General features: G+C 31.7%; 5 protein-coding genes and 1 long non-coding RNA gene across 15 annotated transcripts; 1 reads left to right on the forward strand and 5 right to left on the reverse strand.

Moving 5' to 3' along the window:
* Positions 1-4,612: 4,612 nt before the first annotated feature.
* Positions 4,613-14,270, reverse strand: LOC143232025 (lysophosphatidylserine lipase ABHD12-like). 6 transcript variants are annotated; one of them, XM_076467012.1, is made up of 4 exons: positions 14,055-14,270; positions 12,903-12,961; positions 11,537-11,705; positions 4,613-9,781 (listed from the first exon to the last, which is right to left on the reverse strand). In XM_076467012.1, the coding sequence occupies exon 4, from the start codon at positions 9,760-9,762 to the stop codon at positions 8,653-8,655; it is 1,110 nt and encodes a 369-aa protein (XP_076323127.1). In that variant the 5' UTR covers positions 9,763-9,781; positions 11,537-11,705; positions 12,903-12,961; positions 14,055-14,270; the 3' UTR covers positions 4,613-8,652. The 6 variants fall into 6 exon arrangements, with proteins under 6 accessions (XP_076323127.1, XP_076323128.1, XP_076323130.1 ...); XM_076467013.1 differs by lacking the exon at positions 12,903-12,961; XM_076467015.1 differs by lacking the exon at positions 11,537-11,705.
* A 10,969-nt stretch (positions 14,271-25,239) lies between these two features.
* On the reverse strand, positions 25,240-77,749 carry STUB1 (STIP1 homology and U-box containing protein 1). Of its 5 annotated transcripts, none has more exons than XM_076467022.1 (8): positions 77,535-77,749; positions 76,886-77,006; positions 72,134-72,332; positions 52,957-53,122; positions 48,516-48,585; positions 31,056-31,112; positions 30,402-30,518; positions 25,240-29,250 (listed from the first exon to the last, which is right to left on the reverse strand). In XM_076467022.1, the coding sequence occupies exons 2-8, from the start codon at positions 76,985-76,987 to the stop codon at positions 29,125-29,127; spliced, it is 837 nt and encodes a 278-aa protein (XP_076323137.1). In that variant the 5' UTR covers positions 76,988-77,006; positions 77,535-77,749; the 3' UTR covers positions 25,240-29,124. The 5 variants fall into 5 exon arrangements, with proteins under 5 accessions (XP_076323137.1, XP_076323135.1, XP_076323134.1 ...); XM_076467020.1 differs by having other exon boundaries at positions 76,886-77,015; positions 77,479-77,749; XM_076467019.1 differs by having other exon boundaries at positions 76,886-77,015; positions 77,475-77,749.
* Positions 77,750-86,777: 9,028 nt separating this feature from the next.
* On the reverse strand, positions 86,778-116,984 carry LOC143232027 (transmembrane protein 130-like). Its single transcript, XM_076467023.1, has 6 exons — positions 116,606-116,984; positions 108,874-109,173; positions 97,761-98,108; positions 96,342-96,426; positions 92,542-92,744; positions 86,778-92,165 (listed from the first exon to the last, which is right to left on the reverse strand). The coding sequence occupies exons 1-6, from the start codon at positions 116,784-116,786 to the stop codon at positions 91,822-91,824; spliced, it is 1,461 nt and encodes a 486-aa protein (XP_076323138.1). The 5' UTR covers positions 116,787-116,984; the 3' UTR covers positions 86,778-91,821.
* On the forward strand, positions 105,616-110,011 carry LOC143232028 (uncharacterized). The gene is made up of 3 exons (XR_013017338.1): positions 105,616-106,031; positions 108,485-108,516; positions 109,625-110,011. It is a non-coding gene; the product is annotated as an uncharacterized LOC143232028 (long non-coding RNA).
* Positions 116,985-129,499: 12,515 nt separating the features above from the next.
* Positions 129,500-135,756, reverse strand: LOC143232029 (ras GTPase-activating-like protein IQGAP2). The gene is given in 2 exon segments (XM_076467025.1): positions 129,500-132,452; positions 132,455-135,756. Coding segments are annotated over 2 exon segments (3,423 nt in total). The 5' UTR covers positions 135,494-135,756; the 3' UTR covers positions 129,500-132,068.
* On the reverse strand, positions 135,746-137,059 carry LOC143231353 (ras GTPase-activating-like protein IQGAP1). The gene has a single exon (XM_076465895.1). The coding sequence runs from the start codon at positions 137,057-137,059 to the stop codon at positions 135,746-135,748; it is 1,314 nt and encodes a 437-aa protein (XP_076322010.1).
* Between the last annotated feature and the right edge of the window lie 7,120 nt (positions 137,060-144,179).

Below are 144,179 nucleotides of genomic sequence, written 5' to 3' on the forward strand. Positions count from 1 at the left end.
GATGAAATATCTAGAACAGTACTTATATTATAGATATGAAATAGTCTGTGTAGTTGGAGAAGAAAATCGTTATTTATAGATAAATATCATGTCGTTCCATAAGTAATGTCCGAAAATTTAATACAGAAAGTACATCATCATTTGTCTTTGTAGAAGGCTTTATTGACTAAAATGTGTAATAAGGACGTGTATAAAATGTTCAGACAAATAAAACAACCTAACTCCACTTTTACACATCATTAATCAAGTAAACCCTTATGAAGGTAGATGTGTCTGAGGAGCACATTAGGCATATAATACTTTATAGGTTTTTAAAAAGGCAATAGTGCAGCAAAAACTACACTAAACATTCAAAAGTCATTGTGCGGAGTCTCTCAATGAAAGAAAACGTTGAAGGTGGTTTCAGAAATTCAGATCAGGTGAGTGCAGGTTAAGTGATGCGCTGTGTTCAGATCATCCTGTTGAGTTTAATGATGACCTGCTGTTGGCTGCACTTGATGAATATTGTGCTGTAACAGTTAAAGAACTAGTATAGAAGCTTAATTCAACAGTTCACCGTCATCTGCAACAGCTTGGAAAGGTGTCAGAACTTGGAAAATGGGTCCCCCATGATTTTACAGAAGCCAATCTTAGAGCATGAGTGTACGTTTGCACTTCTCTGCACTCTCGTGAACAGAACTCACCTTTTTGGACAGGTTAGTGACTGGAAATGAAAAATGGATATATTATAAGAATGTTACATACCACAGACAATGGCTCAGTGCAGGTGAACTGGCTAAAGCACAGTCCAGAATGGACATCCACCCTGGGAAAATTGTTATGCATTTGGTGGGACATTGTTGGTGTGATCCATTTTGAGTTGCTGCCACTCAATGTAATAATTACATCAGACTTCTAACGTCAACAGTTAGAGCACTTGAATGTTGCACTGAAAGAAAAGAGGCCTGCTTTGATTAATCGTAAAGGTATTGTGTTACACCAGGATAATGCACGGCCCCATACAGCAAGGATCACATCTGCAAAGATTGAAGAGTTAGACTTGGAAAAACTTCCATATCCTCCTTATTCTCCAGAACTTGCCCCCATTTGATTATCTTTTCTTTTTCGAAGTTTGCAGAACTATATTGATGGAAAAGAGCTTAGAACACGTGAAGATGTCAAAATTACCCTCTCTATATTTTTTCTTCAAACTCCAAGAATTTTATAGAAGTGGAATTCAGAAATTTGTGAATCGTTAGCAGGAAGTAATTAATTGTTTGTTTGTTTGTTTGTTTTGGAATTTCGCACAAAGCTACTCGAGGGCTATCTGTGCTAGCCGTCCCTAATTTAGCAGTGTAAGACTAGAGGGAAGGCAGCTAGTCATCACCACCCACCGCCAACTCTTGGGCTACTCTTTTACCAACGAATAGTGGGATTGACCGTCACATTATACACCCCCACGGCTGGGAGGGCGAGCATGTTTAGCGCGACGCGGGCGCGAACCCGCGACCCTCGGATTACGAGTCGCACGCCTCACGCGCTAGGCCATGCCGAGCCTAAAGTAATTAATAATAATGGAACGTACATTATTGATTAAATAACATTAAAAACGTTTGAAATCCTTTCTCTTTTTCTGAACCTAAAATCGGAGTTACTTAAGGGATGGCCTGATAGTTAAATGAGCCACCGTGTTTTCGTGAAGTATTTGAATCTTTTGTTTCCTATCCCACTTACTGAGTTACTTTGTACAAGAAAGATGATTTTGCGTTAACTCTAGTATCATTAGTAGTTTGGGCGTTATTAATAACATAAGTCAACAACAAATTTATAACAGCATACAAGTGTTCGTGCTCATAAAAACATTAGAGAGAGAAAAATAAAGTCATTCATTATAGTTTACTGGAATTGTTTACACAAGATACTTTAAAAGAATCCATCAACGAAAACTGAAATCTTCATTAATGTTTTCACCTATTCTCTTCATTTGTATACTGTTGAAAATTGTTGGCCTAACTTTGCAAATCGTTCAAACGAAAATAACTTACTAATGGTACCATGGCTAACATAAAATTAAATTTAGTTGTTTAATTTCACAGGTATTCGATCAAGTAACTAAATCTACGCAGTAAATAACAGCAATGGAAGTACTTTAACAAAAAGTAAATACTTCACTGGATGACCGAAATTCTACTAACTGAAAAATAAAACTTCTTAATGCTTCACTGATTCATTACCAGTTTACTGACTGCTCTACTTATGTTTATATCCGGTATCTCGCTTCTATATATTCGTAAAAATTTACTAGATTTTCTGCACGTTATTACAGCATTCTTATTATCCTAGACAAGTTTAATGCTATATAACCCTCTAAATAACAATTAATTGAAACACTGAAAATACAGCTTACAACAATATATCTTGATGTTGTAACTGAAAATCCCTCACATAGATATAAAATGATACATATTTCACATTGATCAGGTCCTACGTTTAATTTTGTTGTTTTCTCTTACGCAGTACAAGTTTTTAATTCGGTGCCATTTTTACGTATTTTTGCATTTGTTGTATAAGGTATCATCTAGAAACAATGCACATAAAGATGCTGCCTGACTGTAGGTGTATAATATTCAATTATATACTGTTGAAAGTAACTGATATTTGGTTACTGTTCCATGTTACACTACTAATCTTATCACGCACAAGCTTTTCATATATCCCACTTTTACTTTTCACCCTAATCATGTACTGTGAACTCAGATTATTAGGATAACTTTCGCGCTTGTTTGTTGTACGTTACTTAGGCCATTATGATATCCACAAGTAGCACAACTATAGTTAATAATTCTTCACAAATGCCAAGAAAGTGCTCATTTTACTACATTGCAATCCATCTTTTCAGGCAAGGCCAGCTTAAGAATTTTATTGGCCCTACGATTTAACTTATAGAGGCACCCCTCGAGACAGAACCTCTACGTCTACCAATACATTTGTAGCCATAGCCTGAGGCCCCCTAATTAGTAGGAGGCCCTGGGCTTCAGCCCGATAAGCCCATGCCTTAACCCGGAGTTGTTTTCAGGACAAAGCTACGAAGTTATAATGGAATGAGTCTAAATACTAATCACTTTAGACAATGTCACATCAGCTACTGCATCTTTTCTATTCAAGTCAGCCTGATGAGCTCCAGCATTGGGTGTGTATCCCCATCGGCACCGAATAATGCGGCTCAAATATTATTATATTCTTCTTTACTTTCACTAATAAATTCCCACAAACACTTATGCTTAAGATAACTGTAAATTTGGGTTTATTTCTAATTATTTAAAAATTACATGTACAGATTATCACAGTCTAGACTTTCCATGTAGGGATGGCCAAGGTCTTCAAATACAAAAATAATACACGCCAAAAAATCAGCGACAGTTTTACTATAAAAGATTACTGCCACTTATTTTCATTCGTTTCTCAACCCATCAAGCCCCCAAAACAAGGCAAACCAAACTACTAAATTGTTCGTCTTTCGTTTTCTTATTTCAGTCAAGATAACTCTACAACTACTTTATAACTAATGTTAATTTAAACCTAAATTCACTCTGTGTTTCTGAGCGGTACACTATGTAATCGAAGTCATCGCTTAGTAGTAATAACAAGTAGTAATTTTTTTAAAAAACAAATCATACTTCTAGTGTAAACGAGATTATAATTACCACTTGATGTTAGTTATTTTTTTACAGAAATATTGTGTTCCTATAAAACACTTAAGTACATGGTGAAACATGAATTACTAGCTGATAACAGATGAACATTAGATTACCGTAACACGTAAAATACTTCGTACTCAGTATTTTACGTGTTAAAAGTAGTCCAATTAATTTACTTCAGGGAGCCAACACCAAAACTTTTTATGAAGTGAAGGAGTAAAAAAAAATCAATACATGTAAATATTAAATTTTATTAATAAGATTAATATAATATAAATTATATAAATATTAATATAATACACTAACCTTTAGTCAGGAAGCAAAACATTTTGTAAATGTAAAATGACATGGGAACACAATGCAAACAAAAATATAGGGATGATCTGTGTATAGCTATATAATTCCTATATTCTTGCTTTAATTCCTTTGGCACTCCCATCCCTATATCATTCTACATTTACAAAAAGTTCTTATTTTTTATTGAAAATTTGTAACAGTATTTATTTTTTAAATTATTAAAAATTTGCCCCAGCACTGCATCTAGCTACACACACACACCTCATACATAGTAATACAAATGCTTATGATACTTATGATAAAAATGCAACTCAATTTTCTTATAGCATAAATTACAATTTTCGTTTATAGTCTTTAGGAAATTAAGATAAAATTCTACATTATTTAATGTTTTCCTGTCCAATATATCACTGATAATAACCAGCATCAAACATACAAGTAAATTATTTCTTTTCTATCTATAATTAAGCAGTACTAATGTTAAATACATGTACCACTGTAATCAGTCTTTTCCAACTTTTTTTTACAAAAAGTTAGTTTTATTTTCAGATAAAATTTAACCCTAAACCCTTATGTTAATTAAATTTGTTTCATCCCATTCTGTTTATTTTAAACATTTAATGATAATTGAAGAAGCATTTGTAATGAAGTAAATAAATTTATTTAAATCACCTCACAAACATACAGTTCCATTTTTTTCTTGCTACATAATTTGGTGCATAACAATTCAAGAAAAATATACAATTTGAGCTAGTTTGTAAAACTATTACTTCAGTTTTACTCTTGATGAAAAAAATGTTTTTGTAAATACGAAATATTGGTTCAATTAATTTCCAAAGAAAATCAAATGAGATAAACAAACCAAAATGTTAAACTAGAAATAGCCCAATACACTTACTTGCCTTATTTATGAATGTTATGCATGTTACATATTCATTACTTATAAAAATACTGATCACTTTATAATACAATCATAATACATTTTATTACACAAAAAATAGCTGAAATTTTGATTTGTCATAAGAAAAGAGAATGATGAATATTTAGAAAATACTGTATTGCTTAAAGGTCCAAATAGGTCTTTTATTATATTTTACAACTTTTTTTCCTGTAATAACAATAAAAACTTCCATGAACATTTTAAAACTACTATATTTTAACTCACAACATCACCATTTGGGGTACATATTTCACTTCAGGTCACTATTATGTTTGTATGTTGGGCAAGCTCAAAGCCATACAATGAGCTATCTATGTTAAAACCACCAAAAGTTTCAAAATCCAGATCTTCTTGTATTATAAGTCTTCAGATTACTGTACAAATCAAGTAAAGTAACTGCTTGTGTTAAACTTTGATTTGGTTCTATATTTATTTTTTCAATGCACAAAATACAACATCAAGCTTAAAACAACAGTTCGAAGATTAGTACAAATTTACACAGTAATTTCTCTTTAGATTAGTAAAGTTTTTAGTTAAAAAACAAAACCATTTGTATAATATAGAATATTACTTCAATAACAGTTTCCTTCACAGTAGCCAAGCTCAAGTTAAGTACAAGTAGCAAAGAATATAAAATAAGCTTCAGAAGTTAGAAGACACTGTTTGAAGCCTAAAAGTTCTTATCCTCATATCTGCATACAAGCAATAAAATGTTCATGAATATTTCCTAAACGTTATGTTCTTTTTAAATTCCAATACTTGCTACGTACGTTTATAAAACAAAATACATTTATGCACCACATCACTAAAGTAAGATATCAGTAACGATAATATGTAAGAAAAAAAAGATTACTTCATTAAAATTAGAGTAACAAGTAAAACATTCTACAATGTTGTTGTTTACAACAAAGTTCATTCCATAAAGGTTTCCTCAACAAAGTACACAAACAAGTATATATTTTCCATTCAATCCTATAACATTCCTTAAAAAAGCATTAAGTTATTAATACTTCTACATAAAAAAGTACCATAACTGAATTCATATACAATAAGTTGTGTTGTTTTTTTGAATTTAGATTAGTTAACTTCCCTCAACCAGAAATTGTATGGTTTAAAATTCCATGAATATTTATACAATTTTCTATAATATTCATTTTAACTAAGGCATTGGCTACATATTTTAAACATACATATGAAAAACACATTTTTTTCCATTCCAAATACGAGTTGTAATAACGAAGACACGACTAGAAGAAAATACAAATACATTTCATGACAAATTTTATATAACAGAACCAATTCAAAAATTTGCAATGCAAAATATAAAATATTAGAAAAAATATTAACAGTTCTTTAGGTAAATATCAGAATATACATAAAAAAATAATTAGTTTGGTCCTACAGTTCCAATTTTTAGAAAATTCTGTAACTCACAAATAACGTCATTATTCATGTATGCAAAAATTGACATTCCAGAAGACAGAGGTAAGTCTGCAACTCGAGAAGGCACAAGGAAAGGCCACATTGCTGATACTTAAAAGTTAAGCTATTTTGTGATAAAAACTTGACTATGAATGAAACATAAGAGCAGAAACTTGAAATATGAATATGAAATTGAATTGAAACTTTTATGTTTCCATACAGAAATGAGTTATTTGCATGTATTTTATTAATGTACATTAGTTTGAAATATGTACATATTTTGTTAATAATTTATGTCAGTATGAAGCATGCACATATTTTAATTGATATTGTGAATTACAGAAGCACATATGAGAATATGAATGGCATATGCACTTGTACTGAAAGTAGTAATTACCATTCCTTCTTTCTACATTTGTAGCTTTTACAGACTAAATTACTGGAAGACTTCTAAACAAATTGTCCACGTAAACTTTAAGTGATTCCACTCTAGCTCCATTTAGGATTTTTATATTCAGGAATGCTGGGCAAGTTGCAACACATGCTGCTCTAGAGATAATTAATAATAGTGTTATATTTATTATTTGTTATTCAAAAAGGGAATAACCAAAATTTTAGTCATGAACATTGTAATAACTTTTTACTCTAAACACATGTTCTATCTCTAACTATAACTTATTAATCTTAAGCAGTACACAACATTAAAAATGCCATAATTATTTCTACTATTCTTTGTCCTTATATCATTTCAACTCCTTCATGTTACTAGAGATTTTAGGTTAACACTTGCAAAAGTCAGAATATTTCAGCAATTTTTGACAAATGTTCAATGTTTTCATAGTTCTCTTTCAAAGCATGCAACCGTCTCTTTCACGTACTGACTTCTGGTAAAAGATAATGCCTTATTCCCCTTTGTTTGGAGGTGGGGAAGTTATATGAAAGATTCAATTAGAAGCAAATTCCATTCAACTGATAACAGTCTATATGGAATCCCTGTAAGCTAGAAATACTTCACTTATTAATCATGAGTTTACAAATAAAATTTGTTACTCTTTGAAGCACTATGTTTAGATCCTTACATAACTTGTTGAATAACAACTTACAGATTCCTGCTAAAAGACATAAAACAACAAGTACATTCTTCCATTTTGTACTAAAGGGATAATTCATATGTATTGAGGAACATGTAACAAAGCTCCATATTCCTTGATAATTATAATTACTTGTATACTAAGCATCCCCTCTAATGATACTTTTCACCACATAATCATTCACATTGTATTTATTAACTTATTAGTTTCATAAGGAGGTCAAACATAAGAGTATTTTTCAGCTGCATCATAAGGTTAGATGTGGAGAAAATCAAATAGCTTACAACACATGTAACTCAGTATTTTAAAGTACTAGTAATTTTTGAACTATTTGTCTATTATTAACATGATATGATACAAAGTTCTCCTCATTACAGTTAAGAACAGTTATAAGAACATCTCCAATTATTAATTAGCCATACAGAATGTAAATTTCACATACTAACAGTAGCAGCAAAAAACATGAAACTGTCAAAGAATCAAGGAGATTCTTGGTAGTGCTTAATTGAAATGACAAGATCAGACATTTCTTATTAACACTAATTTACACACAGTTTGCTGCCTTTAAATTTTTTAATAAATTTAGAAAATATCTCACAAGTACATACAAGTTCACTAATTTGACTTACTCTTCATGTTTTTCATGAATCAACCTTTCTGTCAATGTTTTAAGCATACTTGAAAATGTGGAAAAAGAAAGTATATTTAATTTTATACTTACAAAAACTAATGTTTTTTTTACCTATTCTTAACAGAAGTAAAAAATCATACCAAATTTATTTAAATGTGTATGCCAACAAAATTATTGTTCAAGTATGGTGATTCACTATATCTTGATACTTATAGCCATTTGTATTGTATAAATAATTGCATCAAGAAAATAACTTGTTTTATCATAACTACATATGTGCCATGAGCTGTTTACATATCTCCTGCTATTACATTATGCTTCTTGCAGAATCTGTGATGAAGCTCCATATTGCTTGATAACTGTATAAACAGTTATATCCTATTTTTATTGTAACTAAATTCTCAAAATCTTTAATGAAAATTTAATTTTCATATTTACTGTAAAACAGCACATCCCTTAAATAAAAAAAACCTAATTAGAATTAACCCTAATTCACACAAAGTATTGAAGTGTTTTGTTTCTAACCAATATTCTGTTTGAATTAAACAATATTGAAATTAACCAAAGAAATGTAACTTAAAAGTTTTAAATACATTAAATTAGACTTTTCTGCTCTATGATAAACTTGAAAATAACATCTGCAAGTCCTGGATCACGACATATGTATTTGTGTCCATATCCAAGTTCTGAACTATACTTAATCATTTCAATTGGACTCAGATAAGAAGGTCTTTCTTTACGAGCACGATTAAAGAGGTTCTTACCCAGAGCAAAGGGCACCACTAGATCATCTTCTGCATGTAATATCAACATAGGTGCAGTGATACGTCCCACTTTTTCTTCACTGTCAAAATTTGGATCTTCCTGTCGAACAGGTTCTACAAAGAAGCGTTCAAAGTAGGGTAAAAAGCGGTGAAGGCTTGAAATTGGATGATGATATCCAACCTTCCAAAGGGAATCGAAAGCTGATTCTAATACAATACCCATTGGATTGTCGTTCTCCAAAGATAATCTTTCTGTCAATCTGACTGTTACACCAGTTCCAAGAGAATGTCCCCAGATAAAAATTCTAGACCTATCTACTTTTTGTTTCAGCCAGTTATACATCACTTTAGCATCCTGGACAACACCTGCAATGGTTGGATCTATAAGGGTGGAGTCTCCATAACCACGATAATCAAAAACAACAACATGTGCATCAACTTTACTTTCAGACATTACTCGATATAATTCAACTCTGTGCGAGCCACCTCTAGAACCTGAGTTACCATGAAGATACAATATTACTGGCCTTTGATCATCAAACTCTTTTTCCCAATTAAAACCTTCCCTTTGACAAACATCCCATCTACTTTTAGGAAGAATGTGCCACACACCAAGATTTATACCAGGTTCTGATTCAATGTAGAAATTTCTAACACATTTCAGACCAAATTTTTCTGGTGCTGTCAGGTTCAGAAAAGGTGGCCAACTGATATAAGTGAGAAATATTACATGACCTCGTAACCAAGGTGATAAAATAAAGCACACTGGTAACACACCATATAAGATAAATCCAACAAAGCATAGGACAATAATAAATTTTTTTAGTGTCTTCTTCTTATAAGACTTTGATTGTTCATGTTCATTAAGTCTAGATTTATTAAGCTCCTCTAAGCTGTCTGTTTCCAAGTTATTCCTTTCACCAGTTCTATGACGCAACATTTTTTCTTCACTATCACAGCTTTGAAAAAAAAAAAAAAAATACTCATTCACCCACTATATTAATCATTCTTACACTTTCATACATCATTTCCTAATAATATGTCCCATTTTTAAAAAAATCTTATTAGACAAACCTTCTTTAATAAAAATTTATAGGTAGCATTTTTTTTATTAGTATTGTTTGTATAATTTAACAGTCTAATAGGTAGTTGTCTCAAACTTTGCAAAATGTTATCCTAAGTCAAAATTAACAACACACAAAAAATAATGTTAATGTATTTAATTAACTATTGTACTGAATTAAATGTATATTGATCTTATGTAACACTAACTTTTGTAACTGACACTCATGATAGAGATGTGGAATGTTGTGGGCTTAAGCACCCATGTCTCACTCTTCTAGTTTCTATTACTTTTGATTATTTTATTTTTCTGTATTTATTCATGTGAGGCTGGTGAACAGAGATAAAGATTGACAAATGGTGTACCCCCATCACAACACTGGTCCTACTTCAACAGTCACCTCCTACCCCCAGGGCACATTTTATATTCTACATTATGGCCTGCACCCTGAATATCCTCTAATTTTACAACATCTTTAATTTAATTTTTGTTTGGTCTTGTTTTTGTTCATTTTAAATGTCATTTATTACAGGTTTGGACTTGCTGTTTTTAATGCTGTCCTTCCTTTTGATTTTATTTTGCTTGACTGTTTAGGTATTCATTTTCTGTATGTATATATTCAATAAATGTGATCAGTTGCTGACTATGTTGCACTTTTCTGTCACATTGTTCAGTCTTTATGTAGTCATTGCCTTAATTAATAAACAAACTATGTCAACTATAATTTAGCCTAGTAAGCTGATTATAATATTCATATTGCTACTGTTATAAAATGTAATAGTAAATGATGTCTCCCATGTCCTGCTCTAAATATTTTTTACCAAATTACACATACAAATTCATTCCATAAAATAAATAATGTAGTTTATATATTAGCTTGTACTGGGTGCAACAGACTATTTGGGTAAAACTTCAAATCCATTACATATAAACTTGCAAAGACCAATTTTAAAACAGTTTAATGAATTCCTGAGAATTAAAGCATTTCAAAAGTCGTCATTTTTCTCCTGTCACAATAAGTTTGTTAGAAATTGTTAATGAGAAAACTTTTATATTTTAAAAATAACAAAAACATTATATCCTTATGTATTAAACCAGGAGTTTAATAAACCTACTGCTCTGAATTTAAGTAATGATTACTATACTGCTTAATTTTCTATATAGATAGCTCTTTTCATAAAAGTAAGAGAATATGGGGTGAAGGAAATATTAAAATGGGTTCAGTTTTTAGAATTTTATAGTAATTTAGATTATATTTTTAACTCTAGTATTAATGTTTGCAAATTATTTTTAAAAAGATTTATCAACTTTGTCTTTCTAAAATAAGAACATTAATTAACACAATTAACAATTTTGATTTTTGAAATGATCATGCAATACACATTCATACATTATAAAATATTAAATAGAATTTAATGATTTATCAACAGTTCAAAAAAAGAAATAAGTTAAGACTTCACATTTAGTAATTAATTTTAAACAAAGTATTCAATGATTTGTAGACTTCTAAAATTATTCATCAATCTATAAAAACTAATAGGACAGCACCTTTAAGGACCCAATAACCCTTTATTGTTCATTTCTTATGTTACAATAATAGGACCAAAACTGAACACAAAGTTTGAAATTAGACAACACTATACTTATGTACTTATGTTTGTAGTTTGATTCCAGGAACCGATGCTCTTTATATCACTTCCAAATAATTAGCCAAAAGCTTGAAAGTTTTTTTTCAAATGTCAGACCCAGATTCTTCTCACTTTGTGCAACACTAATTTATCTTACATACAAATCTTGATCTTTTCAAACTTCTATGTATCCTAGATGTGTCATACTACAATGCACAAATCAAAACTTATTTTACACAGATTAGCACACACAGTACAGCTATTAAAGCCTTTCCAATATTTTAAAGAAAATCAGCCTTAACTCATAATTTTAGCATCATCAGCAAGTTTAGAAATCCTACTACTAATGCAACAGCCCATATTTTTGCCACACACAATAAATAAGTTGATTTATCACAAAGCTATATTTTGATATCTTCTTAAGCACTGAAGGCAACTGAACTATGGATTTTAGCATATTAAGTTCCATATATTTCCCACAACTTCAGCAAGGGACAGATAATAAATGAAGTCTTAAAACAGACCTACTAATCACATTTTCCCAACCCATAAAGTCTCCAATTGCCAAAACATTGTTTTCTAACTTTGAGCTAGTTTTCAACTCCCCCCTCCTTCAATTTTATCCTCAGTTTCATAAGAATCTAAATTATTTATTACTACTGTGAAAAACTTAATTGAAATCCTTCAGAAAGTTTAGATACATACATCAACCATTAGTATGGGGTACTAACATACAGACAAGCAATATAATCTTATCCAAACTCAAACATATTTAATCAAACTCCATCCATCCATCAAGGGACTTTTCCCTTTAGTCCAAGATAATCAATACCAATAGCTTATCAACAACAGTATTCAAGCTAAATGGCTTGTAATTTCCTCAATCTAGTTAAAAATAATGACAGAATCATTCTATATAGCCCCAAACATCATTGGAATAAATTCATGATCTGTGACAGTTTCCTCTCTAATAGATTTTAGGTAATCATTTTTAAAAAAGACATGAAGAAACAATGTTTTAAAAGCTAATAATGTAATAGATTAGGTAATTAAAAAAAATAAAAGTTTAAAGAAACAGCCACTACTAAATAATGATGGTACTGAACAAAATAGCATTGCACCATTGTTCTTTTAAATTATTTGGTGAAAATAAGGCCAAAAACTATATAATAAATTAAAATTAGTTTTATTTCTTCATTGAATATACAGACTATGATTATTTGCACACAGTTGTACATTTTCACTTTCAATAGAAATTTGCTCACTAATTTTATTGTTACTAATATACAGATAAACTTTGAGTTTCATGGATAATCAACTGAGTAACTAAATATATGTAATAACTAATACTGATCCAAATACTTAGCTGATTTGTTATTAATTGCTTACTTGTATTTACAACTGATGTTCCCTTCTAAACACCAATCTTAATTTCATGCACCCTCTAGCTAAGGGATGAATTAAGAAATTGAAAATATAGCTTACAAAAGTAAACTCTGTAATAAGTGACAAAAAGCAATAGAAATAAACATATTCAGATTGTTTACACCATGCTTTATGAAATGACTAACAAAACAGCACCAGAAAAAAATGACAAACTGAGAAGCCAAATTGAATTAATTTTCAACAGCCACTAAAAATAAAGGGCATTTATAATTTCATACATTATTTAAAAAAAAGCCATTTTGTCATTCAAATATGCCACTCTAGTGTGTCATTCTGTCACCACAAGAAAAATATATTACATACATACCATTATGACTTTACAAATAAATTGCCATTAATTATTTTTAAAGCAAGAGAATAAGAATGGTTAAAATACCATTCATGTTATTAGAATATTTTTTTTTACTTTTTGGAAAGAGCAAAAATGTGTTATTACATCCAATAAAATATACACAACTTCAACCCAAAGCCAAAACTTCATGTTACTGTTACCAAATCTAATACCAGTTAATTTGTAACACTTTATTCTAAACTTAAAGATTACGTTGAGTGCGTAATACTTCTTGTTGCTTATTTCATCAATTATGCGACAAGAAACAAAAGTGAAAAACTTGTATGAAATGTCTAGGTAGGTGTATTATTCTAATAGTGATAATGATGCTGATTTCAGTTCAAGATTTAATGATCCACTACATATATACTTCACATCAATTACTATTAGTTTATAAGTGATAAAACATTTAATGAAAATAAATTATGTGGCAATTTAATTCTGATTCATGTTACAAATCAGGCATACGGGTATACATAACTAGTTATATTAATGCTTAGTCGAGCTACGCAGGAAATGACTTACGGTTAGCATTAATTTATTACAAACAGTAACACTATTTTTTACAAATTTCAAAATATTAAACGGCAATTATGTGCTTCTAAAGATAAAGCTAAAATTAAAAGATATATTTCTATTAGTATTACAATTACTATTAGACGTTTAGTATCCTGTTTATTACTATTATAATTAACTAAAATTATGTGAGGTTCAAACTAGCGATTTCTAAAGTCCGAGCAAAACATAAACAATAAAATACTTACTAAGTTAGTAGTATTACTACAGTTTTTATTTTCGCAAATAACGTAGTTTAGCTATTCGCTACTGGTGAACGACCTACACTCTTAACTTCTTTCGAAAGACAGCTATTTAGGTGAACGAACAACTCAGAAAGATCAGCTGACTTTGTTTACTCATGGGTTCAGTTCATGCACGCCTTCAGACCGCCATTAATAAAATATTTGGTGTAAATATGTATGATACAAAATGCAGAAGAAGTAACAATACAAAAAAAAAACTGATTCCTTTAATGTAAAATATATTTTCTTAAGAAGATTATTAAACAAACATTTCTTATTTTATTAAATTTAAATCAGTTTTATGGAATAGCTGTTATTTCTCTAACTCATGATGCGAAAAACAGTAATTCACGAATTTAGATAATAAATTTATAGACATTTATTTGTTAAAACCTTGAATCCAATAGTTACGTATAATAAATGTCATTTTGTACTCATTTTTAGGTGCTATAAAATTCGTGTGACGAATATGCGGAACAATTTTGTCAATTTCAGTCATTTAAAAAAAATCGTATGAATGAAAATGTTTAAAATAACTGGATATTTTTTCAGAAATATACTTTTAAATTTAACTGAACAAATTATTATCATAAATCCCTTTAGTAAACAGTTGTTTTTTGTTTTTTTCAGAAATCAACAGTGTTCTATACTTCTGTACAATAAATCGGAAACACCTCATATTTTATTTTGTGTTTCTATCGCCGTCCTTAACTTAATTATAACTAATCATCTGAGGGAAAGCAATCAGTCAATATTACTCTATCACCCATACTAAGGGATAGATTGTCGCTCTATTATTGTACTCATAGCTTAAACTTTGAGGAATATTTTCTTGTATTAGATAGGTTTGGACCAAATTCGGATGCTACAAAATTCAGAGTTATGCTATAATGTCAAACCCACACCCTTTTACTGCCATTTAGCGCAAGGGATGAATGAAACAAAATTTTTTATGTACATTTTAACAAGTGTTGCGGTAAGTGAACATAAGAAGATTTTATTTTATGCTATAGAATTTTCCTAAGCAAATATTGTTTGATTTTATTTAATTGAGGTACTCGGAAAAGAGCAAGCCTGCCTCCACCACTCAGCGTTAATCATATTCGGCTCTCAAAAAGTACAAAAATGGATTTGTATGTCTCTCTTTATCAACGAACACAAACAATTTTTTCATAAGACAATGAAGAATAAAATTTCATAAAAATCCACTCATTTTTGATTGAGTTGTAGGGCAAAAACACTCCCACATGGAAATATTTTACCTGTTTTTATACTCTATAAAATAAAGTGCAAAGTCAATATATTGCTGTGTTGAAATCAAGAAATATTGCGTAAATAGTTGTATAATTTCGAACTGTTTCAATTAACCAGTACGCTTTAACTCACACCAAACATACTCGCGCTTTCAACCATAGGGGCGTTATAAAGTAACGGTCAATCTTACTATTCGTTGGTAAAAGAGTAGCCCAAGAGTTAGCGTGGATAAGTGATGACTAGCTGCCTTCCCTCTAGTCTTACACTGCTAAATTAGGGACGGCTAGCATAGATAGCTCTCGAGTTGTTTTGCGCAAAATTCAAAACAAACTAACTAGGTTGATGTACAACGATGTAACGAGACTGGAATCAAGTTTAATATAAAATGAACACACTTTATTAAATATAAATGCATTGTATGTGTACTTGCTGTAACGTACTCAAACCGATTGCCTTTACTAGATGACAGGACTGACTATTGAAGACCATTTTCATATTGTACTAACTAAGTATGGTTCCTGACCAAACGCAATATTACTAGAAACCTTTCATTTGTCAAGTGATTTGTGGTAACCACATGACTTGTCATTCTCGTGACAACATATGAATTCGTAAATTCTAAATACCATTTTGAAAACCGTTTACGGACACTGCTTTCAACATCCTTACACATCATTGTGTATTGAGCAATATCCTCGTTAAAGGGTGGGACAGGTAATATCGATTTCCGACAACAAATAGTGAATAACTGTAACATTAAAATAAGATGGAAATGCATAATATATTGAAGCATTACATTTCCTCTTTCACCTACTTCAAGATTGTGTTAATCCTTTTAGTACCCTTGGAAACACTCGTCATACAGCTATCACAACCCTTGAACAAATAAATGCAATACCACCATAAAAAAAGTTACATTAAATACTAATAAAAATGAAATACATAATATAAGTCATGTCAAAATACCCATAAACAAAGAAAATTAAATGTATAATAAATATAATTGCAGAAAACCTTTAATTAGAAATAACATACACAATATTAAATCGATATATTTGTTGTATATATATGTATATATTGGATGATGGTTATATATTTACAATTATATAATTTACCTTTTCACGACGACAAATAGTCCGTTTAATATTTCATTCCGACTAACGTCAGAGGATTTTACTGAGATTAAGGAAAGACTCGGGCATGAAAGGGATAATTACACAAACGTTGACTGTTACTTATATCTATTATACAGGTAACAAAATGAAGTACCGTTCTTTGTCCAGGAAAACGACTTAAAAATGCCTCAGTAGATGCTATGATGAGTAACACAAAACTACTAACTTTCACACAATTTATTTGTAACGTAACATATTATTATTATATTTATCATTAACTCACCAAAAGTTCTGTGTAAATTTTAAGAACTTAAAACATAGTATGCACAGTGACTTTGTAGGAATAGGTAGCGGTAGAGATGCTTTCTGTTATTTGCTTTCGAGAACCAGCTCTTAATTTCCTTCTACAGTGTTTCACTTGATTAATTAATAAACAGTCATTAGCCGCAGGAGTATCTTATGGCTCGAAGTTGAAAGGTCACGGGAAGTAGGACGTTAATGTAATTCAAAAACAGCTTTATGGTGGCTGTTGGAAGTAAAAACTTCATCTGAGTTTATGTGTTATTGTAATAGTGGCGGCCATCTTTTTCATTGCACTCCTTTGTAGATATATAAAACGTCTGTGTACCCCCTTACACTGTATGTACCTTGTGTATAGAAAATTTAATAAAGTAGTTTTCGGTGTAAGGACTGGGCGCCATTTATGAATATAATTAACGTTAACTTATGTCAAACATAATAAATGCTAAATAACATAAATAATGGTAGGAAGAGGGGTTTGTGAGCCCCTCCCCCACTATTAACATGATTCTTCTTCTAAGTTATCCTTTTGTAAAGTTTGGTTGAGATTGGGCCAGCGACTTAGAAGAAGTTCGATAACAGATAGAGAAACAAATGTGCGCACAAATATATTGGTTAGGAAGTTTTATACTCTTCAGTATTTGTCTGAAGGAGTATACTAAAATATGATGGTGATTCTCTTAAAGGTTACAATTCAGTTTTGTCACTATCACAATGCAGCCCTGGCATTGGGATATTTTTCTCCTCTACAAAAATCACATTCTATAGATCTTCTTCGAATATTATATTACGACGCTGATTCATAATTACAATGTGGATTACAATCGTAAGCTGATTTGAAATACGTTCTAGATATGCATTCAGCAGCAACAGCCCTTCTTGTTCTCTTCTAGCAGCAATTTCTTTTGCTCTTGTTCTATTCTTTTAGCTATCCTTTTCCTATCTTGAGTTTGCCTTGCAGCAATTTTTGTTGTTGTTTTGCCGCTTTTTGCGATTTTCTAGCGTTTCCACTACGTATATCGAAACTTGGTGTTGGAAAAGAATTCCAGTTTTCATCATTATAAAAGTCTTTGGTTAACGCTAAAATACTAATTTTATAACTATTTTACAATGGAGCAACATTTTATAATTGAAAATTATGGATTTATTTGTTTTGTCAGTGAAGAAACCAGTAATGTAAGGAATTTATTCTCCATGTAGAGTATAACTACCACAGACAGACTATCATAGATAACATAGTTTTATTCAGAAAATACAGTGCATATCATTTACACATTAAAGAATTTTTCTAACGAAAAGTCATAAAAAGACACCTACAAAATACTGACTTGGAAATAAATGGGAGAAATAACAAAACATATTACAGGTTTTATTGGAATTTAAACATTCATATATAAGTACTGATCCTAATAAATAAACTAACCTGCAAGTTGTTACCCCTTATTAAATATATCTTGACCAAACTCTCAGTTCGAATGTATATGACATGTTTAAATTATTTAATCCTAATATAATTCTTTAAAACGTTTAAAGAACATGGCAAATACACTTTCACATGTTTATAAGAAGGTATCCTGTGTCTCAGATTCAAATTCTGAAAGTGTAAGCTAAACCTGCTTTTATTTCTATTTTTTCTACTCCTTAAGTTTCCGTGCAAGTGCTATTTCGTTTCACTAAATACCTTTGACAAAACCAGTATACATTAAAGAACATGTATTTAAAAAACGTTTACTTCATACCCACAGGCTGTTATAGTATTTTATGTCTTGATTGATTGACCACAAGTTTTGTTTTCCCCTAATTGTAAATATTAAACAAAGAAAGAAAAACTGAAATATTAGAAGAAACTTGAGAACGTTATGACATCTGCTACTATTATTACATTTTTTGTCCAAACAAAAAGCAAAATATTAAAATTTCTGGTTCAGAATATAGTTTTTTTTTTGCGACAGAATTAATAAATAAAACAACAGACTTATTTTTAAATATTCCTAATGTAAAACCCAGCTAACAACAAATAATGCAAACCCTTTAAGTACTAGCAGTTACTTTCACAAAGAGGAAAAAAGGATAGTGAATATTATTATTATATTGTTATAAAAAACGAAAATATTTTCAATTTTAACAGCTATTAACATGTACATTCAAAATGTTTACCAATAAATGCTAGTAACAGCAACAAAAACATTTGGTCATGGACATGCAAAGAAACATTAAAACACCACATGAAGCAAAAGAAGAAAAATCTGTATAATAAACTAACCCTTCAGCTGAAAAAAATATTCATAGGATTTGTTGTTGTTTTTTAATATATTTCATTATACAGTCACACAAGTCAGCATTCAGTTCTTTAATCAGAAACAGATCTTTTACAAACAAAAGTTAAGAAATTAGGAAATCTACTGGTTCAAAGCCTTAAATGTTTTCATACCAGTAAGCTAAATACCAATGGAAGCACATTTCTACTGAAGTTCATTTTTAAAAGTACTCCAAGAAATATACAATATACAGTTTCTTTACGTTGACTTAAGAATACAATATAGCACAGTCATAAAACTTTATATGGTAACTAGTAGATGTTTAGATGTTTTGTAACATGGAAAGTGAAATAATATATGAGGTCCAAAATGTTTTCTTTAAACATCGTTATCAGTAGAAAGCTAGATATTATACTAATCTTTATACTAACATATTTTAGCTCTGTAGTTCATATATCAAAAGGCATTATTAATAACAAAGAAATCAAAACTACTTGTTCGCTCTTTTAAACTTTAGTCTAGTTCTTAGCTTTCCATGAAGTCTAAGTCAATATAAAAAAAACTAACATTATAAATTACTGAGCTTTATTTTTGACTGATAATATAAATAAATTGGAATATATTTTAACTGGTTTATATGTGTACCTAATGTTAATGGAACTGCTTTCTAATTTAACTAGCACTAAATTTATACAAGATGAAATTTGCATTAGGTGCTTTCTGTATTTACTGTATAGTTTCAAACTCTAAGTATGATCAGGCATTTGAAATGTATGTGAAATATAAGAAAACAAAGATTAGATAGCAGTATCATGAAAAATAGCAACGAGTTACTAAATGCTAGTAACAGCAACAAAAACATTTGGTCATGGACATGCAAAGAAACATTAAAACACCACATGAAGCAAAAGAAGAAAAATCTGTATAATAAACTAACCCTTCAGCTGAAAAATATTCATAGGATTTGTTGTTGTTTTTTAATATATTTCATTATACAGTCACACAAGTCAGCATTCAGTTCTTTAATCAGAAACAGATCTTTTACAAACAAAAGTTAAGAAATTAGGAAATCTACTGGTTCAAAGCCTTAAATGTTTTCATACCAGTAAGCTAAATACCAATGGAAGCACATTTCTACTGAAGTTCATTTTTAAAAGTACTCCAAGAAATATACAATATACAGTTTCTTTACGTTGACTTAAGAATACAATATAGCACAGTCATAAAACTTTATATGGTAACTAGTAGATGTTTAGATGTTTTGTAACATGGAAAGTGAAATAATATATGAGGTCCAAAATGTTTTCTTTAAACATCGTTATCAGTAGAAAGCTAGATATTATACTAATCTTTATACTAACATATTTTAGCTCTGTAGTTCATATATCAAAAGGCATTATTAATAACAAAGAAATCAAAACTACTTGTTCGCTCTTTTAAACTTTAGTCTAGTTCTTAGCTTTCCATGAAGTCTAAGTCAATATAAAAAAAACTAACATTATAAATTACTGAGCTTTATTTTTGACTGATAATATAAATAAATTGGAATATATTTTAACTGGTTTATATGTGTACCTAATGTTAATGGAACTGCTTTCTAATTTAACTAGCACTAAATTTATACAAGATGAAATTTGCATTAGGTGCTTTCTGTATTTACTGTATAGTTTCAAACTCTAAGTATGATCAGGCATTTGAAATGTATGTGAAATATAAGAAAACAAAGATTAGATAGCAGTATCATGAAAAATAGCAACGAGTTGTTGTAATTTTCAAAAATTGGTAAAAACAACAAAAACTGTAGAGTATTTGTTAAAACACAGAAAATAACTTTGCTCATTGTGGTTTTCAAAATTAAAGGCCTACATTGTCATCAGTGCACTGAACACAGCTTTTAAGTTTCCTTGCTAAAATGTACATTGTCAAAAGCTCAAGACAGCCTTGGCATTTGCACACTGAGCCTTTGTCTTTCAGTAACAATTTCATAAATACTGCAATAATGATAATCATATTATAACAACAATTTCAAATGAGATATTAAAAATAAAAGAACACATTCAAAAATAAATTTTGTGTGTGTCTCACTTCCCCTATGTCTGCTTTTCATATTCCTTTATATTGTTGAATTACTATTTGCAGGACAAGTATGTTGGCTAAGTATATCAATTATATACTAAGCTAGCCTGTGTTGTTTAACATATTTATACCCGTCAGGGTCATCATAAAACGAGTATAAATCAACATTATCATTTCGTAATAATTTTATCATTTATCCAAAATATCTAAAACCACTGTAAGACAAGACCCTAGGTTATAAAACGATGCACAAAACACCTAAGTGAATTTTGAACACAGTTCTTATGAAACACGAGTCCCCATCCGGACTATCCACTTTAACAGAACAAAAGATGTAGGAAAAATGAGATAGTTTTCTAATAATAATCTTGATACAAAATTGTTTTAATTTATAAAAATCTAAATAATTAATAAACAAAGTTGTTCCTGTGATCAATCCTTCTATTAATAAATGGTACATTAACACACAAGGATGATATAATAACAAAACACCTTATATCTATCTTTACTACATTTTCAAAATATTCAGAAAGCACATATTAAACAAACATTTCCTCCACTAACTAATCTTTTGGGTTAAACTCAATTAATACACAGAAGTTCCAATGATGAAATTCCTTTAATTATTAATCTAACAGAGGCAAAAAACAAAACTTGTAACATCACAGTCAAAAATACAGTTCTGATGAACACTATAACAATAGTAATACAAATACCTGTACTACTTGCATATATATGTCTATTTTAAATATTTTTTCTTAACTTCAAGACAAAGCTTTTATGGTAAGCAAATAAAATGTTTTGAATTTATAAATATAGAAAAACACATTACAAATAGTTACAGCAAACTCTGAAAACATTTTACTTATACATATAAAAACTTCCGATCTTAAGGTTTAAAAATACACCTATTTTGAAAAGATCGAGTGTTTTCATATTTTAGCAGAAAATACATCAATTTCATGGTCAATTTTCCTTCTAAAAATTTATACTAACATACATAATTTTGTAAATGACATTTGCCCAAAATATCATCCTACCACTAGAACAGTTCTCAAAATCAAGCCTTATAAGACTGCCACTAAATATCAAATTACACCTTTACATAGAAACAATCCATTAACTCTGTTGTTCAAAATTTATATCTGTACAATGTTATATAAAAATACAAGCACTAAGGTGGTGAATTTCATTATAATGTACAGAAGAGTGTAAAAAAGAAAGTACTTGTCAGACACAGACAAGAATATTACTTAACAAAAAAAAAACCTTCACAAAGAGGGGAATGATATTATACATACAGAATACTAATGAATTGATACTTTAAACACAACTAACATTACTGGTGATACCTAAGGAAAGAAGTGATAAATACAGCAAGAATTTTAAAAATTGTATTCACAAGGACATTTTTTAAAAGTTCATGGCACAAACATTTCTTTGATGTACCAATCATATCTTGATGATATAAAACACAAGTTAACTAACATCCATAATATTTTCTACACCATTGAGGGAATTAATAGTTTAGAATGTTTCAGTTGACTCTGCTGATTTAAAACAATTTTCCATAAATTTCGTACTAAAACTAAATTACTAAGAAAACTAATAAATGATTTATTTTTGAACTAATTTCTGCAAGACACTTCCTGCAACATTGGCTGAAGGAAGTTATTCAAACTCCTCTATCAACAAGCTAGTTTTTATGCTTGAAACACAGTGATTTAGGAGATATTCAACATGACATTTTGTCTTACCATTTTAGTTTCTTCATTTCTTACTATAAACTTTGAGCATTTTATCACTTCAAACAATATTTCCATATGACCTCCAGATTTTAAGAAGAGCAAGTATCTTATTTATTGCAAAACATTTTAACTTAATGTTAATTAACTTATTTTCTCACTCTTATTAGCATATCATTACTTTAGCAGTTGTAGAAATTTATGCCAGATATAAAATAAAACAAAATCTTTCCCACAGTAAAGATATTTTTGGTTATTCAACCCATGGTAACTGCTTAAACTGCAAATCTTATGCAAAAGACACCACTTTAGATTTTGATATAATTTCAATTTTTCTAATCAGCTTCTGAGAAAAGTGCTTTTTTTTTAATTCCTTGTGTAAAAACAAAAATCACAAAATTCTAAACACATCAATACTCACTTAAAGTGTGCTGGTACAGAATTATTTTTTCTATATAATCTTGAAGTTACACCTAATTTGAATGTTTGAAAATTTAGTTTTTCTAAACAAAAAAACACCTTAATTTCAATGAGTTTACAACAGTCTTTTTATGCCTATTAAAAGCTCAAAATTTTACAAAATAACATCATGTAAGAAAAGATTAATTGAAGTGCAAACCTTAACATCAAGAAACTTCTCATTATTAAAGAGATACATGGGAAAAAGATGCTAAAACAAAGAACTGTATTAAAACTCCATTTTAATGGTCACACATAATATGAGTGACTTGAGAGAAAATTTGTTGCATACAGAATCAGAAAAAAAATGGAAAAGCTTTAACTAGAGGACCCAAAAAGGTATTTTATTTTAACAAGTCATAACTAATTGACTTGTTCTGAACTATATAATATACAAGAAAAGGAAACCCTGATTTTCTGAACTGTATTTTAAGTTTCTTAGTAAGTTACCCTGAATGGTTGAGTGTCTTGTTCTTTCAGGTTATGTAAAGTTGTCTTTGTCTTCCTCTGAATTAATCTTTGTTCTTTTAAATATCTCCTCACAGCCATAATAATCATTCAAAGAAATAAGCATCACACACACTTAGCATTAATACATTAATAATTTCTTTCATCCTAACAGATGTTTAGGACTTTGCCATGTTAGTTTATGACATTTATAAAAAAAAGGGTACCATTGTAGAAATATGTAAAGGTTTTGGGTGTTGCAAGAAAGTAACACCATAGTGTAACTTATGTGAATGCAAAAGTAGTCTAGATTATTCACTCAGAGATGCTTTAAATATAATATTTCTAGCTGGATAGTACCAGCTTACTTTTTAGAATGTACTTTAAAAAAGGCTTTGTAAACCTGTGTGCCAGAAATGTTTTTGACATGACTTTAGACAATCTAGTAAAAGTATTTTATACCTTTCTAACTTCTCCATTTTCTTATAACCAAAATATGATTACTATTCAATTCACTGATATAAGTATTAGCATTCAAATTGAATGTAATGTGAGATATCATTGCTATCAACATCTATAGTTTAATTAATTAGTTGTGATTTGTTAACTTATCTGTTCTTGCATGCTTTCCAACTATCCAGAAAATAATTACAAGGTCACAGTTGTTAAGAATTTGGCAACCAAAATAAGTGTGTTTAACATTAAACACCAGGATGAAAAGACTACACTGACTGTGACCAAGTCTGTTTTAAAGAAGTCAGTAAATTCAGTTTAGTAATTCTATCATCAGTCATGGTTTAATGTACCATTAGTAGTTAGTGTGTCATAGTGTTGTAATCAGTTGGCTTGTCACTGTTATGCCAGACAAAAACAGCAGTGCTGAAATCAACTGAAAATGGTAAGGAAGGTATATAATGCTACTTGTAAGTGTGGCTGTGTACTTTCATTCATTAAGTGATAAAACAGGCCCAAGTTCGTACTTGTTAGCCCAAACAGAATATTAAACTTGCCATTTTAAGAATTACCTTTATTATTATAATACACCTACCAAATCTTAATTCAGTAATGCACGGCTCACAAATACCACATGCAATGACTGACTGCAGTGTGTGTGGACATGGATGATAAACCTTAAATGTTTCACACCTGTTCTTTTGTTCTATATGAAAGGCAAAAACACTTGCAAAATGCTGTTACATTATCATCTGACAGTGGGCCTACAGTAAATTCACAAACTTTTTTGATAAAAATTATCCCTCATAAGTACTAATTAATGTTTATCCTCAGATTGGAAACAGTAAGCAAGTATACAATTAGAAAAAATGGTTAGGTTAGAGACTCCCAGAGTTTGGTCTAGCCATACTTAATTTTGTACAACTGTCCAGAGAGAAAGCAGCCAATCAGCAGCTCCAAATGTTTTGTCCAGGTCTGAACTGAACAAGGAAATTGCCCAAGATATTAAAATCTCTAACTAATAAACCATGCTTAGCTCTTCTTTTCTTCTTTTTTTTCAAATAATATTCCCCAGTAGCTCAGAACATTTTTCAAGAATTAAACAACTGATTGTTTTGGATCAGCTCTATGATTTAAAAATTAAAAAGCAGTATGATTACACTACACAATCTTATATGACAGTATCTGAATAACAGATATACAATTCAAGCAAATTAAAATGTGTAGAAGAATACCAAGTTAGCACCCAATTTTTATAATCACAGTTCTTTTTGGGTAAGCTACTGTCAATGGTCCAATCCATTATTTTCTGAAGCCAAAGGTCTAGCTCTCAATAGCAAGATAAAAATATCTAAAGTGAAAAGTTATTGAAGTGCTAGTCTTTTGAATCTAAAATACTGTAGGCTTCATGCAATATAGGTTGGAGAATTGATAAACTATTAAGCAGTTGGTATTGAAATTTTAAAAGTCAAGTCAGAAACATAACTAGACAAATAGCTTCTTCCCATTATAATTCTGTAAGAATAAGCAATTTATAACATTCATTTTAGCTAACAGTGCAAAGACACACAAGTCCTATTTGCACTAACCATCCCTAATTTGGAACTAATAGTTTAATCGATATGCAAGTTAGTGTAAAAGCAACAAAATGAAAACCAAACTGATCTCATGACCAAATCCTTTCAACACAATGAAAGAATGTTACAGTGATACACTAATTCTTCCCAAACTAGCACCCATTCAATCAGAAGTTTAAGAAATACATACTTGACAACTTATTAAAATTATAAACCCTTTGTATACTTATTTGTTCTGATCTTGAAAATACCATTAGATGTGCTATGGCCAGATCACTGAAAGAAAATGTTGCATAAGTAAGTAGAGCAACACAATCACTTTAATATCAAAATATATCCTTGTGACAAAGAAAATTAGAGCTGTCAGACAAGTTAGATTAAAAAATCAACACCATACTGGGTGAACTGAAATCATTAGAGAATGAAACGTATTACAGTTCTATGAATTTAGGGTGGAATGTGAGGAATCTATAATTAAAGTAATGAAAATCATGCTATTTATATAAATTTGTGGGTCAAAGTTAAATTGCTTCTTGTGGTGTCTCATGAAAAAAATTCTATGAAATAAGGCTTTTCCATTAATAGTAAAAAACTGAAAATATGTCCAAGTAGTCATATGTTGTTCTAAGTATTGCTGCTGACTAAACTAGGTATGCGATAACATGCTAAGTATGAACTCTAACAAACCTGATTTTCTTTGCAAAAAAAAATAACTACTTAGATAAAATCAAAATTATCAAGAGAAAGAAAAAATTTAAAGGGTAAAAATAAACAATTATGATGACACCAATGAACTTAAAGAAGTGTATACAGAAGAGCACTAATGAATCACACATGGATTTTGCAAGCAAGGCAGTGTTTTGGGATTTTACTTGGTTACCTAAATCCAATATTTTTAGGTGTTTTGATAAAGATATAGTAGGTAGTAGTAGATGTTGAAAAAATATCAAAGGTTAATTGAATTAAAAACAAAACAAAGACAGGGCAGTTATATTTCAACATTTTATGAGTTCTTTACTTCCAACTGGAATTATAATTTCTGTGCAGTGAAAACTCCTGAATATCAAAACATTCTGTCCATAAAAGCTTTCAACTGTGATACTCAAGATAATCAAGATTTTACTTGGTAAACAGTGAACACCATGATTAAGATACTCTGAGCTGTCTTGCTTTTAAAAATACAGTAAAACATTAATTTCCCAAAAACATAAACTAACCATGAGCTGTAGGCATAACATTACTTTATCTTTTGCTGGTACCAAACAATTCATCTCCAATATGTTGCAATTTCAATCCACATGTGTGCATGCATACTTCATGTACTTGATAAATACAATAATTAAAAATATTTAAACCCCAATTATAGAGAGAATTTTGTGCATATTTAATGTTCAATAACAACTGGGTAAAATACATAAGCAATTAGCAATAACTTTTTTATCGTCATTGTGTGTATTGCTTTTTGTTATCTATTATATGCCTAACTCTTAAAACCTCTATTTGTTTTGGTTTCTCAATAGTTATAATGTGTAACTTTTGATATTAATCAATGGTATAATGTTTTTTTCTCCTTGTGAATTACTAACTATAACAAAACTTTAATTTTACCTACAATTCCTGTTTGCCCCTACCCACTAAGAAGTAAACTAAACCAACATTTTGCTGTACTGTGAATTGTGTACTGTTTTTCAAGTACTCTCATATTGCATCTCATTATTCTAAAAAATGCTTTTTTTAGTGAATGTAGGTCTTGTATAATCAGCTTAAATATTTTAAAATATTTTCACTTTAGTTTTAACTTTTCATAAGCCAATATAATTAATCTTAATAAGCCAGATTTAAGATGCTCTCAAGACATACTTTATAAATCAATTCAAATATTGTTAAAATCAAAATTTACCTTTCACTTCTAGGTTAACTTGAATTTTCAAAACAAGAAATCACTCTTTTGCACAATAAAATTAGAAGTGAATAAAATAGTGCATCAAAAGTAGATTTAGCTTAACCAGAAATGTTCAGTAAAGTTGAGAGACTAAATTGGCAGACTCAATCTTAGATTAACTCTTCCCAGAATTAATTTTAAAACTTTATATTAACCCGTTCAGTGCCGTAGACAAGATAACTCGTCCAAGCCAATCGGTAATACAGTACCACAGACAAGTTAATTCGTTCTCAATAATACCTAACTTTAACGCTAGATGTCAGAACCATACATGGATTTGACCTACTTACAAATTGTTTCACTTTCAATCCAAAACGGCATCATGAAAAAAGTTACAAAATGAAGAAGCATTAGAGTTGTATTTTGAACTTGGTTCAGAGTTGCTGTAGCAGCTAAAATACTTGGCGGTCAACAGGCTAAAGGGTTAATTTATCAGGTTTAATTTCACTTCCAAAAAACAAAAAAATCCTTGCAACTTATTTCTCAATTAAATAAGTCAAAATAACTCTCAATATTCTGGACATTACATGAAATCCAGGAAAAATTTCTTAAATAAATAATTGAAACACAGTGATGGAAGAGAAGTTTGGCCTAACAAAGAAAGAATTTGCCCAAGAACAGATCATGTTTTAACAATTCAGTAAGCTATTATCTAATAAGTATTATTCTTGTTTTTAAAGCTTTTATAACAAACTCCAAACATTATTTTGAATTATAGTGACTAAAATCTGGCACTCAAGAGTGGCCATGTTATCACTAAAAGCACAAAATGTTTTTATTATTAAATATTTACAAAACTAATGTATGAAGCAATAAATTCTATTTATTGTTTTATTTATTCTAAAAAAGTGAACAAATAAACATGAATGTAAATTTTTATTGGCAGGCTGCAACTTTAAAAAACACACTCTTTCACTCAATCCATCTTACACTTTTATGTACAAACCCTTTTTTGTTGTTATTACAGCTAGAATATATGCAAAATTTTCTTCTTTGAGTATGTAAGTTTTGCATTAAGTTGTTAAAGAAAAAAATTTAAGAAATGAAATTTTAATTTAAAATATAAAAGTTAAAGAAAAAATTTGAGAAATGAAATTTTAATTTGAAAAAAACCTTTCAAAAACGTATATAAAATCACAGTAGGTTCAGGCTTTTAACACTAAAAGTTCTAAAGACTTTTTTTCAGATTAAATCAAAGGTAGAAACTTGTACAGAAACACCTTACATCCTAGATACAAGTGTTACAGATATTTATATGCTTTAATTACTCTTTATTCACACAATCTGATGATAACTTCTACATAAAGACACAATTAAGAAGGCTTTACTTTACTTTGATTCACAGTGACTTTCTGTGAGCACTTAACATTATCATTACTGTGAGGATGTGGGGACATTTGGACAAATTTCAGTAATCTACAGCCCATTCATTGTCTGCAAGAAAAGCATCTACTACCTCTTTCATTGCAAAATTTGGTATCAACTGGTCCTGGGTCAGTGGCGTACGTGTCACAGGATCAAAATGTCCAACTCTCTGTATTGAGATCAAAGATCCATTAGTTAATTTTAGATACAGAATAACACTGACAGAGAGAAAAGAAAAAATCTTTGGGGATAATATTGAAGTATGAACATCAGTTTTCAAGGCACATACAATAAAACAATAATTTCCAGTTGTAACTACAAACAATACATTTAATGTTTTTAAGTTGTAAATCTAAGTAATCCATATGTGGAAAGAAATCTCTTAACTGGAGAATGATTTACATTCTGAAAAAACCTTTTAATCATGTACACAAAACAGTATGGTAAAAATTAAGTGCTGTTCAATATTATATTTACCTATAACAGTTGTAAACTAACAGAGAATTGAGTGCAAGTTTTAAACATATTCTTGCATTACTTTATTCATGAACATCCAGTCTTTAAATAAAAATAAAAAAGCAGTTTAATATGTTTTACTTAACTAAAAACAAGTCAGTTCACACCTATTTCTGCCATAATGGATGACTGTTGCTACTTGTGTATATGTATCTCACATTAAATGAGAAACATTTTTTTCAAAATTAAAGTGTTTTTTTTCAAACATAGATTAAAATATATATAAAAAACATTACAATTTTAACTCTCTCTTATAATTAAACTGAAATATTTCATTGTAGTGTCCTTATTTACAGTTTTCCATTTTTAATGCAAATCATATCTATTTCAATACTTGAATGTAAACACTTTAATGAAAAAAACTTACATGGCTATCCCATCCAAAACTAAAAGGCTTTTATACACAACAGTTAAGAAAATTAAACATGACAGAATAGTGTATATTTGACAACTTCACTGTGGCATAATTTGTTATTTTTACAAATATAATTTGTTTGTTTTTGAATTTCACGTAAAGCTACCCAAGGGCTAACTGTGCTAGCTGTCCCTAATTTAGCAGTGTAAGATTAGAGGGAAGGCAACTAGTCACTGCCAACTCTTGGGCTACTCTTTTACCAACAAATAGTGGGACTGACCATCACTTTATAATGCCCCCACAACTGAAAGGGTGAGCATCTTTGGTGCGACCGGTATTTGAACCCGAGACCCTCAGATTATGAAATGAATGCTTTTACCCACCTGGCCATGCCAGGTCCCATACAAATATAATATGAATGTAAAATTAAAAAAATTATATACATTTACCTGTAAGTGTTCTTCAATGTCTTTCCTATCATAAGTAATTCCACTGGGTGTAATTACAGGATCTCGCATTACTTCAAAGCTTATCTTTCCACACAGATAGTCAGGTACATCACGTTTCTATGTAAATACCACTACAGTAAGTAACATTTTAAAATAAGATATCAAATTCACAACCTTAAAACTCTTACTTAATATCTGATCCATATCTTACAACAAGGAATAAATTCTATACTCATACAAGTAAAGTTGATATCCTTCTGTTAACACAATCAATTAAAAATGAAGTACAAAAAAGAGAATTCTACAAATATTGAAGAAACCTTACAAGTATTTGCAATTACGTGAAGTCACTCAAAATAATAAATTAAGTAATAGGTAATAACATTTCAAATTTCAGTACCTTAAATTGAGAAACAGTGTACACAAGATGCAAAGATATGAATATTCTTTGCAAATACAAGATAAAATGTGCAAATCATTTATCAGTATCATAATTAAAAGGTGAGTTATATATATTTAATTGATAAGTATATACAGTATGGCTAAGAAATAAATTACACTTCCAATATATACATTTGTTCTGCAAAACAAATAACAACTTTCCCAAAAGCTTTCCATGATTAACACAAAACTATTTATTTTGTTTTCACTTACCATTCTCCTATCATCAATTTTGGCAAATAAACCATTCACTTCATCTATATATTCGTCCTGAAATTAGGAACAAAATAATACTCTCAAAAAAATATTCAAAGATAAGAATCATACAAGCTTTATCAATGCATTCCTTTTCTCTATGTACTAATCCAAGACTGAAAACTCAAATTTCAGTACTAATCACCCAAATCTCTACTAAAATTAGTCTTTTTCTTCACGTCATTAAGGTAATAGCTTATAAACATTTTCTTCAGTACCTTCTTTTACCAGGAACTAAAACAAACGGTAGAAATAAAAACACAAAAAGAGCACAATGAAGGCTTGTTCAAATAGTTCCAGAGAGAGAAAGGTCTCAAGGTAAAGAAAAAACTTTTAAATATGGGTATCAAATGATGGGTGGTAATATATTTCATGGCCTTTGCTTGTTAAAAATAAAACATGAAAAATTAAAAGTATAAAGCACATTTTACTAATAAAAGCAGTTACTGTTTAGTTCTCTGACCTTGAAAGAAAATTTATATGCTGCTCAAAACAGTTAAAGGAACACGTATATATATTTCAGTATATTTTTGTCATAATTAAATTTATGTATGAAAAACATATCCATTCATCTACAAGTGTATTTTTTAAGCTTGCGAGTGATGTTTGAAGCAACTCAAATGAAACTCACTGCACTCAAGGAGAATGCAACTCAAGGTACCCTATATAAGGCTGTTATGTGAAACTATGCATTCCTCATTAATTCTCAAAACAAACACTAACATAGATCTGTTGCAGCTTGTTTTGTCAGTGTGTACCTTCATCTTGTGTACCAAGCAGTCAAGCACCAATTGACAGAGAGTGAGGTGGCCAGGGCAGTCCAGATGCTGGAGGATGACCAGACCCAAAGGAGGGTGGCACAGTGCATCGGTGTATCACCAAGCGTCATCAATTAACTTTGGTGACACTACCAGGAGACAAACTCTTATGGCAGGAGACCAGATCAAAGCCGTCATCGCTGCACAACAGCCAAAGAGGACTACTACACCGTGACTACCACTCTGAGGGAAAAGTTAACTATGGCTCGGTGACTGCGAAATGACCTTCATCATTCCACTGGAATCCACGTGTCGACCCAAACAGTTTACAATCGTCTGCATGAAGGACGTCTTAGGGCCAGACAGTCTGCAAGAGGCGTTATTCTGACAGCACGACACCGTGCAGCCAGGTTGGACTTTGCTTGTCAGCACCTGGACTGGGAACTTCATCAATGGGCCGCCATACTGTGGATAGAAGAGAGCAAGTTCACTGTGTTGATAATGGATGTGCGAGAGTGTGGAGATGCCTAGGAGAGTGATTTTCTACCTGTAACATTGTGCAAGTTGACGCTTATAGAGGAGGTTCTGTAATGGTCTGGACAGGCATGTGCTTGGGTGGCCACCCAAACTTATTCATACTCGACATGGGTGCTCTGAATGCATGACAATATAGAGATGAAATTCTAGAACCCATTGTGAGGCCTTTTGCTGGTGCTGTCTGTGATGGGCTCATTCTCATGCAGGTTAATGCGTAAGCTCACGTCACCAGACTGTGTATGGACTTCCTTGACAAGAAAGGAATAGACTTTTGGGTGGCCTGCCAGGTCTCAAGATTTAAATCCAATTGAACACTGTTGGAACATGCTGTCAAGGTATGTTAATGAATGCCAGCACCCTCCTCAGAATGTACAGGAACTCTGACAAGCCCTGGTAGACAAGTGGGCTTCCATACCCCAAGATAACACTCATAGACTGATTTGAAGTGTGCCAAATCGGTGTCAGGAGTGCCACAGCCTGTGGAGGTCACACTAGATATTGAATGTTTCAAACATTTCTTGAATAAATGCTTGTAAACTGTTTAAAGTATTGTTTCATATGGAATATCATTTTTGGTGTTATTGGTCATTTTTAAAAATTTTATTTATCCGTGTTTTACTATTCATGACACATTAAAAAATGGATACAGATGGAGCTGAAATGAGGCAATTTACCTAAAAAAAATAAAATTATCACATTTGGAACACTGAGATAAACTATACAAGAAAATGCACTTGATTCTTTAATTTTTTTTAGCAGTTTATATCTGCAGTCCCAGAATTTGTAAGATAATCCATCAGCCACACATATATACTTAATAAAAGTATTATAAATACACAAGTATATTTGTAATGTTTCCATTCTATTGAGTAAATCTCAGTACAGCAAGGACTGTATCAATTTGTACATTACAAAAACGTTGCATATGCAATCATTACTAATGGATAAACGTAGTGCAGCCAGATCAAGTTGACAAAAGGTGCTTGGAGGGGTGTCAACTTTTGTGGTCAATGAGTTCCAACATAAATGCAATACTCTGTATTTTCTTACAGCATTAATTCAGAACACAAGATTTTTACAAAGAAATCTTCCTGACAAGTGAATCTCACCAATGCTTGTTGAATTGACTACATAATAGATTGCCAGGCATAGGGTTATTAATTTTATTGTAATTAGTGCCAAAACAATCAGAGTAACTAGAAAAGTATTTTGCCCAGTACAAGTTCTTCCACCACAGTTTCAATTACGTGACAGGCTGACAAAACTGGCAAGGCACTGCTGAAAAGGGTAAAGCAAAGCACCTCATTTAATATCACTAGTGAGGACATTATTAACAAACAGAACCATAACATATTTTTAACGACGATTACTTTTGTATCTCATCTTCTTTAGATATTTTAATGTTTGGTGGTTATTAATTTTAATGTATAATGTACAAAGTTGAAAGAAAAAAAGTAGGCACTACCACTCTGTCAAATGTTTTGTTTTGCTATTTATTAAATTTTATTCTTAAATGTTTTCATCATGGTGTTCAATTTATATTTCACTCATTTTGTCTACTCAAAAAGAATCAAGTATACACATACATACAAGATACAAAGGAATTTTGTGTATGAAGAAATATACAATAATAGAAAAAAATTTAAGGTATAAAATAATTCAGTAAAATAACTACTTGCTTATAAGTTATTGCTCAAAGTTTTAATATCACTTTAAATTTAAGGATAGCTGGTTGAGATAACTTTCAAGTAGCTTTGTGTGAAATTCTACAAACAGTCTCTCTCTTTCTTACCAAAAATTCACATTACCATTGCACTCTTCCTCCATAACTTCTTACACTTAGTCAAAACCAATAATTTTATTAATTTAATGGATATCAACAAAATAGGCTATGCTATATTTTCTAAAATAATTATATCATAGTCATTTTTGCTAGGTCAAGTAAGTTACCAAAATGTAATGTTTTCACTTAATTTGCTAGTTATTAGGCTTAGAGTAATCTTTCAGCCTCTTATTAACCTTCACTCATAAAATACTACAGCAAATTGAAGCACAAATAACTGATGAGAAAAAAAAGAAAGATTCCTAAAGCTAAGAATAATTCATAAGACTATCAAAGATCATAAAGAAATTATAAAAGATATGTAACTCAGGGTCTACTGAGGATGAGGACTAAGTATTTCTTTTGATTGTATTTAATTTAGAAAGTTAACTGAAAAGACTAGCAATGAAATGGTTTATGAACCTAGAATTTCTGCTTCATAACATTAGGCCCATTTCCTAAATTAATGTAAAGAAGCATTACTGGAATTCCATGTATGAACAAGGCAAAAAACTCAGTTAATTCACAGCAGTACATACTCATTTTTATTAAGAAAACATAATACACATTCAAATATGCTAAGGCACTTTCAAGTAGAAACATGAGCTCAAAACATCAGCAGAAAGATTCAAAAGAAAGTAAAAATGGTACTTGCCCTTAATGAAGGTAAAATGTGCATAATACTGCTTGGTGACTAACTTAATTCATTCCTTATGAGAACTGATTGTATTGGTTAATGCTAAGTAAAATAATTAATCAAAAGTAGTGTTTAAGATTATTCAAAATATCCAAATAATCAAATTATTACTATTTTGATTTCTCTATTTTCTTTAATTAATTCAAGTTTAACTTTAATCAATTAGTATCACAACTCATAGAAATAATCAACCAACCAAAACTATGGTTTTCAATTATTTCAACTAAGAAACTATGGTTTCTCAAATTCTCCTTATTTTTTCAATCAATTCAAGATTATTCAGCTTTGAACAAGCATAGTCAAGTGATTATGGATACAAAGAACTGCCTCATGATTAGTGGATCTTGGGTTTGATTCATTGTGCAACTGTGCATAATATTTGCCCTTTCACACACTGAGAGGTTACATTTGTTTTTAAATCAAGGCAATGTTACTAGGTCTATCTGCCGTCATTCTTAATTCTGTACATTCAATTATAGGGAAGGCAATTGTCCAACAGTACCTTCCAACAACTCTTGGATTAAATAGATGAATGCATTAATTAATTAATTTTTTCACATTATGTTATGTTTCCAATTTATAATTGTGAAATGTACTCTCTAAAGTTGAATAAGATGTGAAATTAATGTTTCTACAATGGGTTACAATGTAATCTATAATTAATATTACTGTATTCTCCAGTGTTAAATAAACTGTAAATTTATTTTTTCTACTTAAGTATGAAACATCATACCTCTTACTTTTGTGTTTTAGTAGTTGTGAAAGAGATTGGCACATCTGAAATCCACAACTTTCCAAGCAAGGAGAAAATGCTCACAAAGCAATATTCTTTATCCACTAAATTATGGTAGCCTTTTAACCATAAATTACAAATAAAAATATACATACTGATTTTCAAATAACCAGTTAACAAAAGTTATAATTTTTCAATACTGAAAATGTATATCCAATAGGTACCTAATTCCTCTCACAAAATAAGCTATTCTAGTTCAGTTGCTGCTATCTATGTGCAAACTTTTGTTATGTGCATTATGCCCTCCCCTCCCTTATTGGCAGGGAAATATTCCAATGTGTCTCCCATGCAAATCATCATGCATCATTTCAATAAGAACATAATATGATCACATAACTATCTCTGTACTGAAAAACAACTTTGAAATTTGGCAGCAAGCATAAGCACCAGTAGCAGGGTGGAAAATGTAAGGGGAAGCAAACACCCATCAGAAATACATTTTCAGTACAGAAAAATTATGATTACTGATACAGTACTTACCTCGTCTCACAAAATTAATTAGAATCCCACACTGAATAGGAGGAGGGGCCAGTGCAAGAGAATGATAGAAATATCCCCCAAAAGCATCCAAAGCATACCTCTGGAAATTAGAGAGTCAGATCCAAAGATTCAATGAGGAGAACTGTACCGCTTATAAACCAGGTATAGTCTATGGCCCACTGTGAGATGTGGAGTAGATAAGGGTGGTAAAGGTGAGGAGCACACCTAAGTGGAAGAAACCTGTATCAGGATCATGTTCTGAGCCACATAAAATAAATATAATCAATCCCAAATATAGAAAAGTGGGTAAAACAATGGAAGTGCCCTCAAATGCAGAGTGGCTCAGACATGATGAACTGTACTCTGTAAGTCAACTACATCTAGAACTCTTGCCACTGGAAACCCAATATCCATATGAGGATAGGATGAGAATCATACAGTCTTTGCCTCAAACCCAATAAACTGGGGGAACTGAGAATAACACCATCTATCAGGTATATCACAAGCATTAGCATGGAGCAATCAATCTAGGGACCCAAAATCTGGTTACAAAAAAGATGTCTATCACATGCAATCAACTTCCCCAAATGGGAATTTACTAGAATCATCCACAAGGCAATACCATCCCCATATTAAAATAGGATGAGGGTAAACCAGAAAAACAGAACCATAACAATCTCACATACCCATTTCTATGCCCCACAACACAGATGGAAGAAATCAGAGAAGGAAAATAGTCAATCTAAAACATATATGAGGAATTATGTTGATTGGTTTTACTCTAAATCTAAAACCCAGCCACGAGGTACCAACATCCATATGGGAGTAGGATGAGGGCTCCTAAATGAAGAAGTGAACTGCACTTTTATAGATGTTTCACTCCTTTGTAATAGCATATCACAAAGAAGAGAATATTACATCATCTACACCCACAGAACAATACTGCCCTACTCTGCATTAAATGGTTATATCCATTTTTGTGTGGAACCAATTCAGGAGGGTGCCTCCATGGTTGACCACCTCAGTGACTTGAAGCTGGAAAGTAGCAAGGACACCCATGCTCCACCAGAAGAAAACCAGTGAAAAGATGGTGGAGAGTCCAGAGGAATGTCATCACCTGACAGTGCAATGGGTGACTACAAAACTCTATTCTGGAAAGCAGTCCACACTGAGCTATTCACTACAGGAATGGTAGCAATGCTCTTCTGGTAGAGCCCAGAACATGTGTTTATGAAGCAAAATATTGCAAAGTTATTCAACTACAACTGTTCTTATGGAACGCCCCATCTCAATGGTGAGCACTGTGAAGCTATGGACTAGAAAGCTTGAGTCAATATGGCTGTAAAATGCAGATTTCAAGTTAAATAATACTCAGTCAGGCACCACTTACCAGAAAGTGAGAGCTCTATAATGATGAATTAAAAAAAAGGTATGAATAAAAAGTTATCAGTCAGAGTCACACTGAAGTGTGAAGAATGGCCACAAGTGGAAGTCAAAATCTCAACAAAGAAGAAACTGAACACAATGAAGGTAATGGGAGACAAATGTGTTGGACATGATCTACATGCCTGATTATAGAACTTCCTTCAAATATGAAAAGTAAGAGAAAAGACTAAGTGTCTCATTCTGATGAGAAGATACCCAGAACAAGTTCAATGAGGGGGGGGTAAGTCAAAGAGGAATAAGCCAATGACATCAAAAGTTCAACCCTATTAGTAAAGATTGCAGGTGAAAGATCATGAAGGGAGGAAGACTGCTAGGAGATTGACATTGAATGTTTCCATGGAAGGAAGCCGTACAGGCCATATAACAATGAGGACACAGAAGTCTATCCAGATCTAGTCAAGGGAAAAGATGCAAAAAGGAGGAGATACCTTCTTGTACCAAAGTCTTTGGGAGAAAGAAAATGATCTAACTAAAGGAGAAGACAGATAGGGTGATAAAGTAAATGTAAATGTTAATAGCACACAAATTTAACCACCTATGTCCAGAGGCTAAGAGGAAAAGGAAGTGTTTTAATAGTTCATCTGGGAGGTGATGCACCAAGAAGAAAAACATGAACATGATAGGCACAAGTGAATAAAAAACAGAAGGTAAAGGATAAGGCTGCCCAATAACCTATGATCAAGAAGCCCAAGAACCATCCTGTCAAAGAGCCAAGTGAGAAATTCCACCATCTGAGTCACAATACACTGGTTAGTGAGAAGTCCTTGAGTTGTAAACCTTCTGCAGAATACCTTCCAATTTGTCAATATATCACTATGGCAAAAGGACATATGGAACCAACTAAAAGGTAAAAATCTTGATTGGAGAAACCCAATCTTGCCAAAACCCAGATAAAAGTCAGGCATGAAAATTCAGGACATGAAGTGCAGAATGTAGGACTGGTGACCAAGGCTGATGGAGGAAGAGAGAATAGCAGGTACCGTAGCCATGGAAACTACATCTGAACTAAACAATAAGAAGCAATCAGAAGAAGTGCTATGAATGACAGAGATAGCCTGATGAAGCAAGAGGATAAAGATATTTGTGGGATCAATCTTGGCTGAAAGTATTAGCTGCCAGAGCCTGAGAATGAGCAACCATAAGAGAGATAACTTGTGATTGAAGCTTGTAGCACATGCATCCACTTGAGGAAAACCCCACCAACTGCAAAGATTCCTGAAAACAAAGGTATCTGAGGCCTACTCCAGTCAATATATGTGGTTAAGATGGGTAAAATGATCTACAATAAACTGCCCAGAGATGGATAAATCAAAGATGAGGATGAGACAGAGATAATATAGGTATATGGAAATAAGCATTGGCAATATCCATTCTGGTCATCCATAAACCCAGAGAAAATGCCCATTTCAGGGTGAGAAAAGATTTTGTAGTAAACTAGAGCAGGTAAATGAAGCAAATGAGATGAGATAAATCTATAACCAGCCTCCAGTCCCTGGTTTCTTTGGAACAACAGTCAAAAATGAAAAATTTGTTAAAGGATAGAGAAAAGGTTAGATAGCATGCTGAGATAGCATTTTCCAAACTTCGTCTGACAGACAAAGGTTGGTCATGGGATTCAGTGGAGAAGAGAAAAGGAGATATGGGATGTCGGAAAAGAAAATGGATTACAAGTCCTTCTGAAAAAATCTGGAAAACCCAGTGATTATTGACAAAGGAATGCCCACAATGAATAAAACTGTCAAGCTGAGCTCCAACCAAACACCAACTCAATGAGTAGTTATTGGTTCTGTTGGCAACATGGGGTGCATCATCATAAAAAAAAAAGATGAGAATAAGCACCCCAAGAAGAGGATACAGATCATGATAGGGAAGGGGAATAATGAGGCATGATAACAGGTGGCATATGGGACTTTAACTGACACAAACATGCAACAATGGTGGTAAGGGTAAATTTTTGCTGGACTGATACCACCCACAGCTCTAGTATTTCTAGGATAGTATCAGAAACATGTTGCCAGAGAAATGAGAGCCATAAATAAATTCCTAAGATAAGATGTTGGTAAACAGACCCGAGCTAAAACCTCATCATGACCTAGAAGGTCCCAACAACAGAGAAACTACATATGCAAAGTTAGAGCTGAAGACGATAAACAGTCAAGTGTGGATGAAATGGTATTTCTAGAAAACCCCTCAGGATTTTTACAGAGTCTCAGTGAGAAGGTGTAAAGAAGAAAGATAATATAAAGTAATTGGAAGGGTAAGATGAAGGGTAAGGCACAGTCAAGAATACTGTGCATGGGTCAGACTGACAAATGATTCAGGTGCTACCTTCCAAACAGGCAATATGGAACTTTACAGCTGTTGGTCCAAAAGGAGACAGTCAACACAGTGGTATGAAAGTGAGGACTAATCCCATCCCTTAACTGCAAGGCAAACTGGCCAACATGAGATGAGCCAAAATATCAGGGGAGAGAGGAAAACTAAGAAGGATGGGAGGATTGATCATGCAACAAGGAAGGACATGGCTCATAAAAAAAATAGGAGAAAGGGATAAAATGTCACATACTTGAGAGACAAAATCTAAAAAGGCTTCACTAGGTCTAAATGATTCCTCAGGTGGGGATGGGAAGGTATGGCAAAATCAGGAGGTGGAAATAAACAATCCAAGTCCACATTCAGCTTGTCTGGGAGGAACTTGGATAAACATGGATAAACCAACCATTAGATTGCTCACACCTGAAGCCTGAGAAAGAACACTAGTTGCTGATGTGACCCTCAAAATGGTAACATGAACTTCAGAATTTATAGTGATGAAAAGTCCACCAAAATTAAGCAGTAAAAAAGAATAATGCAATGGGAATTAACTGATTAAAATTTTAAAGTAAAGAAATTGTCTGAATGAAAACTACATAAATCAAATAAAATCACTTTGATAGTTCAGTAGAGTAGTATTGAGGGAGTCACATGTGTATGTCATGCTCCTATTGCTGAAGAAGCATGCATGATTTGCACAAGACACATGTTGAATCTTTAAATTCCAATATGGTGGAGAAGAAGACTTGTGGTATACGCATATATAGAAAAAAGTTTGCATACAGAGAGCAGCAATAAACAAGAATAGCTAATAAGTTGAGGTAATTACTGAATAAGAATCAATATATTAATATAAATTAAAAGCTGCAAATATCTTTGTTACTTTATTATATTATGCTAATTTTTGTTAATACACTTCAAGGAATAATTTCTGTGTATCACTCCTTAAGATTTCTGTATAATTTTCACATTTTTTTTAATTTTCCCAAAATGGAATTTGAAACTTTTTAAAAGCCATCATTATTTCAGTTTCTTGATATGAACTATGCCAGTTTCTTTTTTTGAGCAAACATTTCTCAAAGTACCAATCCCTAACAATCCAACTGTATGATGTAAGTTGAAGCATATGATGATACATGTACTATTAAATGTTAGTACTTAGCTCATTGTGTTTGAAAAAGTTACTCTCACTTTATGTGCGTGCATGTGTTTTCTTGTAACAAATCCACATTGGACTATCTGCTGAGTCCACTGAGGACTTACTTTATGCTATTAATATTGCAGGTGTTAATAGGCCTTCCACATGTTGACCAGGAAGTGTTCTTTTATTCGTTTCAAAATTTTTTGCACATTACAAGATACTTTGTTTGTAAGTGAAATTTTAAAAAGGTACAGTGTGGTGCATGTGATATAGTATACAAAAGTATTGTTTATGAAAGGTTTGGAAATTTTTCTTTTTGTGGATAATATTAGCATACTATTAAGAAATACAATTATACACTCCAAAAATTTGTATTCTTTCACAACAACTTAAAGAGTCCAGAAGTCCAACAATGCCTACATACTACTGTAATACATAAATATTTAATGGTCTACAATCCTTATATTATTCAATTGGTTTAATAATTCAAATATTATTATTTTTTACATTAAAGCTTAATGATTTGTATTAAAATGCACAGTTGATGATAATGAATGATAATTTCACTGACACCTAAACTTTTATTAAGTAGATTTGGCACAGTACATACAGTTCAAATGAATAAATACTTATGAAGCATATTTTAATTGAAAGTATATTAGGTTATTTGTGTATTAGAAACAAGAACTTTAAGCTATTACACACAAGACTTATGGGATGCATGATAAAAGAAGAAAAAAAACAAAGCTAACAGATAAAAAACTAAAAAAAAACTCAAAGTAACTTAATTCTTGATTTGATGGAATGCATGAAAAACTATTTTGATAATAGTTTGATACATTACATTTAATGTGATAATGTTTAATAAAAAAACTGAAATAAATATAATTCCTACTTACCTACTCCACTTTCTCATAACAATGTAACTATAAACACAGAATTACTATGTAACAACAAATAAACATGTAATAACAATAGAGATGTGTGGAAATGCAATTTTCCTGAATTGAAATAATAAATTACTAGCTTCTTGACACCAGAATGTCTAAATAATTACTACTTTTATATCCAAGATAATATGATTCTTCTCTACCTCTGTTAAGTAAATTGTGCTGTGAAGTTTATTGTCCCTTTTCGCAGTAACAATGAACTAAATATATTTGTGAGCATTCTGTTCATCATCATTATTCATCTTAATATGGTTTTGTCCATATAAACTGTGAACTAAATCCAAAGAACCGAGTGTATATAAATTATCATCTTGTACCTCTATAGGCACCATTATATTTACAATTTATTTTGATTATAGTCAGTGTCACAAAGTAATACACCATTTACAAAATGTTGTGCTCTTCTGATGTGGTACTTTGACATTTTCAAACAACTTTTTTTTTTTTTTAAACAAAAGGTTAATTTTTATTATTTAAAAAGAAATTCACAAATATTTTAAAAAATGACTAGTTTCAGCCATAGACCAACATCAGGTGTCAATAAATTAATTGGGAATTTTTTTTTAAAACATGTTAAAGAACATTTATATGCAAAAACGGCTCATTTGGGTTGAGAAAATATTTTACATAGAAGAGCGAACAACGTTTCGACCTTCTTCGGTGCCGTTTTTGCATATAAATTTCTCAACAAGTGGGTTTCTCGACATCACTGATGTTAAAGAACACATGAAACTTTACCAATAGTATAATAATGTTGATAAAATCTTTGTATATTCTTTAACATGTTTTTAAAAACAACAAACTAGCAATGTTCTTTGAAATCATTTATGTGTGAATATGAGGGTAATAAAGTTCATTAACCTTATACAAAAAGTGTTTGAAAACATCTTGAAGCTACTTTTATTAACAAAAATTCAGCAGTTTTAGTAGCCCTGTGTAAATTTAAAAGAAAAACCAACCAAATGCAATTAATGTTGTATTGCTGTAGTGAGTTCTTTTGTTGGTTGGGTTCTTTTAAGGTGAAAATGATGCAAAGTCCAGTCCATGTGATGGTAAGAAATTAATTTATTCCTTAAAATTTGCTACAGGATATTATCACTTTTACACAATTGTAGACTTTAGTTCACAAATAACATTTTCACTTTAAACAGTAAATTACTCATTAATTACTATAACTAATGTATATATAAGCTTACATATACAATTTTACACAATGTATCGAGTAGTTGAACATACACAATAACTAAAACTAATCTGAATAGTTCACCAATACTCCTAAATCACTGATTGAACTGAAAACAATCAATGCTTCACTGATTCTTGTATTTATAATGTATTTTGGTTTCTGTTACAGCTTTTATACTACATTATGTAGAACTGTTTTGGATTTAAAAAGTAACTCAGTTTTAAATTATTGTACCGGAAGATGACAATCATATTAAACACAGAATAGTTAGAAAATGTCTAAGAAAAACAAATCAAGATAACAATAAAGAAAATTAGTTTAATGTGACAATAACCAATTAGTTGACTACAATAAATTAATGGGCCTGTTGACTGATCAATTAGCAAGTGTCACTAATCACCCAGCTCCACAATATATAAAGCATGTGCTGTCTAGCTTTTAGTCATGAGTCTGTCTAGATATCCATATTAAGGAATGATATGCACTTGGTTGTAATATTAAGACACTTGAATGACTTTATTTAGTCAGAGACATTAGATAGGTGGAGATTTATGTAACCAATAACCATAATTAAGAGGTGGTACAAGCATCAGAGAGTTCACAAAACTTAATAGATCAGTACCTCCTAAGTATCTAAATGGAGTAAACAAAAGAAGAAAAACAACAGAAGATAGGACAACAACCACATCATGTCAAGAGAAATGATGCCAAATAACATAAAAGGTTTAAGTGCTATAAAAGAAATAATGATTATCCACTCAAAGCAGGTATTAGATGAAAGACATGGTATATGAAGCACCACTGAATTCATACTCAGTCAACAAGTCTAAAGAGAATAAAATATATCCAAGTAACACCAAGTTTAGTCACTGAAAATGATGTAGCTCCTGGTAACAGGAAAAAGTCTATAGAAATGCCTGAGTGACTAACATAAGTCCAAAATCATAACTTCAAAGATAAAAAACAACTGTAAAATAATCACAGGAGGTATTAAAAATTCAAAAGCAAATGATAAAGAAACATTGGACAGAATTATTTTTAAGTTAGTGGATGGAAGCAAAAGGAAAAGTACAAATACCTAAATAGATCAGGTCTACAATACAAGAACATTAGTAACAGGGAATGTAGTGAATTTTCCATCTTCCAGGAAATTACTGATAAACCATATTTTTACTAGTCATCTAAATTTGCATAATTCTTCCTAAAAATATTCTTCAGCCAGTTACTGTGATAAGCCCCAATAAACACATCTTGTGATTCAAACTGCATTGAAGTGCACAGATGAATCAGAACTTGAACAGGTCTGAGCAAAAAGGAGAGAACTGATGGAGAAAAAAATCCAGTTCCTTCTAACAGTGTGCACATCAAAAGAATATGAGAACAATCACTGTATAAAAATATTTATTCCTGAAATACATCATGTGAAATTTATCAAAGTAATATATGTTTGAAATGTATTCTAAGGCCATTCAGAGCAGAAATCAAGTCTTCAAAGAATACTATAAAATAGAACAAGTCAAAGACTCACAATGAGGTAAGGGGAGGGCTTTCAAAACTGGAAAAATGTCTCATTCAGTAACATAATTGACAAGCAGTGAAATGGAAACAATATTAGAGAGAACAGGAAGAATAAACAGAATTCATTACAGTGGTAGAAAAAACATTATGATAATCTCATAAGACAAATTTCTTGTGATAAAAATCATAGCATGCGAAAACAACAACAATTGATAGTAAACTGGAGAAAGAAACAGCAGTGTTTTCAAGTAAGGAAAGACCTGTATACCACTGATATTTTTTGAAAGATTGAGTGTACCTTGTTTACTATTATTATTTTAATTATGAATAAATTAGTAGTTACATAAAATATTAACCATTTACATAAATTAGAATTTAAATGTTGCTTGTTAAAATGTCATTCCATATTTTATTAACTAAGCAATGTTTTTCACTTCTAAGATTATACTAATGGATACAATGTGTATCAACACTTTAAACCCCCACCATTTTTGCATGAAAATTCAAAAATATCCAAAGATTTGTACATAATGAGGGAGAAAGTTTACTGAAAATTCCATATTTTATTAACTAAGCAATGTTTTTCACTTCTAAGATTATACTAATGGATACAATGTGTATCAACACTTTAAACCCCACCATTTTGCATGAAAATTCAAAATATCCAAAGATTTGTACATAATGAGGGAGAAAGTTTACTGAAAATTCCATATTTTATTAACTAAGCAATGTTTTTCACTTCTAAGACTATACTAATGGATACAATGTGTATCAACACTTTAAACCCCCACCATTTTTGCATGAAAATTCAAAAATATCCAAAGATTTGTACATAATGAGGGAGAAAGTTTACTGAAAATTCAGTACCTCAGACAAGGGAGCTAACAACTCAATGTTAAGAAGTTAAATTTTGTGTTGACAAACAGAAAAACTTTGTTAATGCTGAAAAGGCAACACATTCTGGAAAATCATAAATGATCAAACCAATATGAGGACTGATAAAAATTCTCAGGATAAAAAAAACTTTCTCAGAAAAATGTCTGAAAAATAAGATAAATAAAAAAAATCAAGGTATAGGAAAATATGAAATTGTTTCTAGTTACAATTATCTGTTTCCAATAATTCTAATTTGAAGGCTTGTAAAACAAACACCATAAATTTATAATTCTTTATGTGCACCACAAGCCTTCCTCTTTCCACTAATGGAATCGACTAATTCCAATGCATCTTTCATGTGAATCATGATGCATCACCTCTCCATCAAAAGGAATATAATACACTCATGTGACAAGTAACCCCCTGTATGGGCTTCTACCAAACTATCACTTCAAAGTTTGGCAAAAATAGAAGCACTAGAAGAGTGTAGGCAGGAAAGGTGGAAAGTGTAAGTAGAGGAAAGTACCTGTTGGAAATACATTTTCAGTATATAAAATTATATTAACTTCTTACACAGTGCTTTCCTTCTTTTACAAGATTAGTTTAGTTAGAGTTCCACATTGATTAGAAGGAAGAACCAATGTGAGAAAAGAACAGACCTACTCCTTGAAACATCCGAAAGATACCGCTTTAGATGAGAGTCAGATTGGAAGAGGAAAACAAGGGCAGAAAAAGCATAGGAGTGCATCTAACCAGGAAAGAACTGGGGAAGGATAAGTATCCAAACCCTTAAATAGATATGTGGAGGTCAATCCCACAAAGCAGAAGGGTAAACAAAGGATAGAACCTCATCCCCACTGTGACTAACAATATGGGGGGTAGCAAAATCAAGAGATGAAGATAAACGACCTTGAACATGCATGAAGACTGATAAAACGACCTTGAACATGCATGAAGACTGGTATTGATTGATTCACTACAGAAAATGTAAAAAAACAGTTTGCATAAAGGGTGCAGCAATTAACAAGAACTGGAATTCTAACTCTTAGAATGTGACCACTGACATAGGGAAAAAGTATTTCATGACCCATAATTCTAAATACAGGATGTAATGTTTCAAATCATATAACTTTGATTATGTGCCCTCTTAGCAAGTAACATAAGACACTGTGTTTGACAGTATCAAAACTACCTGACCACAGAGTAAAGAGTTCTGCCACTAGAATGAAATCTAGAACAGCATCAATAGTGAAATAACAAGTGTTCACAAAAGCAGTTGCTTCTATTAAAAAACAACAAGCTAACACATCAACAGCTAAACTGGTTCTGTCAGCTATTAAAGAACAAAATCACAAAGATAAAAAGGTTTTGTTTTTGAATTTCACACAAAGCTACTCGAGGGCTATCTGCGGAGATAAAAAGGAATGTAAACAAAACATTGCAAATCATGCTGAAACACTTTTCTAAGACTAATGAATGTATCTGTAAAATGCAAAACTCACTGGAACAGGTAATTTATGTAGCAGATAAATAATGAAGAGAAATAGAACTACACGGACAATAAAAAAACGTGACTATCAGATGAAGTTTGTCCTTCAAAGAAAAAGGTAACTGACTGTTACACATGTACAAGTTACATTACTGTATGATGTAAACTATATTAGAAATTAAATGGCATAAACTGAGTGTTTATCCATAATTATGAGAAGACAAGTATCAGCCATCTGTTTAGGTACAAATGAGAATCTACTGTTTAAGTGAGTAACCAAAGAGCAAAAATATGTTCCATTCATGTAAAAATAAGGAATTGTGGTCAGTCAAAAATATTTTTAAAAAATATATAAAACAGACAAAAATGAAACAAAACTATTTAAGTTTTGTGGGCATAATATGAACAAACTGAAAAAACAAAAGTTACAAGCATTCACAATTATTCAACAAAAAACCTCCATGAATAACTAAAATATAGCTTAGAAAAACCATCAATCATTAAATAAAAAATAACTGAAAAACTATCAATCTGAAATCATTAAACCAATGTTTTTTTTTCATTTTCTGCTGTAATTACTTGAATGATTATCACCATACCTTTTAAAATTTCAGTTTTCTCAATTTTGTGGATAAGAATGTGGTTTGGATTAGTTTTCAGCCAAAGAGAAACAAATGTTATCAGATGCTGTCACTATCTGATAGGAGAATTGGGATTTTTGGCCAGCTGCTGGCAGCATCCCTTCAGGTTTAAGGAGTGGAAAAGCCTAACCTACATCATAACTCTTGTTTAATTAGAAATAGCAAGTTTGTGGAAGTTAAATTTCTGAAATAGAAACAGTTTCTATATCCTGTCAGGCTAAAAAACAAAACTCTCTGTGTAGTGAAGTTCAACAAAGAAAATCCAATGCAAGAGAAAAAAAACAGAAAAGAGAAACAAGATAAACCAAAGAAATTAAAATACACAAGTAAGCTCTGAGGTAAGCATCCATAGCCCTCTTAATATAACTGAAGTAAGAGGAACCTACAAGGTTAAGCAACAAAAATGTGTAGGAATTTCAAAATGTCTATTCAGATACATATTTTCCAGCAACAGATCTATTACATGGAAACTGACACTTAATGCTGATAAACACAAAACAGTAAAAAAACATTTAACTCTTTTGAAACAGCACATATAACACTTGAATATTCTGGAATATGCATATTTCACCTTCAGCAAGCTATATTAAACAAGGTAAAAAAGATACAAAACTTATAAAGTTACAACACTTTCTAATAAGGTATTAAAATTTTTAAGGCTGGTGAAGAGCACACATCACTATATTGAATGTCAAATATTTGTTTCTGTTGCCTTTGTGTTTTTGATCCATATCCTGTAGCAATGGATAGTATTAGTTGTTTAATACTTACATATTTGTCTTCAATTCTGGATATTTCTTTAGAGTCATTTAACCCATTCTGTCTCAAAGCTGCTACTTTTCTGTTAAATAAAAAAAAGTGACAATCCTTTGATGGACAAGTGCCACTAAGTGTTAGTTTCAACATTTCAGATAATTTTAAATGCCTGGAAAACTGATCTGTTGTTGCAATTATACTTAAAAGACTTAACAGATGGAAAATGTGTATTAAAAATTGTCTTAAAATCAAACTCTGTTGATGACCTCATTCAAGTCTCATACTTAATACTACTTCACTGATTTCATCTAAAATTTCAGACATAACTTTGCAACAGCCTATTTATTGATCAATTATAAATATACTGAAAATGACAAAAATTTTCTAGAAATATAATTAACACCTTCTGTGTGATCTGGTCAAAGTGCACATCATAATCTTTGACAGTGTTACATTCAAAATTTAATTAGCTATTATTAATGTATGTTAATAAACTTGGCATGAAGATGTATTTTAATTCAAAACTTAAGTCATCTACAATTTAACTTCCCAACTTAAAAATGAAATCTATAAATATCTCAAAATTCTCATTTTAGAAAACATTCTGAAGTGGAGAAATTAAAGTTTAGAAAATAATGTTTCAGTTTCCAAACAATTAAAATCACAAGCTATGCATAATAAGAACCAAGAATCTAAAATACACACCTCCAAACTTCATTTCCCAAGATATCAATAAATGTGTCAAACTTACCAAGTAAGCCACCACCCCCTTTCTTTTTTAAACTTTTGAGATCGTTTGCTATTCGACTTTGCATGGTTGGTGAATGCATTTATAACCTCTATGTAAATCCTACAGTACAATGTTCAGTTTTCCCAACGTTAACCTTCAGTTTGTGGCAACTGCTCAGTTTGTGTTGCCAGAGTTCATGCACTAAACAGTAAATCCAGAAGTATCTTTATTGAAAAAGCTTGAAAAATTATAATAGTTTGAAACATTTCATTCTACTGCCCAACAAATTTTATGTTCTAAAATGCATATTTGAAGATTACTTGATTTTTATGGATATTCAAGTTTGAGAGACCAAATGAGGCTTAGAAAGGAATAACAAACATTATTACTCCAGTAAAAACAGCTCATGTACTCAATGACTACTAGAAATCTATTTTTAATGTGAATTTTTTATCTTTATGTATTTAACAAAAGGAGCTAAAATGTTTAAAACCAAAGTATCTGGTATACAAAAAATCAGAATTTTTAATGAAGTATTTTTACAAAATATTTGTCAATTTACTTGGATCAGTCTGGCTCACACTAATTTGAGTGCAATATGACTTTCTTGTTAAGAATAAAAATATTTTCATCTAAGTTTTTAAATTTAATTTACGTAAAATATTTAACCTGGCAAATGAAAATGCAGTTATTTTTCAGTAAAACTTTATATTTTTATCTATTATTTTCTCTACCTTAACACTATACAAGCTCCATCCATTTGATCGACCTTTTAACCAACATAAAAAAATGTAAAATTCCATTGTTTTTTCTAGCATGATTACAGATGGTAACAGATTTTAAATTATTCATCTTGAAAGGCCTCAGATGCAAAGTTTTATGTCTGTTTTCATTTTATTTGTTTCATTGCTCTTTGGACCATGCCTAACTACTGCAAATAAATCACCCAGAAGGTGTGTGAAAGGTTTAGTATAAACAAAATTTCAGGTTACTTTATAGAACATATAACTACATGTTCTTTGTGGATTCATCCAAGTGAAACAAACTGTATTTTTCACTTAAATTTATTTACCAAGTTTAATAAGATTTTCATTTTAGTTACTTTTGTCAAAAAAAATATGTAGCAATCAATATAAAAATATATATAAAAACAAGAAATTTAGCAATTACATCACAACTGAGGCCTTTGGCTTCTTAGAACCAGTCTTCATTAACTGTAAATGTTTCTCACTAAGCTGTTAACCAAAAAATAATTCATGCACATTTCAAATATGCATTTTAAAATACAAACAATAAATTAACAGTACAATAGAATTCCCCAAAACTACTATGATTTACCTGGTTATCTAACTGACCTATAAAAATGTTTAAAAAATGTCATTACATACCAGAGCATCAACATTGGTCATCACTTAAAAATTAGTACAGCCACACTTACAAGACTGGTGCCACATAATGAAAAAATAATACATCACTACACACTAACATGACTATTATGCTATACCTGCTGAATCTTCCTGAGTTTAATCAACTAAAATTATATCATGATGTGAAAGAAAAATACATTTACAACCAACTACGTTGTGGAAAGTTTAATTTAGACTAGCATCAATTCTTTTTCCAACCAGTTGTTCCATATTTAGCAAGCACGGTCTACTTAAGCAACAATTAGGAAATCCATTTGCTTCAATAAAACAGACATTGAACCAACATGCAAAATCTGTTAAGGCTCCAGCCAGGTGTGGAAGCTTTAACAAAACAGTTTCAACAATAATAAAAAGAATAACAATATCTTAAGCAACTTATCAACTAGCCTAGTTAATTACATCCAATATTAACAAAAATTGTTTTCCTCTAAGAGTAAAATGCAATATTTAAACACATTTATCAGATCTAAAGAGATTTCTCAGTTTACTAGCTGAGGCTAAATGTTTTACAGAATAACAATGAGTTACTAATACAACATACAAATATGACTTGAATAGATCCATATGTATGAATATTAGAAATTTGGTTACATCAATGAGATTAGTATTAAATGAATAGCCTCTAGATCAGTGGTTCCCAACCAGGGGTGCAAGATAGCATTCCAGGAGGTGCAAGATAACATTTGTTTTGGCCACCTTCACCTTCATTCTTAAATAAATAATTACTGTGAGGGGTAAGAGAACATATTAAAATTTTTTAGGGGTGCGGGGCATAAAAAAGGTTGGAAACCACTGCTCTAGATACAGTGACATGTGACAGAAAAACAAAAAGATACTTAATTTTTTGACCAAAGTAGTGTCAACTTTTCCTTCTCAAAATGAAAATTCTCAACTGAACTAAATCAAATTGAATAAAAACTCACTAAATAGTATCTAGTTTTGATTTGTGAAAAATGAACAAAATTTGATAGTGTTTTTCTCAATTTTTTAGGTTATGAAATATTCACATTTTTATTGTGAGACACTGTTTTCAGAAACATTAAAAATTCTTTTGTTCCATATTATAATTACAATTGTTTTTACCGATTATCAAAAATTTCGTTTTATATATCCACTCAGTTCAAATTTGATTATTATTCATTAACATATTTATTTTCATACTTCATTTGGTAATTGCAATATTCATTCATTCATCATTTCTGATTATAAATTCTCACAAAACTGACAAAGATGTGTCAGCAAACTACAACTTCAATAATTTCAATAAATAAGAATACAAGTCTTCCTGTAGCTGTCTACCACACTCAATAAACCTAACTAAGTTTACCTGAAGGTCTTGTCAAAGAAAATATCTGTAGGTTTCGAAATAGATACTTTAACACATAAGCATTTTTCTGAACAAGTCATGTCTAAAAAACCATAAAGAATTTCCAAGATTTGTGGTTTGTGCCTAACTCCTCTAAACTTCTTACTAGATTTCTTTGTTTATCCCTGAATGAGCTCCAGGAATTTAACATCTCAAGAACTCATTAATTGATTTACTTTACACTGACTTAACAGTTTAAAATTTTCTCTATTCCAATTATATGTAATGTTAGCTATCACTATTTTCAAAGTCAAGTTTCATTAACACCTGTGCACTGAATGGCACTGAAGACTGTAGAAATAAAACCACCAACAGAAAAGGAAATTCACATGAGAAATAACACAGAAATAGTAATATTCTCAAGAGTATACAGTGAATTAGCAAATATAAACCTAAACTGTAGAATGGGCAGAAAAATTCCAAAAATAAACAGGTTGGAATATTTCATTTTTCTTTGTGAATTACACTTAACAAATATTACAAATGATAAAATAGGAATTCTAAATGTTTTTTTGAATTAAAATTTTCAAAATACAGTTAGAACCATTATTTATATGTAAATTTTAAAATCTGATTTTAAGATGTGCACTCAACACCTAAAAGGTGCTCTCCTCCAGTCTAGCTAGGATTAACTCATACATCATTTAAATTCATGACTATTTCAATTGCATGATTTGATTAAAACATCTCAAATAGCATTTGCATGTGGAAATTTAGCAAACAAAAACAGAAATTCTTAATATTTTGAATCTTATAAACTTAATGATAATTTTATCAAATGCTAAAAGTTATTCTTTAGCACTTTTTTTCTTTAATTACTCAATAAAAGATCAGTATTTTATAAATGTAAACTATTATTTTAAACTCTGTAGACACTATATATATTTTCAAAATTCATTACGAAAAATTTGCCACATTAAAGAATAAAATTACCTTTCTTTATCTTCTAAAATAAGATTATTCAAATATGATTGAAATTCTATCTCTTGCTGAATTCGTCTTTCTTCCAATACATTCCATCGACGTTTTTTGGCAATTCTTAGTTGACATGCTATATCATCTCCAAAATTTAATCTCTGCTCTTTAGCCAAATCACTTGCTAAAAACACCAAAAATTACAAATTCATTAATTAATATAATAAAACTAAAATGTAACTTACCAAGTGATTAAAATTTAAAAAGAATTTTTCACTTCTACTTATTACATTGTTTAAACAAAAATAAAATTATGTAATTGTTATTCCTGAAAGCATTTACATGTACTTCAAATATCAGGAATGCTGAACAATGTTCAAATTATCTATTCCATCGATGTTTTTATTAATGTATTGCAAAGAGATATGCCCTTCTCACAAACAACCAAACTTGTGACTGAGGTTTTTCTCAGCAGATTTTCAAAATACATTCCTTTTTTTTTCTCTTATCTAAAACATGAAAAAGTTATAGAAATTATATAGATATACCTATTTGGAACTTCATAACCCACAGCTGTCAAAAAAGTTTTGAACAGATTTAACAAAATAATGAAAGCTATTTTCTCATAATAATGCTGTGCTTGACAGTATTGCACATACTGAAGGCACACGTCTGCTACATTTTGAGGAATACAAATATCACTGTATACTCCCATTTCTGCTGAGGTGCCAGAAACTGCAAAAGAATTAATCATAAAAATTTTGCTTACAATATGTATAAATGGATCCACATTTGATGTGGCCAAATGTATTTTCAACCACAATTTGTCCTAAACATAAATATAGGTAATAAGCATGGAGACAGAAAAATAAATAGTATGGCATAGGCAATAACATCATTTTATTACAGTCACAAGCATTAATTGTTGTTTTTACTCAGCAGAAACATAAAAGCTTGTTATCACCCAAACAAGTTTTCAATTTATTGTTTATTGTCTACCAAAGATGGTATTTTAACATTATAATGATTTCTAAATATGTCACATAGAAATTTTATTGATTTCAGTTCTTTCAAAAATTTAGTGGAAATTCACTTCTGATAATTAAAAAAACTGTCTGATCAAAGATGCACATTAATCTAACAAACTGTTTATGACTAAATACAACCTCAATTCATTTGTAACTTAGTGTTTGAGCCAGGAACAAGACTACATATATACATTTCTAAGTCATAAATGCATGTTTATATGAGAATCAAGCTTTTATGGGTAAAATTAAGTTAAAATTATACCATTTTAAGGTGGTATTCTTTCAACTCTAGACGCTGATCAGGCAGCCTTTTTTTTTAGCAGCTTTATATCAACCAAGAAGATGTCTAAACACTTTATTCAGGAAGTGTTTTCAAACGTATGCTCTTAAGAGTGTGCAGATCTAAATAATGTGATCTTTTACACATTATGCCATTCAAAGATTTTTCATTGGTTCCCTTAAATGACTTTCCCTCATTAAATTTTTAAAATATTTCAAAATTTCTGTCAGTATTTTATCAGAAAAATCATACAATATCTAAATACTGTTTGGAATTTTATGCAGTGGAAGACATATTCCAGAATCATTAAAATAACTTGCTGCGTGCAAACATTTTAAAGCCTGATATAGATCGCTCCTGGATTCCACGACATTTTGGGACTTGTACCAGATCATTGTACAATATCCAGTTTACGCAAACTAGTGTGTTACCTTAACTGGACATTTAAAATTAAATTTATTTTTTAATAGGCATTCCTAAAGTGGCAATCATTTTATGCACTTATGCAGTGAATTAGCACTAAAAAGAAAAATGCAAAATATTATACATGTCACAAATCTATGGCATCTGTCCAAGTGTGTGTCTGTTTAAGATGGTCACTTCCCACACTATTTTTGAAAAGCTGTGCATGTAGGCACAGCTCAACGTTCGATTTTGAGATGACAGAAGAATAGACATGAATAATATAAATTTATTTCACAAACAGGATATTCTGTAATAAATTGTTAAAAATTAATCACACCATCATTCAGATTTCAAAATGTGATGTAACTTAAACAATATAAATGTAGATTTATCATACGTTATTGTTGAGGGATTCTTAGCTTAACTGGAATGCTCAACATTTTCTTTTGAGATGGGCAGTAGTTCAGAGTTTTAACTTTGAGTGAAACCAAGAGTGCAACACAATCAACCTTTTTAAAATGTCCATGAAAGAATTTCAACTGATAGATTAACTTAAAACTTTTTCCATCACTGGGATCAGATAGTTTTGTTTGTGTTTAAATACTGCAGTATCATATACATGTAAAAGCATAAAAGGATACGTGTTAACATTTTTTTGTTGTTGATATAATGTCATGTATTAGACTAGAAGCACAACGCCACACAAGTTTTGTTCAACACCCACTACAGAATAGGTGTAGTATAGCATTTTGAAAGGTTGATATGTAATGAAAATATTAATTAACATTAATTATCAAATTATGACAGCAGTAATTTTGTATAACCCATTTTTTAAAGTATTCCCAGCACTCTTTGTTGAGCCAGATAAAGATACTTATACAGACAGTTCAGTTAGTCAGTTATAAAACATTTAGTGTCACATTATCTCATAATTTCATAAGTGACCAACTATGTGTATGTGTTAAGTTAATTTAAGTGTTTGTTCTGGAAATATTTTAATACCACTGATCCTTAAATGGAATTGAATACCAAAAACACTTGACTTGTAATCCCATCAAAAATCTGAATATATATGTATGCATGCCAGTAGCATTTATTTTTTTACATCTCTTGTTATGACAATACTTTGTATCTCAAAGTTACAATCAAATTTTATTTTTACTGAATTAAATTTGTACACTTAAATTGACAAATGAATATGATCAATGTACAGATCCTCATACGTTACTTAGGCAAGACATGTAACATCAAAATTTGTAGTTATACAATACACTAACACAATGATGAAGTACTCTTCAACAATAAACATAAAGAGTCTTAACATATGATCTTGGCATTAACCATGATGACAAGGAGCCCACTTGAAGTAAAAATGTATTCACAAGACAGCTGATATGGGTATTAGCACTCTAATTAAAATAATGTGCTAATACTACCAGTCATCATGAGAATACATTAACACTACAACTGTTTCAGCAACACTTCCTTAGAATCCTGACAGTCTGCCTACAATACAAGCATCACAACACATTAAAGCTCATTAACTCTGCACTTACAATCCCATCTACTATATGATACGTTCTTATAGTTACAAGTACTATATTCAAAAACAGACTTTAGAACAGAATATTTTGTCATAAATGCAGGTGCAGTTTTCTCTACCCTTATTTTCCACTCATGCTACATGTGAAACAACAGTACTTTCATAAAATTTATTGACTTTTCCATACTTAGAACTGTAATGTCATTCTTCGAATGTTTTATTTCAAGCATTCTAGTGTGGGAGAGTCTTTCATTTGCTTGCTTCTTAGGACACACTACTGAATAGCAAATGCTGTTTGTGAGATTCCAAGATTTTCCTTCATATGTGTGCACCCTATAAATAGTTTTCAACTGGGCTATATTTTGTATTAACTCTTACAACTTGCTGGTGTAAGCTTCCAAGTGGAAACATCAATGTAACTGTTACTCCTGTGAATGATTTTAGAACAAGTTTATATTGGTTAATGGTAATTAGCTCCAGTTATGTTTTCCAAAATCATAACTGGTTTTGGCTTGCAGTTGTGACAGTTTTCACTGCCTTCATGTAATTCTTGATATATATTCACTTACAACAATTTTCCTACTTCAAACACCATAAGCACCAATCAATTTTTTTGTAATACATGTTGAACAAAACCTTATTTCTAGTCTCATACACTCATTCCAATGTTCCTGGAATATATACTTATGTAGGTTTGGTTGTTTTTGCTAAAGTAACTGGATTGTTTCTTGTTTTATTTGATCACACAACTAATTATCAATCCTGAGAGTGTAAAATTAATTATCCAACATTATTTACAATCTGAAAGAAATTTCATACAAAAAATAAACTTGCAGGATAATAATGTTTTTTTCAAAAGACTTGATAAATTCCTTACAGAAGAGTACTATGCAAGAAGACTATACAATGCTTTCACTGAATAATGGTTGAACATAAAATACTTTCTTTATCTGAATAATTTATTATAATTGTATGGAGAGGTGAACATCTCAAATGTATGTTAGATACAAAATTTGATGCATTTACTTGTAATCAATACACAAGGCTCAAAGTTAGAAAAACACAAGTGCAAAACACAAAGCTAGAAAAACTCAAGTGCAACTGGCTCCTAGATTTTGTAATTTGATGGACAATTAAAAGGTTAAGAACTGTAAAATATTCTTAGTTTTATGGTTTAAATTATTCAATAATGCATTTCATGAACATTAAAATAAGTAAAAAAAGTACTATCTGAGGTGGAATATGAAAAAAATACCTTTGATGGAAATGTTAAAAAATTAAAATTAAATGAAAAAACTTAAATCACCCTATTTGTTTATACAGCTTTATGCTTACTTTTGAAACCTTACAATAACATAGTTTATAGAGATTTGGCATTTGATTTGGTCATTTATCTTCTCTGTGTTATTTGATGCTTTTTTCTTTTTTTTAAATAAACATGGTATGATTTTCTTGTCATCATTTAGTTACTTTGTCCCACATCTTCTGGCAACTTAGTCACAACTTGCACACTCTGGTATGAAGGCTCAATGTTTGTATAAGTTGGCAAAAAGGAAATGGCATCTAATATATAATGTATGAGTTTGAGTTCACTGAATTTAAAAAAGGTGATAAAACTGTTGACAAGAATGAAAAGAAATACTAGCATGGTTATTTATAAGTAACAATGTAACATATATTGAGTTTATATAAAACCTATTCAACTGTTTTGCTGGATAGCCAGTTTGTACAAATATCAGTATTTATTCAACAGCTGAAAAACTGAAAATTTCACATCATTTACTGGGAACAATATAACCTAAAACCCTAACAGAAAGTAAGAAACAGTAAACAGCAAATTAAAACACTAAATATCACTTAATTAACAATTTCATTAATATAAATAGTATGAACACCAAAAACCTTGATCTATTTAGTAAAAATCTGAAAATTTATTCAACTCACTTATCTGTAACATTATTCTTCTATTTCATTACTTAAAGTAACTGATATTTTCCACATCCAAATACCATGATGCTGCTTTCTCACAACAAACATATTTCATTAAAAGTGATTGCAATAATCATAATACAGTGCAACCCTTGTATTTTTAAAGGATCTTAATATTTATTTATATTTAATATGAACTGTTTTCTCTTTAATATATATTTATCAACTAATAATTTTGCATTCTTCCAGATCTTCACTCATATCAGTTTTACTGCAGCAAACTTACCATTTATTTAAGGTACAATGCAATATTCACTTTTACTATGAATAAACAAAATGATTATGTTGTTTAAAGGAACAATAAATATCTATACTTAAAACTATAAAATTCTTTCATCTCTGTAACAAAATACCGAGAGATTTACAAAGGGTTGAGTACATTTATATTAAAACATTTTTGAGAATCACAGTCTCATTACAGTCTACGTCAATAAATTTGTTCAAAATCTATTCAACAAACATATATCTTATAAACAGCCCTTCAGCATTCGTTCCACTGCAAGACTGTTGTATCAAAAACATATCATTCCTCCCTCCTCCTTTCTATGACCAACTAGTCCATGAAAACAACAATTTCCCAGTTTGTTGTTTTTAACACTCCATTTGCACAGAAACCCACAGTGTTGTATCCAGTAACTTAACCACTACACCTTCATATGAAATAGCATGAAAACTCAATTCATTCTTTAACTGCTTGAAGTATAATAAAACTGAGCATGAGGTATGACTGAAAACTTATCATGGTGAACATATACTCTGTTGGCCTACTTTATATATAAAGCCAGTATTTCTGTGTGATACAAATGGTCCACAACAGTGGTCTGATAGTAATTAACCTGTTCAGTGTTGCAGCTAGGTTTTCAGTGCCCAGGGACAAAATCAGTTTTCACGTCCCCTCATGACAAAATGTAAGCCATAATTCCTAATTATGTAACATCAATTTGGTACCCCTCTGATGCTGTGTCCAGGGACAGATGTGTCCCCTTGTCCCCACCCCCCGCCCCCTAGCTAAGCCACTGGTGCCATAGACAAGATAACTCGTCCAAGCTGATCAGTAACACAGTGCCATGGAGGAGTTAATTTGTTCTCAATAATACCTAATGTCAACACTAGATGCCAGCACCATACATGCATTTGACCTACTTACAACTTGTTTTACTTTCAATCCAAAATGGCATCACAAAAAAAGTTACAAAATGAAGAAGCATTAGAGTTGTATTTTGAACTTGGTTCAGAGTTTGAAGATAGCAGTGATGATTCAGAAGATTCGGATTTTGAGGATTCTTTGAAAAATACGGAAATACAAGGCTCAAATGTTAGTGAAGATGATGATAACTGGCCATCAACCAGCACTGGTAAACGGGTGATAACACCAGGGAGTAAATGTAAAATTGCAAGAAATTGTAAGAACAGTTCCAAGAAAAATTGCCCTAATGACAATGATTGGAATGCTGAATCCTTTGCTGCTCCAGTTATATACCCCTTCTCACATATTTCTTCATTTTGTGTACAACTATAAGTTTTGCTTAGAAAAAAAATAGTATTTGTTGCTTATTTCCTTTGTTTTAAAAATTACTCAATTTTGCTGAAAAAAACCGGCATAGGAGCTGCCGTAGCAGCTGAAATACTTGGCAGTCAACAGGTTAAGAGTTTATGATGATAATCTTATCCCTTCTATTGATCCTTAACTTACCCCTTGCATAATATTACACAGTGATCATTAATAACTTCTAAATGCCATGTTCCAACTTCTCCCACTAACTAGCAGAAAATGGTGCAAGGCTTGTTATAGTTATCAACGTACACAAATACCTCATACACCACATACTATATTTTTCGGGATAGACACTGTTCACACAGTTTTTCTACAGTTGGTCTTCCTTTCCAGTATATGTCATGGAAGTAGCTCAAATATGTGACTTGTGCCACTTTTCCAGATGGAGATCCTTTATCATTATGCCTGTTGCCTCTGGCACATAAATGACTTATGCCAATAAACTTCATGTTTATGGATTCATGCCTGGTACAAGATACTATCTTGCTTGTCACAAACAAGGTACAACATGCTGCACATCTCTTTCTGAGTGATCCAGGAGCCCCAACTTAATCCATATACTTTTGTTTTCTAATGCCAATAAGTACAAAGGATGCCCCATTTTAAAAAATTTAAATCCTGATCTGAACACAATTTTTGATTTAAATGTGTTAATTTTGTGTGTGTGTGTGTGTGTGTGTGTGTGTGTGTGTGTGTGTGTGTGTGTGTGTGTGTGTGTGTGTGTGTGTGTGTGTGTGAAAAGGAGTATTACATACCCATCACAAAAGTAGCCAATTTTCAGTAGTGCCACACCATTTAATTAATACCACACAATGTCAAAGTACAATTTTAACACATTATTCTACCATGATGTTATACTGGCTGCAGTTATCATGGACTTGCTAATTTGAGTACTAAAATAATTTTAATATCACATATTGAATCCTCTATAGAATCTAGACAAGGCTAACCATAATATGGGTATTCACCTAAAGTAATTGCATGACATTTCATTAATACATTAATGAGTGATTATATAAGTATTCCAGGAGAATAAATATGTGAATTATTTTTTGGTGAATACAGACAGTAAAACCTGTCTAAGCCAAAAACTGCATAAAGCAGAAACCTGTACAAGCTGGAAATATCAAAATTTTGCATCATTATCTTATTAAAGGCCCTTTACATGGCAGAACCTGCATAATGTGGACAGAAAATTATTTTTCACCTACCTCATCTATCAACAAGGATTAGAACCTGAGCAAGGCAGAAAAAAGATTTTGATTAAATATTAATAAATTCTTGTTTAATTAATAACTTGTTTAAATATTAATAAATTCTCAGACATTTCGTTACAGTAAGTATTGGTTAAATATATTTGTTCTTTTTCTGATGTCATTATTTTTGCAGTTAAATTAGATTGATGATTTGTAGAAATATATTTGTCATTAATTGGAAAATTCTACTCTTTAAATTATTCTCACAAAAAAAATAAATTCCTATCTTCCCTAATTTTAAAATTTAGGGAAAAATTTACAATGGGTAATAGGTAAAAGTGAAAATCTGCACAGTTTCAAAAATATAAGGAAGAATCAACTCACTTTAATATGGAAAGCACATATTAAAGTGTGGGTGACAAGTGCTACATTACGAGGAATTTTTGGAAAAATTAAACAAAAGAATTCAACAAGAAAATAGGAATATTCTACTTTTCCTAGATAATGCAGCTTGTCACCCAAAGTTCAACTTTCAAATGTTTGTTTAGTCTTTCTACCTACATGTACAACATCAGTTCTACGACCACTAGATAATGGAATTATACAGTATAAAATTGAAATGCAGAAAATTGATGCTTCAGCATACTATTACAAACATGTATGACTGTAAGTGAGCACCTGAAATGACCATGAAAACTGGCATGTTAGATGCAATTGCATTTTTAAGTCATTCAATCAAATGCACAAAATATGAATGCATAATAAAGTGCTTTTGAAACTGTGGATTTATTCTTGATAATGGCAGAGTTAGTGGGTCAGAGCACGCTCTGACAAAGGAACAGTAAGACGCTCCTTCCCTCTGCTAGCCCATGGGAGGTCCTTGGGCAAGACCGAGTACCCATTTAGCCCCGTGTCAGGGTTACGATGAAGTCATGGAAGGCAGGTGGTGGATGAGTGCGAGGCAACTGACATAGTGTCATTAATGGCGCAACACTCAATCTGGCCAGGCAGATGACTCCAATTTAAGGAACAATGGGCAGAACGGTCCTGTATGGACACTGCTCCTGTAGCAAGTAATTGCAACCTACTATAGGTACCATTTTGCAAAGAAAAACCTATGGCAAGCCAAACTAAAAAATATGTCAGATAACAGCGTGAATGGGGTTTCCAGAACTTCGGGAAACTCCTCGTTCGGTAGGGGAAGTCATGTGCGACAGGTGACACCAGACCGTCATCAAGCGACTGTCAGCAACAGAAAAAAGTAAGAATTGGAACTTGGAATGTTCGAACAATGCTGCAAAAAGGTAAATTAGAGAACATTAAAGAAGAAATGAGAAGAATGAAGACGAACATACTCAGACTTTCGGAGGTGAGATAGAAAGGAGCAGGCAGTATAACATCAGATGAGTTCACGATTCTATACTCAGGAGGTGATGACCATCAAAGAGGGGTTGGCATAATATTGGATGTGGAATGTGCAAAGGCCCTGAAAGGTTTCTGGTGTGTCAACGATAGAGTCATGATTCTAAAACTTAGTGGAAAACCATTTGACATTGGCATTATTCAAACTTACGCTCCAACTGCAGACAAGGTCATGACAGAAATTGAAAGATTTTATGAAGACATTGAAAAGGCAATGAAACAGCTAAAATCACAAGATATTAAGATCATTATGGGAGACTTCAATGCAAAGGTTGGAAAGAACAAAATAGACAAAACAGTGGGACCATTTGGAATCGGAGAGCTAAATGAAAGAGGAGAGAGACTTGTTGATTGGTGCAAAGAGCATGACATCACTGTAATGAATACTTGGTTCAAGAATCATCCAAGAAGATGTTGGACATGGAAAACCCTGGAGACAGAGTGAGAAACCAAATTGACTTTATCTTGATGAAAACACGATACCGTAACTCCATAACATCATGCAAATCTATGCCAGGTGCAGACTGCAGCAGTGATCACATTCCAGTCGTAGCAACCATGGTAGTCAAACTGAAAAAGTTAAAGAAATCCAAAAAAGAACCAAGACTACAACTGAACCTTCTAGAAGAAGACAAAGAGCTGAAGAAGAAATACATCGTATGTGTGAAGAATAAATTTGATATCCTTGACAGTTTAAATACTGCTGAAGAAAAATGGCAAAAAATGAAGGAAAGCATCCACGAAGCTGCTAAAGAACATATTCCTACTACCAGAAAAAGAGTAAACAAAAAATGGATTACTCCAGAAATCCTTAATCTAATGGAGGAGAGAAGAAAAGCTAAACTTAATAAGGAAAAATACAAAAAAATAAATAGACTTGTGAAGAAAAAATGCAATGTTGCCAAGGAAGAATGGATTAACACCCAGTTTACAGAGATTGAAAATAACAAGGTAAAAGACAACAAGTATATGCATAAGAAAATTAGTGAAGTGACAGGAAAGACTCCATCAGCAAAAACAGGATGCTTAAAATCTAAGAATGGAGAAATCTTGATGGATAAAAAAGATATACTTAACAGATGGTCATAATATATTGGGGAACTATATAACAACAACAGAAGCCCAACCCCACACATAGAAATAGACAGAGAAGGCCTTCCAATTATGCCTGATGAAGTGGAACATGCAATGAAGAAGATACATAAAGGCAAAGTAGCTGGTCCAGATGACATACCCATTGAACTTTTATTAGCCCTAAAAGAAGTGGGAATCCAGGAAGTGACAAAACTACTGAACACTATTTATGGCACGGGTGAAATACCGGAAGAATTTAAAAAATCAGTCTTTATTGCATTGCCAAAAAAGCCCGGAACAACTGACTGTGAACAGCACAGGATAATTAGTCTAATGAGTCATCTTACCAAGGTTCTTTTAAGAGTTCTCATGTCCAGAATGAGGAATAAGATAAGACCAGAGATTTCTGATGCTCAGTTTGAATTTATAGCTGATAAAGGCACTAGAAATGCAATTTTTGCTCTAAACATGCTCATGGAAAGATCACTGGAAGTACAAAAGGATTTATATCTATGTTTTATCGATTATTCTAAAGCCTTTGACAAAGTGAGACATGGTGACCTATTCGACATGTTGTCAGACCTGAACATCGATGCTAAAGATCTAAGAATCCTTAGAAACATTTACTGGCAGCAAATGGCAGCTATCAAAATTGAAAATGAATTGAGTGAATATAGACCAATTGAAAGAGGGGTGAGACAGGAATGTGTATTTTCACCAGATCTTTTTAACTTATACAGCAAAATAATCTTACAAAACATCAATGAACATCAGGGAGTCAAAGTAGGCGGATGCAATATCAACAACTTGTGCTACGCTGATGACACAGTCCTTATTGCGGACTTCGAACAAAATCTACAGACTCTCCTCACAACAACAGTAGACGAGAGTGAAGAAAAAGGCTTGCAGTTAAACGCAAAGAAAACGGAGTGTATGGTTATCTCAAAACAATCAATTACACCCACATGTAGCATAACCGGCAAGAACGTGAGAATAAAACAAGTCGAAAGCTTCAAATATCTTGGATATACTATAACATCAAATGCAAAGAGTGACACAGAAATAAAGAAAAGAATTCCAATGTCCAAGGATACTTTTTATAAAATGAAGTCCATATTCACAAACAGAAACATAACAAATGTCACTAAAATTAACGCCTTGAAATCATATGTATGGTCTGTTCTCTTATATGGCTGTGAGAGCTGGACACCGAACAAAGATACAGAGAGGAGATTAGAAGCTGCTTAAATGTGGTTCCTTAAAAGGATGCTAAAAATATCATGGACTGAAAGAAAAACAAATGTGGAAGTCATGGAACTGGCAGGATACAAAAGATCCCTCATGAAAACTATAAGAAAGAGACAAATGGAATTTCTAGGACACATCTGTAGGAAGAATGGGATAGAGAAACAGATGCTATGTGGAAAAATAGAAGGGAGGAAAAGTAGAGGGTGTCAAAGAACTAAATATATCAACAGCCTCAATAACTATGTCACCAAGAACTCAATGAGCAACATCGAGTTGATAAGGAAGATTGACAACAGAGAAGTCTGGCATGCCATGGTCATCAATGTCTGCCACAGATTTGACACATGAAGAAGAAGAAGAATGGCAGAGATTGTGGAGAAGTTTCTTGTTATGATGATTCTAGTGAAATCCAAACTCTGATTGAGAAGATTGATGCAGATGATTCTGTGAACGAGGAAAGTTTTGTAAATGTTGACAAGAATGTATTAACAGAAACTGATGAAACTGATTTAAAATCTATAATAAAATCACAAGATAGTAACAATGCAAGATATTCAGAAGATAAACAAAATGGAAAAGATAGTGAGGAAATAGAAATTCCCATTTCATCGCAAGTGTTAGGTTATATTATAGTTATCAAACTGTATGTAAAAAATGAAGGGGGAAAATCAACTTTACAAAAAGGCTGTAGAATTGGCATTCTCTTTTAACTGCATGTGAAAGCCCCTTAAAAAAACAAAACAGTTGAAATTGGACATTTTCTTCAAATAAATTTGATTAAGATTTTGTGTGTTTATGTATATTTTGTTCTAATATAGCATAAACAGTATAATAACTTTATAAATAAACGTCTTACTTCCCTTGAGTCAAACAAGTATAACGTTACGCTCACAAAGTATATATAATTAAGGAAATGCACGTTCACTGTCTAAGAAGGAAAACCTGCTTAAGCTGGAAATTTTACTTGGTCCCATGCAATTCCACCTTAGACAGGTTTTACTGTATTTGGTTATTCAGCCAAATGACTCAGTACGATATTTGATATCTGCCCAAAACTATCCACAATATCCCAGAACGGTGGTCATAAAATTTTTTTGTATTTTGCCTGTTACTCATAAAGCAGACTATTCATTAATAATTTTAATTATTATTACAGAAATTTAACAGGTCTTAAGGTTGAGGTTATCAAATTCTCTGAGTTAGTAACTATTACAGTGGTTCAGAGATGTAGTTCGAGGTTGGAGGTCAAATGCTCACCCCAATATTCTGGTCTAAAAGGTTCAGTATCGTCTGATTTTGATTTTTTAAATAAATGTTTCACTTTCATACCTATCAAATTATTTTGTACAAGAAAAGCTCCACTTTTATTTTTAAAATGCCCCCACACAGAGATACTGCAGTGCTAATTAAACCCCTTGGTCTTGATCATGAATATAAAAATGCTACTGACTAAGAGACTGGTTTACCTGTTAATGCTTAAGAAGTTTAGTTTGTTTGTTTTTTTCCTATTAAACTATTAAAGTTGTGCATTCTACTAATAATTTTGAACGAGAATAAGGTAGCTTTTGATATACACCTATTACACGTGTGCAACCATATTAATCTTGAAATTCTGGATCTAAAATGTGTTTACATATAGTCATATGTGTGATTATACATAATGTATATTCCTCTGTTATTGATAGCACAGGTACTTTTATAACTATTTTTTTTATTCAATAATAAATAACTTCAACCAGCTTATGCATTTTTTTTCCATTTTAAATCAAATAGAACAATATTAGCTGATCTGAATTTCTGAAACCACCTTCAACGTTTTCTTTCATTGAGAGACTCCGCACAATGACTTTTGAATGTTTAGTGTAGTTTTTGCTGCACTATTGCCTTTTTAAAAACCTATAAAGTATTATATGCCTAATGTGCTCCTCAGACACATTTACCTTCATAAGGGTTTACTTGATTAATGATGTGTAAAAGTGGAGTTAGGTGATTTTAAAACATTTTTTAATGGGGAATATCAGATAATATTATCAAGTTTGGTAATAGACAATTTCATTATTCTCATTTGTATTGCACATTACAATGCTACAAATCGGGTTTCAATACCCATGGTGGGCTGATTACAGATAGCCCTTCGTGTAGCTGAGTGGTCAGCGATGTTTATAGAATCATTCTGGTATTAAAGATAATTGAACTTGTCCAAAACAGTATGTACAATTTATAGATTTTCATGCTCTACAGATAGGATGTTTCAAGGCTCCGAGGAAACCTGTTTGTGAGATGTCTCTATTAGCAGGATGTAGTCCTTTACTGAGCTCTATTTAGCTCCAGTTACTCCTAGTGCTACTCTTGAGGTTCTCCTCAAGTAAGATCTAAATATTATGTAAGGGAAACTTTGATGAATCATATCAAAAAGTAGCATAACCAGAAGGGTCAAGAATTGAGCTTATGTAACAAAAATTCGAGATAGACAATTGCTCAACTAACTTGGATTATGATTTATCGAAAGTTCTGTTAGAAGTGTAGATTTGAATGTTGTCATGACCCAGTTACAACTGAAATACTATCGCCCTGTTCAAGTGCCATTTTTATTATAATTGTGCTAATGTTCATCTTACCTGTAGCGAATGTCTACGTTTTTTTCACATCATGAACCAGCAGGTTTCACCAGGGCACTATATTTGACCACCATATAGCTATGTTTTCCACTGTATTATTACCAAACGACCACAGCTATTAAACCACCGCCACGTTAATGCATTGAGTCATCCACCATTATTTGATTGTTATTGTAAAGGAGTCTCGGTTTAATGAGTAAGAAAGGAGGAAGAAGAAACTGCAAGTACTGGTTACTTCAGATACATAAAGTCAGTCTAGCCACCATGTAAGTGTCGGCCTATAGCTTTTGATCATGGGAATTCATCAGCATAAATATATTACTTTCACAAGATCACATCCTTGTGTAACCAACTATACGGCGACACTGCAAGTATGTATTTTAATATTTGTCTTCATTCATTCACAGTCCACATTAGCATGTGTATCAACTGAAACTTGTAATAAAAACACATTTTAATGAATAATTAGTAAAACTGCATACTTGTGAAATATTTCTAACTGCACGATCGAAAATGTATTAAGACCAAATACATCAAGTTTATGTTTAGCATGACACAAAGACCGCTTTTAGTGAATTTCGTATTGTACAGATAATTTCACTTGCGGAGAAGTATTATTTGATCCGATCGAAAAACATTTTTCACTACCATTACCGAAGATGTCAATTAAAACACACACACACCCACACACATGTATTCTGCCATATATATAGAAATAATTGTCACTTATCCCATATGTTCGTAGTTTCAGATCGACTTTCTACTTCTACAGTACCCGTAGCAACCATAGAGTCACAGTATTACATAATTACTTGAGAGTTTGTCTGCTTATTTCATTCAGCATTACATAAAAATAAATACAGAGAAAATTGAATGAAAAGAAAACATTTACACTCATATTTATCACGGCCTGATTAGTGTTCTGCATTGATTAAATAAGAGCACATTTTCCTCACTAGACATGAAAAAGCAATATATACAAGGTTTACTCACTTGTTTGTAAAGACTACTTATTTCTCTATTTTAATTGACATACATAAAAACATCTCGGGTAGTTTCTTGTAGGATCATATACACAGGTTCAGTGTAAAATTTACCTGTGTATTCAGTAATTAAATACCAGAGTCATTTCAGCATTTATATGTATTAAAAATGCCATCTAATGACATCAGCCTTCATAAATCCCTCTATTATTTGGTCATATAGTCTGAGCAATTATAATAAGATATCAAACACATTTTAATTCCAAATATCCTATAGCTAAGAAAGTAAGTCTCCCAGCACTTGTTTTGTTCTGTTACTCTTACAATCACTATATTGTTCTGTGTTATAATAATCGAGTAGTAATAATATAATACAGTGCATACATTCTATTGTGGAACATCACTTGATAACCTGTAAAGCAAGGAGTCCCTATTCTTTCAGTTATTCATTTTTTTAGTTGGTCAGAGAAAAAATTCCGAGGTGTGTTTAATCAAAAGATCATTGACAGAATTTTGGCTAACCGTCAAAACTGTCAGCCAACTTTTCTATTGGCATTTTATCATCTGAGTTTTCTTAGACAGCTAAATAAGTACTTTCATAAACATCCATCTCATAAGCCAAATTAAGATAATATCAAACAGTATTCTCACTATTTGTCAGGAACTTACTTTTCAGTAGAAATATTTAGTAACGTAAGCTAAATATTGGTACATTGGGATAAGGATTCTTCTGCAGTAGGTGTCTCTGGTTTGTTGGTAATAAATCTGACAGAAAATGAACATAAAGTATAAAGGTGTTCCTATATGAATAAATGTAATCAAACATCTAAGCACCCCCTCTACATTCCAACATTCAGTTACACAACTCCCTTGAAACAGTTACCTCTTTCTTTCTTTAAACTCATCATTATCTCAACATGACAGCCTGAGCATGGCACATCACTAAAGCTGTAATAACCTCTTTAAACTCATCATTATCTCAACATGACAGCCTGAGCATGGCACATCACTAAAGCTGTAATAACCTCTTTAAACTCATCATTATCTCAACATGACAGCCTGAGCATGGCATATCACTAAAGCTGTAATAACCTCTTTAAACTCATCATTATCTCAACATGACAGCCTGAGCATGGTACATCACTAAAGCTGTAATAACCTCTTTAAACTCATCATTAAACTCAACATGACAGCCTGAGCATGGCATATCACTAAAGCTGTAATAACCTCATTAAACTCAACATGACAGCCTGAGCATGGCATATCACTAAAGCTGTAATAACCTCTTTAAACTCATCATTAAACTCAACATGACAGCCTGAGCATGGTACATCACTAAAGCTGTAATAACCTCTTTAAACTCATCATTATCTCAACATGACAGCCTGAGCATGGTACATCACTAAAGCTGTAATAACCTCTTTAAACTCATCATTATCTCAACATGACAGCCTGAGCATGGTACATCACTAAAGCTGTAATAACCTCTTTAAACTCATCATTATCTCAACATGACAGCCTGAGCATGGTACATCACTAAAGCTGTAATAACCTCTTTAAACTCATCATTAAACTCAACATGACAGCCTGAGCATGGCATATCACTAAAGCTGTAATAACCTCTTTAAACTCATCATTAAACTCAACATGACAGCCTGAGCATGGCATATCACTAAAGCTGTAATAACCTCTTTAAACTCATCATTAAACTCAACATGACAGCCTGAGCATGGCACATCACTAAAGCTGTAATAACCTCTTTATCTCAACATGACAGCCTGAGCATGGTACATCACTAAAGCTGTAATAACCTCTTTAAACTCATCATTATCTCAACATGACAGCCTGAGCATGGTACATCACTAAAGCTGTAATAACCTCTTTAAACTCATCATTAAACTCAACATGACAACCTGAGCATGGCATATCACTAAAGCTGTAATAACCTCTTTAAACTCATCATTATCTCAACATGACAGCCTGAGCATGGCACATCACTAAAGCTGTAATAACCTCTTTAAACTCATCATTATCTCAACATGACAGCCTGAGCATGGCACATCACTAAAGCTGTAATAACCTCTTTGAACTCATCATTAAACTCAACATGACAGCCTGAGCATGGCACATCACTAAAGCTGTAATAACCTCTTTATCTCAACATGACAGCCTGAGCATGGCACATCACTAAAGCTGTAATAACCTCATTAAACTCAACATGACAGCCTGAGCATGGCACATCACTAAAGCTGTAATAACCTCTTTAAACTCATCATTATCTCAACATGACAGCCTGAGCATGGCACATCACTAAAGCTGTAATAACCTCTTTAAACTCATCATTATCTCAACATGACAGCCTGAGCATGGTACATCACTAAAGCTGTAATAACCTCTTTAAACTCATCATTAAACTCAACATGACAGCCTGAGCATGGCACATCACTAAAGCTGTAATAACCTCTTTAAACTCATCATTATCTCAACATGACAGCCTGAGCATGGCACATCACTAAAGCTGTAATAACCTCATTAAACTCAACATGACAGCCTGAGCATGGCACATCACTAAAGCTGTAATAACCTCTTTAAACTCATCATTATCTCAACATGACAGCCTGAGCATGGCACATCACTAAAGCTGTAATAACCTCTTTAAACTCATCATTAAACTCAACATGACAGCCTGAGCATGGCATATCACTAAAGCTGTAATAACCTCTTTAAACTCATCATTATCTCAACATGACAGCCTGAGCATGGCATATCACTAAAGCTGTAATAACCTGATCTCAACTTCTGAATCCACCTTTGACATTTTCTTTCATTGAAAGACTCTGCACCACAAATACCTTGAATATTTCATGTAGCTTCTGCTGCACTTTTGCCTTTTCAAACTCAAAGCATTATATGCCTAATGTGCTTCTCAGGCACATCAATCTTCATAAGGGTTTATTTGATTAATGATCTGAAAAAGTGGAGTTGGGTTAGTTTCTTTTCTTTATCTGAACAATTTCATACACGTCCTACTACATATTGTAGTCATTAAAGCTTTCAACAAAGAGAAATGATGTTGCACTTTCTGTGTTAAATTTTTGGACATTACTTATGGGATGCCCTGATACATAACTCATATTCATAAATGATATAAGAAGTTTACCAACAAAAACTGAATTGATCAATTTTATACAAAATTTACTAGCAAAAGCTCAAACAACAATAAAGCGATGTTTTTAACAGCAATAAATGTGTGGAACTGTTTATAAACCAATGTGATACCTCTCATAAGTGAAATACTCTAACATCATCACTGAACAGAGGAAAATAAATTTTGAAACCAACCACATTTGTAATCAATATTTATCTCCTCTGAAAAAAAAAGGGGAGGGGGAGAAATAAAAAATCTCTATAGAGATTAATAAAACCAGTTCTGGCACCTATACATAAAGCATTAGGGAAACTTTTTTAATGAAATACAGTGCAAGAAAAAATCTTTTGTGAGACATGGCCCACATAACCAACATCTTGCTTACATGAACTTGTAATCAGCCTTAAATATGGTGAACATATAGTTAAGAAGCTGCAACTTTACATTACAAGTATAATATGCATTTCCACTACATGGAATGATATTTGAAGACAGATACATGTCACTAGTTACAAAATTAGTTTTGAGAAAGAAGACAATTTTTAAAGTTTGGTTTCTGAAGAAACACAGAAAAGATTTCTCATAAAAACATCACAATAATGTGCACCATAAATGTATTACACTGTTTACAAAAGTAATTTGTTGATGTGTGAAAAACTTGACTGCGAAATAAAGTAATTTATTAGATGTGGTTCAGAAAACTCACCTCTCTGTAGGTATTTGATTGCATCATCAAAATTTTCAAGCTCGAGAAGAGCTTGTCCCATAAAAAAATGACCCTTTACAGAAGAGGAATCCATGTCTAGGGCACGCCTACAGTCTTGAATAGCCATTTCCCACTGTTGCAACTTCACATAACAGAGGGCTCTGTTTGTGAAAAATGTTGGTATTGTGGGATTCTTTATCTAAATAAAAACAATCTCTCAATGATGTCGAGAAACCCACTTGTTGAGAAATTTATATGCAAAAACGGCTCGTTTGGGTTGAGAAAATATTCGAAGAAGGTCGAAACGTTGTTCGCTCTTCTATGTAAAATATTTTCTCAACCCAAACGAGCCGTTTTTGCATATAAAAAACAATCTCTAATTTATTCTTTCTCTTGCAAAACAACATCAAGTTAAAAAACTCAAGAACTGTTTTATGGATTTTTAAAAGACTCTTGTATCACTCTACCACTGAAATAGATCTCGGTTTATAAACATGACTTATTTACTATACATACACATTTAAAACACAGGTTAGAATTTATACCTAAACACATTTTTGTTCCAGTATAAAAGCTGGTACTGGTATGTACTGTATTTTATAATTTATTCATTTATTTATTTTAAATACTTTGTTTTTTTTAAATAACAAAGCCACTTAAAACAAATCCTACTTTAAAAAAGGAAGAGAGAAAAAAAATAGAGGGTATGCTAAGACTAATTAATGCACATTTAAGTGGCATACTGTTTATTGAAAATCATTCAACTACAAGGTATTACTCTTCAGAAACTTCACCAGATCTTTCCTATGATCACAAGGCAGCAGTAACAAACACTTATATATATGAAAATGAAATGTCAGGAGTTTGTAATACATCTCTTCATTCAATCATGTAAATATAAAAACCTAACAATGCCTCACACACTTTAATTCAAATAAACAAGTTGCTTTATTTTAGTAAACTATATTACTTCAAACACGTACATACTTTAGAACTTACCTTTAATGTATTAAAAAAAAGTTAATGTATGTATTGCGTATGAGCCTTTTGAAAAACCCAAATACACCTGCTGTCTTGCAGAAAATTAGTTTGTAATAAAATAAGACAAACTAATAAAACAAAAGTTACCAGACTGGATATTAGTTTCTAGAATCTAACTGTGACCTTAAGCAAGAAAAAAATTAATGTTTTTTGTTGCTTTTTAACTTTAAAGTATGGTAATTGAAAATAATATAAGCTACAAGAGCCTGATGGAACAATGCCTGGTGAAATGAACTATAAGTACTGTTGAATAGGTTAGTCACAAATCATAAATGTTAAATAAATAAAAACAGAAAAAATAATATTATAGGAGTTGGGCATTGCATCTGTTAATGGAATAGCATTTACAATGAAATAAAAATGTTACCATAATTTACAGTCAGTTTTGTAACCTGTGACAATCACTGACCCATGAAAAAATGGTAAGACAAAACATCAGGTGGAATAAACAACCATTTATCCTTCATTGAAAACAGTTTCCATTCTTCAGCCAGTACTGAAAGTCTTAAAACACATAGTAAAAAATAATTTTACTTTCTTTTTTATATTCTTAATGTAGCAGATGTTGCCAGTGATAAAAAGACATGCACTGTAGCTTATGCTAAATGTCACAAACCCTTCATAAAAGTTTTTTTAGTTTATATCCCATCCTAGAGATACTTTGATATCGTAACTGATATCTCACAATGAACCTCTGTCTGTCAAAATTATTACTGCAGCACTGATGTTTACTTCAACCTAACACTAACAGATGGAAAGACTTGTTACAGGAGCTTACAATATCTACACTATACAGTTCAACATTCATGTAAAATAACACTTGATAGCATGCTAGATAAAAACATGAATTAAAATTTATTTTCTTTAGTTATTTTGAGGAATTGTTATATGGTCAGCCACTTGTTTTCTTTTTATGCTGTTCACTATATGATGTGGATCACAAGTAACAAAATATTTTTCTAACAATAGAATACATATAAAATAAGCCAACATTTCTATAAAAATAACAGAAGGATGTAACATCTACTTTTATACAGAATAACCTCTATTTATAAAATTACAACCAAGTTATACAGTTAACTTATAAAGAAATAACTAGTTTAGAATGCATCATAAAATTCATTACTTTTTCTATAACATTAGGGTTTAAAATTAATCAGCATGCACAAATGGCTAGTAAAAATCAAACCAGGTGACTTGAAACTTGCTTTAAACTCATCTGTTGACAAGTTAATTTGATATATCAGAGTGAAAATGATTTGATTGTCATATATCTAGTAAAGCATGAAACTACCATTTCTGTACTGTGAATTTCACAGATCTGAACAGCAAGATATGATATCTTTGCTTTTCTTAAAGGAGGGTCAAAATTAGAAATATTAAACTTCTATGTAGCTGACATCAATTTCTAGTTTGTTTGTTATGAACATAAATGGAAATTTGTTTTAATAATTTTTATTATGGTTAGAGAAATGGTCAAACTTCAGTCTGTTCATCTGTGATGTTTTTCCAATTTGAATAAATTGATGCAATCTTATGCACAGTTTCTGAAAAATAATATAGACAGGATAACCAACTTCTTTATCAAAATAATGTATGGGACTGATAGGAACATTATTCACGATATTAACTGACAGATAAAATTGCATGTTTACTAAAAGAAAATATAATATTAAGCTTCACAGATTTTAAAACAGATAAAGTACCTCACTCTCATATCAATAAAACTAAAGCCAGAGACCCTTAACTTTGGTTGTGTACTAGGAAGAAAATTCTGGAATTTAAATGACAGTGATTAAGAAGTAGCATCATACTAAAAGAACTCATTAAATTATAGCTGAAATACGAGTTTTTAAATATACGTTTGATCTATATTATTAATGAAATATGGTTTGCAATAGGCCAGATGATATTCTTAGTTTGACACAAAGAAAAGAAAAATTAAGACTGACTGTATATATCTAACTTTGAATGCTGTACTAATGACTTACAGGATACACTACTTAGATACACTGATCAGCAACCCTTATGGTTTGAATGGCTTTAAAAAACTTGATAAATATGCAGCAGAAGATTATTCAACCTATTGATATCAACTCTCATCTACCAAAACATCCAAAACATTATGCGTATGTAAACTTTTCTGTTTAAAGTTTCAATGCTACACTTTCACAATAGATAAAAACAATATTTACAAACATATTTATGAATTTGGCATACCTCTTACTAAAAGAGGTGGAAAAGTTATCACTAAAACTGACTACATGTCTTTATGTACGTAGCATAGTTTTTTAGACAAAACTATTGTTACTTCTCTGTATAATTTTATCACAGCAGGAAAATCACACCAGCACTGTTGGACTCTAATACATCATTGTATGAGGTCAATTGCTCACCAAAAGCAAACCAAAGAATCTTTCAAACTTTGTACATGAAACAAGATTATTAATTTGTTAACAGTTATTTGTAGCCATGGATGTGTAACTAATTAAAAAAAAAAAAAAAACGTACTGTGAAATAAACTGACCCACAAAGAGAGTTATTTGCATAAACATTATAATTGTTTAATGACTAGTCTCGATTGAATTGTCCAACAATTGTTCAATTCCTTAAAAGAAGAATTTTGTCTTCTATTATATTCATTAATCTTGCTCCTGTTTATAACAAGTTATTTGACAAAGGTACTATTTCAGGGTACTGAAAGACTATCCAGTGTAACAATGCTCTGTCAAACAGCACTTTTACAAAAGAATAGTTAAACACTGTTTCAGTAAATTATTAATTTTGTGAATAAATAATATCAGATATGTTGGATACAATATATATGAGCATTTCTCATCCAGTGTGTAGACATCCATGAAAGATACAAGTGTGTGATAGTTTAACATGTCTTTATGAATAATGGAGTATATGCTAAAATCATATATGCATAATATGTTAAACTACATAACAGTAAGTGTGTATTTATGTTGTACATTACATTATGATGAGAAAATTTTGTTCATGTATGTCACTCTCATACCAGGACCATTTTGTTGACCTGCACAATATAAAAAGTATTCAAGCAGACTTTTCATCTTTACTAGCATTGCCTATATAAAAAAATATACCTTGTTCCATTTTCTTCAGCCATGTATATGTGATATAACAATCAGATATATCCTACTCAGACAGTTATAGATACTTTTGCTCACTCAAGAACTTAAGCCTAACCATTATTTTACAATAAATGTTACATATTTGTGAAAAAAAATCATTGAAAACTGACAAATATTCTAACTTTCATTATTACCTACAGTTTATTTAAACTATTTCAACACTCACATAAAAAACTTTGTGTAAAACTGTCTGCTGTTTATCAAAGTGCAAACATGTTTCTGCTTGATATATTAAGGGGAGGGGAATGTGACCCTGATGGCATGAAAAATGATCATAGCTTTTTGCTTATTTCCATAATCTTAATATAATTTTCAACATGTTCTCTTGACAGCATGTACTCTACATTAGAAGTTGGTAATTCTTTTATAATTATTATAAATTTCAGAAAACAGTAGAGGCATGAATCATTTGACAAAAAAAGAAAAAAATGTATTACCCAATAAAAAAAACAAATAAATTAACACAAGGTAATATTTTTAAAACTACAAAAGAGAAATATGATCCGTTTTATTTCAGATTATTACTTTAATTAGAAACATTTAGTTTACTTACAATAGCACGGCTGTAACATGTTATTGCTTCTTCATATTTTCGTCCACCAAATAATTTATTCCCCAAGTCCTTCAGATCACTGGCACTCATTTCTTGCTTCATTTTAACTCCTTTCTTGATGCTGGAACACCTTTTTGTATTCAATTGTTGGTCAAAAGTATATTATTTTACTAATCCTCATAACATGAGTATCAACTGTTATTAGTATTACATCCAACCAAATTACATCTTAGAACTTGCTAACAGTACAAGTAGTAGCACTACTAGCAATACTAATAGAACCCTTTCATATAAAGTTGTTCTGTTTCTGTACATTGCCATTTTTGTTGTTGTGAATATTTATTATACTTTATAAGAAACAAAATACTCAAGAAATACATTATGTATTATAATTATATTATTGTAGCAATATGTATATCTATACCTTAAAGCATTAAGATCAAATAAAATATAATTACAATGCATATTACATTTTTGAAGGGTTGGTTTCTTGTTAATATGAAAGGGTTCTAAATCTACTAGCACTACTAATACTAACAGTATTTGTTATGAAACACTATAATAGCAAAACAAAAATTATACTACATACTGACTTTAACTCAAATTTAAGATAGCATTCATTTTCAAAAAAAGTTTAATCTTAACTGACCGTGATCCTAAATGCAATGCGCATAAATTATTAACAGCTAGTATCGATAAAACTAAATCTCCCTTCCCCTACGATTTCTCTTCTGAGTATAATCCGGACGTAGTTTCTTAAAAACACTGAAAAACCTTAATTCTTATCTGTGATACAGTATATTCTGGTTTTTACATATTACTATTGACATCGCTCAGACGTGGAAATTGTCGTACTTTTCACAGTTATTGACAAGGTTTTAATCTGTGTTTACGTCTTACAGAATGATTAATCAGTTGAGGATAAACAATATTAGCACCGTAAGTTTATTTTACTTTTAGAAAAAGTTTTAAAACGTAATAGGGGTTTAGCTACTTCTGGCTCTTCCATTTCCCATTTCATACCACTAACCAACGACAATTTTTGTTCTAAAATTTTGGGATGGAAGAAGTTCAGTAACTAGAAAGCATTTAGGATGAAAAGAGAAACTGCATTACCCATTCCAAATTCCACAACTCATATACCGTACTCTCAGAGTAGATGTTTATATATGTTATGCGGTGGAATGCAGAAATGGGTAATGCAGGTGTTCCTCCTGTCCCAAATGTTCTCTAGGTACTAATATTCATTCACACCGTCACCCCAATTATTTTAAAATAAAATTCAAGTTTCTGCACTTTTTACGATTTGAAGTTTTAGCTTCCATTAGAGATACGACTTCTAGACAGAAAGCACCATTTCATTAATTTATTCAGCTCTGTTCTATAGGAAACCATAATATAATCAATATATGTTACTTATTTAAGCAAGATACGTCATGACCAAGATATTTCGTAGTGTGGTAAAGGATGTACGGTAGATTATCTACTTCCGTATAACGTACATAGTTGCTTAATGATCAAAGATCGTGATTAGTATATTAGGCAGTAACAAACTTCTAAGAGCAATCTGATATTCGAATGCAATGGTAAATAACTAAATTTTAAATTCACTGCATCTAAAAAAGATATGAATTTTCCATGTCTTTGTTATTTGTTACTGTCTCTTATAATGTGTATTACGTTGATAACACTGCCTATTACGTCATTTATTTTCAAAATAACCTCTCATAATGCTTCCTGAAGTATAATGCTGTGAAAAATGGTAGCATCCAATCCATTTTTATTAAGCAAATTGACTAATCTAATTTTATTATCAATAATGATTTTGCACCGTCAGTCACAATGCAGAAGCACTTCTGAAACACATTATATTCATTAAGAGCTGAGACAAGAGCTGTATAAATTTTGCGACCTTTTATACTGCAATTCAAAAGGCTACAGATGAGAATCATGTATGGAGAAATATTCACAAATAAAGCTGGTAAAGAACAACATTTGATAGATTTTAACGGTATTTTGTGCTTTCATCAAAAGTTATTGAAAAGTATTTACGCTTTTGAAAGATAAATTTTAACTTGGAAGATTTGTTTGTTTGTTTTGGAATGTCGCACAAAGCTACTCGAGGGCTATCTGTGCTAGCCGTCCCTAATTTAGCAGTGTAAGACTAGAGGGAAGGCAGCTAGTCATCACCACCCATCGCCAACTCTTGGGCTACTCTTTTACCAACGAAAAGTGGGATTGACCGTCACATTATACACCCCCACGGCTGGGAGGACGAGCATGTTTAGCGCGACGCGGGCGCGAACCCGCGACCCTCGGATTACGAGTCGCACGCCTTACGCGCTCGGCCATGCCAGGCCTTAACTTGGAAGAAACACCTACGTTTAATTTACATACTGCAAATGACTTTATCACTATATACTATTTCACAGCTTCTCCGTCTCTAAATGATGTTTTTATTTTTCACAAACATCAGAAAAACCTTGTATGATGCAGTAGCATTTGCAATTTGAAGTTTTGTATACTTAGTTAAAGCACATTTGTTTTTTATAGTTATTTTTAATTCCTTCAAAATATTAACTTGTAATTTTTCTACATACTAGTTATACATTATCTTGTAATTTATATCATGATAGAATCTTATTTGCATTCCTTTGGTATGACAATCATTTGAAAAGATACAAGACAGTGCGGTTTTGCACTGTTTTCAATAAAGGAAAGTTTTTCTCCCCAGTTCAAATTAAATTATTTGTTTGCCTCAAAAATCTTTCTTTTTTGTGGTCATTCATTCTGGAGTTTAATTTATGAGTCACTGAATATATGTTTGGTCACTGAAAGCGATAAACGTAAGTACTATAACATCAGATTTATACAACACTTCACTACTTGCGAAATACAGATTGACCAATCAAATTCGACGAAAAAGTGAAATAATTTTTTGCATTGCCACTTAGTACCGTCGGCCCGGCATGACCAGGTAGTTAAGGCACTCGACCAGTAATCTGAGGGTCGCGGGTTCGAATCCCCGTCACATCAAACATGCTCGCACTTTCATCCGTGGGGGCGTTATAAAGTAATGGTCAATCCCACTATTCGTTGGTGAGAGTAGTCTAAGAGTTGGCGATAGGTGATGATAACTAGCTAGCTGCCTTCTCTCTAGTATTTCACTGTTACATTAGGGAGGGCTAGCATAAGTAACCCTTGAGTAATTTAAAGCGAAATTCAAAACAAACTAAATCAAAACTTTATACCCTCAACGAGTTACAGTTAAAGCTCTAAAATCAAATTATCGTTTCGCGTTCTATGAGTAATACAAAGAAGGCCACCAAGTGGCACAGAGGTAAGTCTGCAAACTTACAACGCCTAGAAATTGGGTTTAGATACCCTGGTGGTGGGCAGAGCAAGATAACCCACTGTGTAGCTTCCTTCTTAATTACAACCAACCAACGAATATATAAAATTTAATTCCATTACTTATTTGTTAAGCGCAAAAACTAGGATGACAGGCTAACCATTCAACTGGTAGAGAGGATGAAATTTGTATAGGTAAGGAATAAAACTATTTCAAGAATTTAGTATACTTATATAACGTTTATTAAAATTGTACTGACATGCTATTTAATGACCTATTTGTTTGTTCTTCAACTGTCATTAAGTCAAAGCATTTCTCATCTTTCTTTACAAAAACAAAATTTCCTAAAGGGCATGCAGGCTACAAAAATCATCTCGCGGACTAAATGTAACTCATAATTGAGCCACCTTGAATTAGACTGTGCAGGTTATGCTTTTCATAAATCCCCAAGTTGTGTTATTTTTGGCTAAAGAGAACTTTTACCTCACAAGATAAGTCTTTGATGAGTAATGGTTAGAAGTTTCTTGAAACTAAAGGAAACGATTTGAACAGCAAAAAATGAGAAATAGAACATAACAGGAAAAGTTACCATTAAACATATTATCACAGTATCTTTAGGCTTCTTATGCAGTTCGAACTAAACTCTAGTAAATGTAGGTGAAAGCTGATAAATCATCATGTAAGTTAGTGGAAAGAAATTTTATTGATTAATGCTTCTAACAATTTGTTATAGCTTACCAAACTTTAAGAATACTTTGTAACAACTTCTTCCAAGAATAGTGCGGTGTTATATCTCTTTCTCCACCTTATTTTAGTGTGCTTGGCCTTCACAGAGTACCTAGTAGCTATAGCTACAAACTTTTTAGTACAATAATCATGTGAAAGGTAAAGAGTGATACAACTGGAACATATCGAGTAATTCTTTTACTTTTTCTGATAGGTTCTTGCCTACTCAGCTTATAATTGTGTTCGAATATTTTCCTGTAAAGCCTACAACATTAATATATTCAGTGTTGCTAGTGTTTTAGGGTCGGTAGTTGTTCGTTATTGAGAACATGTCCGTTGTACCAAATTTACAGACTCGTAATAAAAAACTAGAATTCTATTTTAATCCTCTATGTGCGGTGCCGATCGACTGTGCCTATTACAGTGTTTTACACAGTTACATTCAAAATTTAATTAAACAACTTTATTGCCAGCGTACTCTCTAAAGTTGACATAAGAGAGAAGATTACAAATTAAATTTTTATCTCATCTAAGTGTTAATTTTTAATTTCGAAGGAGGTATTTACAAAATTTTCAATCATGACGTGAATTCGCTCACAGCTTTCCTATGTTTAGTTTCTATAACTCTAACAATAATTGCTTCTATTGCGACTAACCTATATAAACACAAGATATAAAAAATGTCAAAGTCGACGCATATCATTTCCTCTAGATATCTAACTACTGAGAGTTCAGTGGTGATATAGGAGAAACTTTTCTGGATTATCAGTTTTGAATATATAATCATTCAAGAAAGACCTTCACATGACTGTCAGGAGAATTTAATTTAAAGATTCCCACCACATCATCCTTTGTTATGGTTATCCAACTTCTATTTTGTTTAACGTCAGTTCGAAAGCAGAGGTGTGGAAGAGTTTATAAGACAGCGATCAACAACGTACAGATGAAAAACAAATGACCACACAATGAGGTGTATTAGGCTTTTGCCTACGCCAGGAACATTTAGAACACATATACACAATTTTTTTTAATATTATAATGAGACACACACTTAACCTAGTATTCTTATGAGAAAATTGTGAGTATTTTGTTATTTATTACTTAATAAGTGAATAATCATTAATAAAAAATATTACCAAAAATTAATATTCATCCATTAATCAGGTTGATCTATGAATAGCGCTATATTTCAGTTGCTGTTGGAATTTTAATCTTTATTGATATTATTATCCAACTTGTTTTAAATATTTGGTAAAAAAAAGTTATTAGTATAACAAGCGTTTAGCTTTGATCTTTGTATTTCTCTTAAATACTAGTTCGTCGGTTTTTGTTCTTATATTTTCTCTGAGTCAGCATTATTGTTCTCCAACAGTATCCACTATCTAACTAGATAGTGAAACAGGTGATGTTGATGAACAAGGTCCACTCCCACAATCCTCAGCTATTTGGTCTCCTATACTACTTAGTCATGGTGGACGAATTTAGTACAGTCTTATTGATACGCAAAATATCCCTTTTTTCCTATTCCTAAACTTATAACAGCATAATGACGGCTATGAAGAATTACTATAACAGCGCTAAAAATTTAAGATGCAGCAGAGGTTTGTTTTGTTTTGAATTTCGCTCAAAGCTACATGAGGGCTATCGGAGCTAGTCGTCGCTTATTTAGCAGTGTAAGGCTAGAGGGAAGGCAATTAGTCGTCACTACCCACTGCCAACTCTTGGGCTACTATTTTACCAATGAATAGTGGGATTGACCGTAACATTATAACACCTCCACGGATGAAAGGACGAGCATGTTTGGTGTGGATGGGGATTTCAACCCGCGACTCTCGGATTACAAGTCAAGTGCCTTAACCTCCTGGCCATGCAGCAGAGAACTTCTACCAAAGTTAGATACACTTCTTGCAAGTCATTTTGCCTAATCCCCAGACTTATCCCTAAATGTTGTTATGTAGAAGTTATCTGTAGGGTGCATCATGTTAACACTCCTACGAAAAGTGGGGCCTAATAGGCCCCAGAGCAACTTGTAAGGTTATTAATATTAGGCTAATAATTTTGTATTTAAATGAAATTGCCATTTAAATCCATTAATGAATGAATTAACGAGATTCCCACTGTCCCTATCTACTATCTAGCGAAACCACAGCCAGGGGAACGGGCTTGGAGAAATCAGGACTAGAAACGTCTTTTTGTAGGAGTGTTAAGATGACATTGGGTATAGAATATTCAGGTGCTGACAAACGAAAGACTTTTTGAAATAGCTAGAAAAAAATGTGTGTTTTCTTATAGCAAAGCCACATCATGCTATCTGCTGTGTCCACCGAGAAGAATCGAGCCCCTAATTTTAGCGTTGTAAATTCGAAGACATACTGTTGTTCCACCGGTAGACTAAAGAAAGGTTAAATTGTAAATGTATGGGTGAGGCACTTAAATGACTAGGCAAGCTTACAGTGAAACAGGAAGAAGGAATAAAGTTGGTTTTCTAAGCGGTAGAGTAAGTCAGTGTTTGAATTCGTAGATACGTGTTACTTATCGTGCATATTAACTTACCTTGAGCAAGTAATTTGATTTGTACGTTGGCTTTATGTAGAGAGCATTACCGTTAATTTAGGCCTACAAGAAATTACAAAGTATACAAGCGTGCAAAGAAACATTAAGGAGGCAATGAAAATAATTTGTTATTGTCACGTGAACTGGACGTTGAATTACTTTCACCAGATAATTTAATTGAACCCTCCAACGAAATAATAATGTTACAACAGTATCGTTTTCTGGGTAAGAATTTTGCAAAAGTTATACGAAAGCTATCTTTGCTAGCCGTTCCTAATTTAGCAGTGACAGGCTAGAAGGAACACAGCTAGTCATCACTACCCACCACCAATTCTTGGCTACCGAATAAATTTTGAGAAACTTTAAGAAATGTATATAAATTCAAAAATTTATAAAGTATTACTGATGAAGTAAACAGGATAATAAAATATACTACTACCTTTAAAAGCTAAATGATATCAATTATTTCACATGTCAGCACTATTACTAAGAATAAAAAATCTAGGCATATTTCATTCTAATTCATCAACTTTATTATTATCAAATTCAATGGTCAAAACGACTCGCAGTTATTTTACAAATTAGTATGTCACGAGCGCATAGTGACAATTTCTGTTATTTAGTTATTCCGTTGTTTAATAAAGTCTGAAATATGGAGCACAAAGTAGTCATTGATGTTTAACACTTTTTGTGTGTGGGAGCTAAATAATTGATAAGTTCAAACTGTTATGCCAAGCGCGTAAGGCGTGCGACTCGTAATCCGAGGGTTGCGGGTTCGCGCCCGCGTCGCGCTAAACATGCTCGCCCTCCCAGCCGTGGGGGTGTATAATGTTACGGTCAATCCCACTTTTCGTTGGTAAAAGAGTAGCCCAAGAGTTGGCGGTGGGTGGTGATGACTAGCTGCCTTCCCTCTAGTCTTACACTGCTAAATTAGGGACGGCTAGCACAGATAGCCCTCGAGTAGCTTTGTGCGAAATTTCCAAACAAACAAACAATAGATTTATAATCCGAAGAATTTCTGACAGCAAGACACTAAAATGTGGCTTATTGTGACCTGAGTATCACACAGACAACAACACATTGGTGCATCAGTCCCAGATAAAAGAAAAACGATGAGTTAAAAACTGTGACCAATGCGTAATCTAGTTAGGACAACTTCCTGTTTTCGATCCTTACGCAAACAAGGCCAAAGTCCAATAAAGGCTTTATTTGGAAAAGCTTGTTTTCACGTTGCTCACTTCAAATCGAATGCCAGCTGGCAGTCGAGCTGAGCCTTCAGTACAGGACCATAGTCCATGTATGGAACAGGCACAGCAGTGATAGTGCCAGAGAAGATAGTTTTATCTGCGGTGTTGGCAAGCTCGTTCCCGCGAATAACAAAGTGGCCTGGTATCCAGAAAAACTGGATAGAAGTAAATGTTAAAGAAAAATGGGCCAGTCAGTTTTGAATATCGGCGAGAACTAACATGAAGCAATTCCAGGGCCAATAGAGCTGTAGAGGGGATTCTGCACACAACCACAACAAACCATGGTAGAGCCCACACAGTCACCTAATTTTGAACCATCTGTATAAATAGGAATGGAAGGATGGTTTGAATGATGTTCAGCAAATAAATTATGGTACTTCCAATCGCGGGTACCTGCTTTTCCAAGATAACTTAAAGAAAGGTTACATTTGGGAATTGTAATAAGCCATGGTGGGATGGGCTGACTAATGGATAAAGCAATGTTATCCAAGGACAGACCCAATTCATCCAACTGCGCCTGGATCATCAGATCTGACCAATGTACTGCCAGACAAACGAATGGCCAGTTTGATTTCCACCAGTGTAAAGGGACAATTATAATCATAGAAACGACCAGCTTGAAAGGAAAGAGATGATAGCTTTACTCATCTAGATGGCCAAGAAGGTAGAGGATGAAGCAGAAGGTAGCTTACCTATAGGCTGTTTTTCACTATTTTATTTAAGTTTTTATTTGGGAGATCCATAATAAGGAAAGAATATTTCGGTGCCCACTGAACCCACCCACCATGAAGCCATACAAGGAGATGTGCTACAGCCCCAAACAAGGACACTGCAGCAATGTGAGGGTTTCGTGAGCACTATACCCAAACACGAGCATCAAATACAATATCCACAACACCTGCTGAAGACATCCAACACTGGTACTTGGTTGACCCTAGTCCAAGTGGACCAGCCGACTGGCCCAAGTGGGGCCACTCATCTACAGCAATTCAAGACCAAAGTGGTGTGTTAGGGTTGGACCCCTCAACCACCAGGATCCTCTCCTCCCCTTCACAGGTCACCACGAACAGCAAACACATGGGCAAATGTTTAGATCACAGAGGAGGTAAACTGAAAGAACAGAACCTTCTCTGGGAGGTCCCCTCACCACATGCAGGAATCCACACCAAGAGGTTTTATCGTGGATATTCTTCCCAGGAAAAGTACACATATTTATCAATGTTCATAAAGTGTAACTGAATAAAATATGTCTATTAAAACTGAAACTTTCCACAAGTAAATATATCAAAGAAAGCACAAGAGTCATATGAATACTAAGGGAAGCAAACAACTGAAGTATATAAATATCTAGAAGCTCCAAATTCCCTCTTCTTATAAAATCAATCACCTTGTGAATGTTATTTCTGTTTGAAAATAAAAGCTGTTTCCAAATGTTGTTCCACTTACTAGCCAGGAATTTTGTTTTGTTACAAAAAAAATTTTTTTTAATTATACATCCTAGAAGTAATATGTAGATATATGAAAGTCTTCACACTTTTTTTACCCATTGCATTATTGTTGCAAAGTTAAACCAAAACAGATTTAACACATTATATAAAGTCAATAATAAGTTGTGTTGTTAGTACTAAAAACCCACATTCATATAGTCGCAATTACATGCATTTTTGAAGTTGGAATCTAACTAATGTAGAGCTAACAACAATAATGCACTTCGGCTCATTCTCACTTCTTTGTCAAAAAAAAAAAAAAATCAAATTACCACCTATCTATAACACATTGAGATTGGATGATCTGCTCACTTCATGTCCAATTAAGCATTCCATTGATCCAAGAAATGCTCCAGATTGCATTAATTGATAAAACATTTTCTGGGGAGCTTGCATTTTGGCACTTATTCTTGCTAATGTAAATTACCACAACTGAGAAAACTCCCTAAGTTAAAGGTATTATACATTTATTTAATGAGTGATGTCTGTTGGAAAAATAGAATAAAAACTTCCCATATCACAAAGGCTGAGAATATTATTATTGATTAATTTATTATACTACACAGCAAATTACAAAAGTACTGACATGATCAACAAGTCATTTAAAGTTCAAAATACTCTTATAACAAATTTACATTTACACTACTACATACAGCCTAGTACATTTTTTTCATACACTTGTTTTACTAGTGATACTATACTAGGTTTATAAAGCTTTATAGAAAAATTACATCAAGCAAAAAAATAAAATTTTCGTATTGAAAATTCAGTAAAAACAATAATCACCCACCTGAAAACTGAGAGGTCAAACATCTACTTGTATATTTATGATATTTAATACAAAAGCAAACAAAAATATGCTGCAATCTACTCTAGTTATAATGTTAAGTCTCAAGAGAAACATTTTCTAAAAGTATGGATCATAGATTTCAAACTTGTATCCAAAAACAGTCAGTCATTTTTGTGTTGCCAATACAGAACACAAATTTCTAATGAACTCATTTACAAAAATCATGCTATTAATTATTTTGCATTCCAAAAAAAAATAGTAAAACCACTTACATTTTTAGAAAAATTTGGTACATACATTTTTTAAACAATATAAATTCTTCATAACAACTTCCTTCAACCAGAAAAAAATATTATTACAAAAATTCAGCACTTAAAAACAGCATTTAACTACACTGATTTTGTTGTTTTGTTTAGCATAGCACATCAAATTTAAAAACCTTTTGCATCATTTTTTTTTATACCTCAAGTAAAACATTTTAGGCATTATTTATTTGGATTATACATAAAATGCAAACACCAATTTTAATATTTCTATCAGAATAGTTAAAACAGTTATTGCACATAGTTATTTTTAAAAGGGATACAAATACATCTTATGATAATATATTCCTATGAATATGTTAAGTACCACATCTTATAAAAAAAAAAGAAAATTATACATGCATATCTAAAGAAATGTTATTGCATTCTACTAATTTTTCAAGTCTACAATGTAAGATATCCCAAGCTATACAAAATTTGAAGATCTTTGTGTCATATATAATAAAACATGTAGAGTTTTTCTTAATTTGCAAATTTATCTTTTTATTTTAATTACCTGACAGAAATATTTCAATTGTACAACATAACTTTTTAAAACTGTTATGCTCTATGCTATATGTTGCATATTTCTTACTATAATTTTCTGATTGCTTTTAACTTGCATTCTTTCTCTGAGCTAAATGCACTATAAACCTTAAAATTTTCCAATATTACATCACAGTTGTTACTAACTTCAAAAGAATTTTGAAAAATAAAAGAAACAAATCTTTAATACTGATGTAAACATATAAAAGGTAATGGAATCATAGAAAAAAACATCATTACTACTTACTAAATCTTTCATAATTAAATTACTCTACTTAACCTTCAGTTTCTAAACAATATCTTAAGCTTTACAGTTTTATCTATGTGTAAACAATTTCTTTATTTAAATGAAACACCTACTTAAAATCTAAAAAGGGATATAACAGCAAATATATCTACACCTGTTACAAAATTATCTTTATCCTAACACTAAAAAATTCAGCTAAAGAGAGATTATTGAGTTATAAAAACTCAAAAGTGAAAAAAACCAATCATTTAGTTTTCTTACAACCTGTTTTTTCCTAGATTATTTGTCTTTTAGTTTTTGAAATATAACACAATAATGGGATTTTTAAAAACATACCAATTCTTCACCTCAAGTTCATTTTCAACTACAAAAGATAATTACTGTTATATCTAAATTTGATTGTACGCACCACAGACATTTTATATGTGAAAAAAGGTGTGTAACAATAATATTTTTCACTGACTAGAAATTTTTACACTAAATGATGAACTACAACTATAACTTTGTTTATTAATTATATTTCATAAGTGGAGTATTAAATAAATACACAAGTTTGTCAGGGGTCACTTTTCTCAGATATCAATTTAGGGTATTCAAGTGTTAGTTGTTGTTCATGGCAATGTTGTATTCAAAAACGAGCACAATATGCCATGTCCTAACTAAGTAGATTCAAGAGTTTGTATGCTCCTGTGATTATATATATAACACTAAAATTGTGAAATGAGTGTAAAATTTCAGTAAAATATTTTGTCATACAAGTTACAAAACACGTAAGAAAGTAAGTGAAAAATAAAGTTCTAATAAACATGCAGGGAAAATCAACAATGAAGTGAAAATGATTAAAGAACTAACTGGGTCACTGTAGCAATATGTGGCTACACTGGCTTTATGGGATCTAGTCTGCTATTGTCAACCATTAAGCTTTCATAAGATGGCACAGTTTGGAGGCAGGGCTTTAATGAATCTAGTCAACTACTAACAGCCATTTGGTGTCCACTAATTAAATCTACAGAAAAGTCTTGAATTGACACAGTCAGATACTTTCAGCCATTATGGAACATTTTAGAGATAAGGCCTGAACAGATCAAATCAACTACTATCAACTATTAAGTCATCAGTTCCTAAAAGTTATGATCTAGAGATGAGGCTTAATAGACCTAGTCTACTATTGTGGGCTACTAAATATGTGATTCGTACATGGTATAATCGAGATATTAAATTTCATTGTATTCGGTCAATTATTTAGAGCTGTTCTTTCACATATTAGAATAAAGCATTTTTGTAATACATAAACTTAACTGCTAATAACCTATGCAATTTGTAAAAAGAAAGCATTCCTGAAAAACTTTTAGGTTTCAGTGCAGTCAGCAATCTTGAAATTTTTATTACAAGATTTATTATTTGTAGATTTTACTTAGGACTGGATGAACTTGTGAATCATTATGTTCATCCTTGTGAAATATCATGTCATATAAAAAAAACAAAAAAACTTAAATTTCCAAAAACAGCATGAAAACATAAACATATAGAAAGAAATTGGTGGTAACATTTATATATTTTTAAAATTCAACAAAAATGAAAAATAAATGTATTAATTGAATGTTTGTTCACTTAATTTACAGAAATATCAAACACAAGTTGTTCAAATATTTATATTCCATAAACATATTTGTAAACTTTATATTTCAAATAATGTAAACATTGCTCAGGTGATCAAACTTGTAAATGTATCAAACTGAAGTGGACTAAATAAACACATGTTAAATAAATGTACTACTGAAAGCATGAAAAATTGTTTTCTGAATTTTGCACAAAGCTACATGAGGGCTATCTCTGTTAGCCATCCCTAATTTTGCAGTGTAAGACTAGAGGGAATGCAGCTAGTCATCACCACCCATCATCAATTCTTGGGCTACTCTTACCAACAAATAGTGGGATTGACTATCACATTATAATGCCCCCATGGCTGAAAGGGCAAGCATGTTTGGTGTTATGGGGATTTAAACCTGAGACCCTTGGGTTACAAGTCGAGTGCCTAAACCACCTGGCCATGCTGGGCCACATGAAAAATAACCACATAATTTTGTTATTCAGTAACTTAGTGTCAAATCTGTTTGAGAAAACACGAGATAACACGTGGCATCAAAATTTACTCATATTTTATACAAAAATAGTTTTTACAGTATTTTAAGTAAATGCAACAGAATTGGACTTAAAACTTTTATCACATGCATTTTAATGTAGAAAGGTTAAAACACTTGAAAATCAGTCAACTCTTTTTGTATTGTTCACAAATTAAGTATTAGATCTAATCTAAGTAATAAAACATTTACATGTTACATTTTCTAGTACAGAACATTAATGAGAGATTATTTCATGTTTTCAGCATAAAAATTTATATTTAGAAAGGTTTATTATTATGTTACAATATTTGAAATATGATGATCCCAATTTCCTTCAAGACTGGAAATAGTATCCCAAGTTGAAAAAGTACTTTCTTTTAAGGTAATGTGAAAAAAACTTGCTTCCTTTTTGAGTCAGTCAGTAAAATATTATAAGAGATGTAGCTTTACTGTAGTTTAACCTGACACAGGTTGTCAATTTTATTATATTTTTGTTTTAAAGGAATCTCAATGTAAGAAAAAATTCTCAATAAAATCCACAAGTATGTGGACACTACACCAGTATACCACAACAGGTTAATATTTATACAATGTCTCACTTGGAACTAGTATGTTTAAGTCTAGTTAACAGCTTTTCTTATTAAAACAATCAACCTATTCTCAATCAATTTCAAAATTTTAACAAATGTTAAGCTTAGTAAGAAAACTCCTTTTATTTTGATTTTAGATTTTGCTTGAAAAAGGTTTGAAAATTGTTGGAAAAAAACAGGAACCATTTTTTTGGCACCACAGCTATGAAGCTGAGTCATAAAAAAAGAACTAATACAAGTAACCTCTCAGTACAGCAAATTAAATTTTCTATACACATCAATATATAACCAACTACACGAATTGAAACTACAAACTTCTTAACAATGAAAGTCAAGATTAAAATTATGCTATTCACTGGTAAAACACCTTTTACTCAACAGTCATAAAGGTTTATTAGCATAACTAATAATCATATTCTCCAATATTTTCGAAATTTTAAGAAAAACAAATGAAATAAAACAACAGTCACAGTAAAATTATAAGAGCTAGTACATGAAAGTAAAAATGCACATATAAACCCCACAACCTTTGCCATATCCAGGGCTGATGAGATGTTTCACCCAATGCCAGGGTTCATCGTGGCAGTTGGGGTATGATAGACATTTTATTAGATGAGATGCTATCTAGATTATCAGTGTGAATGAACAACAAATGTTACGATGTGAACCAGATTAAGTATTAAAGTGAACTGTAAATTATCAATTTTAATTGAGTCACTCAAAATTAGAGTAACAATTAATAATACATCACATATTTACCTTCAACACTAATTATTCATTATATTATTTGAATTAATTTTACTGACATTCAGAATAACTGCCAAACCAGAAAACAGTGAAAAATAATATTGAGAAAAAGTTAAAAATTAAAAATATAAATAAACACTCACTCACTCTTTGCAACAAACTCTGCTGTAATTATATACTTTTTACCTTTTTTAAATCAGATCTGTGAAAACTTTTCTATGCAATATTAAGCAATAGTCCCATATGATGAATGGATATCAGATGAATTACTATCAATAATAGTGGCATCTTCAACTGTAACATGTCCGTTTTTTGGAGAAACTGTCTTAAATGTTTTACCAGAATGCTGTTGTGTGTTGTAAAAAACCTCTTTGAAAGAATCACGCAGTCTTTCATAAAATGTTTTTTCCAGTAGCTCATCAGGTTTCTGGAAATCAAAATCTGCTACTTCAATCTTTTGTTTATTCCGCTGCTGTAGGTGATATGCAACACCAGTAACTATGATAATGATTGTCAAAACAGTACATGACACTGGCACTATTACCACAGATAGCTGCTTCTTTCTTGAAACTACAAAAAATAATTGCAGCTTTGATGAATCAAAAGAAAAGGTTTTTGGGGTCAGGGAACATCTATTCAAATTGATCTCTAATTTATAATAATTATAATTACTAAAATAATTTGTTATACTTAACATGTATTCTGAAGTAGACATTTGTCAAAACACTGATTAAATAACCTTTTAAATTAAAGTACTAGCAAACAGTAATTGACTTTCACTTACACTTACTTGCTACAATGAACTTTAGAACAATTTTTTTATATTATATGGATGAAAATTCATAGTAATTTGCTAAATGCTTCTATCTGTAAATATTTTCATGCTAATTTTCAAGAATGATTAATCACTCATTTTATATAACAAGTCAATGATTCAATTACTCACTATCATAAATTTGGACATCTACTCCTTTTTGAAGATGAGCAACATCATTTGCAATATACATCCCTATGTGGTATAATCCAGGATTGGAAAAGTAGTGTACAATGGGAAAGCTGCAGTTGGAAGTGACAACTGGCTCTGGACAAGTCAAGTTAACTGGTAGTTCCCCTGTGTCATATACCTTCCAGCAGTACTCATATGGTCCACTAACAATATAAAGTAAAATAAATAGTTGATAAATAATATAAAATACATAATACTATGTTGAATGGCATTCTGAAACTGGTTATGGTGTGAACACTTTGATCACCACCCATGCACATCAGGTTAATTATGTCTCCTAATATGTAATCTTTATGACAATCCTCAGTACCTTCATCACAACAATTTTTCCATTCACACATATGTTCCCTTACAAATTCAAATTAGTTACTTCCAATACTGTTATAGAATTTGAATATATAATTATATATGTATTGTCATCCACAAAGATATACCCTCAAGATTTGTTTGTTTTTTACATCTGTTTGCCACTGAACCATATCATTTTAAGTTTAAGACCTTATACAAGAGGAACAAAAAATATTCTGATGAAAGTGTAATCAGAACATTAACTAAAACAAATATTCCACTTCTGAAGTTAGCAATGGCTTAAGTTTAAACCAAACAAAGATACTGACTATCTTGTATAATTTGTATACTTTTTTAAAAATAAACAACAATCATTTGAAAATGATACAAATGCCAATTAGTTTCTGGTAACACTGTTATGGTGTAAAAATAAGAAATACATACATAATAAACTCCTTTATCTAAACATAATTTAGCTTCAACAAGCTTACACAACCTATAAAAATATAATATTTCACGGATAAGGGAATCTTCCATCAAGAGAGCCGAGATTTTATGATACTGTATAGCCTAGAGGTCATTCCTATCTTTGATACCAACATGGCATCTTGGCAACAACAGGTTAACATCAATTCAAGCACTGTTACAACTGTTTTTGTATTGAAATGTTGAATTTTTTAAGATAATTCAATAATAACCAATATCTAAAAGAAGTCTGAGATGAAGTTTGTGAAAAAAGAACAATAATGAAAGGTTAGCACCAAACAAGTTTGCCAAAATAAACTGGTTTTACACTCAAACTTTCATAAATAGTTAAATATAATTTATAATGAGCACTGTCACTCTACAACAAAGTTAAATTTTCTAGTGGTTCACTAAATTCAGATAAAGGGTAATGGTATATCCCCATTTATCAAAATTTAACCAAAATATTTATCTCAACAACAAGTGCACAATATCTAATGATAATAAAATTCTTATATATAGGAATATACCTATATACACATCTTAGATATATATCTGATAAAATATGTGCATTAACCTTAATCCTTTCAGCATAGGCTCAGACTGTCCTTATAACTGTTTTTATGCTTTTTGGAGTTTTCATGCTATTATTTTTAAACTATTAGGCATATGTTCAACAAATTTAGCAGATTAGCAATAAACATTACAATACTTTCATACACAAAATATCCTTTTTTTAAAAAATTAAAGTATTACAGTTTGTTAAGCAATGCTTTTCTTGTGTGTTTTTCTTTTTCACATTTTGCCTATTTAACATGCAAAGTAATTTTCATTTTAAGGTTACAAGTACTTTTATTCATCAAAAAAATTTCAAATTTTACATGCAAAATCCTTAAAATGCCCAGATAGTTTAGGATAACTATATATATTTATTACTTTTATTATATTGACCTTTCAGTTGTGTCTGACTAACAATACAGAAGTTACAATAATGAGGCATATATGCACTCATGTTACTTTATCCAATAATATAAACCTGATTTTTAATTTGTACAAAGTAACCTATCTTGGTTATATTTTAGTGGAGTAGTATTTGGTAAAATACAGTCACATTTCAGTTATTATAGATTATATATGTGTACAGATTATTACTATTTACAAAGAAGTTTCTAAACTCATTTTTCTTAAAACATGGAACAGTAAATAAAAAATCAAAGCAAACAATTATCTTTTCTAGTTACAACCTTTGCACTAGTTTACTGTTTAACATAGCTTGCTGAGTCTTAAGAAATTTTGCACGTGAATGATGTGAAACAAAATACATTCATTCCATTTTCATATATATGTTTGAATAACCAAAAAATCATAAATTACTTCATCAATACCATAGAATTTCACTAAAATTTTTCAAGTTTAGAAACTGAGCTGTACTTGTGTCTAAAAAAATACGAAATTGTGAACAGGCTAAAGACCCAACTTACCAACACAAAGGTTTGTCTCCTACGAAAGAGAAGTTGTCATTATATTTTAAAATGGCTGAGAAAATCACTAAGGGCATATTCTGAGCTTTCATTTGGTTATTTACATGTCATATATAAAATCAGATGTATATAAGAGACCATTTCCAAAAAATAAAAAGAGGTGGATGGAATCACTGTATTTGATTCTCTAAATATAGTGATAGTTCAACAACTAGAAAAAGAGGTTTTTATTTTATATTCTAGATTAACAACATTGGTAACTTGGGTTCCTAATTTGTACAAAACAACAGACTTTATATTTTGACATCACAAATATCGAATTTGAACCAGTACTGCATTCAACATACCACATGACACAAAACAATCAATATTTAGGTGTTTTATTAATATTTGCTTTTAAATTAAGATATTACATAATGTATAATATGAATATTGCAATTATAATTTACAGTTTGATACCTAACTTATCGACATAAATTAATAAAATAGTAGTTCAATAATTTTTTGAATGAGTCAACAAACGTGATGACATTGAAACGTGACCCATCTGGAAAGGGTTAAAAGAAGACAACCATTGTTAAGTTGATATTCATGTCACAGTTCACAAATAACATGTAATAATGAACAACATGAGGACAGCTGATGTAAACTTCCTGATTATGGTGATATAAGCTAATTTTTATCCAAGAGGTATTATTAATAAAAACAAAAATTCCTCTGTACATCAAGAAATAATTAACAGCAAATATTATTATCTTTTGCACACATTCTTCTCTCTTAATAGGGGTTTTGAGTATAAAGAATCAATCAATAATAATAATAATAAATCCTACACATTATGCATTTTCCAAAAAATTAAATTCTGTGTTGGTCCTTGCATCAAATTAAGTAAGACTCAGTTAGATTAAAATTTGAACATATGAGAAAACTCACTGAATAAAAGCAGTCTTGAAAATCTTTGCAATAGCAACAGCAAAGATGAACCAATTACTGTATCAAAATGAGACTAAATTAACAAGCTCTAATAATTAATCTTTAATCTTTTTTATGTAAAACTCAAAATAAACTGGCAACTTTAATAACTTGATCAAGATCAAAGATAATCTAACCTTTCTTGTTATTATGCTCTTGTTGAAGGTGGAAAAAGAGAGTTCTAATAATTAAACCATGCAAAAAAATAGTCATTACTCACAAAACTCAAGTAAAAACAATAAGCTTCAGTCTCAATATGTAGAGTTCAATAATAATAACAAAACAAAGATTTAAATTATAATTGCTATAGTGGTTAAAGAAATTATATAAAACTTAAGGTCATAACTTTATTAAAAATTAAGATACAGTGAAAAAACAGCAAGTGTAACCATTAGAACGATTTAGTAAATTTAGAAATTTAGAAAATTTGTTTAATACATAAGTTATGTTTCTGATTATTATTCAGATCCAAGAAGAATGTTTAATTTAAAGAATGACATTTACTACATAACAATACATGAAGATCATTCTCACCTGCCATTACAGCTAACTTCCAAAATTAACAGATCTCCATGTTCAAGATACAGGTTGCCATCCACATTGATATTTCCTATAGGGTCTAAATTACAAAACAAAAAAGTCAGTATCAGTCTCAAACTAAAAATTAACATTATGTTTAAATATAAACAGTTCTGAAGAAATATTATATTATATTATATTTTTATAACTTAATATTTTATATAGAATATATTATATATTATATTTTTATAACTTAATATTTTACATATATTATATTATATATTATATTTTTATAACTTAATATTTTATATATATTATATTTTTATAACTTAATATTTTATATATATTATATTATATATTATATTTTTATAACTTAATATTTTACATATATTATATTATATATTATATTTTTATAACTTAATATTTTATATTACATTTTGGCTCTTTGTACCTTATTGATATTTCTGAATCTTGTTTTAGTAGAATCCTAAGTAGCTTAAACTACAAAAATCCAAAAGTTCTTATGTTCTATTATTGTGTAATACCTGAAATGTTGTTTTACCTTGAAGGACTATTTATCATGCTTGGATGCAATTGAAATCAAATATATTTTTGTGCATGTCACACTAATTTGAAGTGCATTTTATTACTCAGGCAGATAACTATTTGTTTATCTGCCACAAGTACTTTGACAAAACGTATTAAACAATGCTGTTAAACAAAGCATATCTTATTTTATCTGTATGTTAGTATCTTTATCACACTTGAAACATACATTATAAATAAGAGTCCATCTAACTCTCATTATATACAAAGGGAGTGGTAACAGCAAATGTATAATAACCATTAGCTTACAATGAAAACATAACTTGCTAATTTATATAAATCTATAATCTAGTTTTAAGATTTACTAACTGTAGTAAGAACAGCTCAATATATTGTACACAGTTATTGAAAATTATCCATGGTAGGATGTAGATGAAACATTTAAATCTTTTCATTGAATATCAGACAGAAAAACACAAGAGATTCTATTATACAAATTGAAAAATACAATTTTTTAAATTTTGTTTAAAAGATCTTTGATAATGTGTTGAAGAGGGGATCAAATTAGTTAATATTTTTTAAAATATTAAATATTTCTCTGCAGTATTTTCAGAATTCAATCAATGCCAACTTGACACTTAACTGAGTATCTATAATTTCAATCTGCATTTTTAGTATGTCAAAGCTAGTAACCTACAAAATAATTTACACTTTTTTTTTATGGCTGAGAAAACCTACACTGTATTAGATCTGTTAAAAATTAAGTTAAAAAATTACTAAGTCTGAAACTGTAATAATTAAGATTTATCTCAAAAGATGTTGAGATGCAAAAAAAACTGATAATTACCTAAAACGTGGGCATTATTACAAAAAAAAAGTTAACTGTACCTTTAGCAATAACCTGCTGGCTCAAAAAACCCCATCTTGTATGACTTCTAAAGGATAAATTAGTTTTGTTCTGAGTCTGAGAGACAGAAGGTATGAAAGCTACAACAGTTACATCAATTTCATGTCTGCCAGGACGTGAGAAATTGTAAATTAAAGTAGGACCCGCATCAATAATATTATAACCATCAATATTCCATGAGTAAGAAATAATAGCATCATCTAGGAAACCACTAGGATCATGAAGAGTAGCAGTAAGATTGGTTTCTTCTTCTGTTGACAACAAAGGCAAGTCTGACTCCTGTTCACTTTCAACATCTTGGTTAACAGTAATGTTTCCAACCAGTTCATCTGCATCAAAAAAGTACACTTAGGATAATAAGTAATTAAAGATATATTTATTCAGTAGTTCTTCTAAATAAGACTCAAAAGCTCATCCTTTAGAGTGTGGCTTATTTGGAGTTTGTAATAAGACACTGTATAGAAGTAAAACTATAAGAACAAAAACACATTCAAGCCTGTTAAAGATCTCATCAATGAGCACAGAATAATTTATCTACTAAACACATTTCAGATACTATGATTAAAGGCATATTTCAAATGTTATGAATACTAAATCAAGAATACAAATTCCTTCACTACTGTTAGTCACATAACTGCCATCACCAAAAGACTACAGAAATGTTAGTTGAACTATAAGATTTAAATGACTTTACCATTATTTTTACATCATTTTTCCTTGAACTAAGAAAGATTCATGAATATGTTACCTATTAAGAGCTTGGAATATTTGTGAGCCAGATTACAACACATTTTAATAACTCAGCATATTAACATCTCAAAGTTCTGTTTAGCAACCCAGCAAAATACATTAATTCTAACGAAACCATGGAATGCAAAACATTGCCAGTTAAAGTTGATTACTATAAAGTATTGATTCTCTTTAAATAACAAATTAAGTTATCCACAATTAATTCAAATGCTTTACATTCCTAATTATTACTAAACATTACTTCTTAGTAGCTACAGTTGTTAGAGTAAAAGGCATTGTCTCGCTAAAGACATTTTGCTAATAACTATATAAGAATGAAAAACTTCTTAAATGCTCCTGAAAGCTTTTCACTGAACTCTACAAAAATTAGATGCGTTTAAAATTCCCAGAAGAACCTTTCAGTCACTTCTACAAAAATGGAATATTTGTTTAACACACTAGTAAAAGCAAACATGAAAAAACATATACAACACAAACCACATCACACGTATACAATTTCTGTTTGTACTTTAACCACTCTAAAACATTAAATAATAAATTGCAAAATAATCAACTAACTAAACTGACTCAAGGTAAAATTTGCATTTTACGGAGAGGACAATACTATCCGATTGAAATGACTTGATTCATACTATTGTGTAGTGACCCATACTAATATCCCAATCCTACTTCATATTGAATTATGTCATGTTCCTATATATATATTCACACATGCACATACACAAATACACTCATGCACATACAGAATTATTAACCTGTTATTTAAGGCTATTTCCAAATCTTTTCGATCAGTGGAGACAGATACATTATTCCTTGTCTAATTTTTCAAATAATTTCAGTATTTATTAAATTATTAATGCAGTCACAAAAAGCTTCAATCAACAACTCTACAATAATATGTTTAATATTCCTAGAAAAATCTTTCAATCAAATCTATAAGGACAAAACCATTCCCTACCAAACATTCACAAGCTTTTCTCTATCTTATTTACAAAAGCTTTAACTCAAAACATTTGTTTAATGAAACTAACAACTATGCAAAAAAAAATGTTGTTTTCTATACTAAGAGAAGGGATTGGTCCAAAAGACCTATCCCATATTAGAGAAGGAATGTTGTATATAATCCCAAATTTACAAAGCATATCTATACAAAATAAGGCAAAATTTGAATAAAACATACAAATCTTTTATACATAAAACACTAGATGTGTTACAAATCTATATGTATTCAAGATATGCCTGTAAATTGACAACATTAGTCTGACTCTGACAAGTCAGAGAGCAAGAAAATATTAATGTAAAGAACAGAAATATTTTTTCCATCATACATTTTGTGTTTACAGAGCCTATACAGTTTCCAAGATGTACTTACTCAGCATATCTATTAGAATAAAACAATGAACCAGATATAAAATAAGATGGAGTCTTAGTCAGTTTAAACAATCTGCATTTTAAAAGCATAAACAGTAAAGAAGTTTTTCTTGTTTATCTGTATATAAATATCTACAAAATTATTAACTTATTTAGAGTTAATCATTTTTGCTTTATATCTTCTTATGTTATCATTCAGTAGAGTTAAGTGCCACTTCTTGTTTAATTAATGTTTTCAAAGAGAATGTCAGCCTTCCTTAAATTCATAAACATTTTTAGGTAAAACAATTATTGAAAGTATTATCAGTATCAGATATAATGCTAATATTTCCCCTTACAGAATATTTGAATATATGGAGTCCCTAAATGTTTTTATTTTACTGTCAGCATTGAAAGAACACAATTTTACACTGAATTCTTTATGTCATAGCAAGTAATGGTCCTTGAACATTTGTATTTATATAGTAAATATAGTTTACACACATCTTAAAATAGCTTTGTGTATCCCAAAAACATTGCAATGATTTTTCTTACTAATACAAATATGGTTATTTCAAACATTTTTAAAAAGAACCTAATGTATTTTAAGATTATAACATAAGACCAGTCATTTCCAATAAGAAATTATTAATAAACAAAAAACTATCGTTATTCATACATTCACTCATGGGAGTTTTATCACTTTAATGTTCTTTCCATTATCCATCATCAACAATGAAGACCATGTTAATTAATGATAGAAAAGACAAGAAATTTTTCAAGTATCATAATAAATAAAAAAAGGATTGTTAAAAAGACCAATATTTCATTTCTTCAATTTTAAACCAAATTTATTTTATAACATACATAAATTGTTTTGCTTATTTTTAAGATACACATAACTATGTAAAAACAACAACACGTAAACAAGTATTATTTTTACTAGCATTTTAAAAGATGACACCAGTAACACCCACATATTTTTCCAAACCCACATATCTATATGTTGCACAAAACAGTTTGATTGTTTATATAAACAATTGTGTGTTAATCCCAAACAAGAGATCCTCCATCTCACATATACATGTAAAGCAGTAGTCTTTGCTTACATGTAGCTGATAAATCACCTACATGTAGAACTTTGGCCAAACTCCAAGATTCTTTACTGTGCATATCAGAGAAGAAATATTATATCTAACCATCTGCTAAAAAATTTATTTAAGGCAATGTTAAAACTATTTCCTCTTCAACTGTGTAACTTGAGACTGGTAAACAGGTTTATTTTCATTTTATGTTTATAAACCTGCAGTTTTTCAGAAGAATCCTATTTCAAAAATATGAATTAAAAACCAACAATATTCATATAATAAAACAGGTTGCTCTGAAACATTATGGAAAATTATTATTACATAAAGGAAAATTTAAAAGTATTAATAATTACTTCATTTATATCATTTACTTAAGTGCATTATCTTTATTTGAAATATTTTATTTACACGTACACAATTATAAAACATGTTTTACTTATTGAGACATGATCCCCAAATACAGAGACATTATTAATACAAAAATATGTCATAATATGAACTATCACCAAAATTTCAACATAAAGCACTGTCCTCCCAGTTTTAGAACGTATGTTTAAGCTTTACAACAGCAGTAATTCTGTACTTGTGCAGGTACACAAAGCCAGGATTACTAAAAAACAGTCTAACATAATGTTTAAAGACAATAAGGTGCTCATCAACACAAGAACTAAGCTTTTAAAAGAATGTCAAAAAATTAATAAGACAAGATTTCTTCCTACTGAAACCATTTTGACTATCTAAGAAAATCTTAAAACTCTTGAATGACTTTGCAAAGCACCTTTCTTAAGACTCACAAAACATTTTTCAACTGTAATGTAAAACTAATAAGACCTATAAATCCCTGAACAATTTTATAATCTCAATTAAAAATAATGAGTAATGTTAACTAAATTCAGTCTTTTGGCAATTGTCCACATTTTAAGGACTTGCAAAAAAATGTTAGTGTCTCATACATCCAATCTTAAACTCCTATTTAAATTGAAGCTTTTTAAATTTGCAATGTTTTTCTTTAATTTCATCCCTTATACTCTTAATGAGCTAACCTGGTCTTTTACTTACAGCTATTTTTTTCTCTGTAAGGAACATATTTATCTCTTACAAATAAAGATTTATTTTTAAAAACTTTCCACATTTTATTAGTGTCTCCATTTAATTCGGAAGCACATTTCATAATGGATAATTCAGTTCCTTTTTCATCTTTTCACAACTTGCTCTTTAAATTTATTATCAAACTCTTACTATTCCTGATTTTCAAATGCAGTAAAACATCAAATTTAACTGAGCAAGGATTGTTTGCACAGAAATGTTTTTCAATCTCCACCCTCTCAACAACAATTACTAAATAGAATCACTCCTAGTAGATTCTCTGACAAACTGATGGCTTCTATAAACCTTCCTCCCACACAGTTTAACTCTAAAATCTCACAATATATATGCCTGAAATTAATATATCCCATAAACATATCGTTATAAACAGCTGAAGTCTTACCTCCTCATTAAAGTCTCTTATTTCATCAGTTTATCTCTTGATTTGCAGCAAATTTCAATTAAAAGACTTCTATTCCTATATTCACAAATCAAAACCCAAATAGTGAATCTCCTTGCTCTTACTCTTTACTACCCTCAACTTCAAGAAGACACAATTCACATTTTAAATAAAAAAGCTACTCATGTCTCCCCCATCAGTGCTCTATCCCTTTTAAACAACATAAAAAACAGCAATAAAAAAATACTGTCACCAAAATTGCCTAGATCTAACTGAGTCTCAGTTAGTCCAATAATATCAAAATCATTATTTCTGGTGAGTGCTCTAAGCCCCTCTGTTGTATTTCCAATACTTCTAGTATTACAAAAGAGGCAATTTATCCTTCCCTTAAAAGTATTTCTGTAATTCGTACACAATGTTTTTCCACATATCTTATTTTTGGCATTTAGTTTATCTTGGCCCTAACAAGTGTTAATCCTAGTTTAAAGTTGTTCTTACAAATGAGTTAATAGTCTTTGCAAATGTCAGTTCATACCTCACTTAAATATAAACTAACCATTCCAAAATTATTTCTTTTGCCATCAAACTGACTGCTAAGTCCAATCAACTCATCTGTTCATTCTTACATATTAACATAAGCTTAGTATTCAGTCTTAGTGACATACTTAAAATTTAGGACTTTGCAATATCTTTAGATACTTTATTAAACCTCTGTACTTGTCAGCTATTCTGATCTACCCCTCCCCACAACAAACAAAAAATGCATGACTTACTCTATCAGTTGTATCCTTCATCAGTGTCCTTGGATAGCATTAACGTAATCTTTTATCTCTGTTTACACTACAGAAGTATTCTACCCACAACCTTACCCAACAAATCACCTATAACTGTTATTTCTTTAAACTTGGCAAAACCTTTCCTTTTTTTGACTGAACAGTCCCCTTCTTTATTCCCATTCATTAGCTAGTAACTGAGAGTTTAAACCTATTACTTAATGAAACATGGTACCTAAACCTAAATACATTATTCTAAAGTTCTTCTCTAAGCCCTATTGCCATTTTCCACAATTTAAACTTCATTTCTCAAACTCTAATTTCTCTTCCAACCTATAAGATCTGCAAACAAGTTTTACTTCTTTACTATTATCCTCTCTGAAAGTGCATACTACTCCAAATATTTCAAACATAATCCACTCTCTGCATCTATCAAACCACACAAGTAGCATGCCTTTAACACCAGCATGATTCACAACCATATTACCAGAAAAAGTAGTAACTGATAAAATTAGACTAGAGACAAAACTTAGGGATTAAAGTTAATATACTTGGAAGTTATATGTAACTTTCACTTACTATATGAAGCATCCAACACTATCATCTTTATACAGGAATCATAACCTATAAATTTGTTTTTCTATTTAAACAGTTAAATTGTGTTATCACTAATGTATAAACAAGATAACAGATAAATCACACAAATTAGCACCCAGATTCTAGTTATGATAATTGAAAAATGTTTATTAGGACACACTGAATAATCTCTCATTTATTTACAAAAAAACTTTTAATATATATATACTGTAAGAGATGTTTCTCCATACAAGTATTTCTCACAGTGCTTGAAAACCAAGTACATATAAATTTGTCTGTTTTGAGCTTTTTTAATAAGGCATAAATACTGTAACAAAGTAAAGATAAATTGTCATAACTTTAAGGTACCATAATAAAAAAGAATAAGCAACCTGCTTTGATTCAACACAATGTGCAGAGTGTCAGATTACAAACAGTCCTTCAAATCCTCCTAACATGTGTGAAATCCCAGAACTACTGGCTGAAATCCCATTTTCTGATTACTTGTATTACACTTATTATTTTTTTTGCAAATCAAATTTAAAAGTTTTGTTTTGTCTGAAATACATAGGAATAAGCGATATTGATAGCTTTATGGATGGAATACAGAAAAAAGTAACACAGAACCACACTCTGACATATTTTTGGTTGAAAAGTAACTCAAAAAGTTCTGTTTGCATCCCATATCTGCAATTAAGGATGAAAAGACATTCAAGTACTGCAGCCATGGATATCCTAAAATACTGTGTTTGAGCTCAGGAAACACATTCTTAAATTTCAAATAATTAAAAATATATTTTATTAAATTAATTAGCATTTTTTGCAACTGCAAGAAAAATAGCATAGATGTCATATACAATAATTCCACTCAAAAGTTCTGGATGTAGGTTTTAGCAATGTTGATCAAGACTTGGAAGCTGCAGATTCAAGCTTTATGTTTAATATCATTGCTGTAGGAGAAGCTTGACTTACTGATAGTTTACAATTCTATAGATTTATGCAATCCAGGAGCTAAGTTCAAACCTAGATCTTATGCAGATCATAGTGTATCTATATGTGGCCTCAATTTGATGTTTATGCTCACAAACATTCAGATCCAAGTCTACCTAGAACAAGGTTAGCCAACTAAGCTCAATATTCCAATCATTTGGCAGTGGTTGCCTGATGGAAGTAAGCTCCAAGATAAACAAAATCCTAAAACAGAAAAAAATAGTATCAGTGGGTATGGTGATTAGTATCAGCATTGCTAAAAGTGGTAGTGGTTGTGGCAAATATGAAGTTTGGTGACAATAATGTTGGGTGTTTGTTTTCAATGCTTGTGATAGAATGAAAATAACTTAGTAATAAACAGACACACTTTGTGTAGAAAAATCGTTTTTGCATCTAAAAAAGCTTGATGGCTTTACTTGAATGACACTTTAGAAAGAAATAATGAATTGAAATTATTTTACAGTACTATAAATATGTACAAAGACTGTTTGTGTAATTATCACCTATGAATATAGCATATCTAATGAAACATAACTATTTAATGGAAATATCTTTACACAATATAGTTTTAACTTTCCAAGCTTAAGTTTCTGGTAAAAAAAAAAAAAACAACAATCTACAAGCATTGCTTTTCTAACTATACATTGAACACTTAGAATCATGCAGATCATTGAAAAACATAAAAACATATAACAAGTTTATTAAGATTTATTAAAAAATAAATAAATACACTATATAATATTAAACACTTAAAACCTGTTAAACAACGTGTAAGTGTGTCTGCCTCAGTATTTGTAGAGTAGAAAACTGTTTTCTCCTGCACTTTTGCCACTTTCAAATAAAATGAAAAAAATATTATTTGACTGTGACTTCAGTCAATGCACCTCTCTGTCTATATGAGATGTTTAAGACAGAGTTTGTTAAAAACTTGACCTTAAAACATGTTTCTTCAAACTACAAGAGGAAAGATCCACAGGTGCATTAGCATAATACTATTTACGTAACCCAATATGAATGATATAAAAAACTCTCTTGAAGCAAACACCTTACATACTAACATCAATAAATAAATTTTAATTTTGAACACACACACACATACATACTCATACATTATTTGCACATGTGTCAAGTAAAGGAAAAAACTGTCTTTAACCTAAAATATTAAACACAAGCTCTTCAGACTAGAAGAACCAACATCCTGTACAAAATGTTCTCCTATACTGAAGATGGAAAAAACTGGTAAGGAGGTACATGCCACTGTACTTGTTAAAACTTAACCTAAAATATAGAGAACGATTAAATGAATCCATATACAAACTATAGCTTTATATAAACAATAACTAAAGATGAGGCTTGACCTAGTTCTGTTTTGTATGTGAATCTGCAATGCGTAAACTGTTAAATAATTAATACAATATTGGTGATAATATTTAAGAAAAAAGATATTGATATAGAAAAGTTTTAAATGTTGTGCAGTTTATTAAGTTGAGCCACTCCAAAATAAAATTTATTAATTCTCTGTGGCACAATTTCTATGCAACAGAATCAGAACTAGGAATAACTTGTTGTATAATTCATTACATATTGCAATATATAATGCTCTATACATATAGACCTTGAAACTTGTCTAACAATTATTTATTCAAGGGCTATGGTCTCAAAATATTCTGCATGAACCTTTTGTTTCTTAATGGTTTATTCTCTATTTAAATGTCTACTTCTGCTCCAGTGCCCTACATCCAATACTGTTAATGGGTATGTAATGTCCATGATAAACTTATTTATGGTGATGAGGTGGAGTTACTGTAACATTTTATTTACTACTAGTACAACACTACTATCACTATATACTAATGATGGTTACGAATTCACTTGTTATTTTTGCAAGTTTTCCAATCAATTAAAATTAAAAAACACAACTGCAAATGAAATGATCTGACTGCATATTAAATAAGAATAAAGACTAAAAATCATATTATCAAACAAGCCCATGTAATATTGTAAAAACATGTAACATTCAGAAGTAAAAGGGAGCCACCAAATGAGAAATATTTCATATCTACACATAAGTATTCTAAATAAACACTGATTAATAAAATGTCAAACTGCTATATGACACACACACACTGCTTACATTCTTTGAATGACATTTTATGAAGAGAATATATAAACTTTGGTCAGTTTCTTGTATAATGGAAAATATATAAATGTATTAAAGGCAATTTATTTATAAGTACTGAAAAAAAAATTGATAAGTAATGCAAATGTTCACTTATATAAGTTAGACCTGTTTCTTGTAATTATTAAGTAACTGGAAATAAAAAAGTTACAGAACAAGATACAGATCAGACTAATCTTAAAATTAATTTATTTCAGTGGAAAGTTTATAAAAAATGCATTAGTGTACTCTTAAAAATGGTGTGTATTTGTAGCTGGTAAAAATAATGTTTGTTTGAAAATGTTGTGTATCATTTTTCTTTAAATTACTAAGCATGTAGAAACTACTACAAAACAAGCCTGACTAATTTATCATCAATTATATTTTGTAAAATTGTTTCATTATGATTCATTTAATTGTAGTGACAATATACTGTCTTTGTTGACAACAGGAGTCATGAAACTAAAAATGTCAAATATCAGAGCTGTAGATGCTTAATAATTACATTACTAGTCAGTGATATTTGAGCTGATTATTATTATTATTTGAACTATTTGGATAAAATGATATATGAAAATAAATCTGACAATTTATTTCAGTTTTTCCCTACTTGTAAAATACATATATAAGCACAAAAGTCTATTGTACCATATTAGATATAAAGTAGTTACATATAGCACACAATTACTGAAAGTTTCAATACAATTTTGTATATTAATTTACCATAACATAGCAATGATAAGCATTATACCCTTCATCCATTTGTCTACTACTTTCACAAATGTAACTAACATTTTTGATGTAATACTTTGGAGAACTGTTTGAATAAATTATATCTAAATTCATGAAGACACAATAAAAAGCAAAGTGACATTTGACCTACTCATATCGCACCTGTTTCAGTAATAATATAAACTTTTTAATAAGGTAACTACAGACAGTATTTCTATTCCTTAGTAATTTTTTTAAAGAAAAAGACTTTATGATTTATCACACAATTATATGTAAATATATTTGATACACATACAAACCACATACACATACAATATAATGAATATTTAACCTAAAATTAGTTGACTACTTAAACAATAATCATACTATGAAATAAGATTAAATACTGCACTATTGTGCATATGGATTGGTAAAACAGTTTAACAGTCTGTTAAAATAATGTTGTAGACTATATTTTCCATGTTGTAATTTAAGATGAGAACATATGAAATTAAGATCCAAAATTGTAATAGTGTAGGCCAATAGCCTTATAAACATTTAGGCATTACACTTTCCATTAAAAAGTTAGAACTGTTTCTAGTCAGTAGAACAAATCAGTCAAAGAGGGTTTTGTTTTAGCTAGAAGTGAATCATTCAGTGTTTTATTTTCAATTATTGGGTCAACCAGCTATGAAGTTTTACAAGTTTATTTCTAAGTGTAGTTAACATGGTTATAAATGTGGCTTACAGATTACCAGTGTTTACACTTATAGAAATATAAGAAGTAAACTATTTTGTAATTATATGTACTTGATATTTTCAGTTATTGGGTCAACCAGATGTGAAGTTGCATAAGTAAGTTTATTTTTATGTTATTAGAATATAGTTAGCATGGCCATAAGTGTGGCCTACACACTATTACAATGTTTAAGTTCATTGAAATGTTAAAAACAGAAAAAAAAACAAATTTGTTATCATTACATGAACTTTAACCACATAATTTAAATAAACCTGCCAATAAAAAGAACATTATAAATATATTATTTAAATACAAATTTATTTATGGAAGAATATTAGTGTGTCTAATTTATCAGTATAAATGTTGAATGTGCTTTATTTAATGACACAACTGAAAAATCTTACAGAAAAGTTTCTGGTACTTCTTATACATTTGTACAAAGCAGCAAAGCAAATAAATACAAAAGTACTTACTTGTCAACACAAATGTAGTTTTTCCAAAGGCTACTTTTTTATTCAAAACATAAGATCTGTCTTCATACACAGTAACAGTCATAAAATAGCTTCCTTTCTCACAATCTTCATCTTGGAACAATAAAGAAAGATTGGCTTTTCTACTTGCTCTTATGGAATGTCTATGTCTCCCAGCACATTTGGCATTGTGTATAAATATGTATCTATATTCATCACCTATTCCTGTATTATTGTCCAACTCTGCAGTAAAAGTGAGCACTGAACCAAACACTGCTGGACCATCATTTGATACTTTCACTCCTATAAGTAGTGTGATGAAAAAAAACAATTACTAAAAAATATTTGAAACATATATTCAAGTGAATTAACAAAAAAACTTCAACTTACATGTAATTAAAGAATTATACATGTAAATATCTTTAAAAATTGAAAAATGTACATGTACATTAAATTAATTAAAAAATTAAATGAACAATACAACTGGAGTTAGAAAATGCACGTACTACGTACAATTAAATCTCAAACCAACAAGAAAGAAACTATAATAACTTGTACAACTGGGAACCACCACTATTGAAATAGTAATGGCTTTACATACTCTCTACGTTTTGTAATTATAATAAAAATAATTATTCACTTCATATGCATTACCTATACATACAGGGTGGCCCGCAAGTCCCTACCTATCCATATGTTATTATGTTATATTCAATTATGCATGTATTATAAATCTGTTTCTTTTTTTTTTCAGAGAAATATGGACGATGTAAGCCCATTTACACTTGAAGAGCGTATTGTGACAAGTACGTGGGTACATGAGCGCAAGAATACTGGTGACACCACACAGATACACTGGATACATAAGATATATGGATGGGTAGGGACTTATGGGCCTCCCTGTAGTTGTACATCAACTACTGCACACTATTAAATGATATACATTTCTATAAGGAAGTGTTGTTTTTGTTTTGTATTTCATATCTATTTTAAACCATTTACACTCTTATTTCTGTTGATACAATTACGTAGCACGCTCAATGAAGTTCCAACAGAGAATTAGTACATTCCAACATAGCTGGAAATAAGAAAAATAAATTTAGTGTTAAACCATGACCGTCCCATGTTATAGTTGCCCTGTAGTTTCTCTTAAATATTTTATTTTCAAATGGTAACTTAATTCCTTGTATGTTGAACAGAATTTATATAACCTAACACCAATCGTGTTATTTTCTTTATTTCTTTTTTTGAAATACACTCTACTGCCTTTACTTTTAAAACGAAGATACAATAACTATTACATCTCGTGTCAAAGACGCCACTAACCGAAAGCGCGTGCTTGGGACACTTTTCGGTAGGTTTACTTGTGAAGTCGCGCACTTAGTTTGAAGTTTTGACGTGCTGTAATGTTTAACTAGTTCATGTACAGACATAAATCGTCTTTGAAAGACTACGTATACTTGTCTCATCAAACTTCGTTTCCAACATGATATTGGTAAGAACGCATAACAATGATTACCGTAAAAGTAAATACCTTTATTAACACAATCGAACTGGGCCAAATGACTGTCTAAATAAGTTTGACATGGTCGGGAAAAATTGTCCAAAAACAGTTAAGGTTTCAAACCTTTATTATTGGAACGAGACTGTAAATTTTATATCCTCAACGAATTTTTGAGCAATGTTCAAATTATAATTCATTATAGTTTATATATATATATTTTCAATAATTACAGGTGTTTACGGGGTATACACTTACACATTGTAAGGTGAGGAAGGGAGGGGTGGATTACTGTAACTAAATGCAGCGCGAAATTAAAACAAACAAAAACACTAAATGCAGACACCAACAATAGGATACTTCAAAAGGCACACTGACCATATCACCTTGATCGAACGACTATAATGCAATAAAAGATTTGGTTCTGGACTGAGTATAATTTCATAGGCCCATTGTTTGATACGACAACGCTAGCACTGTTATTCCAAAATATCGGACGGCTAGATCTACGTAATTTTGGACACATGAAATTTCGCTTGTTTAACAAGTTGATACTCTTGGGTAAAATGTACAATTTTTTTTTTTAAGTGTTTAGGGTACGCATCCTTCCAATGATACGATATCCTGTCGCTATAACCTAATAATCCAACATGGACCTTCTCTTTCTCTCGTTGCCTATTAATAAGCCTATTTACCTGCCTTACATTGCCTATTATTTCATTAATCACCAACTTTGAACTTGATGGTCCATTTTAAAACGAAACTGCAGATAAATTAAAACTGTGTTTAAAAAAGAACGTGGCTAAACTATTCTAGACAGTGTATTATCATACCACATTCTTCACTAACTTCAATAGTACACCCATCCAAGGATCAAGGCATGGGCTTACCTGGCTGAAGCCCATGGCCTCACACTAATTAGGGGACCTCAAGCTACGACTATAAATTTTTGCATGTAGAGGTTCAGTCTCAAGAGAGCCTCTATAAGTCAAAAAGCTTAGGGCCAATAAAACTCTTAATCTGGCCTTGAGTACACAAGTCTATTATTCCCCTTCATTTTTGTGCTGTTGCAACAACATACTCTGATCATGCAGCAACCCTCCACCAATGATACTGTGCCATGTATACTAGTGCAGGCAACTTCCTTTACCATTCCAGCACAATCCTCAATTTCAATTGGGAGATATAAACCAGAAAAACCAACAAATCAGTGGGGAGGAAGAGTAAGAAGAGATGAGAAAAATGTTAACTTCCAAAATGGTACTACCTCTTCTCACCAAAGCTATAATCCCACATTGCAAAGGTTGAGGGGGCCAGTAAAGACATAACAGTAACTAAATAAGCAGAAAACAATCATGATTGTAAAAGTAAGCATTCCTGCAGGGTATAGCATTATGTCTGGAACAGGTATGCTCTTCATCTGGTAACAAACAAAGTATGACATATAAGGCAAAATTTAATAGGTAGGCACTATGTCATGTAAGACAGATTCTGCCCATAAGCTTCACATATGTAATGCTCATAAACATGTTACACAACTATAGCTGTATTTCAAGAAGATGGCCTGTAATCTTGGGCTAAAGGAGTGTATGTGGATAGGTGAAGAGCAATATGCACAGGCAAAAAACATGCAGTGGAAGTGCCTTGCATAAGATTGTACAGTTCATATTTCATTCATGACCAATATTGTGATCAACAAGTGCAGTCAGTCTAGGCAAAAACATCCGGGGGAGGGAGGGGGCATCTTGTGATATTACGGAGTAAGTCAAATGAGGTACAATCAGGTAGAAAACATCCAATGGAAGTGCCTTGCATAAGACTGCTTGTTTCATATTTTGTACATAAGATATTTAGAGATCAACAAGTGTAACCCACCTGCACAAAAATAACTGAAGGAAGCACCTTCTGGTATTATTAAGTATGTCAAATGCTGTTTGGGTAGAACGTACCCAGTGGAAGCACCTTGCACAGAAAAAAAAATTATTTTGAAAACAGCAAGTATGGTCAACCTAGATAAAATCATCCAGGAAAAGTGCCTTGTGTTTTATTGAGTAAGTGCTGTCCACCTGGACAAAAAATACCCAGTAGAAGTACCTTGGATGGAGCATATTAAAATTGCGTATAATATTAAACTAGCCGATTACCTGTAGTGCCAGTGCATTAGATCCACATGATACATTTGTGACATCACTCCTGCACCCTAAGAATGGAGAAAAATACAGTTCTCCATAATGGGAAACAGAAGTGAAATGGAACATTGTGTAACAAAAAAGTTTTCAGCATCATACATGTAAGCAAGAGTTCCACATAGTATGATGTGTAACATATTAATAGCATTACATCTGCACCCTAAGAATGGAGACAAATTAAAGTTCTCTATGACAAATAACAGAGGTGAAACAGGAAAAATCATGACACAGGATAAAAATGTCATGAAGTTGGGAGTTGTACATCATGCAATAAAAAAGTTTTTTCCAGTATCATATAAGCAAGAGTTCCATTATAGTATGATATAATGACAGTAGACCTCTTCTCACTAAATGGATACAAATGACTTAGGAATTTTGATTTGGTTTATTATACAAACCCCATTCTTAAGGAAACTCCATGGTTCACCACTCCAACAACTGGGAACCAGAAGTAGCAATGACTCTTGTGCTGCACTTGAAGAGGGAATACACATTGGAAAACCTAGAGGAACAACATACTGGAGACAGTGCAATGGGTGTCTTCAATTTCCTATTCTGAAAAGTGAAAAGATCCTGATTGTGAGAATCACAGGTCAATAGGGATGGGAAAAAATCTCCATCTGCTTCGCTCATGATATCCATAAGTGACAGTCCTTTATACATAATACAGTGATGATAAAAAAAAAAATTATATATATGCATATAGAGAGAGATCACACCACCAGATAAGCAGCTAGTGGTCTTACATGAACACCATATCTCCACAATGAGCATTATAGAAGTATACAGATTTAATGCTAAGATAAAATCCAGCACACCTGGCAACACCTGCCACTAGGTGGAATTCTGAAATATATGACAAAGAAAAATACTAATATGAGTCTCAGTCAAAGGCAAACGGATGTGTAGAACAGCTACAGATAGACGACACAGCTATTTTGTGCATAGAAAGAACAAATGTACTGGGAGTTTTCCACATATCAGCCTAAATGACTATCTCCAAAAGATGGAAATTTTGAGCAGTTAGAGACTTAGTTAGACAAACAATATGTAGTGAAAAAACATTATGTAAATGGAAACCTTCCACAGACCTGTTGAAATATGCCAGTCGTACGAGATGACAAACCTAACCAGTGCCAGTTAGTACAACAGGTAAAAGATCACAGAAAACAGAGGAATGCCACTGAACAAACAGAAAGGAATGAGACATGAAAGGATGCAATTTGAGCCACAGAACAGAGCATGGAACACACTGGAAAATGTGGTTGATCCAGATCTGAACATGAATGCAGCTAGGAAATGTAAGGTGAGAAAAAAGGAGAAAATGCAAAACAACCTTTTTGGGCAGCCAATGTCCTGGGAAGGAAAGTCCGATCCAAATAGGAGGTAACATACAATGAATGGTAAAGGATGCAGGAAACAAAAGTAGCATGAATATCAGAACAATAATGGCCACATGTTAGAAGAGGAGGAAATAGGTCTGAAGGGAAAATGGTACAAGGAACACACTGTAATTGGATCAAAGGAGAACTGAATGGAAAATGTAGAACAAAGGAATATGGCAGATGGGCCAAATCTGGGACTAATGTCAGAACCACTGTCTACTTTAGTGTGAATTTCATCATCTGCTATATTAAATCTCGAATTAATATGAACATAGTAGAATTTGGAAAAATAGAAACATTTCTACAACAAACAAGAAAAAACAACACAAATGTGGTTTGTGTGTGTGTGTGTTTTCTTATAGCAAAGCCACATTGGGCTATCTGCTGAAGGGAATCAAATCTCTTATTTTAGCATTGTACTGAAGACTTACTGCTGTTCCACCAGGAAACCAATAGAAATTAAACACAAAAAAGTTGAAATTGATAAAAATTTGTAATCAAGTGTAATTAAAATTTTATATTCACATGGAAAATGAGTTAAAACACAAGTACATACACTAGAATGTCAATCAAGAAACTGAGTATAGATGGTGCAGTATGATCGGTAGAGAATAGTCGCATGGTCAGCACATGTTGCTGCAATTGTGAAAAAAATGAAGGCGTATAATGGGCTAGTGCATTGTTGAACATTTTGCAATGCATACAGAGCAAATAAAAGTTGAGATAGCATTGGAATTATAGCTGGGTCTCAAATGATTTTCTAAGAGAAAAAGTATCTCAAAATTTCCATTACAAAATTTGTGATTGTTATATGAAAATAAGAAACTAAGTCTATGGTAAGTAACATGGTATACTACCTTCCTCTGCAGATCTCGTTCCTTTTATTTGGAATTTAAACTCTAATTTCATGTGTATACTGCAAAGGACCACAAAAATATGAAAGATAACTAGAGACCAACATTCATGGGAAATTGCAATATGTTTCTACCATGTAATTCCAACATGACAAATTCTGACTCAAAAAAAAAAAAAAATGTCTATGTCACTACATGGGACCTACAAGAAACTATCTTGTTTATTAAATCCATTGTTAGTTTGTTGATACACACATGATAAGTTCATGAAAACCTCAGATTGTGCTTTCCTTACTAAAACACTGAGCAAGAAAGAAAAAAATTGTCTTTATCTCTGTGTGTTATCTACCTGTAAAGAGTATATTTGTACAAAATGTCATTAAAATTGGCTCAAATACAAAGAAGAAATTATCAAAAACACTAAAATAATGCTTTTTCTGGTATCTTGATCCCACTATAATCGTTAAAAATGGTAAAAATCTACCAATTTTGTTTATCAATATGTAGGACCTATAGAAATGTATATTTGTACCAAATCCAATGTAAATTGTCAAAATATGACTCTGTAGCTGACCTCCTTTAAACATTCTGGTAATAAAAAGATATTTTTCCAACTAGAAGGGTCCGGGTACATATAGGTCCGTTGTTAACAATCACAAGAATAGGTTTGTGGGCAGAAATTATTCTAAATTATTTAATGATGTTAAGACTTGAAAAAGTTGGTAAGATTTACTTTTTTTTAATTAGAATAAATCTGTTATACTGATTAAGCCAAAATGTGATAGACAAATTTCAACTTTGTGAAGTGTAAAATACTTTATATGTGATGTGTAAATTTGGTAAATCTTAAGCTCCTATGTAAGAGAAGAACTGGACTGTTTTATTAATATTAGCTGTGGTGAAAACAACTAATATTAATAAAAGTTCTATGATCTATTCTAACCTTTTGATTCCATTAATTATAGATAGGCTGTTTAAGTTATGAACACTTTCAAGTCATTTTAGTTCTTCTAAGCTCCAAAGAGAAATATAAATTTTTAAATTTAAGCCTTTTCTATAGTAAAATTTATAGCCTTTTCATACACATCTTGATTATCTGTAGTGAGAGAGGCTCAAGGATTAAAGATGTAGTCATAGTGCTCATAATAACCTTATTACTCTAAAATTCAAAATCTGAATAAACAGATCCTAGAAATGTATTTCCTGTTTTACCACAGTACCATTAAGTTTTAAAAAACATTTTTTACACCATGGAGTGTTAATTCTGATACTTATAAAATATTTTCATTTGATTATTTGTACTTCAATATTAAACATATTATTGTAATTCTTCTTTTGACAAATAAGTAGCTATGAAAGAGGATTAATAATTTGTCATATTTTGCTTTTATTCGTAATATGTAATATTCTTATAAGAATATATCATAGGTTCATAAGAATATATCATAGGTTCAATAATCTAAACAACTCTGATAAGATAATGTTTAACATTATTCCTGTAAGTGTAAAGTGTAATTGTATAGTTTAACGAATATCTCAATAATTAGTGTTTTTCATGATAAAGTGTTTTATTTACAAAGATACCTAGTTTATCAGTGATAGTTTCATGCATATGTATCAACTGTTTAATTAACAATAATAATAAAGTAACAAGCACATTCATATCTTACAATTTACATTAACACTACAGTATACTGAATACAGTAACATTTGGTATAGCCGATTGTCTTGATATGATACACTCTTACTCTCAGAAGTTAGTGATATACCATAAATTACATAAACTGGGGTCTGATATATTCCCACCTGAGTTTGTTTCAACCATACTCCTTGTGGTTGAAGGTTGAAGAAATTCTGCAACAGTTCTAGTCTGTAATACAGATACGGTCAGGCTCAGCAAAAATGCGGTTTTTGCATTCAGATATACAAGTACCAGGGCGACCACGAACTGTGAAAGCGTCTTCAATTCATAAAACAACTTAGACATTTTTTAAAATTCTATCAACACTGAAAACTTATCTTTCTACGTTGGTCAGTAAATAAAATGTATCTCAAAAATGTTTTCCTCCATAAGTAAATCATTTTATTTGTTTGCATATCTATATGACCTATCCTCTACATTCTACATTTTACACAATAAACTTAACTGCTCAAAAGCAACGCTTTTCTGATAACAAATATCGAGCTTCTATTCTGTTTTCAGTAGCTGAGCGCTATCTTCCCTGTGGATGTGCCAACCCAATGACGAAATCATCAGATAACAAGAACCAATCAGACTAACGCCACAGCTTTGAGACTGACATCAGTGAGATGTTAACAAATAAAACTGTTTTAGTTAAGCGTAAAGCTTAACAATACCGAAACCTGGTAGCCAGCAGTCTGAAGACTTGGCGCTGTACAGCTTTAATTAACGGCCTGGCATGGCCAAGCGCGTAAGGCGTGCGACTCGTAATCCGAGGGTCGCGGGTTCGCGCCCGCGTCGCGCTAAACATGCTCGCCCTCCCAGCCGTGGGGGCGTATAATGTGATCAGTCAATCCCACTATTCGTTGGTAAAAGAGTAGCCCAAGAGTTGGCGGTGGGTGGTGATGACTAGCTGCCTTCCCTCTAGTCTTACACTGCAAAATTAGGGACGGCTAGCACAGATAGCCCTCGAGTAGCTTTGTGCGAAATTCCAAAACAAACAAAAGTTTCAATTAAAACTATTAATACCACATTATCTTGAGAGTTCATTTGTTTTGTACAATTTCGAAAAACGTTACTCGAGAGCTATCTGTACTAGCCTTCCTTAATTAAGTAGTGATAAACTAGATGGAAGGCAGTCATTTAACGCAACTCACAGCCAGCTTTTGGGCTACATTAATGGAATACTAGGATTGACAGTATTTATAACACTCCCATGGCTGAAAATAATATTTTCGGTTTTCTTTTATAATTTAACCCGAAGATTGCAAGTCGAACACCCTACCTACTATGCTATGTTAGGTCTTATTTTAGAGATTTAAATGCTCTCATATTTGATTTTAAAATTTATTTTAAATTACTTAACCAGTATTCTGATACAACAATTTTGAAACGTCGTCTGACTTAAAATCACAAAGATTTCCTAAGTTTGCAATTTATATAACTAATGGGTCTAATGCCTCCCAAAAAAAATTATCAAGATATAAATTATAACCCAAGAAGTGTAATATTGTGATATTTTCAAAGAGAAACACATTTCCCGACAAGCATTACTCACTAATGCAGCAAATTTCGTTTGGAAACAAGGAAAGTAATTTATGTTGATAAATTTATAGAGTTTTTCTAATGTGTGCAAAATAATAAAGCAAGATAATTTTAACAAAACAAACATAGTCTATTATGCAACAAACAAAAAGAAAAATATATACATAATTTTTCATATGAAAAAAGAAAAGCAGCTGCTTCTACTATGTGTTATAATTAGTTCCACAGATTTCTTTCTCTAAAAACAAATTTCTGTCAAACAAAAACCAGTGATTTTAAAGTAGATCTTTATTCGCCGATTTCAGATAGAAAATGGAATAAGAAAGTGCACTTAAATTCAACAGGTAAACTTAAAACTTAGTTTTTTGTTTCGTTAAGCCAACTGTATAATTTTGTGACCTTTGTTTTCACATAATTGTTGAATGATAAATTTGACAACGTAACAGTTACCACTAACGGATATTACAGTCCTTTCATCTCAGATACTACTGAAATATCCTTTATGAAGAATAAATATTATTTACTACAGAGAACAAAGAAACAAAACAATTATGTAACAAGGCAGTCACAATTAATTTATAGATCAAATATTTGTATTAAAACTACATAGAAACGAGATAAACAAAAACATTTTTAAACTCCCTGTGTAACTAAAACAAGTAGAAAACATACTACACTTTCATATGACATTTTTTTCTACCTTCTTTAATTCGGTTCCTAAGAGAAACAAAATTTTCAGCTCCTGCTTTGAAAGTTCTGATTGCCTAATTTCGTCACGTTCTGATTTGAGAGAAATAAAATGCCAGTTCAATTTTTCTCTGGTCAAGTAGTTCTCTGTTGATATTCATATATCTTTATTTACTTGAATGGAACACGAAATACAGTAAACTCCAGATACATTATCGCTCCAAAGGAAAAGCACTAGGGAGTTATATCCTTGTATCAATGAATACGTTTACTATCTGTCTATTGAAATAACAGTGACTATGATGCAACCTTTAACAAAAATTACAGCAGTTTGCTTAAGTTCGTTTTTCTCTTCTTTGTTTCGCTTCATTTTCTCCTAGTTCTATTTTATGAATCTGAAAAAGCGAAAATATCGAATAAAAATATTATTCGAGTAATCAGTTACTTCTAAAAGTTTTTATTACTTCACACAAAAGATTGTAATTCATATTCTTAGGTTAAAAGGTTATATTAAGACAAGTGCTAATCACTTTTTCTCACTTTAAAATTAACATATACAAAATTCAAATTAAAAAATAATAAAAAATGTCTGTTTATATTAGATGTAGATCTGTAGTTAGTTATCACCATTAGATTACATCTCGGAACATAGGGCCGCAATCGCTTGCGGATTCTTCAACAGGTATTTAAGTGAGTAGGTTGTTAGCCCACTGCACCGAGCCGTCCCTAATTTAGTAGTATAAGACTAGAGGGAAGGCAGCTAGTCATCACCGCCCACCGCCAACTCTTGGACTACTCTTGTACCAACGAATAGAGGGATTGACTGAAACATTATAACGCCCCCAGGGCTGGGAGGGCGAGCATGTTTGGTGCGACGCGGACACGTACCCGCGACCCTCGGATTACGAGTCGCATGCCTTACGCGCGTGGCCATGCCGGGCCCGTAGATCTGTAGTATCAAAATATTATCACAATATATCTCAGAACAGCTGGTAGGGGTATTAACACTTTTATTGACAAGGATTGTTAATACTCATATTAGCCGTTATGAGGTACATTTTTATTTCAAGTGGGTTTTTCGTCATCAAAGAGTTATCACGATGTATTTTTTTTATTAGTCAAGGCTTTTCTTTATTTATGTGCTATATCAACTTGCACTTGCCAATATCTTACTTTTCATATCTAATATTGAAAATGATTTTGATCCATACACAACATCCAAGATAGAGTCATTTTTTGGAGGTAGTAGATATCCTTCTTTGTGTATAAAGTCACAACAAAGCTCACTGGTTCTTATAAGACCGTCTTTCTTTTTTCAAAGTACAATAGGTAATGCTCATACATTAGTAGTTGGTTCTATTATTCGCATGGCCAAGTGTGTTAAGGCGTTCGACTCGTAATCCGAGGGTCGCGGGTTCGAATCCCGGTCGCACCAGACATACTCGCCCTTTCAGCCGTGGGGGCGTTATAATGTTACGGTCAATCCCACTATTCGTTGGTAAAAGAGTAGCCCAAGAGTTGGTGGTGGGTGATGATGACTAGCTGCCTTCCATCTAGTCTTACACTGCTCAATTAGGGACGCCTAACACAGATAGCCCTCGAGTAGCTTTGCACGAAATTCAAAAACAAACAAACAAAACAAATCTATTATTCCTTGTAGCTTCTGTCTATTTGAAAACCTCTACCTTTTTTATAAGTGGAATTGCATCTCCAGTATCTATCGTATTATTATTCAGCCTAAGTTATGAAGTCCACTGGGAAAGGTATCTTGATATTCCATGATTACGTCTTATAACCTTTGATATTGATTAGCTGTGAGATCTGTGCATTTTTTGTTATATACAGCTCATGTAAATGAGGTGGTAAATTGTCTTTATGTGATGATTTGGTATCAGACTTCTTATGTCTAACCTCAAAGATAACTAATTCTGGCCTGGCATGGCCGAGCGCGTAAGGCGTGCGACTCGTAATCCGAGGGTCGCGGGTTCGCGCCCGCGTCGCGCTAAACATACTCGCCCTCCCAGCCGTGAGGGTGTATAATGTGATCAGTCAATCCCACTATTCGTTGGTAAAAGAGTAGCCCAAGAGTTGGCGGTGGGTGGTGATGACTAGCTGCCTTCCCTCTAGTCTTACACTGCAAAATTAGGGACGGCTAGCACAGATAGCCCTCGAGTAGCTTTGTGCGAAATTCCAAAACAAACAGACTACTTCTGACATTCTTTGATATGTATTACCTGCACAGCTTCACGTCTTGCAATGTTCCATTGAGACTTAGCACGAATTTTATGCTTTGTTGTTTACATAGCCCTAACGATGGTGTCTTTATTCTTTGGGTTCACGACAGTTCTTGAAGACACTCTGGAGTGTTTTGTTTTAGTAAAGACCATTCACTGTGTGTAGATTTATTCCTAATAACTCCTGACAAAGATTGCCTTACTTGATTTTACTGGAAATTTAACCTCTGATGGTAATTGCCATGTAGTGAATAAGGATTTCTTTACGATAAACTTTGAAGTTATTTTAACTTCGCATCCATATTGGCCCGGCATGGCCTAGCGCGTAAGGCGTGCGACTCGTAATCCGAGGGTCGCGGGTTCGCGCCCGCGTCGCGCTAAACATGCTCGCCCTCCCAGCCGTGGGGGTGTATAATGTGATGGTCAATCCCACTATTCGTTGGTAAAGAGTAGCCCAAGAGTTGGCGGTGGGTGGTGATGACTATCTAGCCTTCCCACTGCTAAATTAGGGACGGCTAGCATAGATAGCCCTCGAGTAGCTTTGTGCGAAATTTCCAAACAAACAAACAAACGCATCCATATCTCCACATGAAGTCGGTTTTAAATATACATTCTTTCTCAGTGTCAGTTGCCTGCACGTCATGGCGCATAATGAAATCTCTTACAATAATTTTTGTTTTGCTGGAACTTTATGTCCACTTCCTGATCACACCAAAACATCTTTTTTCTTCATTACTGAAGGCAATTTATGTGTCTTTAATTACCAAATCTGGTTAAACCAGTGTAACTGTAGAACTAGTAATGATCAACATATCACAAGGTTTCCCATCAATAAACCTCTTGAGTGTTGACTCTTTTCTTAGAATAATGAACTTTTTACCTCATTTGGGTTATATGAATTATTTTCAACTGAGCTTTTCATCATAAGTCCAGCTAATTTTTGTTTCCCTATATTTAGTTAGAACTTTACTTTTATTTTGATATGGCTAGCTCAAAGATTAATTTTTGGCTGAGTAACAGCTTTTGATTCCTCACAGTCTCTGCTGTAATGGCGATGTTTCTCAGTATTATAACATTTTTCCTTATCCATAATCTTTTAGGATGAGTTTTTATTCCATACAGATTTTTGTCTGTAGTTCTTGGCACAATCTCGTTTTAAACTGGCATTTAAAACGTCTGTTGTCTTGTAATTTATATAATTCATCCTGTCTAACTAATCGTTCTAGTTCTTCTAGGCTATGGTCCAAAGGAGTTGATGTTTCAATGTTACTAAATCTGATAATTCTGTAACTTCTAAATACTGTATTTAATGGTTTACCTAAAGCTTTAATATATTCAAATTCCACTGCAAACTACAGAGCTCCATTTAAAAATGTATACCTACTTCGCTTCAGCTTAATTCTCAGGTTTTCGTCTGTTATGACATATATAAATCCATCACATACCAACGAAGCTATTATTTTAAGTGGAGAATCTGGGTAATATAATTGAACAAGCATTTCTAAGTTTTCCACAAGTTCAACAAAATATCTCCTTTCTTTGTTTTGCATACTACCTTTTGGTGTATCATTTCAAACCTGTTGGATAAAACAGACACCAATGCTTGATAATTATTGCAGCTTTCAGATAGGAGGTTACTTAATGTTGGTAAAGCTGGTCGTTTTATGGGCAAAAGATAAATAGCTTACTGTTTCCTCTTCCACCTATTCATCTTGGAAATTATTTCAAACTGGGCTTGATACGTCTCCTATAGTTCCTCTCCACCACCGTTTATTAGTTTCTCGATTGATCGATGTTATTGAACTGGTTGGCTAAATTCTAAAACTGGTGATGTAGCTGGGGTATATTTCTCATAACTCTTCTCCTAAGTTTCAGTTTTTACTTCTTGATCTTCTTTCAATTTTCTAAAAATTTCTTCGTTTTCTTTTAATATTCTATCTCTTTCTTTTTTTATCTTATTTTAATTTTTATCTCACATTTTGAACTTTTTCATGCTTGGTTCCTTCCTTCATGATTTTCTTTTAATTGTTTGTCTGTTTGAAAGTAATCACAAAACTACACAATGGTCTATCTGTGTTCTGCCCATCATAAGTATCAAAACCTGGTACCTAGCAGGAGATGTCCGCAGACATACCTGTGCCAATGGATGGCTTTCTTTTCATATTCTGTTTCTTTCTTCCATTTGCTCTTCTTTCCAGCAGAGTTCCTATATTGCTTTGCACTCGTGTGGTCGTCTTGAAAGTTAAAGTTTAGTCAGAACTCAATTTTATTTTCCCAAAAATAATCCCACTTCTAACACTGGTACTAACATATCGTTTATCAGGTTCTTTTGGATTATTTAGTAGAAATTACACAAGATCCAGTTTATCAAATAATACAAAATCCGGTCCATGTAACGTTTACAAACGAATTTATTTCTTCTTTAACATTTGTTAAAGCTACACTCACCTATAAGCCTGACTTCAAAATAAATTCCGAAACTACTGTAAGTCTAATAAACTAATAATATTTAACAGAAATTTCCCTGAGTAATAACATTCTGGACTAATTTGATGATTTGTTGACAAAGCACAAACTCTCAGTGATATGAAGAAATTATATAAATGCTAAAAATATTTTGAATTCAAGGTTGAAAATTGAATTGAATTAGTTATGATAAAAAAGTAAGTTATACTGTAAATGGCATCCTCTTTCCAAAAGATCAGAGCCTAAGAAAATATGAAATTTGATTGAACATTAGCGTTCTTAATAAACATTTAAGAAAATAAAAAAATGCACAAGTATAGTATTGAAATATCTATGATGGACCAATCAAATATCATAATTTTTCTTTCAATTATTTTAATTGTGAAGTCACTCCCAAATGATGATTAGTTGTAACAAAATATACTAATTAAGACTTGGTTTGGAATTTCGCACAAAGCTACTCGAGGGCTATCTGTGCTAGTCGTCCCTAATTTAGCAGTGTAAGACTAGAGGGAAGGCAGCTAGTCACCACCACCCACCGCCAACTCTTGGGCTACTCTTTTATCAACGAATAGTGGGATTAACCGTTACATTATAACTCCCCTACGGCTCAAAGGGCGAGCATGTTTGGTGCGACGGGGATTCGAATCCGCGACCCTTAGATTACGAGTCGAACGCCTAAACTCACCTGGCCATGCCGGGCCTATTGGAACGCATTCAACAGGGATATCCCGACCTCGTTGATTGTTTTGTTACATTTGCGAAGTCAACTATACTATGCAACAACATTTTTACTTTTTCTTGTTCCTGGGCGGAAAGTGTTATTTCCCAATTGCTTGTGCCTAAAGTAAATGGAAAAGACCTATTTTTCTCTTCACACTTTGCTTTTGTGACCTAGGAGCGTATAACGAAAACATGATAGGAGACTGTATTCGGGGGCTAATATGTGAAAGTGATTTACATTACAGTTGCAAATCTCAAAAAACTACTCACTTCTAAAGATTTGTGTATAATTGTAGATACATGTAAATCTTGATTCATATGTTGTTTTATTCAGACCTCATGTGAATTAAAATGTGCAAATTTGCCCATTTTTACACAGAAAATAGGTTAATTTCTAAATTTAATTATCCAGGTTACAAAAGCAAAGTTTTCTGTACTTTTACAACAATAGCAATTAAAAAATAACACATGCTATCCAGCAACAAAATTTGTGTTACATGGTGTTATCAATTATGTGAATACAGAGGGCTTCTTTTTTCACATTGTGGTTCATATTCTACTATTTACATATTATTCTAATTTATTACATAATCTCCTCTCTCGCGTAATGCGGATTATTCCAGATAGATTTTTATTACAGTCTTTCATGTATTTTATATTCCTGAAACTTACCCTTATCTGGTTACTGATAAGGCCAACAAGCCTTTTTGTTTTTCCAATATATTAGAGTTTTCATTCACAAAGAATGTTGTAAACATTGACATAGAAAATATAGCTGTGTGAGTAACTTTACTTTTGTTTGTAAATAATGTTCATCTTATTTGTGTTTGTTAATCGTTTTGATATCTATTGTATTACAAATAATGTCCATTATCGACACAACTAGTTTAAAACGCCCTCCTTTACACTGTTGGGATGTTTGTACTTGTGGTCAAAGCAGTTACCCGTATTTATAACTGTCCTTTAAACGTCTGTGGTATTCAAGATATGTGACTTGTTAATCATCATGTCTAACATAATGAGTTTATTTTATTCTAATTACATTGTGAATTCTATTGCAAGACTTCTGTTTAGGTTGTTCATGAATTTTTTTCTCTCGTTTATGGTCAACATATCATGGGACTTGGAGCAGCTGCTTTGAAATGTTCCATGTAGAGGTTGTTGAGCACTAATGTTAGTTGTGAACCATTATGCATCGCTAAGCCGTCTTGTTATAGGTAATATTTATCTATATTGGAAACACATAGCATCAGTGCAAAAGGTTATGAATTATATTATAATTTAGATTGTAAGTTGGTGCATTCCTTGAGAGCTCCATAATTACAAACTTGGCAGAGTGTTTGTGATGTTACTGGAGTTGGATTTGATGATTAATTCTTGCAACATTATTTTACTTTTGAAATCTTTACAGACAGGATTGCACTTCAAAGATGTGAGGATATTTACCTATTAACGGTACTATATCTATCTGATGTATAGCTAATTGGCGGCACTGTCAATTTCTGCAGTCAATGAGACTGTCTCAAAGAGGATAATTTTGCTTGTGGTCCATAAGTAAACCACTGCTGAGTGGAGTGGTGTATTGATAATCGTCTCATTATTTTTGCTCCATGTCCTTCAAGACGCTACTTGAGGAGATTTTTTCTTCGTGTAGTGGCCATCTTAAACTAGAGTTTGGAGTTTGATGGTCTTCTTTTACCTCCCCATCAATACAGTAACCTTTATCTGCTGAGCCCACCAAGGGGAAATTTCATTAAATTTCAAACACTTTTTGTTGAGTGATATTATAACGAGTTTTCATTCATGAAGTTAGGAAAACATGTAGATTTAAAAACTCAATTAAAAAGAAAAATACCGACCCATTAACCCGAGTACTTTGAAAAGGCGGGCCATTCTTTATTTGGAAAAATTGTTTGGCGCTTTTAAAAGCGTTTGGGTTATACTTTCTATTTTGTAATTGTAGTGGTGTTTACATTTCTTTGCTTCTACAATTGCCGGCTTTATTTCGAACCTGAATTATTTTTCTTCCTTTGGTTGAATATAAGTTGTGTCTTCTGTAATTGTAGTTATGTCTATTCTATTTTGTCATATACTAGGAGGAAGTTTAGTCCATTACTTAATTGTTATTGTGTGTTTAGGTGTACCTGTAGTGTTGGTATAAAGTTTGAATGGTATTCAAAAGCCACAACACAATACAATTACAATTAATACATAAAACAATTCAAAGACCTAATACAGAAAAAAAAGTTACATTATCCTTTGCGAATGTGGACTCCAATACCCTGAAGAAACAAAATGACCTAAAAAGTTATAATTCAGGAGCATAATAGATGTACAAAGTTGTAACACTGATCTATTTGCAACAACTGTTCATACCAATGAAGGAGGTCAAGGATAAATTACAATACTAAAATAATATGAACCATATAAGTAAAAAACAAAAATAAAACCTTCTACATCCACCTAACTGATAAAACACAAAACATAAGACAGAATTAAGCAAAACCTGAATACACCTCTTGTAAACACTGAAACAAAAAACGTTAGTTCGTCTCTGGAGAAATAGAAATCACATTAATTTTCTATATTAGCAATACGCTGAATTGATTGCTCATCACATAGAACCTTGAATTTGAGTTTTGTAAATCCTTAAATTTACCGCTGTTTCATCAGTGGACAGTAATTAGAGAAAAGTAACTGATTATTATTTGTATATGTGACCACATCGACCAGTAATCATGATCGATATCCAATCGATTCAACCTTCCTTAAGAATAAAATAAATTTATAAATCATCTACCTGGTTAGGACTTAACTTTCTTTAAATATTTATTGGTTTGTAAATGCTCAGTATATACAGTTAAATATCATAAAGGGTATTTAATGCAATTAGTTTTGTTTAGAACTAAGAATAAACCATCTGTGCTCTGGACACCATGGGTATCGAAATCCGGTTTCTACGGGTGCGAGCAAGCAAACATACCGTTGGGCCACTAGGGAGTTGCGAGTTATGTCTGTCAAGAAACTATATTAAGTAACTCTTTTTTAATGCTTTGCAAACTGCTTTTACGTAAATTTTAAAGTTAATAATTAAATTGATGTTACAGTTTAAAACAGAATTATTTATTACGGATAGTAATTTAGCTTTGATTTGGTTTGAATTTCGTACAAAGCTACATGAGGGTTATCTCTGCTAGCCGTCCCTAATTTAGCAGTGTAAGACTAGAGGGAAGGCAGCTAGTCATCAACACCCACAGCCAACTCTTGAGCTACTCTTTTACCAACGAATAGTGGGATTCACCGTTACATTATAACGCCCCTACGGCTGGGAGGGCGAGCATGTTTGGTGTGACGGGGATTCGAACTCGATTTAGCTTTGTTCTTTGAAATTGTAGTTTTTAAGTTTTGTCACTGAAACTAAACAAGGTTTAAAGTTTCTTCCTTGATTAATTTTTCCCCATTAAACATTACAGAAATTTCTGATAAAAACTTATTTTTTCAGAACCAGGAGGTAACATTCATGGATTGTAGGCATTTAATATTTTCTCAAATACAAAATAAACGGCCGTTATGCATATTTATGTCACATAGGTAGCTAGTTTTACAGTAATGGTCAATCGTTTATCGTATGTTGCCCGGTTAGATTCATGAGCTCTTATCGTTTATGCGAGTATTGTGAAATAGTGTTATATTGAATTGCTAATCTGTTGGTGGTATTATCTTCATATTACTATATTCATTCACGATTTCATTCTAGAACGACTTTTTTAAATACATGTATATAAATATTTGCATGTTTTAATGTTAAAATGTCAAAAAAATAAGAATAGCCAGAACACAGTTTATGGTTTTGGTTAATGTTATGTGCAAAATCATTTAATTACTTTTAGACTTTTGTTTTACAATATTAAAGAATCAACTAATGCGTTTTTTTTTTCTAATGTCAGGAACTAAAATTCGTATGATACCCTGGAAACAGGCCGAGGAGTTAAATTATTATTTATTTATTCTTTACAAAAATTAAAGAAAACGAAGAAAAAAGCATAAGAAAGAAATAACAAATTACAATAACACGAAGGCTAAATGACCACATTAGAATCAAGTTACTTTTACAAGGACATATTAAACATGTATAAATCAAAGCATCCATTAGTCATAAATTACCTAAACTTATAAATTGTTTATATTGTTGAAAATGAACATGTATTACTCACTGTAAATTGTATTTTACACTTAAATATATTTTAATTAACGTTTTCACGTACAATTACTTATGATATTAAAGTTTATTAACATATTATTTAAATATAAAACTACATAAGCAATACAGGAAGAACCTACACCGGCCTGAAATTACAGATTGTAACGTACTATATATTCTCACAGTATTTACCACTTTGCTATGACATGAACACCGAAGCCGAAATTAATCACTTTTTACTCTGACACAAGTGTAAAACATAGAAGTAATAATTAGTTACGTGTCATGGGCTGAATTATAAATGTTTACCTCACTTTAGTCAGAAACATCAAATTAAAGTTTCCATTTGAATTTGGACAAACTAAAATATCTACTACCATATCAAACATTGCGCAAAAAAATTTAGTATTTAACAATTTTGAACTGCAATTTTTAACTTATAGATTGACTTATATTCGTTTGCATAACTATTAGCCTGCAATATCTATATGGAAAGTTTTAAAACTACCTTCTTTTAAAAATTAAACAAGAACCTGTTATTTAATTGATTTTTGAGGCAAAAATTACACTATTTTGTATAAATTCTATACTTTTCACCTAAGTACCTAAAAATACATTAGAACATAAATTAGTTTTAATTTAAAATGGTTTGCATACCAATAAGTTGACAAATTTTGAAAACTATTATTTTCCGGTGACAATATTATGACAAATATTTGTGATAATTATCCACTTTTTATGCTCCGCATGTTAATAAAGATAAACAACACATTTTGGTAAAAAGGTTAGAAAAACGACCGTTACACTAGGTATATATATATATAATTTTACTTTAATGATATATTAAACGTATTTATTTTAAACACTGAATATAAAGACATCAAAATCTCGATAAGTTTATTTTACAAAACTGCATCTATAGCATGTACAATATCTAATATACACAAAATCTATCGTAGTGCGTCCCAGCAACAGCATACGAAAGACGTAAAATTTATTTCACTAATCACAGTATTCTTGTTTCGAAATACACTTTATTGATAAGTGTTATACTTCCAAATCTTGTGAAACCTAACGAGTTCGATCTGTTTTAAATGTTTTTAAAATTAACGATCCCCAACAAAATTAATTGAAATGCAAAAAACTATGGCCACAATATGTTAGTATCTGCAATCTGTTTTTAATAAATAATACAATACATGAAGTACAGATATTTGTTGTATAGAATGCATTATATTTATATTAGTAATAATATTACAATGTTTTTAATTCATTCCTACTTTTTGAAACGAATATTCAGTTATAATTATCTTATGTTTTTGAGATCTTAATTTTAAAAATAGGATTTAACCAAAGTAAAAATATTTGATAATAAAGCACCTGCCATTCCAAAAGCATAAATGATAACGAAAAAAGTAGTTTTACACAAAAATCTCAACGAAAATAAGACGTTGAGCCCACTAAACTCGAACCAAAATTTAGCTGTATTTATACGCTCGCTGAAACAGGAAAATAGCTAAGCAACTTTAATACTAATATTATAAGTAAATTGTCTGAATATAAATGTATTTAAGTTTTTACTTTCTTCACAACTAATCTACTTTTGGATATTTAATGAATATTAAATGTACAGCATTTGAACTACATATGAGATAGTAAACTAATACACGCATCAACTTGCATATATTCGTAGTTTAGTAACTCATTTTAGCACTACCGAATAGATATTACTAAACGGAGTATATTTTGAACAAACTGTACCAAAGGAAGGATGTAACAGAAAGAGGAACCTAATGGCGCCTGACGGTGAACCATATTTCTTTGGTCAAGCACTTGTAAATCATCCATTTGTGTTTTTGCTAGATATTACTGCTTATGATTAATCTAATAGTGATCTATATAACACTGTCTAGTAATATGAAGTTGTACAACTTTCCAGTCTTACCACGCGCCTCCTGCATGTGTAATTTATAGATGTAAAACGTTGACATGAAAGAAAAAGATTCGACTGAAATTAACGCAAGTTTCTGAAGGCAGTATTTCATCACTCAAAGCAGTGTTCATCCTTTAAACGCCTACACGATCAAACAATGAACAAAATCTTATTTGCAAATAAGTCGATACGATTTTCAGTTTTTATTTAAATCTTATTAGTACAAACTTCAAAAACATTCGACATATTTTGCACCCTATACGTAAGCTTAAAACAAGTGTTGATACAAAGTATTACAGGAGACTATACAATAATATGGGGAAAAGTATTGTAATTCATTCAAGCTAGTCAATAGAAAAATTCATGTGCGCCAGCTGTCATGTTCATTGCCAAAAACCATAAAGTTTCTTACACCCACTAAATCGTTTCTTCAACAACAGTAGCGAATGGTAAATTGGTAACCAAAGTTCGAGGCTTGAAATCAAACTTAGTTTCAAGTTTCTTTATACATTCTCTTTCATTTTTTTGGTCTCTACGTTTTTGTTTTGTAAGATAGGTGATGCACTCAGGTGGGAAAAAAATTAAGCTTTCATTATAAGTAATCGTAAAAAATATAAACACGAAATGCATTATTCAAAATGTCTTTTTTTTTTTTGGAAATTGTGATTCACAAATTCTTTATGCAAGTTTCTCAATTAATAATAATAGTTCATCTTTGTTTTTTTTAATAACCTTTTGTTACTTATTTTAAACATTTATGTTCAATAAAACTTTCTATGCAAAATAACGTTTGTCGAACTTGCAACAATAAACTTATTTTGAATTATTTGTATAACTGATTATATAATTTGTTACTTCACTAACACTATTAGTGTTGTCTGAAAATGATTAAAATATATCTAATCTGTATTTGTTATTGTATTGGAAGTATGATGATTGATTACAAAACATTTATTAATATAATGTTTTTATACAACTCTGATTTTACTTTAAAGATTAGCTTCTGAAAGATATGATTTGTACAATAACTCACCCGATAATTACAATACACTAAAAAATAAAACAAAATATTACTACAAGCCAATATGAACACTTATGAATATTCTGTATACCAAAAAAGTGGAAATGTTTAGTTGACAAAAAATAATATAACTTTTCCTGTTTGTGGATCAACATTTTTTGTATTACCTGCAAAATACAATTTAACTATTTCATAACTTTTTAGTATTTTAGTTACATGTAATTTAAAAATTCATTAATAGAAGTATTTCAACTAAACCCTAAAATCTGAACATAAGAACTGTTTCAATATTTTTGACTACACACTGTACAACCACATTGGTTTATAAAAACAACCAACTTTTTATCAGAAATAAAAATTTCAGTAACACAATTATTGGTATCTTTGAACCACATCTTAAAGCAAAATAGATATTAACTTTATATTATAAAAATTAACAATTTGAAGCTTGTTTATTGTATACTACACAAACTATGTATAATTAAATGTAAATCATTGTGCTACAAAAAATCATATATTTAAGAAAAATGTTTTTTGCTTTAACTTCCATATTAACATAAAATCTCTCAGTATAAAAATTTAGTGCTACAATTTATGTTTTTTTGTTTTACAAAATAATGTTACATTTTACATTGACAAATTATAATCCATTATTAAAATTTACATTTTTGATAAATTATCATTACTGAACCTAATAAAGCATGCGTTAATCCAGTATTATATGAAACCTGTACAAGACTTGATACCAACCATTTAGTAAATACTGAACTCAATCTGTTTACTTTTTCTTTCCATAAAATTTGCTGTTTAGTAAGTACAATAAAAGGTTCACATTCACTCTTGCCCTTTCAAACATTTCCATAATGGCAATACCTTGATACTGATAGTGAAGAAGATCTTGAATGTCAACATCCACCTTTTCCATCTGAACACCCATAAATCTAGCACTCACTGTAAACACCCCCGTGTCCCGTGCTGGAGCAATTTCAAAAGAAACATTTTTCAGCTGAACTGGGTCCAGATCTGTGATTTCTACCAAAATACCCTTTTCGTGTAACTTTGCCCCATTATACTTAAGAGATGTTTTATTTCTTAACTCTTTTTCTTCATTTTTTTGTTTACTTCCAGATCCAGGGACAGCTCTTCTCTGATGTAGCTTCTTGTGTCCCAAGTCAAATTGGAAAGACAAGTTTTGACATACTGGTGGTAATAATCTAGTTTCTCTTCATAATAAGATGTTTTTAGGTCAAGCTGCTTCTGAATATTACGCAACCTCAAAACTTCTTGCTTTCGGTGCTGTCTGTATTGTCTAGAACTGTAAATATCCTTAGCAATGCTGTTTAGGATATCCTGATAATCATTTTTACTTGAAACGTAGCCTGCCAACTCTAAACGATAAAGGTTCTTAACGAGGGAATTTCGAAAATCTTCAAAGGAAGAACACCGTTTGTAGCCAGAAGAAGTGGATTTGTTAAGGTTCACTGAAACATTAAGTTCAGAAACATGGTGTTGCCTCTTAGTAAACTGAATCTCATCATTTTGGGAAATTGGACAATGAAGTATTTCAGTGAGACTTGAATGCTGGAACTGGTGCTGCAGCAAATCAACCATCATTTGCTTGGTTTTTATAAACAACTGATCTGTATCAATAGTATCTTCTCTTAAAATCTGAAATTTGCTTGAAAGAGTCAAACAGATTTCTGTTTGAGCCACATGAGCAACTGCTGTTGGTTCAATATTTTCGCCAACAAGAGTTTGTATGGTTGGTGGTTTACCTACATCCTCCAGAAGCTCATGTAGCATGTCTGCTGCATTTGGAGCAATTTGTTCTTCAAATTCTACCAGTAATTGATGAGTATCACAAAGTTCCTGGACACTTAAATATATAGTTGGCTGAGTTAGCATTGTAGCTTCAGAATACCAGTCCATGTTAAAGAATTCTTCAGGTTCTTCAACAGTGCATGCTTGGCGAAAGAAGTTTTTGAAATTTTCATGACACCTTTTAAGAAAAGGGTTAAGACACATCAAGTGAGCAGTATCATGTCCAAAGCCCTTTCCTAATGACGCAAATTGCAATACTTTGGCAATAGATCCCAAATTACGACGCTGTTCATTAGTGAGGCTTTCATCAGGACCAATGTCAATGATATCAAAAGCATCAGGTGCAACAATAGCAGAGTTGATATATCTGTAGTACAGCAGGTTTCCAACAACTTTCAGAATATCTTTCTCAGCAGTATCAGGAAATTTCTCAATCAAACAGTTATAGAGAACTTTTGCAATGTATAACATTCCATATGGAATTTTGTCCAAAGACTGTACAATGGTATTACAGAAAATTAGAGCCTTCTCTTGCAGGCTTTTAATAGCTTTATCAAACCTCTTTTGAACCTCTTCATGACTAAGAGCTTCTTCCTGGCTTACATCATATGGTAATGTACTTTGTTGTCCAGTTTGTGTTTCATGTTCATTAATCCACATCTTGTACACTTCAATGGGATTGGTGTTGATATGTAGTGTTTTATCATTGATAACTTCTTTAATCAATGGTTCAAGCAGTTCACGCAAACAACTTTGACCACGACCATTTCTGTTAAAACCCACGACCATACGAATGACTAAAGGGTTTCCAGTGACAATGTCCATTGGACTGTCTACTTTTGAGTGTACTTCCTCTTCTAAAGCTGTGCGAAATAAATGTAACAAAAGATAATCCTCTCGAGGCGTGGAACCAAAATTGTATAATGTCAGTATAACAGATTCCACAAATTTAGTTGTACGACTTGGTGACATTGCAAATATCAGTTTAGCCAAGTAGTTAGGTTCTGTTTGAAGAGCATAAAACAAGTGCTGGTAGGCAACCAGTCGAGACCTACTTTCTTTTGACAATGCTTTTAAGCCCTTTCCAGTATCAATCCATGGTCCTTCCCATCCTTGCGATCCATTGCCCTTTTTCCATTGTTTTAATTTTTTACCTTGACTGATTACTTCCTGTAAGGTGATTCTGTTACGAACTAATAATCCAATCTTTAAATCCATTTCATTAACTTCATTTTCAAGTTCGTTATTTCTACGAATTGTCTGAACAACTTGGCCACGAATCTCTTGAAATTCAACTTCCTCAGCATAGTCACTTTCATTTACATTTAGCATGTGCACAAACTTCTTGATGATGTACAGTGGTGGGTTAGGAGAGTGTATGAGCTCCTTGAAATCTCTTTTAGTTCTGTTAGCTCTCCAAAATGTCTGAATTTTTCTAACAGAATCTTCATGATTTTTGAAATGTTCTCTTGTTTTAAGATACCTTCTTTGAGCAAGCCACATACGCACCCAAGCTTGGATTTTTACAAGGGCTGGCAAGATTCTCTTTACTTCTTGTGCATGCATAAGAATGATTCGTCTCTTTAAACACTGCCTCCACCAGCGTTGAATTTGTACAATTTTGTTTTCATTAGCATGATAATATTCCATCTTTCTTTGAAGTTGTTGTCGAACAAGGAACCCTCGAATGTGAGCTTGTAAGTGAGTGATTAAAGGTTTCATAGATGTAAATAGTGTTTGATGATCATATTCAGAGTTAATGACAGACACCACTTTCACAATATCAGATTTTGTTAAATAGCTGCACAATGGTTTATAGGACTTGGGCTTTTTCCAACTAGACTCAAAAGTTTTCATATTGAAGTAATAAAAGTTTCCACTTCTGACTTGATATTCCAGCCAAGCATTGTCTTCATCACAAGCATCATTATTTGACTTTTTAACACTTGTTTCTTTTTTTCTTTTCAATGCTTGAAATTTCTTCAGATATTCCTTAACATACTGGCTAAATACTGATGGAATACCAATATACTGATTTTGAAGAGCATCTTGTAGTTCATCTAAATTTTCATTTTCAACCGCTAGATTAACAGCTGCTATAGCAACACAAGAGAGACTGGCATCTGCAGCTAACTGATTAGCTTCATTTACTTTATGTTGTATCTCATCTAATCCTAGCTCAAAAGACTTTTGATTTGTAGCAATCTTTTCTTGCTGAGACATAAAGAGTAATTGTAAATAGAGTGTAGCAAGAGTAGGCTCTACACAAAGAATTGAAGCAGCAGGATTAAGTATTGACTCTAAAGTTGCCTTTTCATTTTTTGTTTGTACTGAATGGTTGATTGTTCTAATACATTCTACTTGTGCAAACTCTAATTCCATTTGTGTGTTTACTTCATCAATGCATTCTTGAATTTCTAAATGCGTTAAGAAGTTATTTTGATATATTTTGAACTTTTCTTCTTTTGCTCGAACAAGTGATTTGTAATAACATTTGCTATGCCTAGCATCTAATGAGGAGATGTAAGCATTTTGTTTTCCAGCATTGAATACAGTTCATCTGGATCACCCTTCTTCAGTGCCAAGTTAATCATACCAATGGTTGACAAAATTTTTACACCTCCCTTTATCTCTTCAGTAAACAAGATCTTTCCCATTCTCTTGAAGGATTGTTAAAAACTCCTCTTGATACAAAGTGGCTGCCTCTTCTATAATTGGCCCTAGTTTAGCATTTGGATTTTTAAGAGCAGATACAGTCATAAGAGGATCTTTCAATTTGATCACAGAGTTAATTTCTTTTACAGCTTCATCAAGTTTTAACTGATTGGAAGCTTCCATATTAGCAATTTCCATAGCATTTTGAATATCATTCTGGCTTAAAATGTAATTATTATTATTACTTTCATGTCTGTTTTTTTCTTCTGTTAAAGCCTTCAGATACCAGGATATATTCAGTTGACTGAAATCTTTTAAACTTAACTCAAGATAAGAATTAGTTAAAGCTTTTAATAAAGCCTTTTCATCCCCTTTTATGAGAGCATCATCGACTAATTCTAGTGAAACAAGTTTATTCACATCTGACACACAATTCTGTATTTCATCTTTTGTCAGATACTCGTCATAAACATCGGGAATGTAATCAAGATCTAGGGATCTATTATGTGCCTCTTCCATTTTGAGTTTTTTTACTTCATAAAGAGTAGTTTGATATCTCTCTGACATTTCACTAATAATGCCACAAAAACTAACTACTGGATTTTCCATTGTCTCAAGTGTTTTTGCTGAATTTCCCAAATCAATTGCATTGTTAATAGCTATTACAGCAGCATGCAATGCAGCAGCATCAACCGGTAACTCATTTGCAAGAATTCCACCAATTTTTCCAAAAGCTGGCATTTGTATTCCATATTTTTCAAGTTCTTTTCTGATAGCATCAATTTCTTCAAAAGTGAATTGTAATTTTCCATACAAGTCTTGAATTTGAGGGGCTTTACCCAACTTGAACAAATACAAACTCAGTGCATGAAGACAGTAAATTACCTTTGGCATATTTTTCTTGTCATAAACATCAAAAGTATCTGGATAAAAGAAAACTGGCATATTAATTGTTTTCATTGCATTTAACCAATGATTGATATTATCAGTATGTCGAAAATCCAATCCACGGTCCTGATAACACTTCTGATCAAAGTCATATATTTTCTTTACTGGCACTGTCTCAGGCGCAAAGAAATGTGCTAACTTGGCTAAATAAACACCATTTCTCAGAGACTCTTCTAGTTCTGTAGGTGGTGGCAGATCCTCCTTGATGCAAGCTTGAATCCACACTCTCGCTTCCTCCAAATGGCACAGATACTGATATGCGATATTTTCTTGTCGAATCTCGTCCATTTCTTCTGCTGAAACACGGTCATCTTCGAGAGTCCTGAAACGCGTTTGAGAAGCCATAATATTTGTCTTGCTTCACCAGCTTTAACAGAAGTACCTAAAACCCTATGCACTTCCGTTAGAAACAACTACATTTTCAAACTAAGGAACCGACAACGGAACTGCTGATTAAATCTTTCCTCGTTGATAACGGCTTTCAAATTTCGCACTATACAGCGCCCTCTAGAATAGTTAAAGAAAGTATTAAAAACATGCTACTAATTTACAATACCACGTTATAATTTCAATTTGAATTTTTTTACTGTAACTAGGTATTTTGTTTTAAGTATTAGCAACAAAAATTAAAAACACTCTGAAGGATACTTTTTAATTCTTCAGGCTAATAAAACTATACAAATAGGTTAAAGCTGAAATTAGGTTATATTTTTCTTTCCTCAAACTGAAAAAAGATTAAATTCACTTCATTTTAGCAGTGTAAGTATTTACTTCTTTGGCCTATATTTTTGGACGAAATAGTATTATTTTGAAAGAGATATAAAATCATCACCTTGGACCAATATCCCTGTTAGACTCTATATAAATAACGTGAAAGGATTGTGCAATCCCAAACCGTAACAGTACAGAGTTATAATCAGTTTGGTCATAGGGCACTACAATTTTATTTTTAAGTGATCTGACAGCAGTTTTGTTTACTTTAATATTTAAATAGTAAATGTATAGATGTAGTGAGCATGGTGTGGTTTAAATCTTACAATACACTAATCTTTTTTTGAAACCTCCTAGAGGATGAATAAAATGTTTAAAAAAAGTCTTATAATAATTGCGATTAATCATAATCCTGCTTCGCCAGAAAGACATTCAAGCTATAACAACTGTTTTTGTAATAAGTTTGTTTGTTTTTTGAATTTCGCACAAAGCTAGTCGAGAGCTATTTGTGCTAGCCGTCCCTAATTCAGTAGTGTAAGACCAGAGGGAAGGCAGCTTGTCATCACCACCCAACGCCAACTCTTGGGCTACTCTTTTACCAACGAATAGTGGGATTGACCGTAACCTTATAACGCCCCCACGGCTGAAAAGGCGAGCATGTTTGGCGCGACGGGGATGCGAACCCGCGACCCTCAGATTACGAGTCGCACGCCTTAACACGCTTGGCTATGCCGGGCCTTTTGTAACAAGTGACTTATATAAATAGTGTTCCAACTACTACTTGGTTTTAGCTTGCTTCATGAACTATGGATTGAGCTAAACACATCGTCGGCAACGGGCATAACGAATGTAATGACGTTAAAATACTATTATTGTTCGCTTTTCTAATTCTCGCAGATAGCCCTCGAGTAGCTTTGCGTGAAATTCAAAACATATCAAACAGACAAATCTAATTGTCGAAAAATTCTAAAGAATTCAATAAACAGCGTAATGTTAGAATGTATAATAAATCTCATAGTAATGTTTTATGACGGTTATAATTAATTAATATTATAATTTCTGTTTAAAGTGAGATTACTGACTCAAGTTCTTTCTGTTTATGACTGTAATCACCAAATATTTTATTGGAATTCACCAATTGCTAATTACATTTGCGTTTTTGTTTCTAAAACACTTGAAATGGAAGAGACTGCAAGAAGGCCAGACAAATAACCACTATTTTGTTTTTGATATTTTCCTGTGTTAAATAAAACACATAATTGGCAAAAAGCAGCTTCAACGATGGCCGTGATGATGTGTACACATTTTAAACTTTTCCATTTTTGTTCACAATTATTTTTTTAAATTATCTTATGTGTTTACGAAATATGAAGTGAATTCCATTCATTCATTCATTGAGCAGCTTTACTTTGTTTGTTGCTAAGCGCAAAGCTACTCAGTCTACACAGAAGAATGACTGATAAATTTCAAAAACTTACTTCGTTTGAATAAGTAGAAACCGCATGGTATTCTTGTTTTTATATATATATATATATACCATACGAAGAGGTTGATGCCAGTGGTGTGTTATATAAAAGGCAGTGTGAGTTAAATCACGCCTAATTCTTCGAAATAGTTTGGTTTGTTTTGCATTTTGCGCAAAGCTACACGAGGGCTGTCTGCGCTAGCCGTCCCTAATTTAGTAGTGTAGACTAGAGGGAAGGCACCTAGTCATCATAACCCACCGCCAACTCTTCTGCTACTCTTTTACCAACGAATAGTGGGAATGACTGTGACAATATAACGCCCCCACAGCTGAAAAATTGAATGCCTGTGTTTTTGAATGGTGTAAAACCACTCTCCACTTATTACTCCAGTTTGAAACAGTGTCTAATGATTTCTGAATGCAAGACATGGCCATCAGAGGATTTTTGAAAATGCTTCAGACAGCGATGTCTTCAGCGTACTATGAGTCATGAATTAGATAGGGAAATGTATGTCGCTAACGAATATAATGTAAAATAGCGGCGACGGGACGGAGTCTTGAGGCACTACTGTAGTAATGTTGAACTGCTTGGAAAGAGTCTTGTTAACTTTGATTTGGGCTGTTCTATTTGTAAGAAAATTAGATATCCATCTGATAAAGGTGTGATTTACTTTTAGATTGCTTAATTTGTATCTGATAGCATTGTGCCAAATGCTGTCAAATCCTTTTTTAACATCCAGAAATACTATTGCAGTTACTTGATTATTATTGAATGCCTTATAAAGTCATTCGGTGAGTCATGTGAGATGATCTATTGCTTGTCTGCTTTTGCTTCTTTTCTGGAAGCGTTTTGATATCTTTGCAGAATGCTACTTGTTTCACAGAAATGCAGAAGACGATTGTACATTATTTTCTCCATCAGTTTGCCAAGACAACTTAACAGACTGATGGGACGAAAGGTATCTGGACTGGTCCTGTTTGTTTGTTTGTTTTCGGAATGGAAGCTTTTTTCCAAGTGTCTGGATAATAACCAGTTGAGAATAAGAGATTTATGATATTAGTGAGATATTGTAGTAAGAGATCTGGGTATTCGGTTGTGTCTGGAATCGTATTTTTTCAGATTTTTTTTATATTGGTCTTAAGTTCAGTGATGGTGATTTTTCTATTAATTAAATTAAAATGGCTTGTTGGGATACTACCTGAGAATTGCGGTATAAAAGATGATTGATTTGTATGTATGTAGTCGTTGACGTGTTGTTGATATTGTGTGTGTGTAAAAGTTGGGAGAATTTAAATCACTAAAGGCGGATTCGTAATAATCGGCCAACAGGTCGGCTTTTTCTGAGTCCGTCCTCGCGATAGTATTGTTGTTTGTGATATGTTGAAGTCGGTTTGAATTTTTGTTCGAGGAAATACTTTTAATTTTTTCCAAAATTCTGTGGGGTTGTTTTTAGTATTTTCTAAATTTTCACAGAAGCTTAACCAATTTATTTCTTTTACTATTTTAATTTTCCGTTTAATTTTTGCATTTATCCTATTAATTTAAGTTTAATTGTTGGATGTCGAGTTATGTAATAAATTATTCTTAATTATCTGCGTTTGATTATTAGAACGTGAATTTCTGATGTCAAAGTCCATAGGCTGTGAGAGTGTTTTGTTTGAGACTGTGGTATTGTGTCTTCGATAGCTTTGTGGATGGCTCTTGGAGGTTTCTTTACATAATTATCGAGTTCGAGTTTGGCCCCAGCATGCCCAGGTGGGTTAAGGCGTTCGACTCGTAATCCGAGAGATGTGGGTTCGAATCCCCGTCATACCAAACATGCTTGGCTTTTCAGCCGTGGGGGCATTATAATGTTACGGTCAATCCCACTATTCATTGGTAAAAAGAGTAGCCCAAAAGTTGGCGGTGGGTGGTGATGAGTAGCTGCCTTCCCTCTAGTCCTACACTGCTAAATTAAGGATGGCCTTCGAGTAGCCTTGCGCGAAATTCAAAACACAAACAAACCAAGGCAAAGTGCAAATATTATGCGCGGGCTATTTCTTCTTTACCCAAAACCTCTTTTAGCTTCCTGCCACATTGGAAGGTACGTCTTTTTATTATACTTGTTAATATGAATTATGTTCTATGTAAATTGTACAATATATTATTGGTAAACTAAATTTCTCATATGTCTTAAACTATCATCTATTACTTTATTTAATATTATATATTTTTATCATTTTTATTATAAACTATTTTATAGCTAAACTAAATTTCTCATATTGTGAATTATATTCATCATTTTTATATATTATTATATTTTTCGTTTTTTTTTATTACAAGCTATATTCTAAACTATATAACTGAGATACCCTTTTGTATTTCTAGTATAAGCAAGGAGGCCCCCACTAGTACAGCAGTATGTCTCCGGATTTACAACGCTAAAATCAGGGGTTCGATTCCCCTCGGTGGGCTGAGCAGATAGCCCTATGTGGCTTTGCTATAAGAAAAACAAACAAACAAACATAATCAAGGTAGAGCTACAAAAGCCTACATCTGGTTCTGACACTTCCACCAAGGTGCACCAGCCTACAATAGTGTACTGTACAAAATCAACTAAATATAAGTCTGCACACTCTCGTCAGAAGCCCCACACTAATAAACATGTCGATTTTATTGCTGGTACACTCTAACCCTTCTTTGTGGTGGGGTCGAACTATTTTCAAGATACATGTATAATGACAGCCACAGATTCTTGGTATATTCTTCCCATTTGTAAGCATCTGTTCATAATGTTGACTGAGAACAGGTTTGATAAAATTTAACGAAACGTCATCTCTCAGCTACAACTTGTATCCAACATCAATGTCAATTTAGATATCTGGAGTAGCAAACAAATGTACATCTTTCTTGGAATCACTGATAATTTTATACTTGACTGGAAAATGGAAATAGTATTTCAAAGGGCGTCAAACATATGATAATATTGCAACTGAATATAATGAAATAATAAATCTCTTTAATATCAACAACAATGTGTCATACATGACATCTGATTACACATCCAACATAATCAAGGCTTTCTGCTTGCCTAGATTTGAAGCACAAACACTACTTAGTGTGAGTGATGGTGATTGTTCATCTACAGATAGTGACTCAGAAGATGAACTTTTGGATTAATCTCAATCAACAGATAATTTATGAAATTTCTTCCTAATCATTATCCCTGATTTTCCCACATTTAATAGCAAATGAGAGAGAACTTATTTACTCAAGAAAACATTTCATTCAATTGTGTTTACTAATGAATATGATTCATTGTAAATATATCTTTTTACGTTGTATTTTAGGTACAACTTTCCCATATTGTAGCAAATATTCTGCTGTTGGACTTACTACTAATTAAGTTCTTATTTTAGTGAGGAGAAAACTGGTAAATACTTTATTTAAAGTTACTGTATCTGATTAAATAAACACCATATTTAAGTATTGTAATATTTTATTATCAGTGAATTACCCTTGTTTCAAGTCCTCTCAATATCTGTATTTTCAGGTTGACTCGCCATAACTAAGACATTATCATGGATGTCATATTGCTGAAAACCCACAGTAATGGCATCTAAAGCTCCACAGAAACAGAAGTATGATGGAGGAGATGCTGCAAAAAGTATGCTTACTAAATGTAACAGGCTTGAAATGTGGTCCAATACAGCTCCTGTCAAAAATATGTGATCCTGAAACGAAGTCAGAAAAGTTAAAGAAGATCAGAAGTAGGATGGCTGAGCCTTTGAAATCCCAAAATCAACTGAAGGAATACCTATAATCTGGTGCCTCAGGTTCTTTTGGAAGAGCATGGACTTCATCGTGAATGTTACCAATGTTTTACCATGAATCATGGCCTAAAAAGAGCCTGAGACAAGACCATCTGGTTCAACACTTCCATCACGCTTTATATCATATAGTAATCACATCATCTTTAACCCACTTTACATCTTCTGCAGCTCAGAATCGAGGAAGAAAGAACAAATGGAGCATGAATGACTGAAGATATTTCTAATTTTATATGAGATGGTTGGAAAAAATGTAGTTGATATGACAGAGAGTTGGTGTGATGAGCATTTTCTCCTGCATAACAGAAGACAGGATCTATTTGCCTGTGAGGGAAAATATCAAGACATACCAGATAAAATACCTACAGAAACTGCAAAAATGGCAAAGTAATCAGAATAGAAAACAAAGACAAGATGAAATGGAAGACACCCACAAGAGTGTATTGATATCCATGTCTAAGGTCACTAACATAGATATATAATGGGGAAACAAAAATCCTGAAATTATCTGATTTGCTCCTGACTTATTCAGCTACCCTTTAGGACACCTTGCACCTAAACCCAATTTTCTGAAGAAAAAGCTTGAGAAACAATAGTCCTACCTGAACAAATTGTCATTCTGTCATGAGTATTTCCAGTAATACACAGTATACGATTTGGAAATTGATGTTGACAAAAGAGTAAAGAATGTTTATCAGGTAAGTTCAACTGATACAATCACAATTGCAGGTATTTATGTGCATCTGCCAACACTAAAAGTATTCAGGCAGTCAGCTGAAGTAGCCACCAACTGCCCAGGATTTAAGTTACAGTAAAAACATGATACCACCAGAAATAGATAAATTTCTAAGCTACATCCTATTTGAAAAATAAACTTTTACTTCAACACTAGCTCAAAGGTTGGTTCAGTCTATTGGGCATGACATCTGTCGAACAGCAATAAACGAGTCATGGAAACTCCCAAAACACATATGATTGTGTGTGACTCTATGGTATCTCTCCAGAAGTGACAAGCTGATAACACTGTTCAACAGAATGGTACACTGTGAGATCTAGAACTTATTATTAGAACTAGAAACAACACTGGCTGAAGTTGTGGTTGAATCTTCAGTGTTATCAAGTTAGATCAGATCCCCTACAGCACTCTTTGTATTCCATTCTGAATTCGACAACGACAACTTTGGTGAGTTGCTTAATGACGTGACAGGCAAAGGATCTGTCAACAGTGCCCATGGTATCATGTTTCAGGACATAAAAGGGTGTGTGTATTTTTTATAGCAAAGCCACATCGGGCTATCTGCTGAGTTCAACAAGGGGAATCGAAGATATAAAAGGGAACCAGATTGATGACTCACAACTAGAACTTCCAGCAGTGCTCCTTGAAGCTGAAAAAAATGAATATTGCCTTAGTGAATACTATGTTGCATGTTGCAAAAACCTGGTACTGGGTATCAACTAACTGGTCTAACTGGGAACAGA

Source organism: Tachypleus tridentatus, chromosome 11, assembly GCF_004210375.1.
Source record: "Tachypleus tridentatus isolate NWPU-2018 chromosome 11, ASM421037v1, whole genome shotgun sequence".
NCBI classification, from domain to species: Eukaryota; Metazoa; Arthropoda; class Merostomata; order Xiphosura; family Limulidae; genus Tachypleus; species Tachypleus tridentatus.

Excerpts from the sequence above, each read along its gene's own strand:
- LOC143232025 (XM_076467013.1), bottom strand. The coding sequence starts at position 9,762 with ATGTTGCGTCATAGAACTGGTGAAAGGAATAACTTGGAAACAGACAGC.
- STUB1 (XM_076467022.1), bottom strand. The coding sequence starts at position 76,987 with ATGAAGCAAGAAATGAGTGCCAGTGATCTGAAGGACTTGGGGAATAAA. Across the intron at positions 72,333-76,885 it reads CATGTTACAGCCGTGCTATT|ATAAAGAATCCCACAATACC; the intron begins GTAAGTAAACTA and ends GTTTTTATTTAG. Across the intron at positions 29,251-30,401 it reads ACATTGAAGAACACTTACAG|AGAGTTGGACATTTTGATCC; the intron begins GTAAATGTATAT and ends ATCTCAATACAG.
- LOC143232027 (XM_076467023.1), bottom strand. The coding sequence starts at position 116,786 with ATGTCTAAGTTGTTTTATGAATTGAAGACGCTTTCACAGTTCGTGGTC. Across the intron at positions 109,174-116,605 it reads TATGGTTGAAACAAACTCAG|GAGTGAAAGTATCAAATGAT; the intron begins GTGGGAATATAT and ends CACTACTTATAG. Across the intron at positions 92,166-92,541 it reads AGATGTCCAAATTTATGATA|TTTCAAGAAAGAAGCAGCTA; the intron begins GTGAGTAATTGA and ends TATTTTTTGTAG.
- LOC143231353 (XM_076465895.1), bottom strand. The coding sequence starts at position 137,059 with ATGGCTTCTCAAACGCGTTTCAGGACTCTCGAAGATGACCGTGTTTCA.